Source organism: Cygnus olor, chromosome Z (assembly GCF_009769625.2).
Source record: "Cygnus olor isolate bCygOlo1 chromosome Z, bCygOlo1.pri.v2, whole genome shotgun sequence".
NCBI classification, from domain to species: domain Eukaryota; kingdom Metazoa; phylum Chordata; class Aves; order Anseriformes; family Anatidae; genus Cygnus; species Cygnus olor.
The window spans coordinates 61,191,626-61,335,804 of NC_049198.1; the positions used below are offsets into that span (position 1 = coordinate 61,191,626).

Sequence of the window (144,179 nt, forward strand, 5' to 3'; positions counted from 1 at the left end):
GATTCTCTTTGGCATCCTTGATGAATATGAGCTAGTAATGGGGGAATGATCCTCAGAGCATTTTTTTTTTTTTTAGCATTTCTGTTGGAAAATGGCTGAAAAAATAGCACCACTGGTTCCAGGACACCACAGAAAACAATGGGCTCCAGAAGTATCCCTGAGCATCTCCTAACATTCAAGACCTCTTTATATAGAATTTCCTAATTCTAAAATTCTTTATTTAGAATTTCCATTCAGAGATCCTCTGTCCCAGAGGTTGTTCAGGATGCCAGTGCACCAGGGTTGTTTTTTTTTTTTTTTTTTTTTTTTTTTTTTTTTTTTTTCCACACATCTGTAGCTATTAATAGAGCCATAGCATGGTTTGGGTGGGAAAAGACATTCAAAACCACCCAGTTCCACCCCTGCTGCCATGAGCCAGGACACCTCCCACCAGACCAGGCTGCACAACGCTCCATCCACCCTGGTCTTGAACACCTCCAGGGATGGGGCATCCACAGCTTCTCTGGGCAGCCTGTGCCAGTGCTTCACCTCTCTCAGAGTGAAGGATTTCTTCCTCAAATATAATCTAAATCTACCCTCTTTCAGTTTAAAATCATTATCCCTTGTTCCGTCACTACGTGCCCTTGTAAAAAGTCTCATTATTCTCTCATTGAGCATACAAGACAAAAAATGTCAGCAGTCATCCCCTCATCCCCACTTAAAGATTTTGAAAGCACAGAGATTCCTTACATAATGCAGATATAGCTCAGACCTGTGTGTGATTTTTTGGCCTGTATCTATGCAGCTAGTGTCTTAAGGCTGGATAGGTCTTCTTAGACATCAAGAATGCAGTTCTGCAGTTTCAGGTAGATCCATAGAGAATGTGAGTAAGCCTGGAATGTAAGTAATGTCTCATCTGATCCACCTTCCCTTTCCACTAAAAAAAATGTAACTGTGTTATTTTTGCCTGAGGAACTAAGGATGTTTTTACATCCACACATTGTTTTTGTTACCATTTCAAGGCAAGATGACTGAGTCACAGAGAGAAGTACCGTGACCTTCCCAAGGTCACACAATAATTGTGACACAGCTGAGAAAAGAACATCCAATCCCCCATCCTCTGCACTAATGAGATCATTCTTCCCCTTTTGTATTTGCACTGTCGTCCTCTTCTGTCTCCCTCTCTTGGTCTCAACACCCCGTCCCCCTCCCCCTTCCCCCCCCCCCCTCTTTTTTTTTCCTCTACTGTCTCGATCTCTGCCTCCTCGTGCTTCTTTTCTGTCAGGTCCTTTCCTGCACAGCTAAGGGTAGGTAGGTCTCTTGGGGTTTCTCTCTTCCTGCCTCCAGTACAGCAAAGGAAACAACAGGAGAGCAATGAGGACTGCCAGAAAAGGCAGGGGCCATAGCTGCCTGCTCTCGTATACATATACACGCTCTCTTCACTTGTAGCTCCAGCAGCACATATACTTCATTTATTAATACGCCTCTCAGCCTGATTATCAAGATCTCAGGCACTCATCTGCTCCTAGAGCACTTATTTTCTCCTTCCACACCTCTGCAGTTTTTAAATCTAGCAGATAGCAACTCCCAGACACATTCTGATAACTTCTGTGGTGATTTTTCAGGGTCGTCCTCTTCAGGCTCTTTTCTCTCGAAACTGTAGCAGCATGTTTTCCTTCTTCCTCCCCTGAGGTTGGCATACCTAACCTCAGCTTCGAAAACTTTCACAGATTCATTCCTCACTCCACACACTCTGCCTCTTAGTCACCATTATCTTAATCCTAATATGTACTATCTGATCTTATCTCTGGCTGATTCCTTCTGCTCACCCAATGTCAGGCTCCTGCCTACTCTCCCTTCTTTCACATTGGACAACAAATTACTCTCACCACAGCTTCTGCTGCAGACTCCTTACGTCTGGCTGACTACTTCTCTGCAAATTCCATTTCAAGACTCATCTTCCCTCTCCCTGGCCTATGACTCCTAGCCTTCTCTCTAATAAAACAATCTAATCCTATTCCCTAAGCCTCTGTTTCATTTCCCCATGCTCATTTGTTCTCTCTGAAAATCTGAAGTATGGCACCCAGCCACTGGCCTTTTGTACATTTTTCTCCCTAGCACTACTATAATGTGGATGCTGCCTGACTAAAATACTGTACCTTCATCCATCATTTCTATTACAAATTATAATCGACTGTGAAACATTACGCTATTTTGTATGAAAGTAGCTGTAAAAAATACAGCATGCAATATAGCTAAGGCTATGACAAAACGCTGTAACAGATTTTAACATGTATTGCCTGTTTCCTATCACACGCAGGCTATTAAACAATAAATACGTCTTTAAATATTGTCTGAATGTTTACACAATGTACTACATAAATAAGTAAGCTGTTGTTTGAATTAGTTGTGGGGAAATTGAGTATACAGCAAGCTGAAGGCTACATTCATGTCCAGGTCAAAGGTTTGTAGTACAAATTCTACAGAAGAATTTCGCAGAACTGTTAAGTTAGGAAATGGGAGAGACTTACGAGGTCATTCAGTCCATTCCAATGCCAAAATACAATTATTCTTGATAGTATTTGTTTTTTAGTGCATTTTCCAGACCAATGTTAAAGTCCCATGCAATGGAACTTAAGAACTTCCCTCAGGATGCTATTTATTTCACCGATTAGCAAAACCCTTTGTCAGTTTTATTTTTCTTAACCTTCAACAGATGTATTTCTTATTTTTATCCCTCTTGTTCTTAGATAGTTTCTGTCCTGTGTACCAGTTTCTGTCCTGTGTACCCTTTAGACTGTGCCCCTATCACCCGAGTAAATATAAATATACACACAGACTCTTTCATAAATCATTCCCTACAATTGCCAGTTGCCAGGTCATTTTTGCTGCTCGTCTACAAACACCACAGTGGTACTTTGTGTTCATACATTACATATATTTATATGCCGAAGCATCAGAGATAGTGACCTTCAGATTAGATATCAAACTGAGAGTCGTTGTGAATATGCATATAAATGGAAAGGAGCCTACGGACTGCTCTAAAGAAGAAAACGTTGTTAGCCTTGCCTCTTTAAAAAAAAAAAAAAAAAAAAAAAAAGTAACATAAGTATCTGCCAAGTCTATAATGACTTGTCTGTACGCTTGTATCACCAGTTCCCACACTTCAGTTTATGGATCACTGGCAGGCTGCAAAGCTGTAATAAATTATCCACAACTAATCTGCAGCACCAGTGGTTTGTGCACACCGACTGCAGACCTGACCAGGAGACTGCGGGACAGGCTCTGACAAATTCGGGGGATACTCAGGAGTCGGTACCCCCAAATTTTTTTTGATCAACATGATAGCGTCCCATGCACCGCTTTTACATCTGCCGTGAGAAACCGTGTACGTGTACACAAAGGAAGTGTCGTCCACTGTTTGCCTAATTAACCCGGTAAATAAATCCTGGAGTGGAATAGATTTTTGTTCGTTTTGGTGCAAGGTGGAGGAGAAAGGGAAAAATTGCCTTAACCAGCGCGGACGTGCAGGGCTTGGTACCGAGCCTGCAGGCACCTAGGCATTAAAAAATAAATACATAAATAAATAAATAAAACCACGTGGCGTTGGCGAGTTTCCCACGAGTGAACAAAATCACGGCACCGCCCCGCGCCCCGCGCGCTCCCACGGCCGCCCTCCCCACCCCCGGGCCGCGCGCTCCGGCCGGAGCCGCACACGAGCTCGGAGGCCGCAGCCAATCAGAGGCCGGGAAAGCGATTTCTGCGGCGCTGATTGGCTGCCCGCCCCGCGGCCGGGGCGCCGGGCTGCTCGGGGAGAGGCGCGCCCCCGCGGCCCGGGGCAGCGCGTGCCCGCGGCCGGCGGCCGGCCGTGATTTATCCCGGCGGGGGGAAAAAGGAAGCCTTGGTGCACAACACACGGGGTTTTAGGGTTTTAGGCTGTCCGGGAGCGCACGATGAGGGCCTGGCACTGTAAATTGGTGCTCGCCGGTGTCATTTTTTGTCAGGGCGAGAGATGCGTGCGCCTGGTAGGATAAGGAGGGGGGGGCGGGTCCCTTAGCTGCATCAATTAAAAGCGGATTTCCTATTTTTAGACAAACACCGCTAATTTACTGGCCTTCTGTCTGTCTCGTAAAACGCGTGCCAGTACGGAGGCGCAATGTAGTTCGGCGAGCGGGCGAGGCCCCTCCGAAGCGGGGAGGTTTCCACCCCGACACCGCGGTGTGAATTTGGGCACCCGAGGGCAAAAAGGGGGCAAAAAAAAAAATAAAAATCCTGCTTGGGGCCGGTGCGGCACAGCCCTCCTCCGACCCATGCAGGGCTGCCAGGGCTTTTTACCCATCCTTGGGCGGTCGCAGGAGAGGCCGCTCCGCTGGCCGCTGCTCTGGGGAATTAAGGCGATGGTGTGAGGCCGATAAAGCAGAGGCATTCTTGCCATCTCGCCCGGCGACTGTTCCTTGGCTAGTTAACAGACCATCTATTCAGAAGCAATTTTCTTTGGGTCGAAATTATGTGCTGACCGTAGCAGATCGCTTCCCATAATACCCCTTCCCCCACCCGATGCTAAATACAAACTGTCTCCTACTCACTGTATAATAATGTGAAAATGACTGTAATTTCGCAGACGAGAAGCAGCCCAAAGTGAAACGTGTCTAAACAGAGGTCGATATTGAAAAATCAGGGCTATTACCTAAATCTGAAAAATACATATCGTAAAGAAACAGGAACAGCGATCTGCGACTAAGTAGGCTGAAAAAACCCCACCACACACCCGCGCAAAACCCACCCTGACACCCCGAGGTCTGGCCTTGCTGCCCTGACAGCGTGTCACCGATTTCCCCGGGGGACCCCTCCCTGTACCCCCCCTGCGCCCCCTCCTCCAGCCCCGAGCTCCGTGTGACACGGCCCCGTGTGAAACGCCGCCCCACCGCTCTCCCACGCCTTGCACGCCCAGGTGCAAGCGTGGCACGGCCCGGCACGGCCCTGCCCGCTGACCCTCCGCCGGCCGCCCCCCGGAGGATGCCAGGCTGCTCGGCTGCGAAGGGTTAAAGGCGATTTAACGCAGCGGCGTGGCACAATGGCTCGCCGGCTAAACAAAGGGGGGTGGCGAAGTGTGGGGGGGGCACTACTCCGGAGCGACACAAAGCCCGATAGGGAAGATTTGTGTTACTAATTCCTGTGAAAGGATGTTCACGTGGTAGTTATATGGTCGCTGGCGTTCACAGTTCAGTGCCTGCAGCAGTAAATCAGGGGGCTGGAAACAAAAGGGTTATTTTCTGCTCCCCCTCCTTCCGAAAAAAAAAAAAGGGGGGGGGGGTTGGGGGGAACCACCACCCGACCTGCCTAACTTAAGCCATGTTGCAGAAAGGAGCCGGGACCGCGGCCGGCCAGGCGATGGGCGCTGCGGATGGTGTGCAGGGTGGGCTGCGGTGGGCTGGGGGCTCTGCCCTGCCCTGCCCTGTCCCGCCCGGCCCAAGCCCCCAGCCCCAGCCCCCTCCTGCAGACACTGTTTGCTTTTCCCCTCCGCCAAGCACGGGAATAATCGCACATGTGTATTACCAGCCCCCTCTCGCCGGCCTCAAGCTGTTATAATCCCGAAAGAGGGGGCATTTAAAAATTATGAGCGAGATGCCTAAATTGCCTCTTTGAAACCGGCACAGGAAAAAAAAAAATCATTCACCACCGCTTCCAAAACTGCCCTGAAATTAAATTAAAGAAGCGAAATGAGGGAGCCTTCCTCCCAGCGTGTGAGTCTTGGCAGAGCTGTGATACACCTTGGGTTGTTTTTTCCCCTCCTCTCTTTCTCTCTTTTTTTTCTTATCTTTTCTTTTTTTTTTTCATTTTTTTTCTTCTTTTTTTTTTTTCTCTTTGTTTTTTTTTTTTCTGTTTTTAAGCCCAAAATGTCATACGGGATAATTGAAACGGGAAACGCGGCTTGCACCCGGCTGGCTGCAGCCGGAGGGCTGCAAGCCTTGGTGCCGCTCAAGGGGCATGCAGCCCGCTCGCTGCATCGCGTGCAACGTGTGCGCGCGTGTGCGTGTGCGTGTGCAAGGCGCCGTGTGCGCGCTCCCGCCTCGCACCCCCGCCGGCAGGCAGGAGGAGCGACGGCCAATCAGAGCGCGCGGTTCCACAAAAGCCGGACTCCGATTGGCCGCGGGCGCGGGGGCACCGCGAACAAAGAGAAGTCCCTCCAGGTACCCGGCCCGGGCTGCGCGCCCCCGCCCCGGCCCCCTGCGCGTGTAAATACGTGTGTGTGTACGCGAGTGTGTGGGGGGTGTGAGAACGGCTGTGTGCCTGCAGGGGGGTGGGTCCCTTCCCCTCCCCCCCCGCTTTTATTTTTTAATTTTGTTTCTAGAAAGAAAGGGAGGTTCATGGTATCTGGTGCTTCTCTTCTCCCAAACACAATAAATCTGTTGAAGACATTATTTTTTTTTTTCTTTCAAAAAAATAATAAAAAAGCGGCTGCAACAAAAACACTCAATGCAGTTAGGAGGAAAAGGTCAACTCGAGCCAATACAGACCGTAAGTACGGTTGCGTGATTGTTTGTAGCACTTGGAGGGGATTTTTTTTTATTATTATTAATTTCTTTTTCTGCGAGTTTTGGGAGTTGAAGGAAGTAGTGTTTTCAGGGGTTTGAGGAGAAATAAATCCCACGAGCAGAGTGGATGGAGATAGGAGGGCGAGAGCAGCGTGGCCACACCAATCACACTGGCGGTGCGCTCGGGGAGGGGGGATAGCGCCTGCCGGGGGTCCGGGCTGCCCGTGGGGGCCGGAACGGGACGGGATAGCACGGCACGGCACGGGAGGAGCCCGTTACCCACCGCCCGCAGCCGCTCCCCAGCGGCACGGCGAGGCGGCCGCCATCCGAGCCGCGAGGAGGCCGGTGAGGCGAGGAGCGGCCGTTAAGGCGCCTCGCCGCAGCACTCCCTCCCTGCCCTCCCTCCCTCCCTCACACGCCGGTGCCGGTGAGACGAGGCCGGGCACCGGGGCTGGGGGCCGCCCGGCGGCGTCAGCGGCTCCCCGCCCAGCCGCCGAGCGGCCGGGCCGAGCCCCGCGCCCCCCTCAGCGCTCGCCCTCCGCCGGCAGCCAATGGCGCCCGGCGGCGTCACGTGACGCGCGCACGGCCTGAGCCGTAACGGAACCGCCGCGCTGCGGGGGTTGGCGGTTGCTGGGCGCGAGCGCCCCTCCCCCTCCTCCTCCTCCCTCAGCACCCCCCCCCCCGCCGGCGGCAATTCATTACGGCTTTTAGCTTCCCATCGCCGGCTAATTAAAAATACTAAAGCTTAAAGCTCCGCGGCTGTCTGACTTGGGGGGGGGGAGGAGGAGGGGGGTGGTGGTGGTGGTGAGGGGATGGGGGGGGCAGGAAGGAGCCGGGCTGCGCGAGGCTGGCGGAGACAATGAGGGGGGAGCGGTCTGTCCTGAAGAAAAGGTCGTCTGCTTTATCTCCTCGGGCTCTAATTACCGAATTACTTACCGCGTGACTGATTAGCTCCCGTGTTGGGTGTTTTTTTTTTTTTGGTTGTTTAATATTACGATATTTCTCCTCGGCGGTGGTATGAAGCCGCCCCCCATCCCATCCCCCCCCCCCCCCCCCCCCCGTGAAGGCGCCCCCCCCAAGTGTTTTGATAACCGGTTTATCAGATCGGTGGTTAACCCCCCCCCTTCCCCTCCCCCCCCCCTTCCCTACCCCCCCCCCCCCCCCCCCTTTCTCCCCCTCAACTTACTTGAAGAAATCAGATCTGTCAGGACGGGCGAAAAAAAATGCCACTTCCCAACTAACAGGCGGAATCCAGCCCAGATTTTCAGTCCTTTCTTCTTCTTTTTTCCCTTCCTCCCTTTCACTAATTTATCCCGATGTTAGCACATTCTGTCTTGTAACACCCGGACGCCTGTAGGTTTGTTGCACGGGATCATTACTTACTGCTCAGGCTGGCTCCGAGCACGGGGCTGAAGACGGAGTGGGAAGTTGGGGATAACATTTTTATTTTATTTTTTTAAATTACTGTGATTATTATTACGATTCCGTGCTTTTACTCAGGAAAGCAAACAGGCAGAAAAAAAAAAAGAAAAACAAAACAAAAAAACCTGATGCTCCAGTTCTGAATGTGAAATATTACCTACCAGCTTGTAAAGTTGTGAGGAACAGCAGCATTTTTTTTTATTTTTTATTATTTTTCTAAGCGAGGAGGAAAAACCAAACAAACAAAAAAGGACTTCTGATCCGTGTGCCAAAGTAGGGGGAGATGTGTTACTGACCGATTTATACTGGCTGAGATGATACTTGCTTTCTACTTCTTGTTCACTTGCTCTTTAAGTAAAATGAGACACAGAGTTGTTGCTGAGACGAGTGGGAACAGCAGTTTGATTTGCTGGTTTAATTAAAAAATGATAAAGGATTAAAGGTAAGCATTATGCATATATATGTATAAATATTTCGACAGTCGACTGTAAAAGGGAGAGATCCCTTTAAAAATCGTTTTAACTAAGCTTTGTCAAACACACACTCATTTGCGGTCACTGAGGCCACCTTGGTGCAGATCACTTAAAGTGTATGTCTTAATCAGTTTCCTGTACAGTCAGTAATACTATATTTAACAGACATAACAATTGTGTGACCTAGGAGTGCATTAGAACTGTTTTTAGAACTGTTACCTTGAGCATATATTTTAAAGAAAGATCTTTTTATTTCCTTTTTGTTTTATTCTTACCTATGGAGTTTAATATTTTTCAGTAAACATTTGTGTTTATGGGTTGTCGGTTTTTAATAGAAAGCTGTATTGTGTCAAGGAGAATTAGGTTTCCCACTTCCCTCAACCCCCTCTCTCCCCTCACCCCTCCAGAAAAAAAGAGATTAAGTAGAAAAGGGGTAAAAGATAATATAGGAAAGTCACAGAACTTCAAGGGTCTGGTTTAAAGCCACGAAATCCATGGAATGCAGCGAGGAGTGAATCTGTGTCCTTCCTTTTCTCCCGTTCGTGCCTAGGTGGTGGTCCAAGGGGTTAGATTACAACATGTGTTCCAACAGCTAGGCACCATTTCTAAGACTGTATTTCCTGAGCTTTGTGGATTTAAATCATGCAGTTAATTTTTTTTAAGTTTCTATTTGTGGATATGTTTTTAAAGAGAGATTGTGGATGTTGAGATACAACTAGATTAAAGATGCTCACTGTAAAAGCATCACCGCTATTGCCTCTGGTTTAACAAAGTTAAGGGGGAAAATGTGGAAATAGTGAATGATTTTGCTCCCCCTACCTTGGCCCTTTTTATTAGTTGTGTTATATTCTGGTAAGACCCCGACAAGAAATGTCCGACTTTTCCCCTCCTCACAGGAAAAGGTGGACGTGGACTGCAGGTTATAAACCTAGACACACCTGGGGAAAGAAGACAAGAAGAATTAAAACTTAAAAAAGCCCAGCGGAGATAGACGAATGTCCCCACATCTCCAAAGGAAAGTTCATCGGATTTTTACTCTAGAGATCTCATCTTCAGGATGTCATTGAACACCTCCACTACAGGAAAAGGTGTGGATCCAAACACGGTTGACACTTATGACAGTGGCGATGATTGGGAAATCGGTGTTGGGAATTTAATAATCGATTTGGACGCCGATTTGGAGAAGGACAGACAGAAATTTGAGATGAATAATTCTACCAATACCACCAGCAGCAGCAACACCAGCTCCAAGGATTGCGGGGGTCTGGCTTCCAGTGGGGCTAATACTACCTCAGCCTTAGCTGATGGCCTAAAATTTGCTTCTGTTCAGCCCTCTGCTCCCCAGGGGAATTCCTCTCACAAAGAGACTAGCAAATCAAAAATGAAAAGGAGTAAAACTTCTAAGGATGCTAATAAATCTCTGCCTTCTGCTGCCTTGTATGGGATTCCTGAGATCAGCAGTGCTGGCAAGAGGCAGGAAGTCCAAGGGCGCCCTGGAGAGGCAACTGGCATGAATTCAGCACTGGGTCAAAGCGTGAGCAGTAACCCGAACGGCAATAATAACAACACCAGCAACACCACCACCACTATTGCCTCTTGTGGGAAAAACAAAGAGGAGAAACCAGGTAAAAACCAGGGCAGCAGAGGCTCCAAGCGGGATAAGGATGCGGGGAAGTCCAGGAAGGACAAGCAGCACGACCTGCAGCCGAGCCACCCCAATGGCCCCGGGGGTGGCAGCGGCCAGGCCCCCACAGGGCACCTCTATGGCTACGGGTCCAAGGGCGGTGGGAGCGGCAGCCCCTTCCACTGCACTGCTGCCACCGCTGTCGGGGAGGTGAGCAAAAGTGCCCCGGATTCAGGGTTAATGGGGAACTCTATTTTGGTAAAGAAGGAAGAGGAGGAGGAAGAGAGCCACAGGCGAATCAAGAAGTTGAAGACAGAAAAGGTAGGACAAAGCTCCTCTCCACCTCCTCTTCCGTGTCACCCCGTGTCTATGATAAACTTCCCACAGCTGTGTGTTTGGCTCCTGTCTCGTTACCTCTGCTCTGTGTCCGTAACATCCATCTGTTCTTCCTCTAAAAAAAGACACAAACCTCCTCCCCTGGGTGGGAGACACCACGTTTTGGGTGTGCTCCTTTCCCACACAATTTCCCCCACTGTTTCCAGACACAGAGAACGTTACCATCCTGCCCCTGCCTTCTGGTGACCTTTGCCCAGGAGGAAAAGCCCCGAGATGACCCCGGGTGAGCTGTCCCCGGTGTCAGCCGAGAGCAGCAGTGCTGGTACTGGTGGGATGGCACATGGGACGGCAGGCTGGAGGTGCCCCCATTTGCCTCAGGGGGTGCACAGCTCCAGCTCCTCCAGCAGCAGCTCGGGCACGTGCTAACTGTCCTGCCATGAGGCCACAGGGACCCCACACCCTAGTCCCACTCTCAAGAGCCAAGGCTGGGAAAAGGGAGGCAGCCACAAGGCCCCTGGGCTCTGCTGTGTCCCTCTGTGGGGACGAGGGATGCTTGTTGCACAGGGGGGCTCCTGCAGTGGGGCAGCAGCCCCCAGGCGCTGGTGCAGAGAGGAATGATCCAGCAGGCAGGCGGTGCCCCTGGTCTTGCTGGAAGGCGGAGGCTGGCAGGAGGGGAGGCACCTCGTCCCGACACACGTACGTGTGCCAAAGGGCTCTCGGAGCAGAGAGGAGCTCACTGGTCTGAGCCCTGCTGGCGCTTGGACGTGCACTGCTTGTGTGCTGAGTGGTGGAAATGTGTGAAAGGCACCAAGCGGGGGTGTGCGCTTTTGTTCCTTTATGTTAATGCAGCCAAGGATGCTTTCTGTACGAATAAATGCCCACCGTTGTGCTCAGAGGGAAGGGTGGAGGCAGAGCACGGCTTTTGTAACAGCTTGTTGGAGGAGGTTCTGGTGTCAGCGGGAGCTGCTCCGTCCCAGGGCAGACGGTGTTGTAGTGGGGTCTGGGGGGCTAGATCATGGGTCAGATGGACTCCACAGGTTGTCCAGCACGGATAACCTAACCTACCTATCAGCCTACCCCAAAAATGGAGCAAGTCGACGCCCCATGAGCGAGTAGCATCAGGGTGTTAGACTGAGACCTCATTGTCTGCTGCTGTGCTCCTAAATTATTTGCTCTTACTGTTTCCCTGGGCAAATGCTCAGTGATAGGAAAACTTTCGGGCTGGTGTTAATGGTATGGTCTGCAAGCATCTGGGAGGGCTGTAGGTCTCAGGGAAAAGTTATGGCTCTTTATGACCTGTTACCGGCTTTTTAGCGTTTCAGCGGTGTTGAAGGTTTTGTAATGTCAAAGTCGACTTTTGAGGATTAGATTTGGGTGTTTGTGACATGAGATATTGGTAGAAACTTGAAAATAATTTCAAGGGCTTGTATTCGAGGCAAGGAACAAATCAAATTTCATATTGTATGCATATTACTGCTTTTAAGATAGCATATCTACAGATGAATTTGAATGAACCTTGTGACCTTTTCTAAATGCAGATGAGAGAAAACCAGATTGATTCAATGCATATGTATATGCTTTGATTTATGGAAGTTCTGCTCACTGTGAGAAGGTGTCCTAAAATCTCATGCTCTCTTTATTAACTTAGTACAGTAGGCATTTACTTTTGTTGCCAATAGTCTTCAAATTGCAGTTCTCTAATCTGTTTTAACTATCTAGATAAATTGCCCTAATCCAGTCTTCACAATGGTTGTGGTTAAAGAGTCAGAGCCATTTGATTGGATTCAGTGGCTGCCTGGAATGTGGGAGGTACTGCCCTTTTGCAACCCCCTTAGCCTTTTAATCTTTCAGCCAAATGTTCATATTCAACAATTTTGTTTAGCTGGCAATCTGAACATTTCAGTATCTCAAAGGCTGCTGTCATGGCAACGGAGATTAGAGAGTGGTGTGGTTTCTCCAGTTTTTGTGTTCTTTTCAGTCTCAAGTCACACAGGAAATTGTATGAAGAACTCACATACATGTGAGTAATCGTATGTGCAATGTAAATGGAACGGCCTGTAAATTCAGAGCAAACACGTATGGGGTGCTTTAGAGCCGGTGGTACCCTTGGCGTTGTGGCTGCTGCTCCAATAGCAGTTGAGTTGGAGCGTGGATTTCTGCTAACAGCCACTGCTGTTGGCACACAGTGACTTTAATACAGGCTTCACACATTAGAGTCGTGCAGTGTTGGCCATTGTCTGGCACACTGGTGTGCTTGCTTGCTGTCTTAAATAACATCCCTTAGCATTTCTCTTCCTAGAGAATGTTCCCTACTAGACATACGACAATAATAAACCTCATTGCTGACAGTGGTGGTAGTGAAACTTCAGTGTTTTATGTTTGTTGTTTTGGCGTTTTTCCCAAATGGTTAATAATCATTAGGGCTTTTTTTCTTTTTTTTTTTTTTCTGTAAGGGTTTTAAATTTGTGTTCAGACTAGGATGGATGTGCTTTACTTGGATAAAGCACCTTGTGTCTGTAGACACATAATTTTCAAGCCTGCATGTTAAAATCAATTTCCAGTTATCTTAATGCAGTGAAAGACATGTCTCACGAACTTGGATGTGTCCTAATAGATAGAAATGAGTTAATGCCTGCTGAGTCAAAATCTAAAGGTTTTTTGTATCTGGTGTAGAATTGCATATGTTTACTATTTGTGAAAAGCTTGGAGCAGATTCCCTGGAGTTGTAGTCACTGTTTAGTTTTCACAGCATGCTTCAATGTCTATTTTTGGTCTATTTATTCTGTTTCCTTGCTGCAGAAAGTCATGTAAAACATGATAAATAGGATCTTATGAAGCCTAATTAAATCAATGACTGTGTTCTGCTGGCTCTTTTATGCAGAAACCGCAAGTATGTTGTAAAAGTCGCCACTCCCCTAATATGTGGATAAAGTCAAAGTATGCTGTAATTCTAAGATGTTTGAGCTATATTCATGCAGCCCATTTTGTGGTTAAGCCACCAGTGACATGTCTGAATAAGTAGCTTTGACAGGTAGGCTAACCACTCCTAAGATTTTTGGTGTTAAAACCTGTCTCCATTTTCCATTCCTTATCCATACCATACCATTTTTAGCACAGTTACTGTTTGTCAGCATGAACTCTTCATCTGTTTTAGCTATGTTTTTGTATTTTTAACAGCTGTTACATTGAAAAGAGTTCAGTTTATCAACAGAAAATTACTATCTGTGTGTTGCAGGAAGATTTGGGGATTCAAACACAATGTCACAATGTACTCTGAGATATGGGAAAATGGTAGTTGGCATATGAAAATCTGTGTGTTTAAAAGAAAATAATACAGAAGATCTGAAGCTGTAGTCAGGTGCAGTTTTTAAATGAATGTCAAGTGATATTCCAGGATTGGATTTTTCTGTTGTCTTAGCACGTTGCGTTGGATTAAGACTGCATTTCGCATCTGAACGTTGTCGTCAGCAAATTAACGTGTTGGCTGGTATTGTTCATTTTATCTTCGCTTCTCGTAGCAGGATTGCGGGTGATCTATACTTTGTCAGGAAATTTGTGTGCATTTTACCCACTGATGTAAATCATTTAAGTACATGCTTTGTTTAATGGTGTTATGGCGATATGCTTTTCATGTACTTTCCTCGCTGGCCTTGGGTGTAGTTTATTCACTGTGAAATAAAAGGGCAAGCAGGTCACCCGCTGTAATTAAAGAACAAAGTCTATTGTTGTTTGACAGCAAACTGTTTTGAAAGCTACATAAGGGATTTAGCTGTTAAAAAGTGATAACTATGGGTGCCTAACAATAAGCATGGCTCAGGGTTCTCAAAGTCCTGTAGGGCAGCCTCGCAGCGTGGCGGTGCTTTCTGAGCTGGGTGAAGAGGTGCTGCCCTTTGGCCAAGGGAGGCGGTGGGCGTGAAGCCACTGACCCTGACGTGGCCGCGCGAGCAGACCTGCTGCAGCACCCCTCCACGGAGCCTCTGGGGCACGGCGTGGGACTGCTGGGAAAAGGCTGTGCTTTCGGCACCAGTAATTTTACAATTTTAATAACTTCATAAATACCCAGTAAAAAGGAAGGGATTGATTGTCCAGATGTCATGAGGTTAACCATGTTCTCCATGTTAAAGGGCTTTGCTGCAAGACTGTTTTAATTATAGCTATATAAAGACTTGTTTTTCCAAAGTAGCATTTTATAGTCCAATAAATGAAATGTATGTTAAAAGTGCTAAGCAAAATCTCCCGTAACCACAGAGGTGTTCAATAACCAGATTCAAGGAACATGGAAAGTACCATCTGTTCCTAGTTTTCAGCATAAAACCAGGAATAGAATAGTTGAGATTTGCCCATATTTTTGAGACTCTCTCCTTTTTTATTATTATTATCATTATTTTAAAAAGTTCACCTGGCACTTTATAGAAGCTTTCTGAAATGCAATAATACAGGAGAGACTGCGAAAACACATGTTCGTACATATAGTTAACCGGTTCCACTTTCATTTAAAGAGATTTCCAGAAGCTCAGTCATTGAAGAATTTATAATAGTGAATCACCTCCTGCAGGCAAACACAATAAGGGTCAGTCCTTCAAAGATCTTACTATTTAGCTAGAACCTGAATTATTCTGTCAGTTTTTCCCCAAGAGGTAAAAGGAAGGAGGAAAAAAAATAAAAAGAAGACTCTCCAAAGATAACTTTAGCAAGCTCTTATCAGTCACCTAATCACATATGATAAAACCACTGACGAAATTTTTCCATGCAGAGACTTGGGAGAGTTGTTCTAGGATCGCTGATAGCGGGAAAATTACTCTTTTAAAGATAACTTGAGTTCTGACCTGTTTGGCAGTGAGATTCCTGGCTGCAGCCTGCGAGCCCTGGATAAAACACCATCCGGCCTTTGTTGGAGGCCTTTGACTGAAGTCATTAGACTGGTGTTGTGCCGCCCTGAGATAAATGGCATTATCTGTGCGTGGCCTGACAGGAAGCAGACAAGTTAATGGCAGGCTGCAGGGCGGATCCGCGCGGTCCGGGCTGAAGGGTGAAGCCCAGACCCCAGGCTGCAGCCACGTTCCTGCTCCTCTGCTGAGGGCCTTGACTGTTGGAAAACTGTTTTGACAATGGCAATGTAAATTGGAAATCAGGAATGTGTGGGTTTCCTTGCACGCTAAAACTGTTGTGGTTTGTGCGTAAGAAATGAGTGATGCGGTTTTGAGGAGGTGCCATCTCCATATTCCCTAGCGCTGGTGTTTACAGGAGAGCCTGGGCTGCCTTCTGCTAATCGAACACATCCTGAAGGCAGTGTCCCCCTCAGTTTGCTCTACCATCCCTGCGATCTGCATTTGTACTGCTAGGCTAAACACTGTTATGTCAGTGGCGGCAGGACTCGTCCTGTGGTTGCTTTGTAAAACAGGTGTATTAATAAAAGGGGGAAAAAAAAAACAAGAACAGTCCACAACAGTGTAAATTATGTTTCCTTAGGGAGAAAGTGTTGAGAATAGGCAGCAGTGTGGAACAAAATGGAACCCACCGCAAACTGAACACTTGTCACGCTCGGGTCCACTTCAGTTTCTTCCTTGTGGCCTTTAGTGAAGATGCTCAGAAAATCCATCATCCTGTTCTGCACCTGCACGCCTGGTGGTTGCCTGGCCCCAGTGCCCTGCCTGGACTTTCCAGATTTGCTGTAGTCTCCATGATGAGTCCCTAGATCACAGGACACTTGAGTGTGTCCTGAGGGATGACTTGGTCAGCTCCACAGGGTGTTTGGAGATGTTGTTCCAGCTGAGAGCCAGACCACATGCTATGTGGTTAAAGCCCAGGGGGCAGGTAGGAGGGAGAGTGGGTGAGCTGAGACACCCTTGAAATGATGCCAGCTGTGACACCACTATTGAGTGCACCGCACAGCTGCATACTGGCACCCTTTCCTCCCTTCGGAGCCAGGAGGATCCCACATGTCCAGAAACCACACGTGGGATTAAAGGTCATCAGGCAGGGTCCGTGAAACGGTAGGTCAGAAGACCTTCCTGATCAGAGGACGGAAGGAAATGGAATGGGAGACGTAGACCAAGTAGGCCTTGAATAGTTGCCTTCAGAGTGCCCAGTGTGACTCGACAGACTGTGCTGCTGTTGACCCAGCTGCCCATAGCCTTGACTGCAAGAGTCTTTGAAGTGCTCCTTTTATTTATGCGATGTGGGTCTGCCAGCCTGGGGCAGTGTTACCAGTGCACGTGGTATCTGAGCACGTTTTACAAGTGTTGTCAGGAAGGCAGACTCAGAAACACTAACATTTCTGCTATTAGAAATACCACCTTCACTGCTGTTTCTGGTAAAGACATAAGAGTTAGGTATTTGAGGTTTTCATCACCCACTCTTAGAAACAGGTTGTGTCTCTTCCAGGGATACTTGAGCAGCTTGGCGTGTACTTGCTGGATGTTCAGTGTTCCTCAGTTGTAGCACTCAAGTTTTGCATTGCCAGTTGGCTACGTATTCCAGGTTTGTTCCATGGTATACAGGTGAGATTGCCGAGTATAACTACATTTTAGTCTGCCTTGCTCTGAGCTAATGTACTTAGTACAGCTGATCCAACAGATAGGTTATTCTTTACTTAAGAGGGTTGACACTATGCTGGCTTTACCTTGTACTTACGTAATGTTGCAGTGTATGCTACAATGTGTTACTGCATTTCCTGGAAGGACAGAGAGCTTATCTGACTTCTTGATTGTGCTTTATTGCTTATAATAAATACATCCTCTCATGGGTCCTCAGATGGTGGTCACAGCTGTGGGTGCATTGACTTCTGTTGAAGGGCTGGCCATAGTTCTGCTAAAAGCTTGTGTTTGTTTTGCTATATTTTCATACTGAGGAGTTATTTTTATTTGTTAACAATAATCACAGGAAATACATTGATCTTCTAAAAACTCTGGTCTATATACAACATTCCCTGTTGGGTGAAAGATAGCAAAATGGTTGTCTGTGAAAATTTCTGATTATAATGTAAATACAAAATGTAAATATCTTTTTAAAATTCATAAAAGCTTGTTTATATATATATATTTTTTCTTCAATTTGGCAAACTTTTCTTTTTCCCTTTTCACATCAGAATGTTTCTGCCCCAGCTCTTCTGTGGTGCAGTGTTTAACCAAAGTGAATAATAATGCAAGCTATCATTTTTTAATTTGCTTAAAAATATGTTTGAAATAAGATAATTTGAATAAAGATAATAACCGGTTTTCATAGAAGGACTTCTGGGGTTTTCTTAATATGAGATTTTAAATCACAAGATTTTTTTTGATTATGTTCATTAATTATACCCACAGTTCATTGCAGGCTATGAGTAGCCATTTGGGCAAATGCAAAGATCAGACTGTGATCTTGGGTTGTGCCGTAGCCAGGGTTTCAGCAAGCACTCTCTGTTGCATTTTGTCTTAATTTAGGCTAAATGGTCTTGGCAATTGGAACAAAGTCTTTACATTTGAATGAAAGGTTGTAAAACTATTCAGAGTGACTTGGCTGACAAGCACGTTCTTTGTAATTTTTGTTTTCCTTTTTTTTTTTTTTTTTTTTTTTGGAAAAAGATAAAAGAAGATTCAGGCGGGTAGGAATACATGGTTGCTTCTTATGGCTCTGTGTACATGTGCATGTATACATACACACTCTGTGTTTATAAACAGGACTATTTGATCAAAAGATGTAAGGGAGTGAGTAGGGTAAGTTGCATGCAATGAAAGAGGTTTGGGGATTGTACATGTATTTAGATTTTCGACCTGAAGGGTAGCTATGGTGTTTGATCACAACACTACCAGTAAATGAGTTGTATTTTATGGAGAGAAGTGTATTATCTCTGCTTTTCTAGTAGGCAAGCAAACGCTGCTAAATCTCACCTTCTCTAACATCTACCTGTAATTTCCACTGAGGCTATTCAGAAAAAGCCATTGGAAATTTAAATTTGAAATCCCCCCCACCCCCCCACCCCCATTTTTTTTTAGTAAATTTTAATGTAAAGAAGGGCAATGTTGAATTGAGTCCTTTATGATAAACCTTCCTCAACCATTATGACTCAATATGGTCTTTAGAAATAGTAAGCACTTAAAATTGGTTCACTTATCTTCTCCCATTTTCCTCTCCCAGTTTTTGATTCGTCTTAGACTAAATCTTATTCCCGGGCACAAACCCAGCTTGGCTGAGGTGATTCAGTCTCCTGGGAATCTACACTGTCAAATAATAACACAAGAAAAATGTGCCCATGGGGATATTTGAAGCATATGCCAATAGTGGTGTGCAAACGCAATTTTTTGCAGTCAAAAGAGCAAACTAAAAATCTATTGATTGTGGTTACTTGGTGTTTTCGGAACACTGGTATTCTAGTTATTGAATTGTCTTGTCATGTTAACCAGCAAGCAGATGGCATTATGCCAAAAAAGTATACTTTTACTTAAAGGAACTTTAGAGGTTTTGATGTGTTTTCTTTTCCTCTTATTTCCCTGATGGCTTCTTTTTATTGAAGAGTAACATGAGGAGACCTGGTAGCAATTTCATTGCTTTCCCATAACAGTTTGAAATAATAGCTTGGTCTTTGGTTGCCAGTCAAGTTTCTACCAGTCAGCTTGATTCTGTTTTTTATCATGTGGCAGTGGAATATGAAAAAGTATATTTGTAGTTTGCTCTCAGAAACTGGCTCCTTTTTTTTTTTTCTCTCATGCTTCAATTAGCAGCAGAGGAGTAAGCTCCAATTGGTCACACTTACGTAAACTCCTAGAATTCACTTTCTATTATTCTGATAAAAGACAGCAGTCAAGTTTAGGCTGAATTTCCTAGGAAATTGAGGTGCATCTGGCCTCTGATGCACAAGGCGCTTTGATTTTGCACACACTTAATTTCTTGCATTAGCCGTTGAGTTAATTCAGGGGCTCTGTTAAGTCCATTCCTCACTTCTAAATTCACACTACTCAAATGCCACCTTCATTGGTGAATTTCAGTGATACTGCATTGAGCTATGGTAGAAGTGTATCTCTGTGTGCCCATAGGTCTACATTACACAAGCACAGATTTTACAGTTTTCACTGCTTCCCTCAACCATTGAGAAGAGTTAAATGCAATTTGTAATCTCAGTTCTCATAGTGCACAGGGCCAGACCAAATTATTTTTGGATTTCCTGTCACCTCCTTGGCTGATTCCTGCAGATGGCTCATGTTAAAAGCAACAATAATGTTTGAATTGGAAGAGTTTGGTCTTTGGGTTTTCATTCTTCATGGAGAACTGTTTATTTGTGTGTGGTTCGCCACACTACATGGATAGGACTATCAAATCTGTGCTTTATTATAGGCTTAAAGCAGTGGGTAATGGCAGTAGTTGCATGTTCCAGGGCTTCGTGTTCTTGCCAATTCCTTCTTTTTGAAGGAGGAGAATGGAACTAGATTTGTATCTCTGCAACAAAAGGTAATAGTTAGAAGCAAATAAAATTAGAAATGGACCTCAATGCAACTCTGTTTTGCTGCTAGAAATTTTAAATCTGATTTAGTAAATGTCCAGGGACTTGTTTAGTTAGCGCGCACTGAAGATACAGATCTAACACTCCAGAGGCGTGCTGGCTCTACTGAACATACTTGACGTAGAGTTTTACCAGTTGTTTTTTGCCCTGGGTTTAATGTTAGGCAGGGTATGTTGAATTGCACTGGAGTTCAGGAATTTGAAGGAAAAAAATTGTTGTAATTTGAGAACAGTGAAGATTGTTGTTGGCACTCCCTGCCTTCCTATAAAGCTAAACTCATCTGACACTCTTCAACCACTAGTAAGGTGTAGTCTCGGGTAATACGCTTAGTGTTGCTAGTTGCCTTTTAAGGATAGGGTTACATACATTTATGCATGTATGTATATAAACAAATACATACATATGTGTGTGTATGTACATCTGTGTATGTATATAGGGTGTATACATGCACACACACATATAAAGAAATGCTACTGTTTTACAAATACAGCAGCTGAGTTTTTGCTAATAGTCTTTATTTACATTTCATGTCCAGATCCTTTAACAATCTTTCCTGTGATTCTGCACTAGGTGCCAAACACTGATGGAGAAAGCTAGCAGCTGTTTCCATTACAGCATTGGTACATTTTTCTCTATGCTTTATTTTCATTTTTATATTCCCCTCCAACCTTTTGTAATCACTCCTTAAAAAAGAATTTTCCCTTTGCCTCTGATGTATCTGTTTGCAGGCTTCTGTGTTATTCTTAGCTTTAAAAATATCAAACCTGCTTGATTTTTTTTCTGCTACATGCTTAATGCTTTGACTCTTGCTCAATTCAAATAAGTAGTTCATTACTTTATGTCTGAGTAAGTCCTGCCTGAGATGAGTCCAGGTTACAGAACAAGGCCTAGTATGACCAATTTGATTATTCCTGTAGCAACTTGAGTCTCAGTATGATTTGTATTTTTTTCCATGCCACCTGGATAGTATTTTTCTTATTCTTACTCTTTCCTTCACCATCTCTCTGAAAATAATAGTTTCATGGCTGTATGCTGTTACTGCTGAGATATGACTGAGAACTGCATACCGTACAGTGAGGCACATTCATTTTCATCTAGTACCCGTTTATTGCCTTGAGCACTGTAAATCTGTCAGCTCTTCACGATGCTTTCACCTCTTTCTTCATTTGCTCCAGCTTCTAGTTTGACAATGTTCCCCTGAGGCAGAATTCTAATCTGCTTCCAATTAGTTGCAAAATGTGACTCAAATTTCCACATTATGGCTGCTGTTTTACTTGCACGCACACATCTAGAAACAAATTAATGCTCTTGAATATTTATTTTTGAGCCTTCAGATTTATGCTGGGAGGAAGAGTTGCCAACTATTTTCAAAGCACTTCCAAGATTTACCTTTTTCCTCAAACTGTAATATTTACTGTAGACTTAAAATGCCTCTTACTGCTTTATGTTTACAAAACCTTTTCAGCTGACTGGTAATTACAGAAGATGCATCACATATGGATAAATTCTAAAAATGAACAATACTTGTAATTAAGGTTAAATTTGTGATTACTATGCCAAAGCAGGATACAAAGCACTTTTTTTTTTCCCCAGGGCTAACACAGCAATTTTTTTTTAACCTTTACTGTAGTTTTTGAGAATGAGCGTACTTAGTTGCCACCTGTCTGCAAGTCACTTACTATCCCTGACTCTAGAAGTCATCATTTGGTTGAAAGGGTGGGAGGGGAGAGACAGAGATTCATTTGGTCTTTAGTGAGTTTTTGTAGATAGAGCTAATTTAAAATCTGTTTGCATGCATCCCCCTATAGGTGTCTGTACTTGTGTATACGTGTATCTACATGAGTACATGGGTGTATCTTTAAAAGATTTGATATAAATGCAGTTTTGGGATTCTCAGTTAACATTTGTATTCCTATGAGTAATTTCATTAGGGATACAGCCTTTACAGTTCACTGGGGAAAAAGTGAATTTTTGGATGGAAAGTCCAGAGATCTAGATTAATACACTGCAGAAAGGACTGGAATCTAAACCCTGCTTGCAGGCTGAACTTTTGTTTGGGCAAAACCAGCATCGAAGCCTCCGTGACATTTCTGCTTGATTGCCCTTCTGCCTCAGTGCCTTATGTCTGTAGTTGCCTATATGGAGAAACACAGTATATTTAATTCAAATGTACCAGTAGCTAAATTTATAGGTGCAAATCTTCAGTAGAGTTTAGCACTCTGCAGCTTGGCAGATTGATGTCAGCAGCCGTAATAGACTTTAAATAGGCTTGCGGAATTTCATTGGGAGTATATTGCTGAAGTTGATATTGCTAAGTACCTGTCATTTCTAAATGAGATTTGCACCTGTAAATTTAGCTGTTCATTTGCAGTAATTCACTTACTTATAGACAGATTTTTTTGAAATGTTTCACTGTCTTTACCATCCCGCATTGAGTCAGTAGCGTGCTAGCCCCATGCTATATATGTGAATATCGGAGTGGAGGTGAACACGCACATGCATCGTGTTTGGGTTCACAGTTCCTGAGAAAGTATTTTCCATCAGGAACAAAAATGTAAAAACAGAGATAGAGGAAAATGACCTTGATGTTACCCTGATTTTTCTTGGGTCAAAAATGACTCTTAACTGCATAGATGAGAAACCTAGAATGCTATTTATTTCTCTAAAGATTTCGCTTCCTCTTGTAGACTCTTGTGATTCACAACATCATTTTATGAGGAAACAGTATTTGCAAACATGGTGAAATGCTGCAGCAGCGTGACCTTTTTTTTCTCATGCAACATTGAACTCTGTGAGGGCCAGCTTTGAAGTCAAGGTGAATTGCAGTTCGGCTGTCGAGTTCGGCTGATTATCGGCTGTCGAGAAAAAAAGTGCACAGATAATTGAAGCCAAAGTGGAATGTATGTATTTGCAGCTTACAGGAACAGGCTTAAAGATATCCACGGTGCTTAACCAGGGCAGCACATAAAAAAACAGACCCTCATGCCCAAAGGTATGTACACATACACATGCACGCACACAACCCCACATTATTAATTTTTCAGGCAAAAGCCACAGTGCTCGTGAGAAGCATTAAATGCTTTTGTTGATAGCTTATAGTTTTATAAACTCTAAATGAGCTTATTGCCTTTTAACCAGCACTAAATAATAGAAGAACCTATGAGCCTCCACATTGGACAGCAGCCAAACAGCTAAAGAAAGAAAAAAAAAAGGAAATGAATGGTTTAATTGTAGAGCAAATCATTTGTTTACAGATTAAGACCTATTTGGTAGCCAAATCCTATGGACAAGGAGGTGAAAGAATGAGGCACTAAGGTACAGGAAATGAGCTTTACATTTTGTGAATAAGTCCTGCTATTTTTACCTCCTCCTAAAACAGAGGAGGCAAGGAAAAATGAATTGTTAAACAGCAGAGGCTGCTGAGCACAGCGCACATATTTAGTAGGAACAAAAGGGTGGGAGAAGGGAGTGTTGGTGCGCTTTACACTCTGACAAGCAACCTGACAGCTGTAGCTGCTTCCAGCTAAGGGGCACCCGCTGGTGGCAAGAAGACCTGCCCTGTTTTGTTTTCTGTCTGAACGGGGGACGGTTGGAATGCCCCTGTTAATCGTAATTCATTTGTTTCAAGCCCTCTCCCCGACAACATTCTTAATTTCTATTTTTTTTTTCTTTATGAGAGTTTTTTTTTTTAATGGGCCTTTGTTTCATTGTTTCAGTATTGTAATTAATTAGCAGACAGTTCAAAAGGCTCAAAAGTGCTAGTGCTTCCTGATTTATTGTTGTACAACATTTTTTCAAAAGACCTACTAGCTGCTTGTCTGTAAATTTGAAGATACCATTTTCATGAGTCATTGGTTTAAAGGTCAAAGGCAGGAAAGTCTTATAGCACAAGTGGAGTGACCTCTACAGTTAAAGGTTGTTTAAGCTTTTTTGTTTGAATCTCCTTTTCTCAGTAATTTGCATCCTTTCAACACTTCCACCTTTCAAACTGAATTTTCTGTGACTTCTTTACTGTAATTTCCTCACTATCACCAACATGGCAATTAATTTGGGAAGCCTAAATGTGGACATTAGAAACCAAACCCTCATGTAAAAGAAAAGAGGGAATGGCCTCAAGTTGTGCCAAGGGAGATTCAGGTTGGAAATGAGGAGACATTTCTTCTCAGAAAGAGCAGTCAGGCATTAGAACAGGTTGCCCAGGGAGGTGGTGGAGTCACCGTCCCTGGGGGTGTTTAAGGAAAAGTTGGACGTGGTGCGTAGGGACGTGGTTTAGTGGGTGACGTTGGTGGTAGGGGGATGGTTGGACCAGATTATCTGGGAGGTCTTTTCCAATCTTAATGATTCTGTGATTTTGTTTATATACAAAACATCCCTGCCATCTGTAGCTTGGGAGGCAGAGCCTTTGGGGAAAGATTGTTTATGTGAAAATTGGCGTTGATTTGATCAGATTATGAACCTTCTGAAGAGTATGCTGAGCCTATGAAGATTTGGCTATACGCACTTGATTTTACATCCTCAGTAGCTGTAATAAGTTTGTGTGAGAGAATAATTGGGCAAGTTGTGTCTGGTTGTTTGAAGCCATTATAAAATACTCTTTTAGTTTGATTCCCTTTAAATTAGGATAAAGTAGGCATTGAGGTTTTTATCCCTTTGACTAGCAGGAAGCTCATGTAAAGAAAAATCAAAAAATACAGGCAAAAAAAGAAATTGTCAGTTATTCATATATGAAATCCAGTAAGGGAATAGGAAAGCTTTCAGTGTGTATTATGCTGTGTAATTGTAAGAGGACAGAAAAATGTTAAATGACCTTTAGGTGTGGCCTTTTAAGTGCTTAGCACTGCAATGTGTTTTCTTTTTGTATCTCTTGACTGAAACTTCTGACACTATATGGAGTATTACTCCTTCTGCTTGTATATAAGCAAAAATAAGCAGCAGTGCCAGGAGCTTGGGCTATTAAAAATGTTCCTGACAAACTGTAGTGTACCGCATAGTAACCCTAGGAACAGTATTCTTCTCTATTTTTTTATTTATTTATTTCTATTAGCTTCTGCTGTATTTCCTTACCCAGAGAATGAGAGAGACTACATGGTAACATGCATGCAGCTGTATTTCCAAGTAACAGTCCATTTCACTAATTGCATTTAGAGGTGGAATCTGCTTGCCTGGGAACGAGTGGCAACATTAGCACTAACATCTCTGCAAGGAGGATACTACCTGGAAAGTTAGATAGGAATTCTGCCTGTTAAAAGCAGTTTTAATTGTATGTGTATTCTTAGCATGTTGATGTCCCTTCCTTTTGTCCATTAGCAATGAAATGGCTATTTCCCTTGGAACAGTAAACCACCCTCTATTATCTGATGCCTATTTGGTAAATTGAGCACTAACATCATATGTTACATGATTGAAAGCAGTGTTCTGAGTGACCCTTAAAGAACTCTGTTCTGGTATTGTGATTTCACACTGTAATGTTCACACTGGAATTTTCACAGCACAACTGGCACAGCCACAGAAACAGACTGTAAGAGGAAGTTTGTTTCCTCTGGAGGCATAGTCTCAGCATGGTAATATTTTTTGCATCTAATTACAAGTGTATAATTTTATTGTTGTTGCTGCCTCTAACAGATGCATGGGTGGTCTTCATACTTCACAGTGAAAATGATAGCACTGAAATAATGGGTGAAGTTCCATAAATTCTCAAGACAAAATTAGTCCTTTTTTGTGGCTGTATGAGGCTTAACTATCAGGAGACAAATTCACCCCAGGCCAATTCTTACTTTTTTGATCAATGTAGTGAAGTTAGGCTTACTGAGCTTTTCTGTCTCATTGGTAGAGTCAAAACAATAATTAAGCAATGTTGCCCTGAATGTGGGCCTTTGTAAATTCAAAAGGAAATTTGCCTTCTAAATCAGCAATTTAAGGCCAAGAAATTACTTAATCTCAGGATTTTGTAAGATTTCTTACAGGCTCGTTTTGATTTTTATACCAGCCAGAAGGCTGGTAAAATTGTTAGCAAAATGAAATTCTGGACATGATCTGAACTCATTGAGATAAAAAATAGGTATGGATAGTACATATGGTGGCATAAGAGCCCCTCTGCCTTGTAATTACATTTAACAACTTCAAGTGCTTCCAAGAAGAGTCAGGCAAATGTAGTACTACTTTCAGAATTGAATGGGGGATGAGAGGAGAAAAGCAGGTTGAATCACTTGAGGATCTTCCAGGAACCAAACCTTTGATAAGTTTAAATATATAGGTCACAATACCTTTTTCCTCTGTCCTGTTTGTCCTACATCTGTATGGCCCATAGGTGTTTTGAATCAGATCTTGCCTCTATGGTACAAAGAAGTCACTGTGCTTACTTGTGTGAATGGAGAGTAGCTCCATGGATGAGGACTATGGCACCTGTGTTGTTTCTTCTCATAGTTTAAGCATCTTCAGTGTTTTATTTTAGAGAAGGTCGTCTAATCTGGAAACGGAAAGTCAGTGTACTAGACTAATTTGTTTTAGTCGTTGCTAAATTTGTAAAGCATTCTCTGAGAAACCAGGCTATGAGCAGAGAGGAAATATTATTTTGAGATTGACTCTCCTTTTAAATTAAATCTTCATTTGAAAATAACCTCGTGGCTTGCTTGAGAGCTGAATTGCAGAATTCATTGTTTTTCAGTATAAGAGCAGAGCATCACTACAAGTCTTTTGAGTAGTGCTATGGTGTAAGTCAGGCTGCACTTAGAAGAGCCAGTACTTCCAAGATGAAATCCTATTACAGCCCTGTTGAGATTCTTTGATATCTTTATTGGTTTGCCACTGTGGAAGTGGGCTATGGTAAATCTTGTTTTCTTGATTTAAGGACAGGAAAGGTCATGTTTCTGCTGAGTTCTCTTGCAAAAGATTTTGCACAGCTCTCTTACAAAAGAGTGTCTACAAATTTGTCATGGCTGTATGTAGCCTTTGCATCTGGATGTACAGTGAGGCTGTATCTGTGAAGTGGGTGTGAGTGGAGCAGTGCCAGGACAAAACTGGCAGCTGGCTGCCAGAGCATGCCTCAGCCTGCGAGCACCAGTGGAACAGTTCTGTTAGGTTCCTGAAAACTGCACGGGAGCTGTGGTCCCACGTGTGCTTCCCACTGCATCTTCCCAGGGTGCTGCCAGTACCCGTCACTGATGAGTACCTTCTCACATTTCCTCCTGCTTTTGCAGTTTGGGCTGTTCCCTAGCTTGCTTCTGTCAAAAACAAACAAAAAGTCCAAGTGATCCAAATGGCATGTCTATTTGAACCAAGCGTCCAGATTGGTTGGGATAAAAGGTGGCTGCATGTGTGGTTGTGTGGGCAGTTTGGAGAAGAAGGCAGTGATTTCCAGAGGAGGTGAGGTGGGGCTGGTGATAAGGAGCTGCGTTTGATGCCTTAGTTTCAGTCTAGTTCAGTTGCAGGTGTGTGACTGCAGCATATTTGGGCATTTAGACTGACGTTTTCAATCTCCTGGTTAACCAGAGGAATTTATTCAACAACAGCAAATATCAAGAGACATGAGCATTTAGAGTCTTTCTTCTAGATGGTCACCACTACTTCATGTGTAATTCTCTCCCCTTATTTCCACCAGATCAGTGATTATTCTTACCGTTACTTGCATTTGTATGATGCTAATTCTGTGCAGTGTAATCTTTCACTGAAGTGCCTTTTTCACTATTTTTCCCCATCTAGTGCCATATTCAGTGTTACCAGAAGAGGTAGAATATAGGCAGAAAATTTTCTCCAAGAATCTCCTGTTCATTTGACAGATTATATATGTAGCCAAATCTTTTGTTCCCTGCTGTAGACTGACAGTTTTGCCTCTCGTTTCTGTGGATTTATCAACCAGTTACTGAGGAGAGGAAAATATTTCCAAATTGATAGGAAAATGTGTTGTGAAACCGCAAAAATGTAGCAAAGTCTCCAGGGTAGGCCATGTATCTGGAACAACTCTTTCAGGGTTTTCATTTTATTGGGGGAACTAAGTAGATTTCATTAGTGACAGTACCTTTGGAAACCTGAGTGTGAAATCCTTGTATCTTTTATTGCCTTGTCCTCCAAGTGTCCATACAGACCCCCTCATTATCAGTATTTGGAGGTTCTCAACTGCCTGTCTGGTGGCCAGGCACTCCAGAGTCTCCAGGAGGAATATCACAGAGTAAGGAGGAGGGAGGCTAGGGGTGTAGTGGTAGGAGCTGGAATGGAGTCTCTTCATGCAAGTGAGTTGCACCCAGGTAAAGAATATTCACACCTCTGTTCTTCCAGGGAAGCCGTTTTTTAGGGGGAGGATGTTAAGCCATGTCTCTAGGGATTTTTCTTGCCTCTGTTTCCACACTTGTCACCAGGCTTTAGAAAACTCATTTTCCAGTTTAGAGATTGTTTTGGAGCTGGCACAAGACAGAAACAGCTTTGTTTTTATGGCACTCTTGAGTGCAGAACACTTCTATGGGAATATATTTATTGGCCTGTTGATTGCCCTGTGTGCCAGGTGTAATAGTTACGGTAACCCGTACTAATAGGTGACCAAATGATTCTTTGTGCAGGTGATTTAATTTGATTGATTCTGTGCTTATGTGACAAATCTGTGCTGTTGAGGCAGCCAGCTGGTGGTGTGATTGTGAAAATGGGGTGCTGCTCTCCTAGTCTTAATTTAATGCACGTTAGCTAGGTTTCTGTGAGCTATCCCATGACAAGGAAATAAAAAAAAACACCTTTTTGGAAGGGAAGAAGAAGCAAGAGAATGTAGGTCATCAGTAAGGGAGTAGTCTCTTTCTTGAGTGCCTGTGTTGTCAACATGAGGTTAGAGGAACTCATGAATTTTGGCTTTCTTGTCCTTCTCTTCATACCTGTGATATGATACTGTGAGTAAGGTGTGTGACACGAAACTGTAGGTTCTTAGTAACCAGTATATATTGATGAACGTTTAATGTGAACTTGTTCCCCTTGGGTACTCTGACAGTGCAGAGAAGCATGTGGCCGTAACAAATTACCAAAGGGTTAGTCTTTATTCAGTATGCCAGAATTTTCATACAGATGCTTGTGCTTGTCGTAACTTGGATTTCAAGTTACTTTCATCTCAGCAAGGGAAGCATAAAAAGCACAAGAAGTGTATTTTGGCAGTCACCTCCATTAGTACAGGGGGCTGAAAGCAAACCACCATGTTTCCTGGTTAATTGTTGTTAACCTCTGGTGGAGCTCCTGACAGTTTGAACTGGCACCAGCCCCGGGTTCTCAGTGCTGGAACTTCCTATCCCGAATCTGTACATAAAGATATCTTGGGAGTTTCCATGATGACGGCACATGCTGTTTTCAGGGTAGCGCAGGGATAGCTTGAATGACCTGGCCTGAGAAGTGTGCCTTAGGTAGTTCTAGAAAGAGACAAAGATAATGTATGAGGCAAGCTAGTACAGTAGCCAAAAGAACATCAAGACTGGTTTGCTTTTTGTCTGTCCTAATTAAAGACCTAAAGAGATGTGTTACTAAGCCACAACTATGTACTGGGCAGAGACCTGAGTGTTGTTGCTTCCAGGTAACCTGAGCTTGGAGAAGTGTGCATAACTGGAGAAAACGCTTTGCTCTGAAGGGCGTGGCTGTAAATCTCATGCAGTTAGAAAGTGAAGGCTATCTTTGGCATGCCCACAAAGTCTACGACTAATTTAGGGGATATTAATGTTGCCTTTGATTATCAAATCAAAGTTCAGTAAAACGGTGTTTGTTCCCAAGATGTTAACTTTCTGAAAAGTCACTGTATATCAGTTAATTAGCGATGTTTATAGGATCGACATGTTGTTAAATAAACAAATTAGACATTAATTAAAATATAAGTATTATAGTCTTAAAATATACAGTTATCTGACCTTTTTAAAGATGTGGCTTATGTACTACTCTGTGCCACTGCTATAATTAATTAGAATGAAATCTAATAATGAGAATGTTTACTCTCTAATGAAGCTAAATGTGGAGATCTCTTTCCTGTTTGTCGCTGCTGTTACAATGAGCGGTGTATTAAAATCCTCAGTCATCGCGGTTAAATAAACTTGTTACTGACTGGAGTTTTGCTCTGCAGATTAGGAGTTCTTTGCTGCCCATATTGCTCTTTAAAGCACAAGGATAGCCTAAAATGGCTCCAGATCATGATGTATGGCTGCTCTTGTGAAACTACAGCTGCGAATCTAAGAGAGGATGTAACCATGCAGAATCGCTCTTTTAGATGGTCATTAGCGCTGCATAAGTACAAGCCTCTTTTTCAGATAGCATTTATTCTTCACGGTTCTTCTACTAGTATTTGATGGCAATGTCATTTGCCAAGCATTGAATAACAATGAATGTTTTATTGAAGTACAGTATTCTGAACCAGTGCTTTTTAAGCTGTTTAAGTGCTTAATTTTCATTTGACTGCTCCTTTTCATGCAAATGTGAGTGTAGCAGAAAAAGCCAATACATTCTCCTCTGTTGTGCTGTTGTGATGTGCTGGACTAAGCTGAAGGCGTGTGTGTAGGAGAAGGAAGCACAGCTTAATTTGTCGTATTTATCCACTGGCATCCTGCTCGATCTCTAGTCTTCATTCTTCGTTTTACTTAGAACGAATGGGTGCAAAGAAAAAAAAAAACTTTCTGTGTGATACTAAGGAAAAAGCAAGCCAAGAAACAGTCTCTTCCTTGCCCCCAAACAGATGGAAGACCAAATTACAGATTCCTTTTATGGCAATGAAAAGAGGAATTAAGTCTAAATAGTTCAATGCTTGGTTCTTTCATTCTTCTTCCAAGGATCTCAAAGCAAAGTAGTCATTAGGAGTTCATTTCTGAAAGGCAGTTTTTTATGTGGTTAACACCTACAGCTATGGTAAGATTTTTCGACAGTCTAGCACCTACTTTTGCTATTATAAGAGAATCTGAGGGGAAGCCATGCACCCAGTGTGCTTTGTTCTTTTGAACATCTGGCCCGTTGTTTTGATTCGTGAGCTATTCTGAAAATCTGCCATCAGTTCTGTGTTTTAAGTTCTAATTAAATATAGTATGCAGGCTGGCGATAAGCTTCATAATAGCAATGCTGTCGCCATTTTATAGACAGTGAAATTGAGATGGAAAGATTATGGAGTTACTGGACATTACCGATATATTTCCATACTGAATAGCTCCATCAGAAGAGGCTTTTAGAGCCCAAATTCACATCCAAATAAGTACATCTTTTATTTCAGCCTTTCAGGGTTTTAGAACCACAAAGGAAATTGACTGCACTATGGCATGGAACTTAGTCACACTATGCCATAAGCACGGACAGCATCCATTCCTACATTATCACCAGACTCTTTAACATGATTTGGGTGGGTGAATTAATATCATTTATTTTGGGACAGATGCTATATCCGTTTTGCAGGCAGTAACAAATACTGTGCAGACTTTAAGTGTTGTTACACTGATTTCAATAGAATGCTCGGTGATTCTCTTCTAATTTTAAACAGTAATGAAAGCAAGTAATCAGTCTTAAGTAAATACTCAAACTAATCCAGATTATGGTAGTTTAAATACTTTTTCCTTTGCCGTGTGAGAGTGAAGAATTTTCTATTTTATGTATATTGAGATTGAAGATGTTTGTGTTTATCTGAAGTTTTTCACCCTTTTTTTTTTTTTAATGGAAAAGTTAGCATTCAGTGTAAGCATGTATCTGAAATTTTGTGCTTGTATTCAAAGATCCACCGACTCTATCTCTACCTCAGATGACTTCTTACACATTTTCCAAGGTAATTTTTGGTGTTCATTTTTCTCATTTCTCTGTCCTCACACACAAGTATGTCTTTGGGTATCTTGCAGTCTTTTTTTTTTCTGCTTGACCATTAGTCATATTGGTACTCTGGTGATAAAGGAAACTTTCTTCTCAATGCATTTTTAACAGTACAGTATCAGGACCTGTCACATAAATATTTTGTTGACATCAAAGAGACTATGTAAAAACCTACAATTTTGCAGAAACAGATTGAATTGTATTTCACCCATTTCAAACACAAAAAGGAAAGATGACTACATTGTTTCTAGTGTCTGTAAGGAGTCTGAAGTGCTACAAGCCAGGTAGTTTCATTTTTAATGTGTATCACTGTAAGGTAATTAAGTGTTGATAGCGTTTTCTACATTTTCAGGCTGGGTAGCTCCTTCAAAATTGAAAAGTAAGTATGTTGTCATTTTTGGTATCTGAAAGTAGTGTTCGGAACTACTTTGAGAGTAGGCTTTGAACTAAAATACCATATTACACATTGAGAACTGTTGTCAACCAGTGCGCTTTTTGTTTTATTGTTGTACAGTATTTTCTTTAACTCATTTAAGAGTTGGTGCAATAAGAGGGAAAGTAAAAGTAGCAGAGGTGTAATAAACGCTGGTTTAATTTTTATAGCACAGTACATTATAGAACTATAAAACTGTGTGATTATCTAAGTCATTAACACTGTCTTAAATCAAATAAGTGTTTAGAGCCTGACACAGTGCTGAAAACCAGTGTATCAGCAACTTTCTAAAAGTGAATTTGAACAGAAGCCAGTGTTGCTTGGAAGAAAGATTCTGCCATTATGCATCATCAGGAGCTCAGTATTAGGGATATCATCCAACTATTATCTTCTCAAGCATTCCCTGTTTTACAGCGCTCCTATCTATATCGTTTTCACACTTCCTTGAACTGTAGAATGTAAAACCCGCAGAGCATTTGTGCAGGATCACCACCAAAAAAGGGTTACTTGATTTAAGTTATGCCATGCACTTGGTTTATGAAAGTTTTTGTTGTCACTAGCTGTTGCATCCTGAATTTGTTGATAGCATGTTAGGAGGCATAGCAGGAGCAAATCTAAAAGTCATTAGTCAATTAAACTCTTTCTATTTTTGTTAGGACCTAGCTGATCCAGGCACCATATTATTTGTTTGTGCTCTTAAACCGTTTTTTTTCAATAATGATTTAAGAGATCCTTAATTGCCTGATTTGAGACATTTGGGGTGTCCAAGACTTTTGTACACAGACTGCTCGTCACTCTCTGTAAATGATGTCTTTTAAGTTGAAAAGTTAGAAAATCTTGATGATTCTTTGAACTCAGTCTAAAAATAAATAAAGTCTCTCTCTCTGTAATTTGCTAGATGCTGGAAGGCTACTCCTGTCAAACCTTACATATGCCACTTGGCACACCAAGTTCCACATTTGGCATTAGTCTGCATTAGTTCATTCAAAATTGAAAACAATGTGAGAGAACGCTTGGAAGATAAATTTCCTGTCTTGGCCAGCTGAACAAGAACATGGCCTCTTAATAAAGCTAACATATTTTCATTAAAAAAAAAAAAAAGTATTTGATCGGCTGCACCATTGTTGAATCACTTTCCTATTTTATGATACTCTTATGGAGGTTAGCAATTGGTTTAGATGACATCTCCCCAATAAATGTTTTCCCAGGTAAGCTTTTAAGCAGCTAATGCAAAATCACAAAATCATCTCAAAATCGGCAGTGCTCATAAAATAATAGAGATGAAGCACAAGAGAATACACTGAAATTAAAGATTTAGGTTTTTTGAAGGTGGCCTCTCGCAGCATGGAGTCCCTGTTAGACATGAAAAAGACATACATCATTTTTGGACATGTATCAGTGGACATGTTCCCCAACTGTGTCTAGGGTAACATACAAAGTATTTCTAAAATTCTGTCAGCTGTTAGTCTGTGAGTGGTAGATTTTTGAGGACCTGGTGCTGTACAGCAGGCTGTGCTTTCAGGCACAGCTTTCACTAGGGGAAGAAGAAAGCACAAGCCCAAGTCAGCGAAGGCCTGTGACGCATAATATGGAGTTGTCAGGCATCGGGGTGCACCTGAGATGCGACAGGTCTCTGTGGGCAGCTGCCACCTCCATGCCTGTGCCAGCAGAAGGTTGTGAGGGTCGTCTGTGCCCTTCAGTGCATGTGTGAGGCCTGGAGGGGGTCTCACCTGTGGAAACTGATCTCAAACTGAGCTGTCGCGTCCTGCTTTCCCCTGGGCCTGGCGTGTCAGGATGAGTCCCACCAAAACCAAGAGACAAATCATGGAGCTTTTTGTCAGGATCTGAGCCGTGCACCTGCTCAGCTGTGGGAACACAAGAGCTGATGGAAGACGGCAGCCTCAGTTAAAACTGCTACGGCAGGTGTCCCTGCAGCAGTGACGGCCGTGGAGGCTACCACCAGTGTGGTTATCCACCCAAACAGGGTCCACCCAAACAAGGTCCCTGTGCTCCTGCTGCTCTGCAGTACGAATCCACTGCTCAGGAAGGCTGCTGCCTGTGTGCCATCCTCTGCCAGGATGGGCAGCAGGCTTGGTGAAAGCGGCTGACGGGGACAAGTGTCTGGAAGAACAGAGCAAAGTGCAACTGTTCAGAGTGACTGTTGGTCAGCGTGTGTGCTGGGGGTGTAATTTTTGCGTTACAGGCTCCAAGCAGCAGATCCAGCCTAGGAGGTTCCTGCCTCTTACCTGCCCTTTAGTTAATTGCTGGCAGTACCTGAGCTAGAGCATGGTAAGGTAGCTCTGGAAAGGCCCCGCAAACCGAATTCCCTCCTTCACAGTGTACCCTAAAATACAGCATTGGTGGAATTGATCAGAGAGGCATGCTGTTAGACAACTCTTTGCATGTTTAGACCCCTGGGTCAGGTCCAGACAGGGATAACTGATGACAGGATAGTGAGTGAACCGAGCTCAAAGACTAACCAGTTCATTTTACAGCATTTCAAGTGCCAGTGGTAGGCTGGTTTAGGTCCATCACGATAGCCATGTTTGCATTTTTACAGAGATGTAATAGCTTTTGTCTTCCTATATTCTCATGTTGTTTCTCTTCATTTGCATGGAAGAAAAATAAACCTCTTGTCAGCCACGCTGCATACAAGTCAGAAAGAAAGGCACGTTTGTGGGACCTTTTCCCACACCTTTGAAGACTGAAGTGAACCTGATTTGGTAGTATTTCTGCTTTAGCTTTTGTAAGTCATTAGTGAGACAGAGTAAATGGATGCCTGGAAGGCTGGCTAATTTGTTTATAATAGTAAATGGCTATGGCTTTGAGAGAAAAGCCATCAAACACTTCTGTTCTTGGATGTTCATTTCCAAGTATCTGAATAATGATTGAGGTTGTATAATTGATACATTCAGGAAAGGAATGCATAGAAGTTGTCGCCTTTATCCACAAATAGGGCTTTTGCAGCCTTTTACAACTTCCCATATGTTAATGAAAAACATTTTCTGAAAAATTGGCAGCTTTGCGCTTTGTAGCTGATGCCAGCTTTTTTCATGGACCAGTTCAAGGCAGAGCAAAGGGAAAAATGCCTTGTTTTAGTGCGTGAATTACTCTGACAAGCTTTCACATTGCCCCCCCTCTTATTAATATTCTTTTTGATGTGAGCTTGTAAAATAGAGGATTGGCTGTTAATCTCTGGGATCTCAAGGGCTTTTGGCAGTGGCCCATAATTGATGTGTTCACATGGCTGTTGTCTGACTACTGATGATTAGACAGCAGTGTTATCTCCTAGCTAAATCTGTGTTGCTTATAAATCACACTTGATAAACTGCAGTTTCATTTCTTCAAAGGATCTGTACATGTCTATATAGTTTGATAGAACTGCCAGAGGCATTTCATGATTTCATGACAGCTTAGATTAGTTTTATTCTTTATTTCAGTTGAGCAAAATATTTGAGTTTCTATCATGTGCACAGAAATGTTTCTTTTTGTTATAAATTCATCATGCTGTGAACAGAGTAAAAAGCACGTGTACAATTCAGGCAGAGCAGAGAATAGAAGGTGCGAGTGACTGTAGAATACCACACATAAAATGTGGAATATTTGAGCTAATGCTTTCCTTTGCTTTATTTGAACAGAAGGGAAGCTTCATTTGCAGCAGTTGTTGATCACTGCTGGACTGTAAAATAGTCTATGAGACAGCGTGTGAAAGGTGAAATTAAAGGTTAGACTGATGTACTGAAGCACAAGGTGTTTCAGTAACGGTATCTGGAATTTGTGGAGTGAAACCATGTCCTTTCCATGGCTCTGTTCTTCCTCAGCAAGACAGGAATGATAAGCCTTTACTGAAAGTCTGCAAACATAAACTTTTGTCTGTGCTGGGTGCTTAGAGAACATGCTAATGAGGATCCCTGGGTACTAAGGTAAAATCAGTAGGAAAAAAAATGTCTTCGAGGTAGGGACATGGGAAGAGGCATCTCAAGGTTGCCTGCTGCTAAGCCACAGGAAGAGCAAGCTTCACCTGTCTGTTCCAGGGCGTGTAACCAGATGATTTGGTGCCTATAGTGTAGATAGTTTCATGAAAGAGAATTAAAAGAACACTAAAGCTGGGTTTTTCCTCTCTGCCAAGACTGAATTGTCTCAAAACTGAGGCAAGTGGGTAAGTAAATTTACAGAAGTCTTCAGTGTTGACTCCAGATCTTATATTTGTCTTCATATTGCAAATTTAATCCTTTAGTTTCATTAAGGATTATTGGACACTTTGTGTCAGTGCCATATTCAGTGTACAAAGAGGAAAAAAAAATGCATTCTGAATGAAATAAGTATTAGCAGTTTCCTCCTCACAAGGATTATTTCCTCTTAAAAATCTTCACATAAAAAATTATTTGAAATGCTGATTACCCCTGTAGCTGGTAAAACAAACACTACAATCCAAATTCTGCCATTAGTTTTGCTTCAGTGAAACTACTCTGGATTTACACCAGAGTTAAGATATACACCAGTTGAAAGGAAAAAAAAAAAAAAAAAGAATTTTATAATAAGTTGACTTTCCCTAAGAGATTGTAAATATTCTGAATTGGGAGAGCTGGAGAGTTGGTTGGTTTTTTTTGTTGTTGTTTTGTTTTAATTTTTATTTTTTACTTTGAGAGTAAAACTTTTTTATTATTATTAACTATAATTCTCTAACAGCAGGTAGTTGTAGGAATAGCTAAATAATAATGATTCAGCTTCCTTTTCAGTAGAATTACCAGGCTGAAAATGGAAGCTGAAAGGTCATTTTAAACTTGTTTTCTTCAGTGAGCTGCTGAAAAATCATAAATGCATCTGTCCCTTTCTTAAAGGTAGTAATAATGACTTGTTCTTTAAATAGATCTGGGGCATGGTATCAGGTGCTTTGTAGTGTTTATAGCTAATACCATGAAATGTTGTATGAGACAGAGAGCGGAACTAACCAAGGCAGGATCCTACATTCTATGCAAAAGCCCAAGTGAGAGACGTAAGGCAATATTATAGGAAGATTCACCTGTCTCATCTAAGGGCTATCTAAATTAGAATTTTTGGGGTCAGTAGACATGGATAAATAGAGGTCCATGAAGTGAAATGATTAATATTCAGAACATGCTAAAAATATCATCTGTAAGAATCTAGTTAGACAAATAAAAAGTTTTTGTATACATAGACCATCAGGGAAGTTCAGTTCTTTGTCTGAGGATTATAGAGGTGAATTAATGAACCGAGGAATCAACAGCCTGAATCACCATGTACAGACTTAAAACTCACAAAGTAGAGTAGTCAAGAAATGGGTAGAAGGAAACAAAAATCTAATGCTGGCATATCGATGTGCAAGAAGTCAATGAAGCGCGAAGAAGCCTGACTAAAGGTACTCTTGCTCTCCTCAGAGTCTTGCTTTAGTCCGGATTTTGCAATGCAGATTCCTGGAAACAAAAATCGCAGAACTAGATTGATTCTTTATATCCCTACTGGAATGGCTGCAAAGGCAGATCTTCCACCAGAGCTGCAGTGACACTGACTAACTGAAACCATCTTTTGTTAGTTTTGTTAACTGCTGCTGCAGGGTTGTAGGGTTGTGGTAAGATTTGCTTGTAGAGGGAGTGAAAACTTGAAAAGAAATGCAACAGTTCAATGCATTTCTGTAAGGAAATACCTTATGTTTTTCAGAGTTGAGTCAAGCAAACACTTGTAGAGAAGAAGCAGTGATTGTCATTTTGTTTAGACGAAAACCATCATTGTCATAGTTTACCTCTTCCAAAAGGTCACAGAACTAGAAAAAGGTATACCTAATCCCTTACTAGGAAATACTGGTGCCTCGATTTTTACCGTATTTGGTCACATGACACTGTCTGGTACTGGAGATCATCTTGTGCACGCTCTCTGTAAATCCAAACAGTTCACAGAAATGTCTTTCTTGACGAGTGGAACAGTGTGTGTCTCTGCAGACAGCATAAGGGATCTTGAGAGAGGTTCAGTGCTGTTCATTCTCTGTTAAGGCTTAGCAAAACAGCTATGTGGTGACTGAAGACTGGAAGTGCAGACAGAGCTGCTGAGTAGGAGAAACCAACTTTCAATGGAGAAGGCTGCTCTAGAGACCTATGGGCAAAGTTATCTCAATAAATATGGTTTTCTTGGGCTGAAAGAGGAGAAATATCTTCACTAGAAAATTGCAGGTGGTGATCTGGGCATCCTCCCAGGCCTCTGCCAAACTTTGAATTGACATACAGTTTTTCACAGATGCAGCCCTTGGCAGAAGGATATCACTGGCAACTGTCAAATGCTCATCTTTCCCACAGTAAAACGGGTGAATGTCACCGGGAAATCCCAAGCATCTGAGCTAGAACAGGAGATACAAGAGAGGACAAGGTGGTTTCCGTGCCTGGTGTTCAGCACCATTGTCTCTGCATTAAACCCTACTGAAAGCTTTCAGTTCTCATCATGCTCTTCATTGTATGTTAGTGCTGTCCTAAAAAATATCACCTGTATAGTATTGGTGGAACAGCCAAAGATACAGTCCTATCCTGAGTGAGAAGGTCTGGAGGTCTGCATGCACAAAGAGTACATAACTATCAAAAGGTACTGTCTTTGCAGGACTGTGTTTGCTCGTTTAGCAGTTAATTGAGTGGCATAGAAAAAACTTGAATACAAGCAGTATTTTTTTCCCATTACAGAAAATAGCATAAGAGTTTTGAGTGGATTTTTTTTGCTTCATATTCAGAATACAGAAGTTATTCCAGATGTGAGTAATGTGCTAATGTACGGGGAAAAAAGGGCCATTTTCCCTTACAGTGTCTTTTCACTTGCTTTTTTTTTTTCTTTCTTCTTTTTTTTTTTGCTTCCCCAGCTTTCAGTTGAGTTAAATGGAGAAGTTTACTTTAGGTACAGGAAATACTTAGAGTCTCCATGTAGATGCTACTTGTGTTACTCAGTTCAACACAATTACATCTTGGATTTCTTGTCAATATACTACAATATTGGGAAAGCACATTTTATGGATTATTCTTGAATTGAGAATTTAAGTCTAAAATTTGGATGCAATTTAGGCAGTCTGAATCTCCTTCATTCTTCCTTAATATTCAAGCTCCTGTGATTCTCAAATAAGTTGACCAAATTAACTAATTTCCTTACTACCTCTGACTGTCCTGTATGTTGAATGTAGGGCTTGTAACAGATCTCTGCATCTGCGTCTTATGTTTCTTTCCTATATTCTAAACATGTCTTTAACAGCACTGACCTTTTTTCCCCAATAATTTGATGTAGAAAACTTGTTTTCCTAAAATGCCTGTATTAGTCAGTAAATATGTGTTTTAATAAATACATCTTTGTTATTAACCAGTATTTCAGAGGTATAATTACTTCTGAGAACAATTTAGTGCTATTTAAAAAAAAAAAAAACAACAAACATCAGTTCTGTTAAGTACAGAGTCAAAATTCTTCTGCATGGCTTGTTGAGTGAGTTTGAATGAAAGAAATACTGAATTGAGATCAGTATTGATATTTTTCAGATAAAACCAATATTCTTTATGGAGGTCATTTTTGTTACAGGGTAACAAATATGCCTAAGATAACAGAGTAGAATATGAAGGACTAGCTTTGTTTTAGATGTAAGTTCTTGTGGGGCAAGGGTTGTATGAGATGTCAAGAAGGGCAGACACACTCCAGAGCACACTAACATTTTGTCCATGTCAGATTCTCTCACATTTGTTTTCTTTCAAAGTAGTTTTCATTGATTTCGTTAGAATTACTTCTGATTTATGATGTTGTGAATGAGATTAGAATGAGGTCTTCTAGGGTCGTGGTTGCTTTAGAGCATTAAGGTAGGGCAGGCATACTTTATATAAAAACAAGGTAATCTCTCCTATACCATGAAATCTAGGAAAAACAATTTGGAGAGAAGCAAGACTTTCATATAGGCATGATTTCCTGTATTTCCTGCTTTTCATTTCGGACACATTAAGTAATAATAACTCTAAAGATCTTGTCAGTGTCAGTTTCAAGGTTGGAGGTTTCTCATTTCTTTCAATCTTACATTGGTGTCTTTTTTAAGGAATGATTTAGTTTTGCAAAGAGTCAGGCTTTGTTTTTTAGGTATACCCCAAATTAGGTCTGGAATAGGTTCTTGCATTGTTTCTGCTGCTGCAGATATTCCCACTCGGCAATGCCTGTAGTAAATGTTACTCAATTTAGAAGGCAATAATTTCTTGCAAGGGGTTATCCTGAGCCTTAAAGCTGCTTCTTAAACCTGGACTTTTCTCCAGTCTGTATATTGGTAGATGGAGTGAATGGCTTTTGGCATGTACATTTCAGAGTCATATGGTAACACTGCAGTGGTGTATAACCCTGTTTGGTCTTATGCTGGTAGACTCTATCTTCATGAAAATTTATCTTCAAAGATGTATCCTCATTAATGAGGCGAAACTACACATACTTTCATGGCTATAGATGTGATTGCACACTTCAGTGATTCACATCACATGGCCTGGCTGTGTGGCAGCTATTTTCTTGTTTGCATTTTCTGACTATGACAGAAACATTTCACACTTTAGACAGATGCCCTCTGAAAGTTTTCAAAGTTGAAACGAATGAAATAAATCATAGAATGGCCTGGGTTGGAAAGGACCTTAAAGATCATCTAGTTTCAACCCCCCTGGTCCTGGCAGGGTTGCTAACCACTAGAGCAGGCTGCCCAAAGCTGCATCCAGCCTGGCCGTGAACGCCTCCAGGGATGGGGCATAGATATGAATAGATACAGAATACATTCATGTGGTAGTATGATCAAATGTTATCTGCTTAAATCTCTGTAAAAAGGGAGTTTACTTTGAGTAATACTGTGAATTTGCTTCTGGTCAGATAAATAAATGGCATGGCGCATATGACCATAGATGTTCCTGAGATTTTGCTGCTCTTTGATTCATGTGGGTTTCCCATGGGAGTACATGAGAGAGTCTGTCCCAGAAGAACTTGACATTCTTCCACCCCTGAAGGAATCAGAGTATGATATGGCTGATTACAATAGTAGGATGCTGAGCACTTGCCCATCTAAGAAGTCCCCTCAAATCTGTGCGCTGCCTTCTCTGCGCTCGGCATTGCCCATAGGTCAGCAGGAAATTGTCTGCAAAGAACTCAAATATCCATTTGCAAACATGATTTTAGAAACTTACACTGCATTGGAAAGATGAGTTTTGATGATTAAAACTTAATTACAGCATCTAAAGTGCCTCCGTTAAGTGAAGGAAAACCCTGTTTATTAGAAGGTCTGCATATTAGAAAGTAGCTAGAGTGGCATTTCCTCTCTTATCCAGACCCTTTTCCACATACAGGCTAATGTCATGCTGCCACCAAAATATTTTTTGTCATGTTCAGATAGAGGAGCACTCCATGGAGCACTGACTACAGTGCTTGGCAGGCATTCTTCATTTTCTGTGAGCTTTCTGCTACCGAGAGCCATAGCTCTCCGATACAATCAAACACTTGGCAGTGGAAAGCTGCCATGAATAACACTCCAGCTTTGTAACCTTTGTTACTAATCAGCTCTCAAAAGCTCTTGGAATTAGGTGAATGAAGAAAATATTGCTTGAATATTTCAGTCTTTTCTGGAGCCCTTTGATTATGTGTATAAAGAGAGCATCTATGTAAATAACTCTCCTCAGATTTAGCTTTTCATTCTCATATTGGATTGTGTGATAAACAGAAAGGCTACTGCTCAGTACGCACCAACACCTGGGAATAATCATGCAGAAATAACAATGAGAAACTGCAGAGCGTCTATTCTTGACATTAACTTTCCTCAGTTTGACAGTCTGCCACCACCAGATGTTAGTCTTATGTGCCTGTTTTCCACTGGAGATGGCAGCCTTCCTGCCTCCCTCTTTGCCTCTAATAGCTCACATCAGTGCCCTTTGGAGGATTCAAGACAACAACCGTGTCACCACAGCTATCACTGAGAGCCTCCACTCCGCTCTGCTGGCATTACGGTTATCAAACAGGATGGGGTCGTTTTAAAACACGGAAAACTGAAGCAATATTTACGCTCTGTGTATTTTGTGGTATGAGTAAGGTCATCATACTCGTTGAAGCTCTCACGACCCTCAGGGAGAGTTAATGTCCACTGAGTTCTCAGCCAGAGGCTCAGTGCTCGGATGTAGCACAGCAGCAGCCCCTTTCTCTGCAGAAGCCACTCTTTGGCCTTGTCCCATAGGAGTCATTTTCGTGGAAAACATGGACATCTATTAGCAGCTCTAAATAAGCCAGAGCCAAGTACAAATATTTGTAACGAAGTTTGTAGGCTACGCTCTCAGATCCGTGCTTTCTTTTTAGCTGCTTTTTACCAATTACAAGACTTGGAAAATGGAAGACACATCTGCCTGTTTAGTCTGCATTCATTTAAAACATTTGCTAGTTTAATTTGATAATAGCAAATTTTCTTTTTTTTTTTTCCTCTGTCCTTGTGATGAGCGTGTTTTATGGAAGAATGATGTTGCATGCGGACTAGGAGATTTTGCACAGCATTACAAAACACCACGTAAACCATCAAGCAGGCCATTACTGCTAGACATTGCACGAGAGAACTGTTGCTCCTGGGGGCCATTTAGTACTTGATTTGCATGTGTGCACTCATGTCTGTGTTGCAAGGGATATGTGTTTGTGCTTAGACTTTGCAAGCACCATGGCGTAAAGAGTGAAGATACTGCTGCACCACTGCATTGCTTTGTGCCACAGTAACTGTTTGTGCTTGGTAGTGTTTTGTTGGTATTAGTAGGCTTTTACACCTAATGGATACTTTTAGTATTCATGTTGTGCTTTGATTTTTTTTTCCCCTTTGCTTTGTTCTATCTCTAACCTGAAAATTATTCCTAAATACAAAGGCCTATATGAAGTCCTATTACAGTCTTAAATTAGCAGAGCTCCTCCTCCCCTACCTCCTCTCCAGTGAAGAAAAGTTATAAGGGAAGAATGTGATTATAGGTCTCTCCTGTCTTCTCCCTGGTTCTAGTATAATCGAGATCACAGTCCAGGCTCATCATACAAAGATCATACTAAATGCTTTTGTTTAATATTTAGCTCACTCAGGACCTGCATGCACAATTACAAGTTGGCTCTCTGTTTTTATGAATAATGCTTAAAGCAAAAGAATTAATTGTTACAAAGGCCATTTACCTTTATCATTTTAGATTTCCATTTCATTTTCTCATTATCAAAAGTGTCCATGAGATGAGTGATCTGATATGTGATCCAAAATATATGTGATAGAAGGGTAATACTCTTTAGTACTTTCTTCTTGTTGCCTCCCGTTTGCTAATTGGGCTTTAAGACAATGCAGAATTAACTTTGATCTATGTTAAGATATATTTAAATGAGACCTAGATGACGATGTGAAGTGAGTCATCTTCTCTTTCCTGTTAAGCCTTCTTACAGGGGTCCAAAATTAAAAACAACCTAGACTCAAAGACATTTAATCATCAATTTGAAAGTAGCTAGAAAGCTATCTTTCTGAATTGTTGGACTGAAGAAGGATTTTGGGGTGTGGTGTCTATGGTCCAGTGGGCCAAATACACATGAATTTTAGGAGTTATATTTAATTGTTTTAGCTAGTTTAGTGGGTACAATCCTCATTTATCTTTTCAGTTTCAAAAGATCTTGTGACCATAGTAAAATACTAAGAACACTCAGGCCAGATCCTTGTACAGAAAATATACTACTGGGTATATTGAAAGTCATACAGCAAAGATAACTTCTGAAGTCCATATAGACGCATTGACTGTATATGAGTTTTCTGTGCACAGGCTGATTGTCTGGCAAATTGTATTCTTCCATGTATGCGTTTTGGAAGCCCTTAGATATTACGTGGTTTTGATAGATTTCTGTAAAAGTCCTCATCTGTTATTTCAAGTGGAAAGACGTAAATGTTATCTGTAAGCTGTTAGGTGGGTGATCCTAATGCATTTTAAGTGACTGGAAGACAAGAAATTATATTTGATGGCATTTGGGTATTAGAATTGTTCCAAGTACTAATTTCTAGATGATGCAGATGAAAAAAATGTCATTTGTGTGTCTTTGTTCTGTCTTTATAAATGTTTTTCTTTAAATAGAAAATGAAGTTGCCAGTTTGCAAAATTAATTTCCATCCACAAATCAGTCTCTGTCAGCACCGAGAAAAAAGTGTCCTCAATCCTTTTTTCTTAAAAACAAAACAAAACCCAAAAATGTTTATTTTATACTAGCTGTCTGTGACAACAGGGAATAGTCTTGTAGAAACGTAGCAATTTGCCTTGTTTAGCACGATAGATATTTTTGTACATAATTTTTCATGTGCAGGATTTGGGCTGATGTTGACAAAATTAAATTCATAAAACTGAAATTACCAATGGTACTCCAAATCCCTGCATATGCAAATGCAGTCCAAGCAAACTGGATTTTCTTTTGTTTGTTTTTAGCTTTTTTTTTTTTTTTTTTTAAATCTCACAGCATCGTTATAGTAAGTTTGTCTGTTGTTTTCAGGTTGATCCCCTGTTTACAGTGCCTGCACCTCCACCTCCGATTTCCAGCAGTATCACACCTCAGATTCTGCCTTCCTACTTTTCCCCATCTTCATCCAATATTGCAGCACCAGTCGAGCAGCTTTTGGTACGGACTCGTTCAGTGGGTGTAAATACTTGCGAGATTGGAGTTGTAACAGAACCCGAATGCCTTGGACCCTGTGAGCCTGGGACCAGCGTGAACTTGGAAGGAATTGTGTGGCATGAAACCGAAGAAGGTAAATTGTTTTTTCCATTAGGCTTGTCTGTTAGATACATTAACAAGGAGGAGATTCTGCCTGGGTACTGTGCAGGGGCTTGCTTGTCTATTGGGATATCATAATGTACAGTGGCAGACACAGCTGCTAGCTAAGCTAGTGGGTTTTTCTTTTAAAAACAAACGACAGGTTTTTATTTTTTAAGCAGTCATCTTTTTCCAAATGACCTGCCATGTAACCCCAATAAACAATAGAATTGTTTTGTATTTCTGTATTGAGAAATGCATATGAATAAAAATCTAACAGAATAGCATAAATATGCTGTTTAAATGCAAATCATGAGGAGAGTGAATATGAGAGGAGTGGATATGTGAATGTTTCAGAGGAAAACTTAGAAAGCTGAGTATTTTGGATATCAGATACTACGATCAAAAATTCTGCCATTATATAATAACGGACGCCCCAGAGACCCTTCAGAAATTCTGTTTGATACTGTGATAATCATTTGCATTTTGGTTGTTTGAAACGTGGTTTAAGAGGAAAACATCCTTGTTCTAAGAGAGATGTTCCATCTGGTGAAGAAGTGCTATCTAAGCCAGACTGATTTCTTTAATACCCTTTGAAGGCATTTGGCCAAGTAGGAGTGCTGGAGAGCTTCGGGGAATTCTGAATGTTGATTGGCTATGATTTAGAACAAAGTAGAAAGAGGATTATGCTGCGATATGCAGATTTTTCCATTTCGGTTTTCAGAAGCTCATTATTATTCTCTTGTTAATACTAAAAATACTGCATGTATCCCCTAAACTACTGCGGTTTTTGTTTTGACAGTACTGGATTTCTCCAGTTATAGCTGCGTGAGAGTCTCCCTTTGATTACTCTTACATTTGTTTTGAGGATCGTTTAATTGTTAGTGGTCTACCACCGTCAACAGTGAGAACAAGATTATTTACTAAAGGATGTAATGAAAGAATATAGCGGTGCATTGCTTCGTGATAAATCCTGACATCCTGCAGACATACGTTTAATGGCATTTGGTCCTTTGCAGTGATACATAAGACCTCACCAAAGTGTTCTGCACTGTCCTGTGAAAAATCAATAGAGTCAGATTTACTCGCTTGTATATGCTTTCATCCATCCATCTTTCTCTCTATATGTCTACAGCAGATTCATAAGGTAGATTGATCCTCTTAGATTGTTTTTAAAGCACAATATAAATTCTGTTTTAAAATATCCCTGCAGAGATGACTGCCCATAGCAACTCTAGTTTTCCTTGACTGGCCTGTATTAACCGGAGCTGGAATGTGTGGGCGTTAACTGTGGTGACATTAAAGAGCAGTAGCTGTTAATAGTGTTATTCTTGCTGAATAAACTAAACTTCTGACCCCCACTGAATTTAAGAAGCCTGTCTTGTTAAAGGTTTGGCACCAGAAATGAAGTTTTTTAAAAAAAAAGTGTGTTCTGGTCACGATGACATTCCATTTACCAGTTTCTCAGCACTCCACTGGTTTAAAAGCTCTTGTTATTTAATAGAAATTAACTCCCTTAACCTTTTCCCGGTTTGTCTAAAACAATTTTCTGAAACAACTCAGAGTTCAATGACGGCATGTTTAAGTGTAATGGTTTTGAATGTGCCTGTTTTCACAGCTTTAAAAATACTGTTTGGCAAGTCTACATCTATGAGTGAGTACAGTGATACATGCAGTGGGATTTTAAATGCTCTAGAACTGTAGCTAGAGTGTAGATTTAGCGACTGAAGATAATTGATAGGATTTTGTGTTGTACAGCTTGTACTATGGTCTTGTATTGTTTCAGACTCTGCTTAACTGAAGAAAATATCATAACTTGTATTCTGTTTTTCCTCCAAACCAGTGTTCACAATCAAGACTCTATTATGAAAAATGAGTTCTTGATCGGTTTTGCATTTTAATTGGGTTTTGACATTTGGGGCACACATATATGTATATATTTAGCTGTTTTCAAATTTTCTGACACATTCATGAAAGCAACTATGTAGCAGCTTGCATAAAGCCATTTCTGCCAAATTTTAGAAAACAGGGTGCAGATGGATCTTCTATTTGCCTTTAACAGAAGGATAATTATCAGATACTCGTTTTCTCCAGTTACGATTCTGACTTTCATTAGGCCAGAACACGACCTTATCTAAAGTTGGTGTAGATCCAGAATACTCTAACCAAAATCATTGTAGCTGGTGAGATACAAAACCATCTTGTTGTTCATAATGTCCAATTGAAATATGAATTTCTTTTGTGATACCCGTATGTTTTTTCATATTTACTCTCTTCACTGGTTTCCAAAGCCTAATAAAAACATTCATGCAGACTGACATCTATTTAGCTGTCTATAAATCAAATGGCTGTTTTAGGGAAAAAAAATATACCACTACCACCAACAACAAGAAGCTAAGGTATGAAAATTTCTGACCTTGGCTTGTGTTTTGAGATATTTGAATTGTTTTGTATCTGATTTAGCCACTCTGTAAGATGAGTCGTAAGCTGATTAGAATAGGCTTGTAGGATGTCTGCATAACCGCTATTGCATATGGGAACTGTGAACCAAATGTGCTGCTGAGCAGACATTGTATGCTGCAGCAGCTAGCATTCGGAATGCAAACACAGAAAGGATGTGGTGAACAGTTACTTAAAAAAAAAAAAAAAAAAAGTGAGTGAGTACAGGAAGGTGAAATCCAATGGTTTATATAGAACTCTTTGTTAATTCCGCCACATGCTTTCTAGAGGAAAAGATATTTTCTCAAGAATGCATGTTTTGAAGGTTTTCAGTATCTGAAGTAACCAGTTTTCTTTTAGGAACGTTGAAGTTCTGTTGCATTGTTTCTTCAGGGTCACAAGAAGGATGATGTTTGGTTTTATTACTTGTGTTTTTAAGAAAATTGCTCCAAAGGGGGGAAAAGAAGCACCCTTGGATTTCAGACAAAATCATGGCTGATCAAAGAGAGTGTTGTTACTAGAGCTCTTTTCATTTACTCCATGATAACCTATTCAGTTGATTTAATCGGCAGATATAATAAATCAGACTTTTTCCCAGAGTGTTTCAGTCTTAAGATGTGTATAGGTGAAGCTGGCATGTGAATTCTGTCACATTTTATTACAAGGCTTTGTAATTAACCACAGCTGTGGTGTTACTAATATAATTTCCTGAGAATGCCATTATCATGTGAGCATTTCTCAGTTGCATTATTCAGTTGTGTAGTGTTTAATTTCGATATATGTATCCTGCATGCATTTTCTTCAGTGTAACATCCTTGTTTAAATGACTTGAAAATGTATCTGAAGTGGTGTAAATGGTTGAAGAAGAAATTGTATGGAAGGAACTAGTTGAGGTTATCGTATAAGAGTGGAATGAGAAATGGTTATGGGCAAATCAACCTGAAAGTTTGCAGCTGATGTGGACATTTGATACCAGGAGCTACCATCCAGTAGCAGTAAAAATCCATCATAACAAGCAGCTTGGTAGTGTTACTGGGGTGTATTTTGTTGTTTGGTTGTTTCTGGGAAGCAACTGCTAAATGTCTGTATTTCCATACTGAGAAATAAGGTTTATCTAGAATCAGGTACTTGCTAAATGGTGTAATTATCTGCTGGGAAAACAGTTTTGAAGAGAGCAATTGTTTCTTACTGCCTGGAGGAAATAAAAATGACCCAGAAAAAAAGGAAACCACCAACCAACTTTCTAAATCGCTTAGAGCTCGCTTTTCTGTTTTCTCACACGCAGTTGCCCTGGGTCATGTCCTGTTTTTGGTTCAGCATCTACTAATAGAGTTAGCCTTTAGATGTGAGAAGCACTAGTTCTGATGATGTCTTGTTTGCTTGAAAACTGTGTAGGAGACAGCCATCCGTCACCTTGCTGCCTTTGTGTGCAGAACAAGCTGTCAACACGCAGCGCTCAAGTTCTCGCATTGCTGCATCGACATTCTTCCTCTTGTGCAGCTTGGGTAAAACTTGCTGTTGTTCTTCAGTAATAAATAATGGAATAATGTGTTGGATTTTTTAAAGTGTTCGCTTGTTGATTTTATAATTCAAGACTAGTTGGCGGGTGTCAGAAACAGGAGTCTGAAGTTTGCTGTAATTTAATTATATTGGATCTCAGAAATGTGATGGCATCACCTCTACGGTGTTCCAGATCTATGCTAGCATCAGTTCTGACACTATTTTACAGAAATTTCAAGGAGAAAGGAGAATACTTAGGTAACCCAGAGACATGCTGATACTTGTGGGTGGTTTTCTCAGCCATGTTTGCATCTAGGATGCATAGGTGTCGTTTTGAAAACATACCTGTTGCACAGAACTAAGGTTAATTCCTCCTTGCCGTACTAGGTGGTGTTGGTTTGCAAAATGCTGTTTTGAAAGAACACAGTCTGTTTTAAATGTCTTTGGTTATGTATGTGTTCATACATGTGTGTATAAGTAAGGGTGTGTATGTGAGTATAGAAATAGCATTAGAAGAATGAAAAGTAGTCAGGCTGCCTCTGATTCCCCTTAGCAATATTTTGTGGTTTAACAACCACATCTTCCTACTTTCACATATGCAAAGGCATGATGAAACAATGAAACCTGTAATGTCGAAAGCACTGTCAAATATATAAGTAAACAGATGCAGAAATTAGATTTTTTTCTAATCTGTTTTATCAAAGAACCTTACGAGAATACATAAAAATCCAGATAAATGTGGTTAATCAAGACTGTTGTCTTGAGCTCAGGCAAGGATTATAGAGCGAGGTAATGTCATTTATTAAACCATGCAACACAGTTGGAAAAAACGGATAAGCTTTCAAGCTGGGTGCATTTGTATTCTGCCCTTTATGTGTAATGTTGAGCATTAACTTGCTGAATACAGGAAGTAGCAGCTTGGTATTCTTAACCACCATGTTCAGTACAGAACTGAAAGACAGTGGGTATTTTTATGGGAGAGAAGCACAAAGATGTTCTCTGTTCAAACATCATGCTTGGTTTTGTCCGTGTTAGGGAGAAGCAGCTCATGGAGGAGATAGGTGTTCCCTTCATGTAGCTAGCCAAAAAAGCTAAACCCAGCTTTTTTCTGCTGTTAGGAGAGCCATCAGCTGACATGTATGAGTGCCAGCCAGTATCATCAAAATATATGTGACCACAAAAAGCCTGCACAGGTGTTTATATTTAGAGATGTTACGTTTTACTGTTCCTCTTTCTCTTGTCTGTGAGATCCAGAGCCAGTAAATGAATGGACTTAACAAAGCCTGAAATATATAATTGTTTGTAGAGCTCTGCTGCCCCACTGGATTAGGTAAGGTACATGGAGTCTGACGCTTGGCGTGCATCACATAGAAACTCATAGCACACGAGAAATGCAAAGACAGTGTTGTGTTTTATGGAAACTGTACCTATGTTGCAAGAGACATCTGGGAGGTCATGTTTTGTGTCCTAGAGACAACGGAGGCTGTCTGAGAAAAGTTTTTTAAGAGTTTAATTTTACAGGACTTGGACTGTGAGAGGGATTTAGGAGTAGGTGTGCTGAGGCTTGTTGGGTCTATGGGACCTTCTTGATCATAGAATCATAGAATATCCCGAGTTGGAAGGGACCCATAAGGATCATCAAGTCCAACTCTTGGCACCGCACAGGTCTGCCCAAAGTTTAGACCATGTGACTAAGTGCACAGTCCAATCACTTCTTAAATTCAGACAGGGTTGGTGCAGTGACTATGTCCCTGGGGAGCCTGTTCCAGTGTGCGACCACCCTCTCGGTGAAGAACCTCTTCCTGATGTCCAGCCTAAACTTCCCGCGCCTCAACTTAACACCATTCCCGTGGGTCCTATCACTGGTGTTTACAATGAATAGGTCACCTGCCTCTCCACTCCCCTTCGCAGGGAAGTTGTAGACCGAGATGAGGTCCCTCCTCAGCCTCCTCTTCTCCAGGCTGAACAGGCCCGGTGACCTCAGCCGCTCCTCATATGTCTTCCCCTCTAGGCCCTTCACCATCTTCGTCGCCCTCCTCTGGACACTCCAACAGTTTAATGTCCTTTTTGTACTGTGGTGCCCAGAACTGCACACAGTACTGGAGGTGAGGCTGCACCAGCGCAGAGTAGAGCGGCACAATCGCTTCCCTCGACTGACGAGCAATGCCATGCTTGATGCATCCCAGGATACGGTTGGCCCTCCTGGCTGCCAGGGCACACTGCTGGCTCACATTCAACTTGCTGTCAACCACAACCCCCAGGTCGCTCCCTGCGGGGCTGCTCCCCAGTGACTCATTGCCCAGTCTGTACGTATAGCCAGGGTTGCCCTGTCCCAGGTGCAGGACCCGGCACTTGCCTTTGTTAAACTTCATGTGGTTGGTTGATCACCTCACCATTGTGCCTGTCCTTACAGTGTAAGTGCTTGTTAATGGATGTGAATCCTGATGTTGTTATGTAACTGGCTTCTGCAGTGTTTCTCGTGTGTTTGTCTGCAGCACGTAGTGCAGGCCTCTTTGGGAGGCAAGGAGTGCTCGGACTAAGCCAGTATAGCATTAGTTGCATTTTGACATACTTTATTCTTGTGGCATGTCTGTAGCAAAAATGCTTATGCTGAGACAACCAAAAAGGGAACTCTCTGGCTGAACAAACTGTTACGTGCACCCTTCAGTTTCCCAATTAGTCTGCTACTTCTCCTCTGTTTGATAGTGTTTTCAACGTAAATAATTGAAGCGAATAATAATTTTAGAGGCAAACCCCTGTGTTACCCACAGAAGCTACTTAAAGTGTTTTTAAGCCGTTGGGACCAGCTCTTATGAGCCAGGTGTACACAGCTGAGTTGATGTGACTTTAATGAGTTGCCATGAATCAGCCAGCCTACGATAACCAAACCTTTGTGGGCTCTTAGTTCACAGCAAACAGTAGATAAATGGTGTCAGTATAAACCTTCTCAGTGAAGGAGAGATGCAAAATAGATTATGAATGTTCCCTGCTGGCAGAGCTATAGGTCAGAAGGAGATATTTTGACCTCAAGTTTAATTCTGATTCTTTTACAGAACACTCCTTTTTTCAGAAATGCTCAACTACTTGTTCATTTGAACAGTAATTTAAGTTTAAGGCTATTTGTTTAGGTAATAGAATGCATCACATGTTAGTGAATTTCTGTAATAGAAAAAAAAGAGAAAAAGATGAGATGAAAACAGAACCACTATGAATTTCCAGCTTTCTTAACACAGTGGAGAAATTCAGCTAGTTCATTGCCCCTTCCATTCCTTCCTTACACCATTGCTTCAGATCAGCAAACATGTAAATAGGCTGTTACGTTAAATGTTAAATTTGGTTTCTAAATGTCAGCTTTCCTCCTTGAACATACGCACACTGCAGGCTCTAAGTAGTGCTAGTCCTACAGCATTGTTTACAGACACTGTGCATCTCTAAGGCTCGGGGGGTGCGTAATTTGTTTACTGCCCAGTGCTCGTCTTGTTGCTCTGCGCTTAGGGATAGAGATGTGATGCTAAGCAGAGCACAGCCGTAGTTCAGTTGCAGTAACTGACCGAGAGTATCCTAAGTGTCTTATTTATCCGGGTTAGTAACAGCCAGTTTGTCTGCAGCGAGCTGGTAAATGCCACATTTTACACTTCAGTGAGGTTGGGTGCAACCATCTTGGTATAACCCCAGGCAGAGGATGAAAAAAAACACAAAACCATCCAAATTCCAGACAATGCTTACATAAAAAGCTGTGTCTTGGCAGACTGCTACAGAGGAAGACTCCCTGCTCTGCTTGTACATACATAGAAAACTATCCCTTTTACAAACAAGCATATGGGGGCAGGGAGGGTGCATAGAAAAAGGAAGGAGGATAATTGAGGTTGGAAACATTTGCTTGGGGCTATTTGAATGTGAAACTGAGCCTGCTCAAGCAGTGAGGTTATGAAGACTGAAGGAGTTGCTTTAAGAAAAGCAAGAGTTTTGAGCATTTACTGCTCAAAAGCAAAATCTCAATAGCAGCAGATTGCTTAGAAATGAGACCATTCCAGTACAAAATACTTGCAACATGTGGTGTTTGGATTTCTGGATAGCAGGGGGGAGAGATTGACTGCTAATGAAGAAAGTGTGTATGCGTGCAAGTGTTTTCTTACTGAATAAATATCACTGGAGTGAGGAATACAAGCATGACTGAAATGATATCTTTAACTGGTGTGGCTCAGGGATTAAACCACTTATTTAAAGATGTTCTCACAGTCACTCAAATTTTGTACATAGTTTAACTAGTTCGGACAAGCTGTGGTCTTCTAGTTTTGCTACGCTCCTATGTATTGCTTATGCTGTAGAGGGTGGTGAATGAGAATTCTCTCTGTTACAGGACTATGTTTTCACTAACTCAGATAAATACCAGTTTAATAAAAGAATTAAATCTTTAATAAAAGATTTAAGATATATCTTAAAATACGTATATAAACTGTGTAGCAGAAAGATGCTTTTGGCATTGAGATTAGCTTGCATGCACAAGACCAGTGTGTAGCCTAACATGCAGTTTTTCATTTTTTAGAATCAGTGGAAATGTACATTTTGTCACCCCGAGTGTATATTCATAATTCTTTCCAATTGTTATGGTGTGGTAATAACTAGCTCTAGTCTGGAATTTTTGGTGACAATCCAAAAAATGGAACAAAAACCTCATTTTAAGAATTTTGAACAGTGAAGAGGTCTTTGGCCTGCGTGGTTACTAAAAGATTACAGTTTGTTTTTATTCTGAGACAGGTAGAGAGGAAAGGTAGAGGTTGAGTGTGAAGACAAAGAGTAGAATATCGAAAAAAAGCTCAAGGGAAACAGCTTTCTTGATTTAGACTAAAAAACTAGCTCTAGATTTATTAAAGCTAGTGTTGCAATGGAAATCACAATTGAGATTCATCAATTTTATATCCCCAACTCTGTGAGATTTAAGGGAATAAATAGCACCTGGGAAAAAAAAAAAAAAGGTCATAGAACTAGTTACACCCTGAATTTACTACCCCGGCTAAGGATTCAATTGTTAAAAAATAAATTAATTAAAGAGGTATTTAAGAAAAGCCTTCTTTTTTCCCTACATTTTTTTGACAGATGTCAATTGTTAAGCTTCCTTGGGAAATTTCCTAGGGCTTTGCTTTATGTGGTATTTTAGTATACTTAAGTGATTTTGTTTTGTCTGAGGTTTTTTGTTTGTTTGTTTCTGTATAGTCATAACACCTAGAACAGCCTATTGGCTTTTTTTCCAGTGACTTAGCCAGTGGTATAGAGGTCTCCAAAAAATGGAGCTGAAGTTAATTGTAGGTAGATGTCAGCTCTTAACACTGAGGACGAGTGTTGTGGGGAAGCAGTTCCAGATCAATCTTCAGTTACTCTAGAGATGTTTTTTTTTTTTTTTTTTTTGCCCCTACTCACTTTAAAACTTCTGCATTTAAGTAGGTTGAAACAAGTAATTATGTTCTACTGCCTGTTTACTTTCCCCTACAGTGACTGAACCTATACTTCTTAACCTTGTATTCACACAGAGTTGGCTTTTGTGGATCTTTTAAAGCCTGAGGCTGTGTGACAACCCGCCCCCCCCCCCGCCCCCCCGGAGTTAGGAGATTTTAGAAGTAGAAAGAACAGTCTCAGGTTTCACTAAGGGAGCAGTTTTCCTTAGGGAAGAGATTAGCTGATGTCAATTTGTAGAGGAGTCAGTAACACATTTTGCTCTAATGTGTGTTACCGATTTTAAAAAAGGTTCACTTTTTAGGTTATTCACTACAATTTTATTAAAGTTCTGAAAAGTGTTTCTGTAGGTTTTGTCATTAATGAAAAAGTTTTGCAAGAAATTAATTTTTGCTTCTTCAGAAATTTTGTTCAAGCCACTCTTGGTGGCTATGAAACCAGTACAAGTTTGTCTGCCTCCAAACCAGTTTCATCAAAAGAACCTCCAGCTATCAGTTAATTTCATTCAGTTGGAGATTAAGAAGCATCACTGGTTATAAACTTGAGCAATTAAAAAAAAAAAAAAAGAGAAAGGTGGACAAATCATCCAAGGTTGGAACTGTTCCCAGCTAGGGACCTGTGTTAGCCATAGTAAAACCTGAAGGTCAATCAGTGGAAGCTACTGTTTGTTACTTAATTAAAAAAAAAAATTATTTTTATATGAATTCTTTAATAGGGAAACAATATTTCGTTCATGGTTCACATGGATTTGAAAAGTCTTTCATTTTTCCTTTAGTGTGTGAAGGAAAGAAAAAGTCTTTTTGTTAGTCTTATAAAAATTAAGAATTCAGTATTTATAAGCACATCAGATCTCTTAATTGGCTATATAGTTTAGTTCTTTGACAGTAGCCACTCTCTGAATTTTCTCAACACAGCCAATTTTTTGCACACCCCAGCTAAGCCCAATTTCCTCCAGAGTGGAGTGTTGCTTACAATGGGAGGGAAAGGCCTTGGTTTTTGAAACATAATGGCATATTTTGTTTCTAATTAAACTGGCTAGTCAGCCTGTTTTGGCAACAGCTTTAGTCCAGAAAATGTTCAAACATAATTTTAGTGACAAGGGAAAAGAAGGCAGCAAAGTTGTGCTCACAAATGCTGGTACAAGGCAGAGACATCTCCCCAGTGCTTCCAACTTGGGCTGATCCAGCGTGTGCCTGAGGCACCCATTTAACAACACACATTTTCTTCCAGCATAGTTCTTTTGCAAACTTCCCATAACAAACCTTCATGGGTTGCTTGAAAGTAGTCTCCTAGACTTTGTCTGTGTGTGTCAAAAGTTGTTCAGATCCGTTTCTTTGAGTTTTCCCTTCTCCAGAACATGAAGTTTTGGAGGCCTCAACCTCCATGTTATTGTAAGGTACAGCTTCGTGCTGACCAGAGACGCTGTAGAAGTTCAGATTTACCAAGTGGTGGTGCGTTTTTATGAAACAGGAACTGTAAGACTAAGTCAATTTCTTTGCTTTTATCTTGATTCTGTCCAATCAAGTTACTTACAAAATGAGTAAAAATATAGAGGGAGAGGGACTCCTCAGGGGTTTTGCTTCAAGACTGTAGGTGGTGACCAGGTTACAAATGGTTCTGTTGGTCTAGACAAGGAATTGAGAGGAAATAACTTAGAGAAAATGTTTTTGTATCCCCAAAGAGTTGTCTTCAAGGGGCACAGTTAGTAATACTGTTGTGAAAACCAACCTCCATTTGGACAGACAGCTTGATGCAGGCAAAGCTGCTAATTTGCTTTCAGCTTCAAGGAGATTTAGAGTCTTTGCATCGCTAACAGTAGCACACAATGTAATTGTTATCCTTCTGCTTAATCTTCAGTCTAGCTGCATTGGCTTGTTGTAGCTAGGAAGGGCTGGAATGTTTACTGAATTAGCTGAACCAGACAGCTTCTCTTGAAAGTTGCTCCGGGACTCCTCTGACTTTTTTGTATGTTACAAGAACACTCACTGTTCTTTTTGTGATTACATCTAGTCACAGAAACCCCACATAGAAAGGAAAATAAATTGGTGGGTATGAAAAGTAGGTGACAGAATTAATGTTCCTATACTGGCAACGTTACTCAGTTATTAGGGGCTGTCTGTAAATAACAGCTTTGCTTTCATCTATTTTCTGCCTCTTTCTTCCACAGAAGCAATTTTGTAACCCTACAATTTTTAAATACTTTAAAAAACCTAACTGTATACCAGGAGATTTGTTTGCATTCCTATTATTCATTTTGGCAATGTTTGTGGACAGCAGCTGCTTACACTTTTCGAATTTGTGCCATTAACATACCACTGGTGTAAACCTAGCTTGATTCACCAAAAACACAATCTTCAGAAAAGGGATATAGCGTATCATTGTGCAATTAAATTATTTAGTCAGCCTGGTGGTTAAGCTTGGGTCAGCTTTGAAGGGTAGATTTCATTGCTGGGATACATTCTTGGCTATGAATGAATGCATGAATAATCTTTCTTTGAACCTTAAGATGCACAATAGACACAATAACTCTTGAGTTGAACTTTACAAGCAGAGCAGGCTGATTTATGGGCAGCTGTTGAAAGTGTTCCTAGTCAAATTATTTTTTAATCTGTGAAGTAGAAACCTGTAGTATATTAATTACTGTAAACCATTGCAATGGTAGACATAGAAAAGCTATGCAAGTCTATGGGCTTTTAATTTATAGATTAAAAGAAAAAATAATAATTTTGACAGGGTACACTGCAATAAACTGAGAATTACTTGTCATGGCTACAGCAGACAAATAGCTGAAGGTATTATCAGCCTCAGTTGCTCAGCCTGTTGATCTGTGTAGGTTACCTCCCATTTAGGAGAAGCAACATCAGGGATTGCGTATGCTTCCCAGTGCCAGCAAGTTCACAAACCTGCATAAGCCAGTGCCAGTTTCATTTTACTTTAATAATGTGATTGGAAGTGACCAAGGATCTGGCATGCATTTGTTTCTACCCTTCCTGCTCCAAGGGCTGTAGCCTCAAGCAAAGGGTTGGGGCAGATATGCAAGAGCAGGTGACGTCTCCCACTACATCGAGACTTGGCTGAGCTCATCTGCTGGAGGGCTCAGTCTGCTGCAGGGATCAAGAGAGGTCTTTTTGTTATCAGCGATGACAGCTTGCTGCAGCACCTTTTCCATGGTTGGGGAGCGAATTTATTTCTGAGCTGTTTTGTCTACATCGCGCTGTGCTAGGGCATTTATTGACCATTGTAAGGCATTCTGCATTACTGAAGTTGCATCATGGAATTTTTTTTTTAAGGAGTTCTCAGAATTAGTTGCAGAAGGAGCAATTTGATTTTATTCTCTGATAGTTAACAGACCAAGCAGATGGGAGAGCAGACCTGGAGTAGTTTCTCTGGCTAGCTGCCATGATTCTGTGAATTTTGATTTGTGTGGATATGTAACAGTTTTATTTTTTCCCTTTTTGGAAATGTATGCCCGTAAGTCTTTGGGAAATTAATCGTTGGTTTCCTGTGAAATGTGCACTTGTAAAACAAATGTTATAGCAATGTGCTGTGCAGACCCTGTGTTGTGTCAATTAGGAAGTGTGACATCAGCAAACTCCATAGGCTGTCAAAGGCTAAAGCACTTTTTAAAGCATCATTCCTTCCGAGCTCTCCAGAGCAAGCATTAAAAAATGACAGAAATTTGAACTGCAGTTCAATACAATTTTGTTTGACTCTGCCACTCAAAAGGAACAGCATTCGTCGTTCTGCCCAAATGAGATTTTTAATGCCATTTGACCTTACACTATTTTGAATTTGAAATTAACAAGGCATTCAAATTTGCAAAATATGTATTAACAGCAAAGTGTGATTTGATGAATATTTGGAAATTTGAAATTTATCATTCCATAAGGAGAAAGATGTAAAATACAACCTGCATTTCACTCTTGGCCTGTCTTCCTTTCACTTTTTGCTACTCCCTGTTCCCTCACACTAGAATGACCTGGAAGAAAAGTTACTTAAGCATTTAATAACCATGATATTGATGATGATATTGCCACTAATTACATGCCAAGACAGCTACATTTAACAGTGAAAAATGTTAGGGATTTAAGTACATGAATGACAGACTGGGTCAGAGTCCCTTTTTTTTTTTTCACTTTTTCCCTGGAAATTTAAAGAACTCAGATTCAAACTGTTCAGCATTTGAAACTTGGAGATCAAAAGCCCTTTTCTTCAAAGAGTTTCATGTTGTTATTTAAATGGTAATTGGCTCTATCCTCAGTTTGACTGTGAGCAGTTTAACTTTACTGGGTTTGGGATTTTCAGTTCCAGTCTTCTAATGGAGGAGGTGATTTGGGGGATGACAAAGTTTAATTGCAAATTTGGAAGCCAGTTAGTAGTGGCACGAGTTGGTAACTTTTGGGAAGACACATGCTATGGGAGCAACGCATGTTCCATAATGAATCATTTTGCTGCTGTAACAATCATTGTCTTCTTTACTGGGGACTTTTAAATCTGGAGTAGTTCTTCATTGACAGGTGAATGTTTCTGAATAGTGTGGACTGTGGAGGCATAAACTAGGGGATTTGTTATGTTATTTGCCTGAACACTTTCATTTCAATACTGTACTCTCTGGAGAGAAAATCTTGACCACAAAACTGATATCCAGGGAGACAGTTCTTGCAGAGCAGTAATCTTCAGTGAATACTTTCATCTGTAATCTTCAATGCTTTCTGGTATAGAAAGTGTTATGGCCCTGTGGTGGTTTTAGAAGACAGAGCCAGCATTTTGCTTTAATTCCCATTCACTCTGTGCTGAATTGGACTTTGATTCCTCTCTCTGGTAAGGTCCATTACCTTTAGCTGTCTGTGCGATGAAGAAACATGAAAGCTGCTGTCCTTGTTATCCAGGAAAGGCTCAGATATTTTCACCACTGAGTGTATTGCTATATCACTATCATTGAAGTAAGCAAACTGATCCTGAAGAGCTCTGAAGAGCAAGTTAAGACATGATTTTATTTCCTGTGTTTGGTGACTTGGTTCTCATTCTACTGAAAAACAAAAGAAAGAAAACAAAATACCCTCAGATATAATACCGCTGAAATGGCTAAGCAGTGTTCAGGATTAAAAGGTCTTCGTGCTAAACGTTAAACAAGAAGCTGCGGGCCTGGGTGAGAGAAACAAACAGGAATGTCACTATGTTCAAAATCCAACAATTCAGTTTGTGTAAGGGAAGGAGGCATCTGAGCAATCTCCAGAGTGACCTCCCGATTGGTGATACAGCATCAACAACTGCACCAAGAACCTCTGTGTTTCCTGATATTGTTAGAGGTAGCTTCCTATTTACATGTTCATCTTCCACCAGTTTCAGACCACCCAACATCACACCTAACCTGCAGCCTTTATTCCCTGCAGTCTCTCCCCTCCCCATCCCAAATGTATGGAGCATGTGTATTCATGTTTTTGCTTTCTGCTCACGGAGGTATCCAGCTGGGAAAATATAGTGTGTACAATACTCTCTGCCTTCAACTGACATTTCTCATAAATTGCAACAGAAACACTGCTATCAGCAGCTTAATAGCAGGTAGAATACAGCTCTACATATCAAGTCTCAGCAGGATACAGAAACTATGGTTACCAAATTTCCAAAGAGAAAGGGTTGGGAGGGAAAGTTTTTATATAAGAATAACTTGGGGGGTGGGGGGTGGGGAAACATTTAAAATAGACTCATTGAAAGCTGCCTTTTTGAAAAAAGGGCTTAAAAGGGCTGACTCAGTGGCTTCAGCATTCACTTTTTGCTGAATTGTTATTTTAGAAGACCTCACAAGAGGTTTCTGTTCTAAGCAGTGCAAAAGAAAAGAAGAAGAAAAAAAAAGGCTGTGCAATAGTTTTTCTTCTTTGGTCTTTTTAAAAAAAAAAAACAACCTCCCCTCTAAACCCATTCCTTGAAAAACTTTTTCAAAAATATGCGTTAACTAATTGTTGCTGTAGTATAAGGTATTTACAACAGAAAGTTCAGGCCAGCTACAGTGTGTTTTTGTTAGAAATACAGGTTTGGTGGAAATAGATTAGTTAATAGTGTTATATTCCTAACCACAGGATTTAATTAGTTTCCATTTTGCCCCTAACTCTGTTTATACTCAAATATTGTCCAAATAAGTCAAAAGACATTTTAGGTTGGAAAATACATCATAATGGTGAAATATTCAATGTGAAAATAAATTAATTCAGGGTTTTGTTTTGTTTGTTTGCTATTTTTTTGTTGTTTTGATTGGAGGTTGAGGGAAGGGGAATATTGAGACAGCTGAGATCTGAGATAGGTGGTGTATCACAGGTTGCTCTGTTCTTTGTGATCATGGCAGAAAGGACAGGAAATACTGACCTTAAATTGTGGCAAGAGATACTCAAGTCAGACATTAGAGAAGCATTTCTAACAGGAGGGATAATGAGGCTTTGGAATAGTTTGTCTGGTGGCTTGTGAAACCTGCTGTTAGAGGAAAAAAAACTGCGAAAACATTTCTCAGGAGAGAGGCTGATACTGGTCAAGAACCAACTAGGTGGGCGAACTGGACTTCTTGAGATCCCCTCAGCTCTATAGTTCTGTATTTCTTAGAGCAAGATAGTTTATAGTTGTTTTGGTTGTTTTTTTTTTTTTTATTTGTCACACAGGAATTTTCTAGGAAATTAGGACATGGAGTGTCACCTTTATTTTTTAAAATTAGTTGAACAGCATTTAGTGAAATATTTAAAAATGTCAGTAAAAAGGAAATTAAGCTGCCTAAACCAGGGCTATATATAAATTATAGCAGTCAGTTATTAATCAAGGGCTCATGAGGACTAAATATGGAACAGAGAACAACTCTCCTTTGGACAGCCTAGTAATGAAGAGACCAACTGTTGAATCTATACAGCCAAAGGGGAAAAAAAAAAAAAGAGACTGTGGAGGTGTTCTTGACTGGAATGTTACCTCTGTGCCTGGCTTAAAATTACATTCTTCATACCAATATGAAGCTTGTAAATATCTCATAATTTCAAAGGACACTTCTCCAGTAACCTTTGTTTTGCTGTAACAATCTTTTAGAGCTGTCTAATGAAGAATGAGGGAAAGAAGTGTTAGAGACATAATACAGCTTATTGAGATCCAAGAGTACCATTGATTCTGAGTGAGGTGCATAAATAACACTAATCTTCCTTCTGTGAGGGCAGCTGTTGGTTTCAGTTTGGAGAGTAATAAAGATATACTGCTCATCTCCTTCAGTTTTTCAAACTGTTTTCAGTAGAATATTTTTCCAGCACTAAATATGTGTTAGCATTGTGTTATTTGTTTCTTTTGAGGGTTATTGGTTGTATGTTGAATTTTAGTTGGAGAGGAGAAAAAAATATCTTTAAGGTCTCAAAGATATGGCCGGGTATATTTTATTTATGGTGTCTGTATTAGAGTTGGCAGCCAGCCATAAAAAGACAGACTTTCACTCGTAGTCTTCCTACTCTTCTCATTCATTCCATTATTTCCTGTCACCTATCAGGACAGTATTTAGGATTCCCTGTTTTTGTGGTGTTTTCCCCATGAATGACTTTATAAGCCAGAGAAAGAGACTTCATAGCGAGCTTTAACAAACAACACTCCCTTCTGTTCATCATTCATTTGGGGTCTTTCTAAAGGCCTCCCTTTCACTGTCTTTAAGATTAGAAGACACAGCCATGGGAATTGTCCATTTAAGTGGATGTGTTTATGGCCTAACCTGTAGACAAACCTGGAAACAAGCTTCCTTTTCTGTACTTTAGAAAACCTGAAGAGGCTGTGAAGTCACTAGTCTTTCTTTCATGCGTCTTTCTGACTTTCTGAGATACCTGCCTTTTTTATATCAGTGTATAAAGTACTGATGAAGGATAAGGTGTTTTTTTTTTTTTTTTTTTTAATCCCCTGAGGTTTTATGAAGTTTAAGGTTCTCCTGAGTTTCTCCATTGGTTGAGAAGTTTCGTTTCAGAGTAACAGAAACTTACCAAAAGGAACAGTCAGTCAGTGTATTATTGTTTGAGGAAAAACAGATTGCTTCAAGATTTGATTCTGATATGCCTTCAGGACCTGTCCTGGTTTCAGTTAGGACAGAGTTAATTTTCCTCCTAGTAGCTGGCAGGGTGCTATGTTTTGGATTAGAATGAGAAGAGCGCTGATAACATGCTGATGTTTTAGTTGTTGTAGAGCAGTGCTTACACCAAGCCAAGGACTTTTCAGCCTCTCTCTGTCCTGCTAGCGAGCAGGCTAGGGATGCAGCAGGAGCTGGGAGGGGACAGACCCAGGACAGCTGACCCAAACTGGCCAAAGGGGTATTCCGTACCATCTGACGTCATGCTGAACAATATATAGGGGTGGCTAGCCGGGGTGGAGGGGGGGGGCCGGCTGCTCGGGGATAGGCTGGGCATCGGTCAACGGGTGGTGAGCAATTGCATTGTGCATCACTTATTTCGTACACATTATTACTATTAATACTATTATTATTATTATTGTTGTTGTTATTCTTTTCCCTGTCTTAATAAACTGTCTTTATCTCAACTCACAGACTTCACTTTCCCGTTTCTCTCCCCCATCCCGGAGAGGGAGGGGGGAGGGTGAGCGAACGGCTGTGTGGTGTTTGACTGCCAGCCGGGCTAAACCACAACAAGGACCCTATCAGAATAATAATAATAATAAAAAGTCTGTATTAATAGTCTTTATAAACTCTTTGGTAAATTTCGCAGTAAATTTCGATGGACCAAAATCAGATTTTTGTGTTCTCAGAAATATTTCTCTGTCACTAAGTAGTTTTATGAAGAGGGGGAAAGACATTTTCAGAGGAAAGAAGCATAAATTAAAATGAATTTGCAAAACTGAAGGGAAGTTAGAATGGGGCTGCTTTGCAACAGAGAATCTTTGCTCAAGAGGTTTTTTCATGGTATCCCTTTCCTTCAGTTTTCAAAATCTTATCACCCTTCTCACAAATGAAAGGATAAAGGCAGCAGTTTTCTACCAGCCTACCAATCCTGTTAGCTGGGAAGAGACCACAAAAAGCTGAGGTTGTGGGTTTCCTTGGCAGCAGTTCTTCTGTGTCCTCAAGCCTTTTTCCCTTGAAGTCTGATTCAGTTCGCCAAGCAGCCTTACATCTGCCTGTCCCCAAGGGATTTCCTACAAAATGAGGCTGTTTCTGACTATGTATATAGTGCATCGGCCTCTGCAAAGAAAATGAGGATGCCTCCTAAAAAAGATGCAAACTGTATCTGGACTGTCTGTTATATGGTGAAGGGAAAAAGGCATTTTGCAAATCCTCTACAGATGTTTTCCATGGACATTCATTAAAGATCTAGTTACACTTCTGATTGAGTAGTTTGGTACATATTTTAGGTGGTTTTGGGTCTTTGGTGAGAAGAATATATCATTTCCTGGTACTAAATCTGCAGTCCTCTCTCTCCGCTGTTGATCTTTGTTTCAAAAGCAAGTTGTCCCTCTCCTGTGGCTTTTTCATAGGTCATTTTAACATTTCTTTTTCAAAATTACTTTTGGAGAGGCTCTTCAGCCAGAACAGGAAAAATCTTCCAGGAGAAAACAACTGCTCAGTAATGGGCAAAAGTCTTACTTTTGTTAAGTTCCCCAAAAGAGGCAGAAGTATCTCGGTGTTCTTGTGTGCCCTCAGCAGTTACCGTAAATGCATGGTTTTACCTTAATCTGTAGTTGTCTTTTCTGTCTCTGTCAGAAGAGTGACCATGAGGAGGAAAACTAGCCTTCGCAATCCATGTAGCTGTCTGACTGAGGTATGCAAAGGATCATTGTTAGGACCTCTGAACACAGCGAACCTGTGAGGAAATGGTGCCACAGCCTCGGCTGCCTTCAGGGTGAGGAGAGGGGCTTCTGCTGAACCAATGCGAAAGGCAGCCAACTGTCATTCCTTTCACACCCTCCCAAAGCGTTACAAACTTCTTGTTGTGACATCTGTTGTTAGTGCATTTGGTTGTCTGCAGTTCAGAGAGGTGGCCCATTACTGGGAATGGTGGGTGGAGGTATATGGAGGGCTGACCTTCTTCCTGGTGGCACTCTGTCAGTGCTGTTGTCTTCTGTTCCTGGTTCTGCGTGATTCCACTCCGTCCTTCCCTCTAAGTTCCCTTAATCTCTTTGTGAACATTACACAGAAAGTACTGAAGGAAGGGGGAAGACAGCATTGGTTTTGCCGATTTCTTTGTGGCTTCAGATGGTCATCTTCAGTGTGGAGGACCAAGAGTAAGGGAGAAGTCCTTTCATACAGTTGTCTCCCACCCCAGTGAGGCCCACAATCTCCAGTGGTTTAATCTCACCACAAAAAAATGCATTGGCTAATGGAACTGCGTTCACATGTTGGGACCGAGAGAGCTAGATTACGTTTGTGTTTGGTACATGGTGCTGCTGTCTGACAAAAGGAGAGGTCCACCTGAGGTATGTAGATTTATCCATGTAGTGTAGTGATAGCATCATTTCACTTGCTTCCTTCCTGACAGAAGCCATTAACTTTGGTGGATTAGCTGCTGTCTGAGCAGAAGTTATTCTGACAAAGATGATTGTGTAAAGAGTGAGCTGTAGTTTTGTATTAGGAGAGAGGTCAGGAAATTAATGGATCAGAGGATTTGAAGAGAGAGAACAAAATATTCCCAGAAGCCTTGCTTTTGTGGCCTGTCAAAAGCGGCTTTCTTCCTGTGGTCAGAGAGAAGACAAATGACAATAAAACATGTAGTGAAGAGTTGTACTTAATCTGACTAAATATTATACATAAAATCTTTATTGGACTTTTTTGTTCCTGCTCTTACAGGCACATATTTTCAGACAGTACAATTTTCCCCCCCTTTTGATCTTATTCAGGGGTTGCAGGACAAATTAGCTGACGTTTTCAGTATCATAAATGGGATTAAGGGTTGTACTAGTTCGTTCTGGTGATGTTTACCTAGTTCACACATGCCATTTCTTTTTGTGTCGGTCAGACTGTATAACTAAGCACAATTCACAATATAGTGGCAATCAAGTTCACAAATATTGTCATCACAAAGATGGGAAACTAAAATGTTCAGTGCCAAATTCTAGAAAGAAATTGAGGTGAGGACTGGAAAGTAGAATTGTACTCCAGGGTCTCTTGATCACTGTAAGGTGCCCTTTCCAGTGTGAGCCTGTGAAACAGAGTGAAGATTCTGAGAGAAGGGAAGAATTCTCCTCATTAATTCATGTGACAAGGAAGTGAAACAAGCCACACAGCTTGTACAACAAAGTTTTTATTGCTTCATAAATTTTATTGAGATAGAAATTAACCAGTTTCCTCTGTGTTTCAAAGAGAGTCAATTTGTGTTTATTGACACAGGGGAAGCTCATCTGTGTTCAAGAATAGATCTGTTTTCTGTTAGGAAAGGCTGCACTTAAGAGAGATTTTTCGTACTATAATATATTAACATGACATACTATGCTCAAGAATCTGTGGTTTGTGATTTCTTAATTTAACAACAACAGTTTTCTACCTGATCGGTTTTGTGATAAGTGTTGAAGTATCAAAAAAGAGGTACAAAATTTTAAGAAAGCCACTGTGAAACGCAGCAGACATGCCAAAGGCCAAGGAATCTTTTTATTCATTTCCAAAAACTTTTCAGCACTGCATCCACATTAGTGCTGCTGCCATGTTTACTGAAGCATTTAAACACTGTTTTCCTCCTCATTTAAGGAGGAACATTAGCATGGGTGTGCTATGTAGTGGCAAACATATTCAAGAATTTCTTTCATTTAAGCTGTATTATTGAGTAAGAGTTTTACACTGGGTTAAAACATATGGAACATATACAGCTTTATTTGGGTGCTTCGGTATAGACAGGTCCTTATTTGAAATGAAAGCTTAGTGAGCTGTGAACATCTGAAAAATGAAAATGTCTAAGCAGAGCCCTGAAACATCATCTGTTTTTTTCTCTATTTTTACAATAATGGTTGTACAAGATGGAATTTGCATCTCTGAGCAATAAGTTAAATACCCCCAAATCTCCTTGAAATCAGTTTCTGTTGATCACGCATGCAGATTGAAAACCATGGCTTTTACCCTGCGAATAAAATTTACGTTCCCTGGAAGGCAAAGAAGGCTGTCATTTCATGCTTCCTAACCTTCATTGTCTATTTCCCTTCAGTACACACAAGCCCAGCACGCCTGCGCACACAAATGCACATTCTAGAGGAACAGCTTTCTGCTCTGTCAATTTTGTTTTATAAAAGCCCTGTTTTCTTTATTGCCTTTATCTATTACATCTGTAAAATTTATTTAAGCAATGACAAATTTCTCTTTTGGGCCTGGAGTCTAAAAGAATAACTACTGTCAGGCTATTGGTAAGAGATTTGTTGGATATGACTGTTCATTAAATTGCAAGGAGCTGTGGGTGAGGCTAACTGTCTGAAGCTGCTGTGAGTAGGTGGGTTATGGGCTGTACTTAGTGAATATACATCATCAGAGAGACAAATGTGCTTCAGCAGCCTCTTGTTTTGTTCAACTAAAATGGGTGTTGATTTTGGAAAGCTCAGCGAAATCACTGTCATTTTTCTAAATCAGATATCATTCATCCTACAGAGCATCCATGAAAAACATCATTTAGATTAAATATAGCAGCATTACTTCTCAGCTTTGTAAGTTGACAAGAATAGCATTACATTTATTTCCATTAAAAAAAAAAAATAAATCAGGAGCTGAATGCAGTGCCTGTGAGTGATATCTAATTGACAGCACTGTAAACACGAATCCTTTTTTTTTAACCTACACTGCAAGTGCAGTTCTGGGTGCTACAGCACTTACCTTTTAACACTTCTTTGCTAGTTTTTTCTCAGCCACATCTTATTTCCCTGTAGGGACAAGAAATGTGATGTTGCATGCATTGTTACTATTTTTAAGAAAGGAAATAGGAGAATTTTCATACAGGTAAAAACTTGAGTTACTAATACTGTGACTGATCCACAGTAGTTATATAAATAAATTGAAAGGCTGGCTGTATTTTATTTTTTATTATGCTACTCCAGCACTACTCGTGCTTCTTTGTGCTTCTCTTACTGCTCTATTTATTCAGGTATCCACCTAGATAACTGTGAAACTTAATCTTCACCAGAATCTGAAAATGCACTATTTGATGGACTACAAATTACGAGTTCTTCTTATTCTTCAGCGTGTAAATATGCTTTCAGCTGAAATCCAGGGAGGGAGGGGAATCCTTCATTTGAAACAAGCCTTTAGTCTGCACTTGATCTCCTCTGGTTTTGTATGAAAAGCCGTGCTGGACTGAATGACAGCTGAAAGAGCAAGCTGCTGTATCAGGGGATTTAGCAGAAGGAAGCTGCTGTTCTTTCAAACTGAATATCGTACCAGTTCCCATCCAATTGTGAAGTCAGTGCATGAACAAATACGGGGATGAACCAGTTTAATTGGAAGTGCCCCTCACTATCTTAATAGTGATATTCTGGTTCAAGAAAGTAACTAAATATTTACATACATCTATCAAATGCTGTTCTGTAATTTAAAATGAGATTAGCCTTTCCAAAGGCTGGATTTTTTTTTTTAATGGCAGAATCATCTAAAGCTACAGCTAAGTTCAAAAGAAGAAACAGTCTCTTCCTTCTGCTTATTCAGTATCCAGGGAAATTGAATTCTGGAGTCACTGCATTTGGCTGCTGGTAGTTGATCAAGAGCTCCACTCCTATCAAAACAAGTCCTTTGGAAGCTGTTTTATCCTCCCTTTCCTTTTCTTCTTTCCAGTTTTAACTCTGATAAAGAGGAAAAAAAGGCATGGAACTCTGCCAGCTATAAAATCCGGTCATGTTAAGCAATGTTGAAATACTTAGACAAAAAAAAGGGGGTTTCTGAACATGTGATGACAGACACAGACACACAGACACAGATTTCTAGGTTGGAAGAGACCTCAAGATCATCGAGTCCAACCTCCGACCTAACACTAAGTACTCCACTAAACCATATCGCTAAGCTCTACATCTAAACGTCTTTTAAAGACCTCCAGGGATGGTGACTCCACCACCTCCCTGGGCAGCCCGTTCCAATGCTTAATAACCCTTTCGGTAAAGAAGTACTTCCTAACATCCAACCTAAAACTCCCCTGTCGCAACTTTCGCCCATTCCCCCTCGTCCTGTCACCAGGCACGTGGGAGAACAGACCAACCCCCACCTCTCTACAGCCTCCTTTAAGGTAACTGTAGAGAGCGATAAGGTCGCCCCTGAGCCTCCTCTTCTCCAGGCTGAACAAGCCCAGCTCCCTCAGCCGCTCCTCGTAAGACTTGTTCTCCAGACCCCTCACCAGCTTGGTCGCCCTTCTCTGGACTCGCTCGAGCACGTCCATGTCCTTCCTGTAGCGAGGGGCCCAAAACTGAACACAGTACTCAAGGTGCGGCCTCACCAGAACCAAGTACAGGGGCACAATCACTTCCCTAGACCTGCTGGCCACACTGCTTCTTATACAGGCCAGGATGCTGTTGGCCTTCTTGGCTACCTGAGCACACTGCTGGCTCATATTCAGCCGACTATCAACCAATACTCCCAGGTCCTTCTCGGCCAGGCAGCTTTCCAGCCACTCATCTCCCAGCCTGTAGCACTGCTTGGGGTTGTTACGCCCCAGGTGCAGGACCCAGCACTCGGCCTTGTTGAACTTCATACAGTTGACCTCAGCCCATCGGTCCAGCCTATCCAGATCCTCCTGCAGAGCCTTCCTGCCCTCGAGCAGATCGACACACGCACTTAGCTTGGTGTCATCTGCAAACTTACTGAGGGTGCGCTGGACGCCCTCATCCAGATCATCGATAAAGATATTAAAGAGGACCGGCCCCAGTACCGAGCCCTGGGGGACACCACTTGTGACCAGCCTCCAAACAGATTTGACTCCATTCACCACAACTCTCTGGGCCCAGCTATCCAGCCAGTTTCTAACCCAGCGAAGCGTACGCCAGTCCAAGCCACGAGCAGCCAGTTTCTTGAGGAGAATGTTGTGCGGAACGGTGTCAAAAGCCTTACTGAGGTCAAGGTAAACCACATCCACAGCCTTTCCCTCATCCACCAAGCGCGTCACTTTGTCATAGAAGGAGATCAGGTTCGTCAAGCAGGACCTGCCTTTCATAAACCCATGCTGACTGGGCCTGATCGCCTGCTTGCCCTGCAAGTGCCGCGTGATGACCCTCAAGATAATCTGCTCCATGAGCTTTCCTGGCACTGAGGTCAAACTGACAGGCCTGTAGTTCCCCGGGTCTGCCCTCCGGCCCTTCTTATAGATGGGCGTCACATTGGCTAGCCGCCAGTCAACTGGGACCTCACCCGATAGCCAGGACTGCCGATAAATGATGGAAAGCGGCTCGGCCAGCTCCTCTGCCAGTTCTTTCAGTACCCTCGGGTGCATCCCATCCGGCCCCATCGACTTGCGCGCATCCAAGCTCCGTAGCAGGTCGCCAACCATTTCCTCATGAATAGCGAAGGCCACATCCTGCTCCCCATCCCCTTCCACCAGCTCAGGGCACTGGGTATCCAGAGAATAACCGGTATTGCCGCTAAAGACTGAGGCAAAGGCGGCATTAAGCACCTCAGCCTTTTCCTCATCCTTAGTAACTAGGTTTCCCCTCGCATCCAGTAAAGGATGGAGATTCTCCTTAGTCCTCCGTTTCGCGTTGATATATTTGTAAAAGGATTTTTTGTTGTCTTTGACGGCAGTAGCCAGGTTGAGCTCCAGATGAGCTTTGGCCTTTCTAATTTTCTCCCTGCACAGCCTCGCTACATCCTTGTAGTCCTCCTCAGTGGCCCGCCCTTTTTTCCAAAGATTATAAACCCTCTTTTTTCTGCTAAGCACAAGCCGCAACTCTCTGTTGAGCCAGGCCGGTCTTCTTCCACGCCGGCTCGTCTTTGGGCACGTGGGGACGGACCGCTCCTGTGCCGTTAAGATTTCCTTCCTGAGGAGCGCCCAGCCTTCCTGGACTCCTCTGCCCTTCAGAACCGCCTCCCAAGGGACTCGGCCAACCAGCGTCCTGAGCAGCTCAAAGTCAGCCCTCCGGAAGTCCAATACAGCAGTTTTACTGGTCCCCTTCCTGGCCTCGCCAAGAATAGAGAACTCTACCATTTCGTGGTCACTCTGCCCAAGACAGCTTCCGACCACCACATCTCCCACCAGTCCTTCTCTGTTTGTGAAGAGAAGGTCTAGCGGGGCACCACCCCTGGTAGGTTCACTGACCAGCTGCGTCAGGAAGCTATCTCCCACGCTTTCCAGAAACCTCCTAGACTGCTTTCTCTATGCCGTGCTGTGTTTCCAGGATATGTCCGGGAAGTTGAAGTCCCCCACGAGGACAAGCGCCGACGATTTGCAACTTCTGTCAGTTGCCTATAAAACTCCTCATCCGTCTCCTCATCCTGGTTCGGCGGTCTATAACAGACCCTGACCAGGATGCTAGCCTTGCCGGCCTTCTCGTGGATCCTAACCCACAGGGATTCAACCTTATCATTCCCAGCCTGGAGTTCCACAACATCAAAAGATTCTCTAATGTAGAGAGCCACGCCACCACCCCCTCTGTGCTGCCTGTCCCTCCTGAAGAGCCTATTGGCTCTTCAGGAGCAATGCCAGGCATTGCAGCACTCCAGTCGTGGGAGCGGTCCCACCACGTCTCCGTGATGGCAACCAAGTCACAGCCTGCCTGCTGCACGATGGCTTCCAGCTCCTCCTGTTTGTTACCCATGCTGCGTGCATTAGTGTAGATGCACTTCAGCTGGGCCATCGCCTTCTTCCCCAGCCTAGCCATTGTTTCCCCCAGCACAGCTCCAACAAGCCTTGTTTGAGCCCCGTCCCCCTTCTTACCTAGTTTAAAGCGCTCTCTATGAGCTCCGCCAGCTCCTGGGCTAGGATCCGTTTTCCCCTTGGAGATAGGGACCCGTCTGCGGCCATCAGGCCGGGTGCCGAGTAAAGCTCCCCATGGTGAAAAAAACCCAAATTTCTGTGCTGGCACCAGCCTCTGAGCCACCTATTAACCACCTGAGCTTTCCGTGTCCTCTCCGTGCCTCTCCCTTCCCCCGTAGGGATAGACGAAAACACCACCTGCACTCCTGCTCCCTCCACCAATCGTCCCAGCCCCCTATAGTCCTGTTTGATAGCCTTGAGGCTTCTCTTTTCAACATCATCACTGCCAGCCTGGACTATCAAACGCGGGTAATAGTCAGAGGGGCGAACCAGGTTTGGAAGCTTCCTGGTAACGTCTCTGACCCTGGCCCCAGGGAGGCAGCAGACTTCCCTATGCGTGGGGTCAGGCCGACAAATAGGGCCCTCCGTTCCCCTGAGGAGGGAGTCGCCCACAACAATCACCCTTCTTTCTTTCTTGGTGGAGGATGACGACACATTATGACAGTGTAAATGGCCTGTTGGTGGTAGTAAGATTTCTGCATGCAACTGAAGTGATACATAGTTATTTAAAAATAATTGTAACAATTAAGGGTGAATGTTTTCAAAGACAAGTCAGTATTGTTCTCTGTCATTGTTGCATTTAAATGATCTTTAGACCTCAAGAGAACGCTGGGGACACCAAGTCAGTTCTGAAATTGTTTTTCTGTTTTGAGCACAACATGATACTGATCTTGAAATGCTGTAGAATGGGTAAAGAAAAACATACCCGCTTGTCTGCAGTTAGCTTATCACGATTCCACGAGGGATATTTTTAATCAAATCCGTTTTGGTCACTGGTTTTCTAATACACTTGCAATGTTAGGGAACATACTGGCATTTGTATGACAGCTCTATGAGGCTGAAAGATTATAGTTCTTGTTGTGCATCTTAGGAGATCTTTTTTTACTGTGTAAAGATGATGAGACTATCTGCTTGAATGTTAGTTACACCTTTCTTTCATGCAAATCTGTGTCTAATTGCTGATGTACAGAATTGTGATGATGATTAGCAATTAGGAATGTGTAACTTTCAGGGAAAAGGCTTCTGGGCCATTGGTGCACAGCTCAGAGTCAATAAACTCTGGGCAGCTATCAATAGCCTTTCTTTCTCATTGAAGCCTTGGACTTGCCCTAACTTCATCAGGGCAGGGAAAAAAAGCATAATGTGAACAATAGGAGCTGTGGAGTTTGACTTGGGCCGAATGTGAGGAGGCTGTAAAAGCTGTCAGGGAGCTTGATGGATTGGCTCTCATGCTGCAGTCCTCAGTGCAAAGCAATAATGTCCCTGCCCCTTGTGAGGGGCTGGATGTGCCACCTGGGGTCACAGCTTATCAGCCTTGGGGGCCAGCATTTTTTCGGATGAGGCCAGAGTGCAGTCAATAATTCATGCAGAAATTTGTGTGTGGATTCTGGAGTAAAACAAGCTTTATCTTGATATTGTTTGTCTGACCAGGGAAGGAATTAAGTCATGTCTGACATTCCAACCTCTTTTTTTCTTTTAATGACATGGGAAAATAGTTTAATAATACTGAAATATGTGATTCTGTCATCACATTAGTTGTACTTGAATGAGGGAGGGCATGCCTGTGATGCTCATTTGAGGGATGTTTCATTGCCAAAAGAAATTTTAGCTGATTATATTAGGATTCCTAGAACTCTTAAGATTTTATTTACATTTTGTGGAACGTGGGCTTGTACTTAATGTCTGAATGGTTTTGTTTCTAAACCTAAGAAGGTCAAAGGTCGATCAGATCTAGTGCATGAAAAAAGCCAAGTGAGGCTGTAGTAGCAGGCGTAGTTCACAGCAGGTCAGGGAAAATCAGCCTGGCTCTTACCAGTAAGGGGAGAAACTGGGACATGCTGCATGAAGGACACTTGAAGAAAAATTGTCCATGGCAAAATGAGAGAAGCCTAGCAGAAAGTATACTGATCACTAGTGGGAAATCTGTTTGCTGGTAACTTCCCTTGGAATTGCTTCAGAACATGCTTCATGAACAGCTGGGAGAAGTCAACTGGTTAACTAGACATTTTACTAGTTTACCCACTTGGGAGGTAATTTAAAACAGGGAAAAGAAAATCATGGTGAACTGCTCTGCAGAACTGTGACATCTATTGAAGCTGGTCAGTTGATAAGTAGCTAACTTTTGTTCTGTCCCAGCGAAATGACTACTTCGCTTCAGTAGATGCTAACAAAAGCCCTTTTACGTTTCTTCTGCTCAAGGAGAACGCTATTAGTCATAGATCATTAGGCTTGTTTACCAAAAAGAACTGGTGTTTTACATGTATTACTGAAATACTTGTACATGTTCTGGTCTTCTTTTTCCCTAGTAAAATATAAGAAATTTATAGTAGGAAGCTTAGCACTGCCTGCTGTTTTTGAAGGGAATTAAAAAAAAAAAAAAAAAGGAGGGGAAAAAAAAAATGTAGTCTGTGGAAAAGAATTAGTAAAAATTGTAGCATGTAGCCACCTTCATTTTTGAGATCCTTTTTTAAGAGCTTGGCAATGCATAATATTTGTTTTGCAGTTTTGAAATCTAGAAGGTGGAGTTTTAGGCATTGTTTTTTTTTTTTTTTTTCGTCCACTAACTATAGGAACAACAGACCTTAAAATAATGTTACTCCAAACCGTAAAGTGAAGCAAATGTGTAAGAATTGTATATGAAGGAGGGCATAAGACTTCAAAAGTTTGTTTGTTTTATCTGCTTTTCCTACACAGAGGAAATGGTGGCCCTCACCATAACGTAGTTAAGTGATTCCTTTTAGGTGCACGGGTGGGAAGGAAGTAGAAGAGAGAGAATTCTTGTTTATATTTGCAGTATTCTAGTACATGCCCCATATTTTAATATACACTGATTTTAGCTGTATAAATTTTACTGTGAAATTTCACAGTAGGGTGTCACTATATTAAGGTCTTTATGAAATTTGCCTCCACAAAAATAAAACATGTCTCTGCAAACCCCAGAAACTGAACAAATGAAGAGGTACTTGTCTCCTGCTAGCTGCTGCAAGAAATCTTAAGGGAGTTCTGTGAAAGAAATCCCAAATGCTTTTTTTCTTCCCCTTTGTCTTGGGTGTGTCTGCCTCAGGTGTTTACTTACCCTTTTCCCTTACTTATCCTGAGGACAAATCTTCGTGCAGTAAGCAATGCTTAACGCAGGCACACATATACACGTGCATATGTGCGCAGGTCGAATGCAGGTCAGGAGATTTCAGTGTTTTCAGCCAGCAGTTTAAAATTGCTATTTTAAATTCCAGTGAGTGGAATAATAGAGAAGTTATCGTGTCTAGTAACTGCAGTTGGCCTTTGTAAAGAATGGCTTGTTAGGAGGCTTTATGATTTACTGAGGCCACAGCTGGCTGCCAGCAGAGCTACAGGAATGTGTTCTCTTGGGCCTGGTAGCTGGAGATGAAAAGGATCCAAAGCTGGCACAAAAGCAAATAAATGCTTTGACTTTAAATAAAGCGTCATAATTTATAAGAGGCTCTGCTTCTCAATCCCAATGAGGTATATGGATCAGCAGTAGCTCTTTGAGGTTGAGCAGAATTGTCTGCCTGGCTCTACTGCAATTCTGGTATCTGCAGCCTACAGATTTGGAAGCATTTTCATGGTTTGGGCTTGGAATTGTTTCTTTATCCATGCTGTTTCTTTCCCACAAACTCTCTCTCTTCCCTTTCCCATTCCTTAATGTTTCATTAGCTGCTCTACTGTTTGATAAATAGTTGTACCACTGTTTGCACCTGGCAGGTCTTTATCGTGATGTACAGCACTGGAGGACTAATCACCAGAGACACTTGGCGCTTTATAGGTGCCTTTTGTCATCTGTAATTTGTTTGGCTTTTACTCGCCAAGTGAATTGTTCCTGCAGAAGCAGAGTTCAGAGCTGGGACACAAACTTCTATTGAGATGTCCTAGTACTCCTGTTAGAAGAAAAAAAAAAAAAAAAGTGTAAGCTCTTTAAGGCTTCCTTTGTGTGTGTTGAGATAGATGCACACACATGCATTGATGCATGCACACATAAATATATACCAGCTTCCCTATTTCTGCAGCTGCTTCTCAACAGTCTGTCTGCTGATGAAAACAGTATTTCTGTGGTCTGGAGTCAGAGATGTGAAGAATAGGAAGGGGGCAGATAATTATTAAAGGAACTCCTGAACGTTTGTCAGGGTGAGAAGAAATGTTTTTCCCTTTTTGGTCTTACTTCTCATATTTAAACAATAACGATTTGCCCTACACTCCAGTCTTGTTTTGCTTTGCTATTTACTTGCTTTAAGGGTGAAAGAGTTTGGGAGAGAAATAACTAGCTGAAGAGATCCTGTAATTAATATAAACTGCAGGAAGCAAGTGTGACAGATGAGTTGAAAAGCCCTGTGTTCTGTTGCTTATCTCAGGTGACGTATGGTCCTAGCATTACAAGCACAGGCAGTGGATTTCATGTGTTTTTTTCCTTCTTTCGTTCTATGAGAAGGCAGGAGAATGTCTGTGTGTTCCACAGTGCCGCAACGTAGGAGCTGAAATAACAGTCCTTGAGAAGGGAGCGAGAAATTCACAGGATTACAGAATAGCATTTCTTTCTTCTAAAGTTGTGTATATGACATCTTTTAGTGTCAGGGTATGTGAATCACAGTTATGATTACTGAAGTAAAAGAGAAAAAGAATCTGCTAGAAACAAAATACTTTATTTCTGAAACAGATTTGGTTTTCCTCAGAACACACATGTTAAAGGATTTTCAACTTAGATTTTTAGTATCAGCTGAAATAGAGTAAGACTGCAGTTTTATTCTCAAGCTTCACTGGAACAGTGAGGTGGTTCAGTTACGTTGGCCAAAGAAAAGGTAAAGTTTGTATAAAAACAAATCCTTAGTTGTACTCTGGAGGTCAGAAACCTATGGTTAGTTTATAATAACATTAATTGCACTTTTTCCTGTAAACACATATGCGATCTGACATTCAAGAGGTGTAACAGCAATTTATCCACAAGTTTTTCTAGTCCTGCCAAAATCTAATCACTTTCATATAAATTTGACAGAAGAAAATTATGTTGGTTTCTGTGGCTTCATAGTTTTCAAAGTCACCACTCTAAGTAGCTTGTATTTTAGTAGAACTATTCAGTTGTGGATAAACCTACAAGCCATTCAAGACCCAATCTGACATACTTTCTGTGAGGGTATTACACAGTTTTCATTGTGTCTTCTGTTGCTCTTTTAATGAGTATAAAATTTAGCCTTATATTTGATTAGGACCATTTGGTTTTCTTTCAGCTGTCCATTTGTATTTAGGTATTGCTTGTTGGCTATTTGTTAAGCAGGATGTCCTTAGAAGAAACATACACTGAAAAAAACGGAGTGCCATAATTATTGTTATTACTGATAATGAATATTATTGATTAGATGTTGCCAGTCTTAGAGAGCCAACCTATCTTTAGCATTTTGGTCATTGCTTTGTCCGGAGGCGTTACCATTTCAGGTCACCCCTAGCAAGAAGTCTTCTAATGTGCTATTTTCTTTTATCATAAAGCTGGAAAAGAATAACGTTACTAGGCAGGCACTAAAAAGGAAAGAAAGCAGAGCTTCTTGTAGCTGACCAGTCAACTGAATATTGACCAACTGTCTTCATGAGAAAGAAATTGATGGCAGTGAATAAGCTAGAGTCTAGTTTTCCAAGAAGCAAAATGATTTTCCCAAATCAATACAGCTCATCAGACTTCAGAACAAAGGCTGCAGGGGATGTGACAGTGATGGAAGTGGCTGTGTGTTCTTCTGCGTATTAAGCACATGGGCTTGCGAGGGAACAGGCCTTAGTCAGTTATTTCAATGCTTATTCTTCTGTACGCTCTGAGATAAACCTTCTTACTAATAACATTTTATTAGGTGGCATGCAAAGGTTGTCTCCTCGCTGGCCTGACTCTATGGCTTCAAGAGGTACTCACTCTGTAATTGATGCTTATTTTCGGAATACAAATGACAGACCTGCAAGTCCAGGGAATATATGTTTTGCCTGTATCTCATTAAAGGTATAACACAGTTCTTTAAGCTAAGGTGGTGGTTGCAACTTTAAATACATTGTGCTGATGACTTCGTACTTAAGAGGGAAGAAAAGGGCATGCCGTTGGATAAAGTATGTGTCAAATTTAGGTTGACATTACTCAGAACTTACTGGAAGTCGCATGGATGTGAGCAGAGTTCGTTATGCTGTTGAAGAGGCTGCTGTAATTTATGTGGCCAGAGTAACACCAGCCTGCTTTAGCCACCAGCAGGGCAACATGATCTAAAATAGCAGTTTTTAGCCTTTTAGCCCTTTTAACCTTTAAGCTTACTATGCTTTCGTAAAGTACTAAATTAACACCACAGCTAAGTGTCTCAGAGGTTTATGACTGCACCAACAGTAATTCATTATGCATCTTTTCCTTAATGCTATCCAATCTTCTCATCTTCATTGCTATACAGTATTTGTTCAGATAAAGTCCAATGTCCAGGATGACTAATTGCAGATCTGTGCTCCAGATGGTTTGTTTACAGGATGTGGTTAAAGTGACTTTTCAAACATCCAGCCCACCAGTACAGCACTTAAAAAAAAAAAAAAAAAAAAAAGTCTTGCATTTCCAGGCCACCTGGCAGTCATTACGTTCTCAGACTTGCTGATGTTGATGCCTGTTACATGTGCACCTGCTGTAGATGCAGTTAAGTTCTTGTGCCATGCTAGACAGTGTGATTAAAGTAGTAAATAAATTGTATGTCTACAGGATCAGTATTCAACATAGAAGACTTGACTTTATACATAGAATGTTTACTGTTAATTTTATATTACTTTCTTGATGGAAGCAATCAGGAAAATATAAGCCATTTACATTGCAAGTCTAATATAAACATTGTTCTGTGTTTTTCATGCCTGAATGAATTGCAGGTGTATATGTGGATCTGGAATTTATGACGGTGTGGTGGATATTGTGAGGCAAATGAGCTATGCTGCTCTTACTAAACAAATAGTAATAAAAAAGCTTGAGATAATCCTAAGGTTATAGATTTTCATCCGTCTGTTTTTTGCACTTGAAATACTTCAGTTGGTGTTAGAACAGTGATGTCAAACAGCTATTTGTGGGATTAAAAAATTTTGTTGTGCCAGATGCAGAATAGAATGTGTTTAATCCTTGGTGGTAGTGTGCTCACTGTTGATGGATATATATTGTGGTTTGGCTACCCCATGCATGTCTGTATTATTTGTACTCATTAAAGCTGGGACAAAAGTCAAATGGAATTTGGCTTACAAACAAATTTATGGATTCACTGATAATAAAGATAGGAGGAACTGATTTTGTTATAATGTTATGTCAAATAATGGTGTAATGCCTTCTCAATATTGAGAGTTTCATCTCAACCTTGAAGACATGGTATACAACAAGAATATTGCTGCAAGAGTGTCATACTAAACTTTAAAAAAGTAATCTTATGATGACTACAAAACACCATGTACTTTGGCAGGTCTCCCTTTGCCATCAGCAAAAGTCGTCTAAAATAAATAGTACAGTAAAGGCAGTAGGCAGAACCGTTAACCGAATGGGAATTTAGGACAAGTCTTCATTCAGGTTTAAACAGTAGTTCAGTAGTTTTTGGTAACTGAAAAAAAAAATAATAAAAAAAAATATTCCTAGTTTTGGAAGATCTTCTGGATAATCTTCAGTAAATTAGTTACAGAAGTGTTCAGAAAAGACCTTGTGCAGATTTCACCAGAATTGAGAAGATAGTTTTGGGTCAGATTCTCTACGAAGAATAGAGGGAACAGCTCCTTTTAAAAAAAAAAAAAAAAAGAAGGCATACCCATTCACCCTTTCAGATAACTGATCTTTGAGTTGTCTAGGAAAATAATCAGCTTGAACTAAAACAGAATTTTTTAGTGGTTGCTGTGATCTGAACACAAAAGCAGCCTATGCTGTAAAAGTTAAGTCAGGCTTTCCAGTCTGATTAATTAATGTCTACTTACATTGGACTTTGAACGTGTTTGTTTTCTAAAGCCAGTATTTTCAAAAATTGTGCCCTGCGTTTAAGATATTAACAGGATAATTTGATTCCTAGCCATATAATCTCATTTTCAGAACTTTGAATGCAAAGCATAAAAATCCTTGGTTTATGTTTATTGCAGAAAATGAAGTTACAAAACCTTTTTTCTTTAGGTGAAAGAACATCTACTAGAGTGTATCTTAGGAGATTTGGGTAGATCCTTACAAGCTTAGCACGGCTGCTAGAGGTGCCATATCAAGGTAGTTAACATGCACACTATCCTGGCTTGGTGCTAAATATCTCCTGTAATAATTATTTTTCTATATTAAAATAGCGCATCTGCATTTGTTAGATTAAATGTAAAAGAATATGGCTATTTTTTTAAACAGCAAAAAAATATTGGTTTCTTTGTTTCCAAATTGTTATGACATAATTAATAGTAAATAGCCAATGACATTTTAGTGCTGCTTTTTGGTGTTTGGTCATTGAAAAGAAGGAAAGGTAGGGAAAGGAAAGATGTATCACATTCAAAGAATGCTTCAAAAGTGCTTCTTCCTTTCTGAAAGTAATTTTATTACAAATCACTTTCGTGACATGTGACCGTTCATTCCATAATAAAGTCCGAGTAGAAATTGTCACATATTTATGTAAAATTGTTTTGTGGTCCTCTAGGCATGTGTTAGTTTTTGCCAGCTAGCATTGGCTTACTTTTTGCCAGGAGTCTAGCTACCTGAGTTATGATTATGAATGTGATGAGTGAAGAAAAAAGCTCATAAAGATACATCCAACATGAAAAAAAAGTACCAAAATACATAAAGCCTTTTTATTCCTAACAGGCTACTGAGATTCCCCTTGATTTTAAGGGAGGGACATCCATTGACAGTGTGGGCACTAGGTAACATTCTGTGTGACTGTCACCTTACATTAAGGGTTGTGTATGATCCTATGTTGGCTAATAATGGATTTTGGCAGAAAAGGTACTGACTGGTAGGGGAATTGAATTGTAAAGCTTCTAAGTAACATGACCCCATTTCCCTATATTAGATTGCATTTGGCAATCCCTGAGCATTATCAATCAACCAGTTACTGTGCCTACTCCTTGATGATAAAAGAGTAGCATTGGTAGTAACTTTTGAAATTTTGAAAAGATTATTTCTTATTCTTGGCTACTTTAATTTAACACATTTCACACTGAGGACTGTGGAGAATACAGCTAATTTCAGGAATACTGCAAATGAATAGTTGAGTAGTTTGTGCATGGAATAATAAATGAATTAAATCAAGAAATTTACACTCCCATTTTGGGTAAGTTTCTCTCTATTAAATCCAAATCTTTTTAATTGTGCTCTGGTAATTGTTAAAACTGAGTTGATGACATTACTTGGTAGAAGAAACATTTGTATATTATGTACATATATTCACAATTGTTTGATTCTACCTCACAAAAACTGGACTAGACATTTTGACCAGGTTTCCTAAATTAGAGTCTTAGCCCCGATACCCTTAGATAACACTGCATTACAAACATCTGATTTCTTCTTCCATTCTTCAGTAGTGCTTATTTTAAGTAGTTAAAGCCTTTGGGGCTTTTTTTTTTTTTTTTTTCTCAAGTGAAAATACGTTGCTGTATTCAGATAGTATGAAACCTGTGGGATTTTCAGACTGCCCTCACATTTTCAGTCTTCTTCAGACAATGCTAAGGAAATGAATGTTAAAAGATTGTTGCAGACTAATGTACAGTGTAATGTACTGGGGAGTTTCTCACTACAGGGACTTCTTATGACTTGGTGCAGCCCCAGAGAGGTTTGATCCTGCATGTGATACACTGCTTACCTCATGAGATAGAGCAGTACATGCAGAGCTCACACGTGGTCAGATAAGAGAATGGCCAGTGTGTCTATGAATTCCTGCTCTGTATGCTCAGATGCATTATTTGGAGGTGAACAAAAGACTGCTGTGGTACAATTTGTCTACTGCCTCTGAGACCTGGAAGGAAGTGCCAGCAGAGGCTCTTGTTTTGTGCTCAAGTTCTGTGCTAGGACAAGAATTTTGGATCAAAGAAACCTGTAACAGAACACCCTGACTGGTGCAGCAAGAATAATACTTTCTGTTTGATAATGCCTCTAGCATACAGAGTAGGCTACTTACCTGCCTCATATCCGTTTTCATTTCCCAGTGCTTTAGTCTAATAAGCCTGCCAGTTGCATGTTGCCTTAGGGGTCAGTTCTACCTCCCACGTTACTTCTATTCTTTTGACCCATTTCTGTGATAATTTTAGAAGATTAAATAAGCTACTTTCACTGCCTGTTCTGTAGAATCTTACCTGTGGTTGAGTAATGTGCTGTTCATTAGGGAAAGGAAATGTATTCCTTACCATGGTTACTCTAACACAGTGTGGGGATCAATCTTCCCTCCTATTTACATACTGGGACCTTCACTAAGATTAACAAAATTAATGAGATGCTAAATGTAACTGACTGTAACTGACTGCTTATGCTTGCTTTGAAATATTGACTTTCTTACACTTGAAGGTCATTTGAATGTCTTCTAAGAATTACTGAGATGTTTATTGATTTGAGGGTTTTATTGTTACGCCTGCTCCACATCTTATTTTTTTGCCTTCTGTTCTAATAACAGGTAGCAGACCATGTGTTTTCTAATGGGTAACAGCTCTTTCATAAATTCATTTACAAATACAGCATACATACAGAGAGAGGCAAGAATTAAGATACTGAGGGAGGCAGAGACTTATTTAGGGGTATACCTTTATTTTGTTTAAAGTGCCCATTGCATTTTAACAACAGAAAGCAGGTGAGCTAGCTGCGGAAAAAGGAAAGTGTGCTGAGGGAGAGAGGCACGGTGGTGCTACCAGGTGGGGTGCTGCGGGTGCCCTTTTGGGAGCTGTGTTGCCCCTGGCAGGTGCTACATACACAGGCCTTCCCTCGTGGCATGCGCCCGGGTCTGCCAGCACAGCACCAGGCTGCAGAACGAGGCCAGGTCGCAGCGCTCCTCATCGGGACTGGGCACCGCTCGCGGCCTCCTTACCAGAGTGGTTCCTAATTGTGCAGAATTAGGGATCACACCAGTAAGACCAAGCAGGCAGGCAGGCTCAGGCCGCCTGGCACAGAGCCATTGTTATATCCTCTATGGAAAAGCTAGAGCCAGAATAAGGGCAGCGCAAAGGGAAAACGAGTGACGAGGCTGCAAGTCAGCCTTGGTGCCTCTTATGGGTCGGAAAGGCTGCACTGTGCCACTCGGCTGGGTAGAATAGTGCCTGCAGCTCCACTTCAGTGTTACCTTCTGATGAGAAGAGATAGCTGTTACCTGATGCTTGTCGGTGGTGGTGGCCAGTGGAGTAAGGCGGTCGTTATATCGGCTGCTCCGTACACAGGGCCATAAATTATCTGTGCGAACAAGTGTCTGAGGGGAGCCTGAAAACGTTTAAATGACATCCCCTTCCACCAAAATTCAAAGTCAGTTTTAGGTGGGCAGGTGTATTTGCATTTAAAAGAAGGCATAAGTGGCGAAGCAATTAAATGACAGTATATTTTTTAAAAGGAGTCTTTCTACATATCTGTATTGTGATTCCTCTTAGCTGTACTGCATGATTGAGATTTCATGTCTAGTCCCACGCTTTGCACAGAGGAGAGGCAAGACAAATAATAAACATCTCTGTCTGATGAACAAAACTTATAATGCATCTGTGTGTGTGTTTGTGTGTTTGGATATATGCAATTTCAAATAAATAGAAGCATCATTATCATATTGTTCAAAGCAAAGCAGATTCTTCTCAGTCGCCTACTGATTTAAACACTAACTTGTGCTCAGTTTATGCTGGCTGGCTGCCAAATGAAAGCAATTATGTGCAATAATAGCAAAATTAAGAGGTGAGTGTTGGCATTTTACAACAGGACATGGCAAAAACCATTTCCTTCTGTCGGCTGTATCTTGATTGAACACACTGATAGGTGCACATACACACACACACATGTATGCACACACATTTACACACACATTCTTGTTCTTTTTCGTTTGCTCTCTTTCCTGTGGTTTTAACTTGAGGTCACTGAAACCAGAAAAGAGGAAGAGTATAGACCACAGCGTTTGAAAGCGAATGAGAATAAAGCTCTTGCTTTGTGGGAAAGAAAAAAAGTGGAAAAAAAAAAAAAAAAGAAAGGAAGAAAACAAAAAACCTCTCTCAGTTATTGTTCTGACTGTGATAATACTTTGTTTTTCTCCCACTGGCAGGTGTCCTGGTGGTAAACGTTACATGGAGGAACAAGACTTACGTGGGAACGCTGCTGGACTGCACAAAGCACGACTGGGCCCCTCCCAGGTAGGCAATCATTGAGTCTGTTTTTTCTCTGCTGTGTTTTCACCCTTGGTCTCTGCCCAGAGACTATATGGACATTAATAAAAAACAAATGGATATAATAGAAAACATACAGCCATGAAATGAGTAATTCTCTTTTCCACACTGAAAAGTGGGGACATGCGGGTGGGCATTTTTATTTCCTTTTGTTTTGTGTTTTTGAGTATGAGGGGAAATACATGGGATTCAGACACAGGGGGGATCAATTTAAAATACATTTCTGTAGATTTCAAAAAGCTTTCTTTTCAACTAATTAGTTGGTCTTGTTTTTACAATTTTTGTCTTTTTTTATCACATTCCCTCTGAGACTGTAACATTCTCATTTGAAAGGACATCCTTCCTTTAACGCAAATAAAGGTTTTGTTATGGGAAATGGTGTTGTTTTGGTATCTGTTCAGTTCACAGCTCCTGCTGATGACATCTGCTCTTGTTTATATATAGGTTCTGTGAATCTCCAACAAGTGACCTGGAAATGCGAGGAGGACGGGGCAGGGGGAAGAGGGCAAGGTCTGCTGCAGCTGCAGCTGTACCTGGAAATGATACGAGTTTTACCGAGTCTAGAGGACTTCAGAGTAAGAATCGAGGTGGTGCTAATGGGAAGGGAAGGAGGGGCAGCCTTAACTCAAGTGGGCGCAGGACACCCCCAAACTGCTCTGTGGATGAAGTCAAAGCCAGCCCCTCATCCACAAACAAGAGAAAAAGTAAGCCTCCAATGGAGCTAGACTTGAACTCCAGTTCGGAGGACAATAAGTGTGGAAAACGTGTTCGTACTAACTCTAGAAGCACTCCCACCACCCCACAGGGGAAACCAGAGACTACTTTTTTGGACCAAGGCTGCTCTTCTCCAGTGCTGATTGACTGTCCTCACCCCAACTGCAACAAAAAGTACAAGCACATTAATGGACTACGATACCACCAGGCTCATGCACATTTAGACCCAGAAAACAAACTGGAGTTTGAGCCTGACAGTGAAGACAAAATTTCAGACTGTGAAGAAGCTTTGAGTAATGTGGCACTTGAATGCAGTGAGCCAAGCACAAATTTGCCAGGCTTTGATCCGCCAAAAGCACCGACATCTCCTTCCTCTATCACTACCCCAGGGACCCCCAAAGGAAAAAGGGAACTGACCAGCAATGGCCCCAGTTCAGTTATCAGTTCCAAAACTGGCAAGAATTCTGGCAAAAAGAAGGGTCTGAACAGTGAATTGAACAGCCTTCCAGTAATTTCTAATATGGCAGCCGCACTGGATAATTGCTCTGTAGCAGATGGCAATTTGCAAACTGAAATGCCAAAACTGGAGGCTGAAGGGCTAATAGACAAGAAGAGTATGGGTGATAAAGGCAAGAAAGCTAATAATTGCAAAGTGGATAAAAACCTATCCAAACTGAAAACAGCCAGGCCCATTGCTCCAGCGCCAGCCCCGACTCCTCCCCAGTTAATAGCTATACCTACTACAGCCTTTACAACCAGCACTACAGGGACAATACCGGGACTGCCCTCTCTAACAACTACTGTTGTTCAGGCTACACCAAAGAGCCCTCCGCTAAAACCTATTCAACCAAAGCCCACAATTATGGGAGAGCCAAGCACTGTAAACCCAGCTCTCACATCACTCAAAGACAAAAAGAAAAAGGAGAAGCGAAAGCTAAAGGACAAAGAAAGCAAAGAGACTGGAAGCCCTAAGATGGATTCTAAGCTGGGAAAGCTAGAGGATTCAAAAGGGTCTGGGAAAGATTTATCTGGACATTTTTTAAAGGACCATCTCAACAAGAATGAAGTGTTAGCTAATGGACTTTCCGAGTCTCAAGAGAGCAGGATGGCGAGTATTAAGGCTGAAGCTGATAAGGTTTACACGTTCACAGACAATGCTCCCAGCCCTTCTATAGGGAGTGCCTCCAGGATGGAATGCAGCACTTTGGTGAATGGACAATCTTCGATGGCGCCACTGCATGTGTTGACACAAAATGGTGCAGATAGCGCTGCCGCTAAAACCAACAGCCCTGCTTACTCGGATATCTCTGATGCAGCTGATGATGGTGGCTCCGACAGCCGGTCAGAGGGCATGAGGTCAAAGGCCAGCTCTCCTTCGGATATTATTTCTAATAAGGACAGTGTTGTAAAAGGACATTCTTCAACCACAGCACAATCGGCTCAAGCGAAAGAGTCCCATTCTCCCTATTACCATGGCTACGATCCTTATTATTCTCCAAGTTACATGCACTCTGGACAGGTCAGCACCCCAGCAGCTGGGAACAGCAGCACCCCACAGGGACTGAAGATCAAAAAGGAGGCTGAGGAAGAGGCTGAAAAGAAAGAGAAGGCAGAACTGTCAGATGCCAAGAAAAGTGAAAGCAGTTCCTCTAATTTGCAGCCACAACATCAGTCAGTAATAACGCAAAGACACCCTGCACTTGCTCAGTCACTTTATTATGGACAGTATGCCTATGGGCTCTATATGGACCAAAAGTCCTTAATGGCCTCTAATCCTGCTTACAGACAGCAGTATGAAAAATACTATGAGGACCAGCGACTAGCAGAACAGAAAATGGCACAAACCGGGAGGGACTGTGAAAGGAAGAATGAACCCCCCTTGAAGGAAATTGGAAAGGATGATAACAAGCAGAAAAATATTCCATCTGCTACTATTTCAAAGGCCCCTTCAACTCCAGAGTCGAGCAAAAATAACACTAAAATAGGGTCTTCAGTCCCTAACAAAGCTGAGGAGACAAGCAAATCACAGATCCTTTCCAATCACCAGCAGCAGCTTCAGTCTGACAGTTTCAAAGCCAAACAAATGGAAAACCATCAGCTCATAAAGGAGGCTGTGGAGATGAAATCTGTTATGGACTCCATGAAGCAAACAGGAGTGGATCCAACCACGAGATTTAAACAGGTGAGATCACAGGAAATGGAACAAGAGTGTCTTGGTTTATCCTTAAATCATGTGAGATTTTGTATCTGATTCTGCTATGTTCTTCTACCTTTGCAGTCAAACAAGCTTTGCCATCCTTTTTGTCTTGCTGGTTAGTAATGTAGTCTGTGAATAGACCAATAGACATTTCAGTTGAGCTGTTTGAAAAGAAAAAAAATCTAGCAAGGTGATGACAGAACCCAGGCTTAAGACCTGAATAGACTATTTTAAATTACATGCATGAATAAAATAGAATTAGATTTCTCTTTTAGATGTAAATACTAAGCAATTTGCTTAGTTCAGAAATGAGAAATTTCAAGCAACATAAGCAGCTTTCATTGTGAGAGGACTTAAAGTAGATTTGAAACATGGTTTGAAGTGGGTTTTTTTTGTTAAATGACAGTTGGCATTTACAAAGATGGGTGAACTGGTTCTTTGAAGAGTTGGCTTGAAGCTCAGCTCTTTATCTTAACCCAAGGTGACCTTTTTGAAACAGTTAAGTTCCCCTTCTGTCCTCTACCAACCTCCAACCTCTACAGACCTACACAATGGATGAAATCATCTCTCCATTGAAGTCAGTGATAGTTTTGCCATTGACTTCAGTGGAACCAGAATTTCATCCAGTGGCTCATGCTGACCTTCCTAGATGTCGGATTTCCTTAATTCCAGGCAATGTTACTGCCTCTGTGCTCTGAACTGGAGCCTCAGTGCTTAATGCTTTCATGTTCTGGTGTGCGGTACATCCCAGACTTCACCCTAACAGTCTGCCTTTGAAGATGCAGTGGGGTCAGGTGAATGGGAGTTAGGAAGCTCTAAAGGAAGTGGGATGGTACAGGCCTGAGCAGGAGAAGATTTCTGCTGATTCAAATGATTTTTTGAACCAGACGGTCCAAGTGTCTAGTTCTTATGTTTCCGTTGCATGTGCCATGAGTGTGTATCTGTTGGAGATGGTATTTACAATTAGCTCTTGCATATCTTGCATTAAAAAAAAAAAACACACAACAAAGTCTTCCTGTTATTGTTCAATACTGATTTGATGTAGTCTGGTAAAGAACTCATCTATTTAATTCTGTAACATGTTTATGAACTGCTCTGTGTAATGTATTAAGCAAAAATGTATTTGTGATATCCTGTATGTGTTCCCTAAACCTTGTGATCTTGATCCTGTAAATACTTAACGTGCATAGTTTTACAAACTTAAAATAAGACTGTCAGATGAGGAAGTCTGCCTAAATGTCTGACTTCCACTGATTCGTGAATGTTTGTAGTGTCAGAGACAGCACAAGCGTCTTTCCAGCTAGATACATTTTTCAGGTTCATTGTTCCAGGTAATCTAAGAGCTCTGGCATATGATTAGGCAGCTTTAATTTTGTGGTTCACAGATATTTTTTGCTCTCTAGTGGGAAAATATCTCTGTGGGCTTTAATTAAAATGTTTTATGAACAGTGTGGTCTCAGAACTTCGATACAATGCATATGTATTTCATGATTAAACTAGTTAAAGGCTTGAAGAAGGATAGAAGATGAAGCAATTGAATTAAATTTTTATAATAGCCTTTTGCTCTTTCATGGGAATGTTGGTTTGACTTTGAGCTCACGGCACTCTGTAGCAAGCAAACCTCTCCTCTATGTAATACAGTTATGTTATTAAAACAGCTATTAAAAGTACATTAACTGAAATATGGGAATATCAATAATAATTTTATTTCAGTATATAAGTTCGGAAAAAAAATATGTTTTCTCCTCCATATTAGGATCCAGATTCACGAACATGGCATCATTATGTCTATCAGCCCAAATACCTTGATCAGCAAAAATCAGAAGAACTTGATCGTGAGAAAAAGTTAAAAGAAGACAGCCCTAGAAAAACACCTAACAAGGAAAGTTCCCTGCCTAACCTTCCTGTCTCGTTAGCAAGCATTAAAGAGGAGCCTAAAGAGGTCAAGCGTTCTGATTCTCAATCAGTGGATGAGAGCAAGATAAAAAACGATGATCGAAAGACTCCTGTAAATTGGAAGGACTCTCGGGGTGCTAGAGTAGCAGTTTCCTCACCAATGAGTCAGCATCAGTCATATATCCAGTACTTGCATGCTTATCCTTATCCACAGATGTACGATCCCAACCATCCAGCCTATCGTGCAGTCTCTCCTGTCCTAATGCACAGCTATCCTGGTATGTATTCTGAAATTTGCCTTGTACACTAGTTAAGATTTACACTCTCAAAGTGCAGTAAAGCTTGCATTTTACTATTTCTATTAGTAGCTTGAGTAAATTAGAAGCTTTGTGGGTGACATTTGTATTGCTTCTGCTTCCACTAGGTAAAGTTCTGTAGATGAAACTGATTTAATACAAGATGTTCCTTTTATGAACTGTCACCATTTCCAGCCAGAGTTTCCCCAACCCTTGACAGTCTGCTATTGCTGTTAGGCTGACAGATAGTTTATTGCCTATAAAAATATTCTAAGCACTTACTGTCAGAACCATTATAGTTACTATTCCTTTCACTTAAAGAGGACCCATAAATGTCTGAAATGGCTATCAGCTCAACCCTCTTTATAGCCTCCATTCATCAGTGTAAAGTAGGTTAAAAAAAAAAAAAGAAAGATACCATTTGATAGTCACATGATTCATTTTTAATGTTACCCCCTGTCCTGGTATCCCCTCCTCCTACCTCAATATATCCAAAATATGAAAACAGTAACTTGATGTGGTATTTACTGTTTACCTGCAGGGGCCTATCTCTCTCCAGGATTTCATTACCCAGTTTACGGGAAGATGTCAGGGAGAGAAGAGGCGGAGAAAGTCAATACCAGCCCAAGCATCAACGCGAAATCAACCACTGAGTCCAAAGCACTGGATTTGCTCCAGCAGCATGCCAACCAGTATCGCAGCAAGTCCCCTGTTGTAAGGCTTCATCTGTTGTTACCAAGGAGCAGTACTTTTGGGGAGGGGTAAAGAACATAATTTTAAGAAGCACACAGTCGGACGTCAGGCTTTGAATGCATGATGCTTCTTTAGAGTATTGCTTAAAATAAAACCAATTTAAAGTCACAATGCTTCTGTGGCAAATTGGAAGTGACACATATAACAGGGTTCTGTGCTCAGGGTCTTTCTGGCTTAAATGAATGGACTTGTATAGAAACCAAGATTCAGAGGTACCTCCTGGTGCACACTTTATTGCAGTTAATAATTACAGTTAATAATTAATATTGCAGTTAATAATTATTTAATAATAATTATAATATTATAATGAAAAGCTGGGCTGTGGGATCTCATAATATCACCTTGCTGTATTTACCATGAAGCTGTATCTTCCAAATAGCTCATTACAAGCTCCCGTTTCTGAAGATTTCCATGTTAGCACAAACACTGCTATGTCACTTTCAGAGAAATTGGTGCTGGTTTTAACTGTGAGCAAGTCACTGACTGATTCTATTTTTGAAAGGGCTTTCTAGCTATTCAGGCAGGCTTGATCCCCTGAGTGCTTTAAAGAGGGCTGAGGATTCATTTACATCAGCTCTCAGCAGCTTAAATAGGTTGTTCAGGCACTGTCAAGTCAGCCAAGCATAAGGGTGCCCAAAACTAGAGGTCAGCATGGTGGAAGTCTTCATGCTGCAGTGTGTTGCTTCAAAATTTCTGCTCATGGAAAATCTTCCATTAGTCAGAGACACAAGCTTTAGATTAGAATCAAATGCAAATAATCTGTTATATAAACTTCTTCATCAGAAAAAAAAAAAGCTTCATCATTTGAATGTCATTGCCACATAATATTGGCGAGTGTGTTTTTGTTGAGATTTTCTCCTTTTTAAAGAAAAAGTTTTATACCAGTTTACTTTCACCTTTTATTGCCAGCCCGTGGAAAAATCAGCAGCTGAGCGTGAACGGGAAGCAGAAAGGGAAAGAGACCGTCATTCTCCTTTTAGCCAGCGACATCTCCATACACACCATCACACACATGTTGGAATGGGTTACCCACTTATACCTGGACAGTATGACCCATTTCAAGGTGAGCAGAAGGTTTCCAGTGATGGCATTAGCTCGCCATGTAAAGTTGTTACCTTGACATTGCAAGTCATACCTACATGAAGCATTTTGAATCCCCTTATTAAATCAGAAATGCTTTACCTTTAGGAAGAAGGTTTTGAAACTCACAGTGAGGACTAACAGCAAATAGATAACTTCATTCAGAAATACTGGGTTTTGTTAGCAAAGCTGGGTTTTAGAACATTATTGAAGATGTACCAGTTAGGCTGTCATTCACATGAATGTTTTGATACCTACTGCAAACTGACATTAACTGGCTGAAAGGCAGTGAAAAACAAACCAAACAACCTTTTTTTTTTTGTATAATTAGAGTTGCGTAAGCAATGGAAGAAATATAGCAAAGACAAAAGCGTTTTATAATGAACATATTTTATGTACAAGGCATTGGAGTCACAAGGGTTTGTGCTTGTTATAATTTGCGCGTCTAAAAGAGAACTCTTTGTATTTTGGCAAATGCAGTGCACAAAGTTGCAGTCAGGGAAAAGCAGCACAGTAAGACATGATTCATTCTCCCTAGGTTTTGTACCAGTCTTTGACTGTTTTTCACTAAGCCTGGATTCTAGCTAAATTAAAAGGAGGTTTCCTCCCATGCAGCAAAGTACGTGCTATCACAATTGCTGGCTAAAATGACATTAATTCATTATGTGCACTTGGTGCCTCAGCAGCTATTTTTCCTGTGTAAAAGTCTTGAAATTTCTCAGTTTGATTCAGTGATTCCGTATGCCTATGGGATGCATTATGCTTGTTCAGCGGGAAAACTGTAAAAATGATAAGTTATTATGAAAGTATTGTATTCTGAGCAGCTGGCATGTCGTTTCTGTAATTCACTGTGACTTTTGATTCTTGTTCCTGGTACCTATTACTTCTGCTGAGCTTCCTATTTAGGAATTCATACAAACCGTTTAGCAGCATGCAGTGCAGTACTTGGAAAGGAATACAATCAGTAGGAATGCTGTATTTTCTTGTAAAATATCTATCAAGGACAATTCGGTATAGTATAAGAAGGCATGTTGATCATACTGGTTAGATTTCCTTAATACTGTTGCCCAAAACATTTGCCATTTGTGTAGTGTTAACACACACACACACACACACACACACACACACACATTTTGAATGGTGTCTTTTTGTTTGTTTGCCTTGGAGATGCTTTCTACCATTTCTCACAAAAATGCATTAAATCCAGAAGTACATCAACATTCCTTCTTTCTTCTTCCCTCAGGATTGACCTCTGCTGCCCTTGTTGCCACTCAGCAGGTGGCTGCGCAGGCATCTGCAACTGGTATGTTTCCTGCACAAAGAAGGTAAATAGCCAGTAAATCTTAAGTTACTTTTTTTTTTAACATAGAGAGGAGAAAGCAAATAATAAATTTTACAACCTCTGATGGTCTAAAGTTCCTTGTGTGACATAGTTTTTAAGGAGGAGGAGGGACTTGGCTGGGACTTTGGGATAATCATAGTTTTATTCTGTTTAAGGTGACATTTTGTCATGCTGCGTCTTCTAATTTTAACATAGATCATGAACAGGGAGCAAGCAGTCTGCCTTCTGAGATTTTCCATAGACTATAAGTGTTGGTATTATTAAGATAAAGTAAGTGATTGTGAAATTATAAGTTGTTTTTTTGTTTGTTCGTTGTATCTTTTTTAAAGGGGTTTAAATTTAGTATTCAATCAGATCCATTGTAGTAGATCCAGGAAAACTTACGAGTTTATCTAATCTGCAAGTCTGCCTGGTTTGCTGATTTTATTTTCAGAGAGGTTTGCCTGGGAATCCATTAGAGGTTACATCACTTTAAAGTTACATACCAGTACTGTACTCTTGCCTCTCAGGTATTTACTAGGTTTTCAGTAGAAGTTACTCTCCAGCTGTTACCCTTATCCTTCAAGAGGAAAGAGACTCTTGTATATAATAATGATCCCATTTCAACTGAAAATCCCAAAGAACCCTTAACAGTAGGGTCTTTCTCATCACTGCCATGTTAAGTCTTGGAGTTTGACGTATTAGGTAGTGCTATAAAGTTCTGTGGTTATGGATGTCCTTCTGAAAGCTGACTCTGAAAACAAGTGGCCATGTAAGGCTCTCACCTGGAATTATTTGAATGAGAAGGGTTTCTACTTCTGAGGGAGTTGATGCATGCTAGGGTTTCAGAGCCCAGGAGATCGATCTCGGCACATGTTACTCACGAGTATGTTGTTTCTGGCAGGGGCGGGAAGAGGACGTGGCTTAGATGTCTTTCCTGCTTGGGTTTGAGAGCACTGTGCAGGTTTCATTTCACAGCGTTTGCCCGAGGTGCAGAAAACATTAGGAAAAGAGGACACCGCATACTAAAACATTCTTCTTTCTCTTTTCAGAGAATGATGAGTTTGGAGATGTACATTGTCATGTGACTGGATCACATGAGGAAGCGCTTTATTACAGACATCAGTTCCATGGTGTTAATTTGAAATGCCTTAATGGCAGGCAAAAACCAGTCATTTCATTTTTGTAAATTGCAGATTTTATCACAGAGTAACAAATGTTGCTGTAATTAGACTTCTGTTTTTATATATATATATATGCGTATATATATATACATATATATATAAAAATATATATATATTCTTTACTTTTTTTGTATCAATAACCAGGCTCTCACACAGGGTCTGCTGCTAAGTTGCAAACCACATAGTAAAAGGAGAAATGTATTTGTCATGTTTAGAAAGTGTTAACCACAAAAGGTTGTTTGTTTCTTTTCTCTTCTTTCTTATTTTCTTTTCTTTCATATTGTAAATAAATAATGTTATGTATCAGTGTGCCTGAACCTTGCGTACCCTTCTGATATTTCCCACAAGCTCTCAGAGAGGCTAACTGTGATGACACTTTGGTACAATGTAGATGTCTATTTGGTGGCTCCTATTAAGATGCATCAGTGTAAAATGTTACTGTATTCACTGTTTCATTGTAATTGTGTATTGTGAAAAATATACCTTTGGAAGGCATGGGGATCTTAGTACCACAAAAACTGTGTTGTACATAATGTAAAATTTTTAAATGGAAAATAATGAGCATCTGTGAATAATGAAATGTCTTTTTTGATAATCTTGAATGGCAGATAACCAATAGCCTGCATAACAGAAGACATCTGTGATTGTTCTATTACTTGAATAGTCCTGCAGTCTTTTTTTTAATGTTTACAATTATCCAGTTTTAGAAGAGAGACTTTAATGCCATTGCCTGGTTACTTGTTTTATGCTGTAATCTAGTTTATTTTATGTAAAATGTATATTGAATGCTTTCATTTTTATACCTGCCTTAAATAATTTGGCAATCAGAATAAAGAAAAAAAGTTGTTTTTGTACTTTCTTGGTGTCTATGGGCCACTTTGAAAGATGTGTCGTAGGTGTAGATAGCAGAGCCTGAAGCTGCTGCTCCACTGCTGGTCTGTGTCTCAGAAGTGCTCCCTGGGGCTCAGTTACCAGTGTGCCCCTGCAGAGATCCTCTGCCTGCCCTGCTGGGCCCGCAGTGCTGTCCTCTCCCAGGGGCTATGCGGGACCCGAGCCAGGTGATAGCACTGGACCTCTTTCTATTGACCCCAGTAGGCTTGGAAAAGGCCCATAGTAGCCTCGGGTGGTATTAGAGGTACTCCAAAAGGCATTAGAGATTTGCCTTTTTTAGCACAGCTCTGTGTACTATAAATTTCAGGTGATTTTTTTTTTTGGTTATGTCTGTATTGCACCCCCCCAAAATGAATAGATGCACAAAAACTGAGGACATATAGAGTAAAAGAAAAAGGCCATTGCTGTGCTTAACCATTGGTACTTGTATTACCACAAAATAAATATTTTTTTGTGGCTATACCACCTGGTTTGTTTAATTGCACTAAACACAGTACACAGTAATATGAAAACACTAATTATGACTTGAAAAAAGTCAGATTTACTGGTCAGGTTTTTGAGGCTTTAACTTCTATCCTTTCCTGCGTATCCCAGTTATATTAGTAGTCAAAACTGTTTTTTAAAGTTTTACTGTTTTGTTTTTTTTGGCAGGGTGAATTATTAGAAGTTAGAGCTTGTTTATGAAGTCGGTTCCATTTCTCCTGCCTTGTGAATACTTAATGCAGAAGGATGAATTAAAGATTCCCAGCAGACAAGCACACTTGGACTTTTTATATTACTATGATGAATCTGCCATTCATATTGGTATAATTGTTTTATTTTTATAGGCATAAAATAAGTTCCCATAGTGACTAGTAATAAGGTTTATTGATTTTTACTACACATTATTCATCTGTGGCTTACTCCTATCATCTTGTTCTGAACACGTTCAGAAGTTTCACAGTGGTGACATACTACAAATTAGCTTCATCAAAAATGGGAAGGAAGAGGTGTTTTTTTTTTTGTGGATGGGGATATTGTGAATGCAGAACTCCTGAAAAATAAGTGCCTTATTACTTCTATATTAAAAGCTTAGATGGTTTTTGTATTGAAATGTACCATTGATTTCTTTTCAGTCTAGACCATTAATGCTTCTGCAGCAAAACAGATCTTATAAATTCACACTATTGGTGATTTTGATTTAGTGTGGTTTAATATAGTGTTGTAAGTAACTGGAATGAATTACTCTGATTGATATGGGGTAAGCAGCAGTTAAAATTATAATTAATGTTATAACTTTATTATATCCTTGAAATTTGTAAGAGAGGCTAACAGGCATTGCCATTTATTTTCTTCCTCCACTTAAGGTTATTCTTTTCCTTCTATCTTCATAACTTTCCTTTTAATTTAGCACTTGCCATGCTGACCTCCTTAAAGGCTGTGCAGCTGGCTCAATAACTCCCCAAAGCCAAAAGATATCCATCTACGTGTCCAAGTTTGACATGTAGCTGCTGTAATCATTTCATCCTTGTGTATCCAAAGGATGAGCAAACTGAAGCAGCAGTATGAGGAGGACAATTTACAAACCTGGGAACTTAGGGCCACAGAAGCTGGTCACTGGAAGGGGGCAGCTGAAGCAGCATGGTACAGACGTATCTGTGCTGTTGTTTTCCACAGGCAGGGCTTGTGCTCCTTGTGACCTCCAGCTAACACCCTTACCACTCTGCTCTGCTAGCAGCTGCAGTCAGTGACCCTGTTCTATTTTTCATTCGGGTGTTCCAGCTGTCTCGTAGAGGTGAATGAGGGCTTTAGTATTACAGTGACTTCTGTGAGTTTCTAACCTGTCCATGGCATGCAGCTAGAGGAATGAAAGGTCTGTCAGTGGGAGCCCATCACATCAACCCAAAACCCCAGCCAGGGAGTTATTGCCTGTGGTGCTTGCACTGGGAAGAAAACAGATGTGAATGGAGAGGGCGTGGTTGGTTGGTTGGTTGGTTTGTTTGATTAACTTGCAGGTCTAGAGGCTCAAATAAGACAGGGGTCTAACTGACTGAGTTGGATGACTAGCAGGGCTAGACTGGAACTGTTGAAAGTGCGGCCCAGGAGAAACATTTTTCCAGTTTCATATTTTTAGATTCCCTGGTCATTTTAGTGAACACCTAAGAACTCATAGAGCTAATTCTGTGCCATCTCATCCCATCCCTTGCTTCTGAAGGGTGTGTTGGTTGGATGTAATCATTGGGTCATTAAGTCTCTGACAGTTGCTGGCAGTGCATGTGCTTTCAGAAGATGTAAGATGAGAGAGTCCATTAATGCATTCTAAAATACACCAGGTATCACTGATAGCACAAAAAACACCATAAACAACACTATGGTGCCCTTATGCAGCTCTCCACCCTGGCTGTTGTCAGGGAAGGAGTGGAAGAGTTGTGCAAGGAATCTAGTGCTTATTTCCTTCTGGCATCATGGTCTTGCCACTCTTATCACAACTGACAGATGTACCATCCTCATCATAAAAGAAAATCTCATTCTAATATTTGCTTTCCATACTCTCTCACTCCTCTTTCTCTCCACATCTTTCTCCATCTCTCCCCTTTAGCTTACTTGGCCACTTAATAAGCCCTCTAGCTTACTTCCATTTGATACCATCAAAACTTACTCATTCTATCTGTACAGCTAAAATCCTTCTGCATACATTTGTGATCTCAGCTCTTGATTAGTTCCCGATCTTTTCTTTTATCACGTTCCCTTCTTTGACCTGTGGTGTTTTTTTTTTCTTGTCTTATGCTGTGTTAATGTATCCTGTCTCTCTTCAGCATAAAGTGTTTGGGACACAGAACATGTCTCACTTGAAATTCCCACAGCGTAGGTCATATTTATAGTTCTTTCAGAGTAATAGCAATGGATGCTTCTAACATCACGTAGATGATAGTGCAAGATGTCATGAGTAGTTAGAGCAGACCATTACTAACAAGGAGCTTAAGATAACTGACAAAAGACTTCATGGTTTTGAAAGCTATGTTGAAACCATTACTGCCTCGAAAACTGGGAGTGATATCAAGCCTATACAGGAAGTCTAAAGCTGTACTTCCTTGAATCAGAGAGAACTGGAAGTATATAGTCATCACTTAATGAGCCAGCTTTGCTCTGCTTTAGAAAAAGAGATGTTTTCTTCATTTGTTTCAGTCTTAACTTTTACCTAGCTTTCTGTATTAAATACTCTACAGCATTACCATGAACTACAGTTTTCCTTAATGTAGGTTTTTAATTAGGCTATTGTCTAAGCTCAGATAGCCAGATAGTCTTTCTTTTTTTTTTTTTTTTTTGTGAGTAAGTCCTACTTGTTACTTTTACTTAGAAATATGTGATGGTTTCATTCAAGTGCACATTTGACTTTTGGTAGCAGAATAAGCTATCCACTTCAGTTTAATGTGGAAAAACCCTAGGTCTTGATTTGTACTGTTTTCATTATGCTCTTTATCCCTTTCTTTAGAGCATAAGCTTTAAAAGATACTCTCTTTTTTACAGAAAGTGGAAAACAAAAGAAGTCTAATAACTTGTAAGTGCGTTTCAGCTCATATTCAGGATGTCTTTACTTAGCCAGTGAACATTCTGCTTTACCAGAGAGCATGGAAAGTCCTTTCTGGCATATCCACTGTTTACTAGCTGAAGCAGTTTCATTTTGAGGAATGGGAAAGCTTTTCAAAGACACTATTTTTTCACTTTTTTAACCATTTCTGTAAGGAATTTTAATGCCTATAGAATACCATTTAAATCCTCACGGTGTCTGTTAGTAATTTTAAGCAGCACATGCTAAATAGCACTCTCAACCTCAGTAGTAACTCTGAAACTTCTTGTCTAGGCTGATAAATTAGCAAACTTAGGATTTTGCAAAGGTAATTATTACTTGCTGCCTGACAATATTTATCAAGTAGAAAACTTGTTATTCTCCACCATAATATAGAAAAATGCTCTGGGGACTTTGAAAGCATATGTTGTTATAGACAAATGAACTGCTATAAAACAAAGCCAGTACCTGTAGTAATGTTTCGGTAGCTTTGTAGTAGTTTTAGTAGCGTTGTGAAGTAATTTGGGGTGGTATAATGGTGTATGTTAGTTACATGATTTCTGTTGTTTGAGTTTGCTGATGGTAGAACAGTGCTTATTTATAGCTTTCAGCATAATACTTCAGGATTTCTTTATGAAGCTGAATGGTACAGCAGTGCCTGATGAAAAAAAAAAAAAAAAACTGAATCAGGAAGCAAAGGTTCTCTGAAAGCTCCTTTAAACCCTAAACACAAGAGACTAATTTTAAGGTATACATCTTGACAGGTAAACGGTTGCAGTTCCTGGCTGAGGAGGGTGTGATGAGACCAGGATGGCCCCAGGGGAACCCCTGCTGCTGGCCATACCCTGGCAGTGGTGAACAAGGACGTGTAGTTTCTGTTGGACTTGGTTTGGGGCTGTTTCTAATAGAAGGATATGCAGGAAATGTGCTTCAGTCAGACCCTCGTTAATATTTTCTTAATTAGTCAAAAGAAAGTTGAAAGAGGAATTTTGCGTGTGTGTTTCAAGTCAGACTCTTACAGAACAGTGTAAATGAGGTGGGATAAAAAGCCCCAGAGTTTTCTGATTGAAGAACTTCTTACGTAGTTAGGCTGCCATGAAAAAAATGTTCCTCTTTTTCTTTGCATTTTTTCCTATTTTCTTGGTTGTATAAACTTGAGTCCACAAGACACTAGAAAAAACTTGAGGGGAGAGGGGAAAGGTAGCTTCCTTGTCAGAACCAGTTTCTCCTTGATAAGTCTCTATTCAGTGCTGCTGGTTGCTTCAAAAACCTGACTACTTTCTTCCTTTGGGTCTCTTGTGTTCCCCAGGAGATAGTGGGAAGAAGCAGATCAAGGGCTAGATGGACTGCAGGAAGGGCTGACGGGTCTGCTATTCCATTGCTTATGCATGCCAGAGCAAGGCTTTTTTAATGGCCTTTTCTTCGCACCTTTCCCCACCTCCATCTCCACATCAGTTTAAGTGCTCACAGAGATGAGCCTGATCAAGCCACTGATTTTTAAGCAGAGCTCCATACAGAAAAGGTCATTGAAATGTCAATGATACAATATGTCTCCCCATGCCATGTTTTGAAACATAACAATTTAGTACCAGGCTTTGCCTCAAGCGTCTGCTGAGCCCTTTCATGATCATTCTGCTTTCAAATAATCTGGCTTCCTTTAATAGAGGATTTGCCAAATGCTCAGCCTCTGTAGCTGTCTTGTGATTTCATTGGATTCAGATGGCCAGTTTCCATTTTACATGCTGTGGTGGTTTAACACCAATGGACAGCTCAGTACCAACACACCACTCTCTCATTCCGCCTCCTCAGAAGGGGTGTTGGAGGAAATTTGATGGAAAAAGGTTCGTAGGTTGAGATAAGGACAGAAAGATCACTCCCAAGTTACCATCACGGGCAAAACAGACTCAGCATAAGGAAGATTAATGTCATCTACCACCAACTAATAACAGACTAATGCAAGGAGGACTAAAACTAAAAAAACCTTCCCATGATTCACCCTCTTCCACCTCCTCTCCCCAAGCAGTGCGGGAGAACAAGGAATGGGGGCTGCGGTCAGTCCCTGACGCTTTGTCTCCGCCGCTCCCTCATGGTCACTCTCTGCCCCTGCTCCATGTGGGGTCCCTCCCACGGGATGCCGTCCTTCCCGAACTGAGCCTGCGGGGGCTGCCCACAGGCAGCAGCTCTTCAAGAACTGCTCCCACATGGCTCCGTACCACGGGGTCCATCCATCCCCCAGGAGCAAACTGCTCCAGCATGGGTCCCCCACAGCTGGGCGGCAGCTCCCCCCAGACCCCCTTCTCCTGCGTGGGCTCCTCTCCACGGGCTGCAGCTCCGGCCCGGGGTCTGCTCTTGTGGGGGCTCTCCATGGGCCGCAGCCTCCTCCAGGCCACACCCACCTGCTCCAGCGAGGGCTCCTCCACGGGGGGCTGCAGCATGGAGATCTGCTCCATGTGGGACCCATGGGCTGCAGGGGGACAGCCTGCTCCACCAGGGGCCTCTCCACAGTATGCCGCAGGGGAACGGCTGCTCCCTGCCTCCAGCAGGATGTACCAAAATTCAGTATAGTTAAAGAAGAGCAGCGTGCATGTCAGTGTATGGGGCTGGTAGATCATTCAACATATGTACCTATATATACTATATATCTCTCTCTCTCAGGAGAGAATGACTAAAACTGGCCCTGATGTGGAGGCAGGACAGGATTGACATAAAAGTGACCCAACTGAAAACTGCTGAGTCTGCCCTAAAGACTCCCATGCTAAACTTTGTACTGGAACAGGGATTTGGATAGTCACAAGTCCAGCAGGGTCACCCAAGCAGCACAAGGAACAGTGAGTGGCATTGCACAAGTCACTGAGCAAGCACAGGTGAGCATCAAGCATGTAGAGAGCAAATGCTGATACCAGGGGCTGCAATGCCTCCTAGTAAAGCGTTGGCACTGGACAGACAGGTCTTGTTTATGTAGCTAATGTGGATCAAGGACCCTCAGAGCCAATCTGACTGTTGTGAAGTGCTCAGGCACCCACTGCAGGCTCGTATTTTGCTGGCTCTTGAGCTGCCATCTCAGTACACTTTGTTTTCTTCAGTGGTACAGGTCTGCAGCATCAAGAGACATGGTATTTGTTATCTCAGGAGTGGTGAGGGTTATTAAGTCCAAACAATGTACAGAAAATGAGACAAGATAAAGCATGAGGTAACCTCAGAGCTCAAGCTTGGCCATGACAACTTTGTCTGTAGAAGACACTACAACTGTCATGTTACAAACAGGCAACTCCCCTCTCTCAGAGTCCTGTTCTCTGTGTTTTCTTGTTAAGTAGATCCAATTCTTATATTTTAGGGGGACCCATGAAATGGCAGTGTTAGATTACTAGCCACCAGTACAAAGGACCTATATTTTTCCTCATTAATTGGCTGATACACGTTTGAAAATCCATCCAGAGTATTTTTCTCTGTAACAAGTATATTTCCATAATGAGACATGATAGTTTTGTTCTTACTAGATGCTTTTGTTTTGGCTGCTATATTTTTGGACAATTAGCACTTCAGCATGCAGCATTAAAAGAGGCCTCAGCTGAATCTTCAAAATTAGTATTAGATTTCATACTATTTGTCATAATATTTGACAAAGCCAGGCTCTTTTTAGTGGTGCCCAGTGGCAAGACAAGGGGCAATGAACAAAAACTGAAGCACAGGAGGAAACACTCCTTTGGTGTATGGGTGACTGAGTACAGGTTGCCTAAGGAGGCTGTGGATAGACCCCAGTTGGAGATACTCCAAAGCTGCTGGCTGTATTCCTGGGAAAGCAGCTCTAAGTGTCCCTGCCTGAGCCGGGGAGTTGGACCAGATGCCTCCAGAGGTCCCTGCCAACCTCAGCACTTCTTGTGATATTGTGATTAAGTGCCAAGTATTTTTAGTAATGTTTTGTTTTGTTTTGAGATCTTGTTCATGTGAAAAGGAGAAAAAAGTTTCAAGGTGTTCAACTTCCACAATTTTCCCCCTATTTCTTTAAAAAGACAAAATGCATTCACAGGCCATTCAGATTCTTGGCAGCATCTGGTACCAGACACAAAGGAAAAGAAATTTCAGACCAGGTCACTGGTTTCAAAGAGATATCTATCAATAATGCAGTTACCCCTCTAACTTGTACTAAAGCTTATTTGACTAGTGTATAATGATCAGTAGAATGAGAATTGAAAATCTCTGTATGTGACATCTGTAAAGCAAACACATGACGCTGGTTTCAGGAGAAGGTCTATCATGGCATTTATGGCAGTGAGGGACCTCTTCACCATACCCCTTTCACACACCCACACCCCTTTTTTAAACTATGTGTTTGCCACTGGCTCAGCTGTTGTATTTAGTCCCTAAGATAGCATCAAGGTCCAATGCTGTACTTGAATCAACAGCTGAATTACCCCTATCTTCTAACACCATCAAAAGTAAATTGCTAACTAATCACCAAGGAAAAGAGACTTGAAGGAGAATGAGTAGTTCTATGAGAATTGCAGCTAGTAAAGACAAGATTTCAATGGCTTTCTTGCCTGTTTGGACTCTCAGATGTTCAATAAGGTGTGAACTTCATATTTTTTTTTACTAATTGAGGCCACTAACAGGCTGCCTCTCCTTTGCCTGCTTGCCAGTACTTGTGAAGCTATAGGGTGTTTTTGGAGCATGCATCTGTAGCTTAACTACAACAGGCTTGATTGATGTGTGCAAGGGAAAGGTGTGACCACAGGAGCTGTAAATGAGAGTTGTGCGAGGCTCTCGTCTTTGTAGCCTGGTTGTGTGTCCTGAGCAACCAAAACCTAATCTTAAAGGTGGCATTGGGCTAGCCACATCTTCTCCCTTCACAATGCAGGGGTGTGTTCAGGGCCTCACTTGGGCCCTGTCTGTGAAACTGCACCGTGCTCTGCACCACAGGCAGAATGCAGGACATTTCCAGGGATCACAGCTGCTGTAAGGAGAAGTAGCTGGTTTACTGCTTGTTCCTTTTAAGGGTAAAGCCATGAATAACACGGGAAACTGAAATAAGTGTAGGTCATGGCTCTTGACTCCTAGATTCATCAGTAATCGCAAGAACGTATAATTCTGAATTAATCCATTGTAGAGTTATTTATATATTTAGCTGTAGGTTTTACATGTACCAATTACATACACACAAGCAACAGAGGAGTATGGATTAAGGAAAGCTGTGGCCACAGTCTTTTTTTAATGCTTTTGGGTGTTAACAAATAACAATGAATTTTTCTACTGTTTAATAACAAGCTAGTTAAGATTCAAAAAAAAAAAAAGTTATTTTTGAAAGTTCTGGGTAGTAACAACATAATGGTTTCATTATCTAAAGTTCAGTCGCAACAAGGACAAAAAATCTCTCTTGTGTGTGCTGAAGAGCTTTTCAGTTCTGAAAAAAAAAATCAATACCATATTCACACTAATGTTTGCTTGCATAAAATATTGACTATGGTCACACTGGCAGTTTTACATAAAGACTTAAAAGCAATCTTGATTGTCTGAAAGGTTCTAATTGTTTTTCCCCCTTCCTGAAAGAGTAATGAAAGGACAACTAAAAAGCAGAACTATATAGTTATTTTATAACTGGCACTAACAAATTTCACCAATTACATAGTCCATTCTGTAAGCAATGAATGTGTGGCTCCCAATTAATCTAGTGTACCTCCAGGCAAGGTCTAAATCAGCTGGATACAGCTATAGCAATTTGCACACAGCTAAAAGCAAATTGGAAAATAAGTGTTCCACGCTCCTGCCTATCTTTCCGAGCCAAATACACAATCAGTATTCTGGCAGCAGCACTCTGTCATGTTATTTGCAGCTATCAGTTTTAATTATAACAATTATTGATTAGTTGGGAAAGTGAATAATCTAATGTTCAAATGAGGTTGGCGCGGCTTCTGGGGATCTTTATTTCCTGTGCGTGTCCGTTTAGAGTTAGGAAGTATCAAGCAAAGATACCTGCAGCACACTGCTAAGCTTAGCTAACTGTAATTGAAGTCGCAGCAGTGATTTGTTGTTGTTGTTGTTGTTGTTGTTTACAACAAACATCCATTGTTAGGATTCACTGGTCTGCTGTGCAAAAAATGTTGATGTGAATTGAATTAGGGCACGAGAAGGGTCAGTTCAGGACTGTAGGCCAACAATTCCAGATGTGGGCATCTAAAATCAGGCACCTAATTTCTTTCTTAACCACCCAAATGAATGAGCTGTTTTGCACAGGAAGGGAGGATTCTCCTGTTGACCAATGACAGCAGCAATTTTGCTAACCTATTTACTTTTGGACACAAGCTGTTTCTTCTTGTAAAACAATGCTTCTCTTGGAAGAGAGAAGAAAGGAACTAATCCCACCCTCGCTGCACTGACAAGAGTTTTATGTGTTTTAGCTAAATAAATAGTGTGGGGAGGAGCACTGGACTGGAGCAGGGCTGCAGCCACAAAGGCTGAAAACAAACTTTCTAAATCCAAGTGTTTGGCGCAGGCTCATCCAGACAGCTAACCAAACGCCTGCATTGCTGAAGACACATGGTCTGCACCTGAAGCTGTATGCTGAGCAGTTGGCTGGGCAGGCAGGAGGAGGCTTTCTCCCACGCCTCCCTCTCCTCCGGAGCTGTAACCTGTAGCTCAGAGCTGCCGAGGGCAGGTGCGTTGGACTAGAAGACATCTCCAGTGGATCAGGAGCCAGAGAATGTGCTAACAGCAGCAGACATTGGAACAAATGAAACAAAGCAAAAAATAGCAAAGGCAGAAGAATGAATCGTGAATGTGCTGAGCATGGGAATGGCCAGGTCTGGTAACAAAACAGCTCCCTGAGAAAAGAGCACAGCAGAACCCTTGGATAAGCACGCATACACGTGTGTCTCCCAGTGACGTGGTCACCTTCAGCATGTACACACGTGGTGGGTTTTGTGTCTCCTGCTCTGTGTTTTGTCTTTCTGAGCTCTTTTGTTCTGTGTCAGGATTTAGTATTCCCACTGAAAGTATTTTACCCTGCCCTCCAAATATTCCAGCATGGTCTACTCAATCCTGTACAGACATGCTTAAAGACGGAGCTCTGACCCAGTCAATTTCCTTCTTCCTTTCTTTCTTTTTGGTTGTGTTGAGGACAAAAACCAAATGGATAGCAGCTTCCTGCTTAATACTATTTTCCACAATAGCACTGTTGTACTAGAGAACCATGAAAAGTTATGGATTGCAGTCCTTTAATCTGACATACAAAAGTGTGATTCATAGTTTGTTAGGCCATGAATTGAACATCTCACAGCTTCTCTATTATTTAAAATGTAGTATTAATATTAAAATTGCTCTGCCTGTCCATAACTTTGGGACAAGAAACGTTCCTCAAAGGACCCCACTCCATCTGCAATAAGTGCTTTTCACTTCAGATTAATACATTTTCATTTGCCCTGTCATCCCATGCAGGCAGAGTGGGCCTCAAGCCACATGGGGTCAAGTAGGAGTCCAATTAGGCAAAGCTATTTTTAAGTTCTGGAGGGCATGGGGTCAGCACACTGGAGAGATTTAAGCACCTAAAGATGTAGATAGGTAGATATATATTTCCACAAGTGCTATCACAGTGAAATCAAGGGGAGTTAGGCATCTGGCAACTATCTAGCAAAGCACATTTTGAGATTCCCTTGAAGAGCTTTCTAGGCACCTGAATGCTCTTGAAAATCCAGCTGCTTCCACAGCAGAAAGGTCCACACAACACAGTTGCCTCACTTTCCCTCTTCTGGCACCTCAGGTCTGCCAAGATGTAGCTCCAGGGCTAAGATGCAAAGCTCAGAGTTGCAGCAGCTTTCAGGCGCGTGCTGTGCAGGAGGACAGCCAGGAGGCCACCCTGGGACACGAAGGTGCTGGGGAGCCGGTCGGGAGGCAGAAGGACAACATCCCCAGGCACACGTCCACGCTGAGCAATGCTGGGTGGCCCTGCGGCCAGGGAACCTGCTTGCTCGGTGCTCTTTGCAGTACTCGGGGTGAAGGAAGGTCAAAGAGGAGGTCAAGGAACATGGGGCCAAACATCTGGCTAGCTTGGTCATCACTGGTGGCCACAAGCAAATGCCTGGGAAAGCACACGAAGAGGATACTCACCCATGCCAACACTCTCCTGCTTTCTGGCAGTTTTCATCCAGGGTATTTTCCGACCCTCTTGTGTTTTTTCTATGTAGTAATGTACAAACATTTTTCAACTGCTTGTTCACTCCCCTCTTGAATGCAATATAAACTTCTTGTGTTCACAGTGTCCCTTGCCATGGATTTTCCCATGTGTGCTGTCCATTGCATGAAGACCATCTGTGAGCTCTGACTGCAATGCCTGTTACCTTTATTTGATTGACCTGGATTCCTGTACTGGAAGTAACAAAACCAATTTCAGTTCTAATCATCTTCCTCCTATACCTCTTGTGATTTTATAGACTTTAATATATTCTCCCTTAAGTGATCTTTTTTTTCCCCTCACTGAAGATTTCCAGACTAATCTTTTTTTTTTCTTCATTTCTTTTCTTCTTTTTTTTTTTTTCCCTGCTATATGGAGACTATCAATCATTCTTGCCATCCTTCCCTGAACCTCTTTTTTTATTTCTAATGTAATTGTTAAGCTGTGGAGACACATATCCATCTTCATGTTGTGAGAACTCCCCTTTTATTCATACCTTTAGCTTCCTGGGTTTTAGCCAATTTTTTCCCTATGCGCACTTCTATGCTGGTGAGTTTCTTTCAAAGCCATCATGTGTCATAGTTTTGTCTGGGACAGAGTTAATTTTCTATGTAGAGGTTCACACAATGCTGTGTTTTGGAGTTGTGATGAAAACAGTGGTGACAGCACACGGATGTGTCATTTGTTGCAGAGCAGTGCTCACACAGAGCCAAGGACATTTCAGCTTCTGGTACTGCCCTGCCAGCAGGAGGCTGGGGGTGCACCAGGAGCTGGGAGGGGACACAGCCAGGACAGCTGGCCCAGGCTGGCCAAAAGGATGTCCCATACTGTGTGGTGTCATGGTCAGCAATATAATCTGGGGTAAAGAAGGAGGAAAGGGAGATGTTCGGAGTGATGGCGTTTGTCTGCCGGAGGAACCACTATGCATGCTGAGCCCTGCTTTCCTGGGAGTGGCTGAACACCTGCCTGCCAATGGGAAGCAGTGAATGAATTCCTCATTTTGCTTTTCTTGTGTGCACAGCTTTTGCTTTCCCAAGTGGGCTGTCTCTATCTCAACCCATGAGCTCTCTCAGTTTTACCTTCCTGATTCTCTCCCCCATCTACCTGGGGAGAGTGGGTGAGCAGCTGGGTGGTGCTGAGCTGCCTGCCAGGTTAAAATACAGCAGTCCTTTATGGAGCCCAACGTACATCATGAAGGGTTCGAGATGATGACAGATTTGATTGGAGTGTGGAGATATTATAGCTGTTTAGCTGCTAATTGGCTGGCTCCCGTGCTTGCCATGGGGCTTGCTTGCCTTACTTTATGTTAGAGTCCAGTGCTTGTTAGTGGCTGCTTCTGCTTCTGCCATTTGCTCTACTCCTTAGCATCTTGCTTTGTTGTGCCTGGCAACATTTTGTTATCAGCTGTGACCATTCTCTGGGGCTGTCAGATGGCCAGATCGTTGCTGCTGTTCTTGTTTTTGTTCTCATTGCTGCTGTACTAGACAGGCTGGAGCTCCAGACTAAACTCAAGTCAGAGGGACTGTGAGCTGTGGGTGAGTCCACATGAGAGCATGTACACCCCAAAGTGTCTGCGGCCATGGAGAAGTCCATGCTGTGTAGCAGGTACACCTTGCAGTGTCCATGGATAAGGACATGCCAGAACACCTTGAAGTGTCTGGCTGTGGATAAGACCATGACACAGCAGGTGTCTGAGGCCAGTGAAAAGGGCTGTGCCAGAGCATGGACACCTCAAAGTGACTGTGGCCCATTACTAACTCCACACCAGAGCAGGTAGACCCCAAGGCATTAGAAGCCATGGATAAGTCCACAACACAGTAGGTAGACTTCTGAAGGGACTGTGGCTCGTGAATGAGGCCATTCCAGAGCAGGTACACCTCTAAGGGACTGTGGCCAGTGGACAAGCCCAGGCTGGAGCAGGGGCAAGGGGATGAGTTCACTGCAATGCTAAACCCTATGGCCTGGTCCAAAAGGACAAGGGGTGGAGATTGTGATGGATATGCCTTCAAACTGTTGTAACCCTTGATCACAGGATTCCTATAGCAGGAAGCACTTGAATCAAGAGAGGATGAGCCTCACAAGAAGCAGTGCAAGTACAGCAGTGACCCGACCTGAGCTGGCTTTGGCGTCCAATAACTCCACACAACACACCGCCTCTCCTGTCCTGAGCGACCACCGTAACAGATAGAAGCTAAGTCATGGACTAAAAGAAATCAGTGGACTTTTTATGGACATTTTATGGACATTTCATATGGGTAGTCCATAGACTAAGAAAATTATATCTGTTTATTAATTGAAAGGTGGTGATTAATGAGTATGTATTGGAAAGTACGGGACCTGAGCATGACATAAATGGTATGGAACAAGGGGTGGATATTGTCATGGTTTTGGCTGGGATAGAGTTCATTTTCTTTGTAGAGGCTCACACAATGCTGTGTTTTGGATTTACGGTGAAAATAGTGGTGATAACACACCGATGTTTTTAGTCGTTGCAGAGCAGCACTTACACAGAGCCAAGCCAAGGACGTTTCAGTTTCTGGTGCTGCCCTGCCAGCGAGGAGGCTGGGGGTGCACCAGGAACTGGGAGGGGACACAGCCAGGACAGCTGGCACAGGCTCACCAAGGGGATATTCCATACCATATACCGTCATGCTCAGCAATAAAAGCTGGGGTAAAGAAGGAGGAAAGGGGAAACGTTCAGAATGACGGCATTTGTCTGCCCGAGGAACCATTACGCGTGCTGAGCCCTGCTTTCCTGGGAGTGGCTGAACGCCTGCCTGCTGATGGGAAGCAGTGAATGAATTCCTTGTTTTGCTTTTCTTGCGTGCGCGCCTTTTGCTTTACCTAGTAAACTGTCTTTATCTCAACCCCTGAGTTCTTGCGCTTTTACCTTTCTGATTCTTTCCCTCATTCTACTTGTGTAGAATGAGCTGCTGGGGTACTTAGCTGCCTGCTGAGTTTAACTACAGCATCATGAAAGACTCTGCCAAGAAGCTCTTGGAAAACCAACTAGACAATATTACTTGGGTGATCTGGTTGAATCATCCTTTACCATATGCCTGTTGATCCCCCAAAAGGCTCTTAAGAGGCTTGTAAGGCAGGACATCCCCTGACAGAAATTCCAAGTCTGGAAGTACCTTCTGTGTTTGCATACAGCAGGAAAAAGCAGTAAAGTTGCTAAGTGATGGGTATTTGGACATTTTAATCGAGCACTACGAAATGTCATGATTTTGTATAGACTCAGAATTGAGCAGATGAGCCATGATTGTCTTAGGACACTCTGGAGCCCAACGAAGGTCAGAAACAGGTACCCACAGCTGTATTTTATTAAACCCACCTCCTTGTTTTGCTCTTAGAATCACAGAACACCCAGCTTGATGCAGGGTTAGATGAGGTTGCTCAGGGCTGTGTCCAGTTGGGTTTTAAATATATTCAAGGGTGAAAATCCCACACCTCTCCAGGCTTCTCTTCCAGTGTCTCACCACCTTCATGGTGAAAATTGTTTTTATTTTACCTAGTTGAAGTTTCCCACGTTCCAGCTTGTGTTTGTTATTTCTTCTCACACTCCTGTCGAGCTTTGGGACTGGCTCCACTTTCCCTATATCCTCCCATTAAGTAGTTGTAGACAGCAGTCAGGTCTCCCTTCAGCCTTCTGTTCTGAAAGTTGAACTAAGCCAGTGCCTTTTAGTCAAAAAGAGGTTGTACATTGGTTTGACAGCAGCAGCAGCATTTTTCAAATCTTGTCCTTACAAATGAATATTTGGGGCCATTGTATTACAAATGAATACAAGGGCCAGGATACACGTGCTATTCACATGGAGTTGGAAGAAATTTTTAGCAAGTTTTTTTAATTAGGTTTCTCAAGAGCAGGTGATTAGATCTAAAGAATCAGCCAGTGTCTAACAATTCCTTAAGAACTGTTTGACTGATGTTGTATTTACAGCACACGCTGGGGTAGACAGTGTGTGTGCTAGGAAGTTCATTCCAAAAGAGTACTGGCCCCCAAGGGGACCGTTAAAAGTCAGCAGAAATTGAAGCAATTCAGCATTCATCAGCTTGGACTGAAGTGATTTCAGTACTATGATCCATCAGAGCGTACGATATGAGCTTTGCAAAGATCAGCTGGGGTTTTAACTGCTGGTTTGCATACCTGAGGTCTGACACCCTCCAAAGCCTGTGCATGGCTCTTGATGTCCCCATGGCTCTTGGCAGAAGGGACAGGGCTCCATAGCAGGAACACAGCCTTCCCTTGCAGAGAGCGCCTTTGGCGTGGTACTGAGTGGTTGTTCCTCTGTCTGATGGCACGTTAGGAACAACACCACGCAAATCTCCTCCACCATTTCGCTATTTCACAGCTACGAGTCTACCAGTGAGTGAAGCAGGAAGGTGAGCTGAGTCTTTTCAGTCTGCTGGTGATAACAGATTACTCTCTCAGTCACTCCAAACAGGATAATGAAGTACATTTCCCAAAGTTTGAGTATGGTATGGAGTAGATAAAGACAAATCAGCTATAATCAGCCTGGAGAATAGCAAAAATCTCTCCAGAACAGCTGCTTTCATAAAATTCCTGCTGTCTTGATAGGAAATACAATTGGCAGCTCACATGAGACTCTGACCACAGCAAATCTGACATTGACTGTCTGCTTAGATTATGATCCAAATCTAAAATCCAAAGTGTTCAGAGCCAAGAATTTGGGTCCAGGCTGTGCGTCCTCCCATCTACAGCCCTGGAATTTATTACAATTCTCCACCATTTCAAAAACATATGTTTAGCGAGTGTCTAATGAGAAGCACTATTGCAGACTGCAAACCAGGCTCTAGCTTCTCTTTCAGAGATACATAACAGCAGCCCAGGCTCCAGTGTTTAGTTCAGAGACTGCAGTCCACTCGAATGTATATTGGCCTCTGTTGCAGGAAATGTGGCTGACTCCTCATGTATGTGGCATATAGTTCAGTGGTCTTTACAGCTGTAGGTGCTAACATCCTGTTTCAGCTTGTTCACAAATTAATTCTAGCCATAACAGGAATTCTATAAGGCTCTTGTGCAGGCAAGCACGTAGAGCTAAATACCTGCAAATCTCCTTTAAAAATATATTAATATTAATTTTATGCATGAGTGAGGAAGAGATGGTACTGCCTAAAGGGACTGAATAGAATCTGATCCATTAAATATTTTCAGTGTTGAATATAGTATGTCCTCCAAACTGCATGTACTTCTGAATATGCCTTTGTTCACATATATTTCAGAGATAATAGTATAACTGTGGTATAATGCTTCATTCTGGCTTTCAGAGATAACAGGGCTAAAAATGCAAAACAATATCAAGCAAATCTGGACAGTGTGAAAATAAATAATAAAAAAAGAGCAGCTGAGGCTGTCCTTGACAACATTACTGCTAAAAGTGACCTACCCTGACTAATGCATCCATTTCATAAGGATTTAGAACTCTTATAGTGGTTTTGTAATATGATAAAGCGTCTCTAAAGATGTATTTTGAAAAAGAGGAGAAAATTGCAGCTGATGCAAAGTTTCCATGAATGAAGGCTCATTAAAAAAGCTTATGGTTAGAAGTAATTCCACAGCAAAGGACATATATTTGCCTTTCTGTTTCTCTAATTTTTAATGTGCGATATATTCTGTTTTTAAGTATACTTTTAAAATTTCATATGTATAGGTATATACACGTATATATATGTATGTATATATGCACGCATATATACATGTAAACTCGTTGGTCTTACACTTTCTTTTTTCCTACATCAGCCCCATTCCCCTCTCAGCGGTGAATTATACAGATTTATGTTCACATAAGTAATTAATAATTAACAACAATTAATAATTAATAATTAATCCAAATTCGCAGTCGTGTCAAGGGTATAGAGGTAATCTGGCCCAATGAATCAAGCAGAGAGTAAAAAACATGCCATTCCCAAAGAAATTAATGGACTTCGTTTTCGCTTAAAGCAGGGATGACTTTGGTACAATACCAAAGAATTTCACAAATTTGGACCGGTTCACTAACAAGAAATTTACACCACTCTCTACTTGCCTCTCAATTTGACCCTTTCACTTTAGCTTGAATTGATGATTGCTGTGGGAGCAGAGGAAACTAACTGGATGCACATCTTTGGAGTGAACATAACTCAGTGAGCAAACTGTAAAAGAATTTGAGGGCAAAGTCATCCAAGGATTAAAAAAAAGCCACTAAATAAACACCAGGAAAAAGAGTGTGTCTGTCTGATTTCACTGTCACTTGTCTGTGATGGCTGGCACTCTTAAACGCTAGAGCTGCACCCCGTTAAAATTTAATTTGCTCTCAGTGAGGAGAGGGCACACACAAACCTCATTTTAATAAACCCTTGAGAAGTGGCCTGCAATCAAACCCACTGCCTGTGGTTCCTCCTGATCCTGCTGGTTGCTGTGGGCTTCTCTGCAGACATCTCAGTGGGAAGACCAAGGTGGGCTCCGTGGATGCTGGACTGCTGGGAGAAGCCCTCTCACATCACGTTCGTTAGACCTGAGTCACAGCGCAGGCACCAGGAGCTCGGAAATGTTTCACAATGCGGCGCTGAACCCTGCTACATGGCTGACCTGCTTCAGCCAAAGGAAAGAAAGCCCGCATTAGCATGTGAGCAGAGGAAGTCAAAATGATCTCATTCATAGAGCCTTCTCCCATTTATGTAAGGGGCCCTGGCCCGCACAGAAGAGCATGTCTTTCTCTGGGCCACACAGGGCTGTCTGCCTAATTTTCCTCATTCTTAACCTTTGCTTCTCCATAGGACTGAAGTGCAAGACAAAGCCAGGACACTGCATTCTTCCTTTATATCTTAGCTACAATAGCAAGGAGGTGGCAGGGTTAAAAATGTTTGCACACCCATGCGATAGCTTGAATGCAGAAAGCTGTTCTGGGGTCCCTGTCTCTGGGCTGTACGGGCTGGTGGGCTGGAGAGCATGCATGCATGTAGCAGGCAGCCACAACCACACGGCCTCAAATGTAAGCCACCGAGTTTAAATTAATGATAAAAAATAGCTTCTAAATAATAAAAGTCCCCAAAGCAAAACTTTCATCTGATACTACTACTTGCCTTTGAATTAGTTCTTCTCTATAATGCCACATTAGCACAGCAGCACATTAATTATTGAACAATATTTAAATCATTCTGAAGTAAGCAATACATTCATTTAACATTTATTTTAGATGGGAAATATCTCCTGTAGGATGTTACGTTTTATACATTCATATATATAGATATAATTATAATTATATCTATATATATATATAACAAAATCATTTGTTTTTCACCCACTTTTCACAGTTGTGAATTTTTGTGAAGACAATGCTGCAGTTGAACCACACGGTTCAGAAGAAAAATATTTGTAATATTTTTAATCTAATAATTGATTCTTTTTTAAAGTTGTGCCTCTTAGCAAGTATTTCCTAGCAAGCTTTTTCTAGTGTTTTATTGCTGTATTGGTTGACAGATTAGTAAATTTCTTTTTAAAGGTGTCTACCTTGATTGAATTAATTATTCATGCTGCTAATAAACTAAATATTCATAAAACTATATTGATTGTGCCAACATGGCTCTTGAATCTGACTTACTGTTGAAGTGCTAAAATTCACCTTCTTCTGAAAAAGAATGCAGCCTTTCTGTGACTTTAAATGGTATCTGTACAGTGTAACAGTTTAAATTACTTTGTCTGAAAGTAAAGGCAGAGATATACGATGGTAGAAATATATTAGTGATAACTTTATTCCCTTACTATTGTATTATGCTGCAAAACCTATTTCTTCTGTTAGAAAATATTCAAAGTAGGTTTTAGTATTTTGTATGATCCCTTTTGTGTTGCCTTATAAGAAGTGCCTTCAGGTACATCTTCTATTGAGTTTATCAAACAAATATTCATTCTACCTTCTTTCTCTCAACAGAGAGATTTTAAGGTGCGAGTCAGAACATCCTGGCCACTCACAGCCTTACAGAGTGCTCTGTAAGTCAGAGTGCTCACTCACAGCCTGACATATACACAGGCAAAACCCACAAAGTATATGCCTATATTGTCCTTACAGGGCATGCTCGTGAAGGTATTGATATGACTACTCAGGGCCTCATCAGAGGATGCTCAGATAATGTATGCCTGTGTGGGTGGGCAGCACAGTGCTGGACACATACTGGGTCATGACAAAAAAGGGAGAGGTACCATTAGTGCTTGACCTGGCCTATGTACTGAAGACATTTTGCACAGCTTCTGGGTAGCTTCTTCTCTTTCCCCTCCAAAAGCTATACTGTATGCTCACCCTTCAGCTATACTACAGGATGCTCTAAGACCCAAATGAACCTCTTAAAGGGCTTTTTAGGGACTAAATGAGTCACAAGAGCATCTGCTTCTACAATGCCATTTTGTATGTCATCTCCTCAAGTGATATACACAAACTTTGGACGTACCCCATTTGTGTCCTTCCAATACATATGGTGTTAAACTGAAGATAACAGTTCTGGGAAATCACAGCCAGGTCAGAGCAAATACAGATCCAGGATGTTTCAAGCCTGAGAAAAGGATGTTGCAGTCCCTGAAAAAACTGTGGTACAGATCTCCTGGTGAGTTGCTTTCAAGCACCCGAAGGACACGAATGCAACTGGGAAAAGCCAACACATATTTACCGAGGGTTAAGTTTGAATATGACACCAAAGTAGTAGCAGCTTTTATGTACAGAGGGAGGAAGAGCCACTGTACAGAAAGACATTGACAGGTTGGATGGTTTGGTCATAAAGAATGGCACAAGGTTTAACAAAGTTAACTTTAAGTCCTGTACCTGGGACACAGTGATCTCAAGCAAAGGCATGGGCTGCAGTCTGACTGGGTAAAGGCACTGGTCACCACTGTGAGCATGAGCCAGCAGCATGCCCTAGCAGGAATGCAAGCCAGTCCTGGGCCACATCAGGCCAAATGCTATCCTAGCCTGGACACCAGCCTGAAATCTGGATGGTCAGTCACATACCATGTCTGACAGCCCTGGTGTTCTGGAGTCCTATTTCTTCATTCTCACATTTCTCCTTTGTAGATGCTCATTCCATTCATATGCCTCTGGAGTTTTTATTTCTATTCTCATTCTTGCTTACAGTCTGTTCTGTCTTTCTCTAAATTCCTCACTTCACACACTTTGCATCTAGTTTTATGAAAACCTCATCTTTTCACTGAGTGATATGGCCGTTTGCATTTCCCCGCATAATTTTCTGACATTTAAACCTTCAGGACAATATTCCATTCCCTTTGTGAGAAACTACCTTGCAACATCAGCCCTCACTAATATTTGGATTCTTCTTAGAACTATGCTCTTTTCCCCAAGCTATAAGTTCCTCCAGGTGATTAGTAATTGCAGAATGTGCAAGTGTTGATGGATTATGAACTTGCTTAGCTAACCACTTTGTAGGGCAAGATTAGCAGGAAAATATGGAAGGAAATCTGGATGTTGCGTCTCTAATTCATTAGCCTTCCATGGTTTTGTTAGTCTCCTTATCAGAACTGAGGAAAGACACCGCAATGTTGCATAAACATAAAAGCCCTCAGCAGAATTTCTAACACTAAGTGGAAGACAACTCACCCATGACGTGTTGCTTCAAAGGATGACCTCAACACAGTAGACATGAGAAATCTACTGTAGGTTTCCCAAAGCAGACCTCATAATTTTGAAGGATGCAATTTATTTTGCACAATGCTGAGATGATAGCATGTATAGAAGACTCAAAGACAGACATCTTTGCAAGCACAGAGAAGTACAGTGCAATTTTAGAAATGTTTAAAATCTGTCTTTAAATAAGTTCTGGATTCAAGGATTTTCTAAGGATGGTCACACTTCAGCAACAAAAAGAATTTCTATGTGGGTGCTGCTAAAATTCTTTGCAGAAGCTTTAAAATGTCTATTTTTTAATTGAGACTGCACTTGGTCCTTAAAGGGACCCCCTGTAGCAAACAAGTCTGGATTTCCCATGTGAGGGAAACTTACCTTGAGGCAGTCAGACCTAGGTCAAAGACCCGAACCAGGGCTTGCTGGTTTTTGTAGGTCCTTTTTCCAGTTAGATCAGAGGTCTTTTTTTCACTCCTGTCTCATGGGGATATGACTAGATTTTCTTTTCATTTCCAGTGTCCAAGTCTTTAAGACTTATTGCCTGCTAAGACTGTGATGAACAGCTTCTGGTTCTGTCCAGATCTGGACTACTTATGATTCTTAGCTACTAATTTTTTTCCTTAGTGTTTGTTTGGGTATTGGCATTATTTAGCAATGAGCAAGAATGTTAGCTATACCACTGAAGCATCTAAGGGTTATTATTTTGTTCAATCTGAAGTACTGATCTGAGCAGCACACTGCACCTTTTGGGTAGGAGAAACATTTTCCAGGTATGTGACTGGCTGTTTCCAGTGTCCATACACTATTGATGAAGCATTTTCTATACAGTACTGTGCAAGAAATCATGATGTTTTTGAGAATTTGTCTGCATCTCATTTTGTCAAAATACACTGTATTTCAGATTCACTGCACATGACACTTCTGGATTGTTTCATCTCATTTTGTGCTGTAAAACCAGTTGCCTAGTTCTTTTTATCCTGAATATAAGGGAGAAATGACATATTTTGTCAACAGTCTAAGATAATGGAAGTCAGTTGTCTTAGCCTTTCTCTCAGAGCTGGGTATGAGCCATCTGACTAGGATATTAAAAGTGGTGAGTAACCTAACAAGGGTGAACAGGTCTTACTTGAAGACAGATATCTTCTCCAGACCTATCTGACCTCTCTCCCTACTCCACTGAAGAACCATCCTTGGAAAACAGGAGAGTAACAAAGAAGAGGAAAGGAGTGCAGCTGCCTCAGTCATAAATTGAACCTGAAGAATAACTGAAGAGGGAAGAACTAACTCTGGCCAAGAGACATATGTAGGGTTCTTGTTTGTACATGGATCAGTGTGGTTTCTGTATTATTCAAGAATAAAGTATTTTAAAAATCCCTCCGCAGGTTTTTTTTTTTTTTTTTTTTTTTTTTTTAATATTTTCAACCAGAGTGCCACAGAAGAGGAGCTCTTGGAAGTCTGTACGAACTATATGGGAAACTTTGTGATGGGGGTCTGCTGCATGGACTTGGCTGAGACCCTTCTTCTGTTGAGGAAAAAGGAGTCTCCCAAACCAGAACCCACACCCAGAGTACACCCAGGTGACTCACAGGTGGAAAATTATCAGAATTATTTGTGTGGGAAATCACAAGATCCAAACCCTGTGCAGATTGATTTCCGAGCACGTGATATGACTCAGCTGTTGCTGTAGTGTAAATAAAACAAGAGGTGAAAAAGAAAGACAGGAGAGTAGTATTTCTGTCAGTAGAAATATTTCTTTTGCTGCAGGACAGGAAGAGAGGCTTCATAAGGAATGAGAGGTTAGAAGCACCGTATGTTGGAAATAGGATGTGGGGAAATCCTGTACTGAGAAAGAGTTAAAAGGAGAGATTCAATGGCAAGAAAAAGTAGACTTTGGGGATAAAGGATAAGGATGAACGTGATAGGGGACAGCAAGAAAGAGACAATAGAATGCAATGAAAAGAAACAGACAAAAGAACAGAAAAGAAGTGTAAGATCATAGTAAAAGGAGAGAGAAAGCGTGTGTGTGGGTCAGTAATGGGTGCTGGGCATAAAAGCAATGAAGAATGAATGTAAGAGAAATGCTCCTTTCAAAGAGAAAAAGGACAAGCAGTTACAGAAGGGCAAGAGAACAATGTGCAGAAAAATAAAAAAATCTAAGACAAATAATACAGAAGTGAATAGAATAAACCAGAACTAATAGAAAAGAACAGGGAGGGAAAAAGCCCGAAGAGAATAAAAAGATAAGCCAATATTAAAAAAAAAAAAAAAAAAGGGACTGATTTTAATTGGATTTATTTATGTATCTATATTTCCTGTGAAAGACATCTTATTTCTTCCTAGATTTTGGTATTAAAAGCAGTGACTAAATATAAATGATTATAGTTCAACATTTATCATATTTTATGATTATATTACTCATGGAAAACCTTTCACTAATGCTACATTAATATAATCTGAGTAGAAGAGAAAATCTGTAGGAAAGTGTACCCTATAGGAAAAGAAAAATGAACCCTCCCCTTCCCCCATTCTAATTATTCTGTCAGAGTAGAATTGAATTCAGCTGCTCCTTTAAACTGAAAGGCCAAAAAAAGAGCTCGTATCTTTTTAAGCTCCAGCATTTTCTTACAAGCCCACTGTTTACAGTCCATCTGAAATTTGAGGGTTGCATGCTCTATTCTTCTGCACAGAGCAAAATCAGCAGCTTACATTTAAGATGTTTTGTTTCTTTTTGCAGTCTCTTGCTAGTGTACTTAGCAGAGAATGATTAAAACCTGTGCTCTGTTAGAACTGTTGTAGTGTTTAAACAAGGAAGTCTGTGTTTGTTTAAGAGAATGGGGAAATGGTTATCTTGACAGATTAGACTGGAAAAACAGGACAGCCACAGTCGAGCACAGATGTCCAAATTTGCCACTTGGCTGGTTTTTTGAGGTCCTCTGAACAAAACTTGCTTGTGTGTTTGTGCCTTTGCTCTGTTTGACACCTGACTGAGGAATGTGATTAAGCACTGCTGCCAGGGATTACATGTCTCTCATGGGCAAGTGTTCACAAGGCTGAAGTTTCCTCATGTCTATCTAACTGTGTCATAGCTTGCTAAGGGAATACAAGAGAAACATCTCAAAATGTATTAGAGCACTTGCAAAAAGGCTGGTTCATAATACAAAGGCTGTTTTGGACAGAAAAACAGTGAAAGTTTTTTGTTTGTTTGTTTGTTTGTTTTGTTTTGTTTTGTTTTTTTAAGAGCTGAGATTTCTGGCGTCTCTGTTCAGTTAGTGACAGAACATGCAGAAGTGAGGAACATATAATTTGCCTGTGAAATACTTAAGCTATTTGCAAGACTCAATACAGCCCCCCAGGTGTAAAACATGTCTCAATGGAAAGAAATGTTACATCCTTAATCAGTGTGAGATGATCATTTCTAATGCATTTCAGATGCGTGCTTCACTTGATAAATCCATACAAATGTCTGCTCAAACACTTTATCAACCTCCATTAACATTATCACCTTGAATTAGTTGTCCTCACATTACATCCGTGACAGAAAAGGCACTTTTAAAGCCACTGCTATTTTCATTTGTCTAAAACCTATTTACCTGTAGACAAAGTTTTACTCTGTTAGATTAACCTTAATCCAAAAACCAATTGCAAGGATTCAAAGCACAAAGGCCATCAGCCTACAAGAAAAAAATCATGACACTATTCAGACTTGTAAGGGTCATGCTATCCCACTGCCATGTGTGAGAAATGCTTTGTTTAGTGTGCATGTTCTGTGTATTACATACATCTTGGATGTACACATAAATTTGGTGTACACTGTCAGGTACCAGGATTAGGTTAGAAATCTGGGCAGGATTCCAGAAAAACAGCAGTGCATGGTACCTGGTAATGGGGATGTATAAATATATTTATAGTGATTATCTTTCATTGCAGTCTTTAAAAGTATTCTGTGTAATTTCATCTATACACCTCTGTGTGATATTAAACTTGTTGATGGTGAAGACACAGTTAAAAGGAGAGGACATCTCTTGTTTTAGATAAATGGCTGAAATCTAGTAGGTCAACAGTTTGGATTCATATTACCACACTGGTGCCACAGAGGAATTTTATAAAGCACATATGGCAGAGAGATTACTGCAGTTCATGTGTCTTTGTTCAGGTTACCCTTGATTTAGAGTTCAGACTACTTTGGGACTCCAGTTTCCACACAGACAGAAGGACCCCATAAGCATTTTAGATTTATAAATTGTAGAATAGTTCTAGGACTTTGACAAGAGATTTTAATATGTAAGTAGATAAGAGTTTAACTTACATCAGTATATGGTGAGTGCCGCAATGCTTTTTGAAATAGTACTGAAGTTAAAGCCATGAACAGGCTCCACCTTGAAACATAAAGATTTTTTTAAACCTTTTTTTTTTTTTTTTTTTTTTTTTTTCCTGTGGAAAGCTGTTTATAGTGTCAGTCTGAAGCTAGAAAAAGCATGTAATGCTTAATGGGAAGGTCATGGACCTTATGGGATAAAGCATTCATGCCAGGAGATTTCTTTCTAATTGCTAGTAGGGTTTTATACGTTACTTTATCTTCAGCTGCTGATTTTTGTTTTATTCCCAAGCTTCAGCCTTGAAAGATATGTTTTTTTTCTAAGATTATATGTAAAACATGCTGTAAGAACAGAGTTGAGTAAACTGGTTATGGTTGAAATCATTGGCTTGAAACAGCTAACTGTCATAAGGTGCTAAAAAATCTTTGGGTTTTTAGAATGTGTGCAAGTGTTCAAAAGGTGATTCTTTGCCTAAGCAATAGGACCAGTTGGCTTTAATTTGTGTTTCACAGTGCAGAAATATATAATTTCACCAGGTTTGCAAAAGGGAGAAAGCACAGCTGAGCAAGTTTTGTCTTCAAATTCACAGAATAATACTACCACAGATCATAGAGTCATAGAATGATTCGGGTTGGAAGGGACATTAAAGTCCACGCAGTTCCAACCCCCCTGCCATGGGCAGGGACACCTTCCACTCAACCAGGTTGCCCAAAGCCCCATCCAACCTGGCCTTGAACACTTCCAGGAATGGGGCATCCACAGCTTCTCTGGGCAGCCTGTGCCAGTGCCTCACCACCCTCAGAGTAATGAAGTTCTTCCCAATATCTAATCTAAACCCAACCTCTTTTAGTTGAAAGCTATTCCTCCTTGTCCTATCACTCCACTCCCTGACAAAGAGTCCCTCCCCAGCTTTCCTGTAGGCCCCCTTTAGGTACTGGAAGGCCACTAGAAGGTCTCCCCAGAGCCTTCTCTTTTCCAGGATGAACAACCTCGATTCTTTCAGCCTGTCTTCAAAGCAGAAGTGTTCCATCCCTTTGCTCCCTCCTCTGGACTCATTCTAACATGTCCATGTTATTCTTGTGCTGGGGGCCCCAGAGCTGAATGCAGTACTCCAGGGGGGTCTCATGAGTGCAGAGTAGAGGGTGACTGGCGCCTCCCTCGCCCTCCTGGCCATGCTGCTTTTGATGCAGCCCAGGATTCATTGGCTTTATGGGCTGCAAGCAGACATTGCTGGCTCATGTTGAACTTCTCATCCACCAATAACCCCAGGTCATTCTCATCAGGGCTGCTCTCAGTCCATTCTCTGCCCAGCATGTATTTGTGCTTGGGATGGGCAATCCTGAGGTGCAGGACCTTGTACTTGGCCTTGTTGAACTTCATGAAGTTTGCACAGGCCCACCTCTCAAGCCTGCCCAGGTCCCTCTGAATGGCATTCCAGTGCATCAACCGCACAACACAGCTTGGTGTCATCTGCAAATATGCTGAGGGTGCACTCAATCCTACTGTCCATGTCCCTAACATAGATGTCAAACAGCGCTGGTCCCAGTACAGACCCCTGAGGGACAACACTCATCACTGGTCTCCACCTCGACAGCAAGTCATTGAACAGAGCTCTTTGAATGCAACCATCTAGCTAATTCCTTAGCAACTGAATGGTCCATCTATCAAATCCATGTCTCTCTATTTTAGAGAGAAGGATGTTGTGCTGGATATGGTCAAATACTTTGCACAAGTCCAGGTAGATGATGTCAGTTGCTCTTTTATGCAGCAATGCCATAAACCTGTTACAGAAGACCACCGGATTTGTCAGGCATGATCTGCCCTTAGTGTATCCATGTTGGCTGTCACCCATCACCTCCTTATTTTCCATGTACCTTAGCACAGTTTCCAGAAGGATCTGCTCCACGATCCTGCCTGGCACAGAGGTGATACTGACTGTATTGTAGTTCCTTAAGTTCACCTTTTTTCCTTTTTTAAATATTGGGCTTATGATTTCCCTCTTCCAATCAGTGGGAACATCACCAGACTGCCACGACCTCTCAAATATGATGGACAGTGGCTTAGTAACATTATTTTTCAGTTCCCTTGGGACACTCAGATGCATGTCATCAGGTCCCATGGACTTTTGTACATTCAGGCTCATTAAATGGTCTTGAACCTGATCTTCTCTTACAGTGTGTGATACCTCATAGTCCCAGTCCCTGCCTTTGGATTCTATGAATTGGGCTATGTGACTAGAGCACTTGCCAGTGAAGACTGAGACAATGAAAAAAAATGTGGAGTCCTTCAGCTTTCTCCAAGTCCTGGATAACCAGTTCTCCTGTTTCCTTCTGGAGAGGACTCACAATTTTCCTAGTCTTCCTTTTGTTACTGGCATACTTGTAGAAGCTGTTCTTGTTGTCCTTGATGTCCCTAAATTGTCAGATTCAATTCTATCTGGGCTTTAGTTTACCTAACTTGATCCTTGGCTGCTCAGACATTGTCTCCATATTCTTCCCACATCACCTGCCCTTGCTTCCACCTTCTGTACACTTCGTTTTTATGTTTGAGTTTGGCCAGGAGCTCCTTGTTCATCCGTGAAGGCCTCCTGGCATTTTTGCCTGACGTCCTCTTTACTGGGATGCATTACTCCAGAGCTTGCAGTAGGTGGTCCTTGACTATTAACCAGCTTTCCTAGGCCACTCTTCCCTCCAGAGCCTTATCCTACAGTACCCTACCAAGCAGAATTTTGAAGAGCCCAAAGGCAGCTCTACTGAAGACTGAGGCGGTGAGCTTGCTGTGCACCCTCCTTGCTGACTCTTGTATTCCACCATTTCATGGTCACTGCAGCCAAAACAGACATTGACCATCACATTCACAATCAGCACCTCCTTGGTGCTGCACAGAGGTGCAGCACCTCTCCTCATTGGCTCCTCTATCCATTGAGCAAAAAAGTTCACCAACACATACCAGGAATTTCTTAGATTGCTTATTCTCTGCTGTGTTGTCTTTCCAATAGATATGGGGATGGCCAAAAACTCCCATGATGACCAGGGCTTCTGAAAGGAAAGCTGCTTCTATCTGTCTTCAGAGGACCTCAACCGCTTGGATTTCCAGGTCAAGTGACCTGTAGCAGACCCCCACTATATGGTCACCTGTCACTGCTTCCCTGGTAATCCTAACCCAACAGCATTCTGACAGCTCCTCAAGTATTCTTCCTTAAGAGGGTGAAGGTGTGGAGGTGGCATACATATTCCAGGGCTTTGAGCAACCTGTTCCAGTCTGAGAAGCAGCGATGGCAGCCTTTGGTGCAGCCTTGGGCAAAAGGGCCTGGGCAGGGGGAGCACGTGCAGCTCATTGTGGGGTGGCTCCAGGTGGGGCTTGGCAGGAGCTGGGGCAGGGCAGACACAAGTGAGTGGGGCAGGATGGGATGTGCATCTTCACCCTGTTGGATGTGTGAGGCAGAAGAGGAGGAACAGCAGGAAGGGAAGCCCTGATGTCCTCCTCACTTGCCCAGTGCTCAAGCCCAAGGTGGGCTCTGGCATCCTGTCAGCAAGCGCTGGGGGAAGAGCTGGCATGCCCAGGACCCCGGAGTCCCAAGGCTCCATCCCAAACAAAGCTGGAGTTAGCCCAGGGTACCTGAAGGAGGTGGTCAGGAAAGGCACAGCAATGCACTGGGAGCCTTCAGCACTTCTCACAGCCCCAGCACACTCCTCGTGCCCACAGCCACAGGACAGTCGCTCTGTGGGACCCTCAGCACCCCACAGCCAGGCAGCAGGGACAGCAGCACTAGCAGGGGGCTGCCTTGGCTCAGGGTCTACAGCTGCCGCTCTCCGCAAAGCCAACAGTTGGCCAGCACGCTCACAGTCCTGCTCGAGCCTGCACGACTTGCGTGTGTGCCTGCACGAGCCCTGGACAAAGTGAGTGAGGACAGAGCCCCACCTGGAGCCGCTCCACCATGAGCCACACAGCAGATCCCCGCAGGAGCGCTACAACTCGTGCGGACGGCCCACCAGCCACGGCCCCTCAGCTCGGAGGAGAGGACCTGTGGGGCCCAACCCAGCATCCAGGGGCAGCGCAGCTGCGGGGTCTGCAAATTGCACCTCCAAGCAGGCTCGTGCACGCAGGGCTCCTCGGGGGCGTACCCCACGGCGTGCAGGGGGGCGCCTGGCCTGGCCTGTGGTTCCAGTCTTCTTCCACCTCAGAATGGAAACATCAGGAGCTGTGCACATTGAACTCTTCTACGTGCAATAAATGCCCTGATACTTTTCCGTTGTTCTGTTTTTTGTTTGTTTGTTTCAAAACCAAAGAGCTACCTCCTCTAAGGAAGACTTTCCAACTTTGTCTCCAGAGTGGAGGAAAGCCAGAGGGGAGCGTTTTGTGGTGCATACGATGATTGCATTTAACGCATATGCCAACACAGAAGGCATGTCCGTCGTCCTCTTCCAGTCTCCGACTTCCCAGCACGAGCCCGTGGCTGTCCAAGCCCTCTGGCCAGCATCCAGCCTGCAGGTCCTGAGGAACTGCATCTCGTGCAGCTGCCAGGAATGCAGGCCATGCTGACAGCCCCATCCCTGCTGTGCACCCCAGCCTGAGTGACCGACTACTTGAACAGGTTGCCTAGGGGTGGCAGCGTCTCCATCCTTGGAGAACTTCAGAATATCACCCTGACAGGGTCCTGGGCAACCTGCTCCAGGAGGCTCTCTTTGAGAAAGGGGCTGGACTACATGATCTCCAGAGGCCCCTTCCAAGCGCAGCCACTCTGTGACTGTAAGCCTGTGATCAGGTGACACTTTTGGACTCTGAAGGTGACTTAGGACTGGAACAGGTTGTCCAGGGAGGTGGTAGAGTCTCCATCCCTGGAGATATTCAAACACCATCAGGACATGGCCCTGGGCCGCCTGCTGGAGGGGAGCCTGCTGGAGTGTGGACATTTTCCAAGGTGACCTCCAGAGGTCCCTTCCACCCTCAGCCATTCTGTCCTCTCAAGGGGTTTCCCTCTGCCTTTCCCAGCACTGAGTCCTTCTTCCCTGATATCCGTCAGATGAGGGGAATTAGTGGATTGATATTTGACAATTGGGTTAATCATTCTTCTTTACTGATTTTATCCACTGTACTACTCTGTCTCTTAAACTGGACTAGATGATCTCATGTATATTTTCAGAACCTAAATGATTTTATATGATTTTATGACCATGTTTCTAGAAGTAGTCAGTGTCTGGATGTTTGAAAAAAAAAAAGAAATTGAAATAAAGTAAAATGTATTTTTATTTTCGATACTCTTTTTTTTTTTTTTTTTTTAGTTTTTATTATTGAACTGCATGTAAATGTCTCCTTGAAATACCAAACTGCTCTGTGAATGTGGCCTTGTTTCCTGTGAATTGAGAGACTACAGTCTTCAAGCAACAATCTTGGCCCATCCCTTTTGGCTTGCTCTAGCTCTGTCTTCCAAAGTTCTTAACCAAAAGAGGTACTTTTACCTTACTTCTAATTCAATACCTACTGGATAGTAAGGAAGCACATACTTCAGCTATGTACTAGTTACAAGATTAAAAAACAAAACAAAACAAAATAAAACAAATCAAAACAAATCAAAACAAAACAGATACATGTTGAACTCTTGTTTTTATTCAGTTGAGAGAGTTTGTTGGCTTGTTCTCCTCTGTGGGCATTAATTTATTCCTACAAATGATTTGTTGGGCTCTCCATGAGACCCTCTCCTCTGAGAAATTAGGTCAAAGTTAAAACATTATCAGGAAGACATTGATGGGATAGTGACTGCGTAAGACAGTACCTTTAGAAAACTAGGCAAAAAATAGTTGAAATGTGATCTAGCAGTTCACAGCAAATCCAGAATTCTCCAAAGCACAGAAAATACCATAAAAGCCAAAGTAGGCTCTGCAAACCCAGCAGAACAAAGGCATCTACCCATCTATAGGGCAGATGTATATTTGTAGGATCAGGCTGTCTACAACATCTCAGAATTGCACAGAACATTTATTCAGGAAGTCTTCATTCTTCAGTAAACTTCAGTTACCACAAAGCATTAAAATACATTAAAATACATTTCCCTCTGGGTGCTCTGAGCTAAGGTCATAATCAAGACTCTTTATAATTCTGAGAGGAAGACTGGGCAATAATGCATTCTTGGCACAACAGACACCTCTGTAAGCCAATTACATTTTCTCTCATAGAAGGTTTTTCCAAAACAGTGAATGAAAGTGGAAAAAAAAAAAAAAATCTGTTCCAGGTGCAAGATTTCTTTCTTTGACTTTGCTTTCATTGTCGTACCTACAAGCTGACCTCCCCACAAAAAGACAGTAGCAAACATACTGAAGCCAGGTCATCCAGGCCAGAAGCCTATCCTGACAAGACAGGTGCTTCTCACCTAGGCTAAAATGTAAGAGAAGTAACACTATGTATGTTTAATTGTGCTCTGTATGTCCTAATTTATAGTTATTCACAACTCATTGAAATGAGAAAAATTTAAGCACCATCTCTGGATTCCCTTCTTCACCTGGCTTCTTCAGGCATCTTTCTGATGGTACCCAAGAGAACACAAACTTACTCTTAGGAAGGTGGCACGGCTATGACAAGACCTAGAGTACAGGCAAATGTACTCTACTGTCTAAAATTTTCCAGTAAGAGGTTTCTGTTCTATGATTTTTTTATTTTATTTTATTTTTTTGCAAATGATGTTTCTGTGCTATGACTAATGCCTTCCTGTAAGGGGTTAATTTTAAAATATTTTTCCCTTTTTACCAGTTTGTAGTTTCCAGAACAGAAAAAAAAAAATCTACTGGTTGCAAAATAGGTTAGTGTTGATGGATTTCAGACAAGGTTTCTTTGCCACCTCTAATATATGAAGAATATCCAGTGTTTGACGACACTGGGAAATGTTTGGACTGATGTAGTGCCCCATGGATGTGCAAGGAGACAAATATACACACAAAACATTAGGTAACAGTTAAAAACTTCCATTTTGGAAGAATTTCTGAGTTTGAGATGGCTGTTTTCTCTGGCTGAACCTTCACATTTTGCCATCATTTCTGGAGTTTAATGTCGTTCTAGTAATGCTAAATAATCATAACAGAACAGGTAAAGTGCACTGAAAAACATTTGCAAAACGAGGTACTTAGGTAAGTAAAAATAAATTGCACAAGTAGTGGATAGGTATTGACTTTGTAGGGGTTTATTGCGGATCAAAGTGAAGAATGTCAACGACGTCATGCTATTGTGAAAGCAACAGCACACCATGCTGGGATATGAAATAGCAAATTCTGTAACACATGAAGTAATGATCCCACTCTACAGAGCAATGGGAAGAAGTCAGTGCCTTGCCCTGTCTTTTTTTTTGGACATTATGTTTCAAGATGTGGAATGAAAATGGTCAGAAATGAGGGATTTCAGTTTTGAGAAGAGTCTGATCAGAGCTGAAAGTCTTAAATAGAATAAAAATAAAAATGAAAAAGGAAAGTAATTTGTACTTCCTGGCTGTTATGGATAAGCTGAGAAGTGAAGGAGTGAGCAAGGGAGGTATATACATTGCCCATCAGAAAGGCAGGTGATTAAGGGTTATCACATGATGCCATACCAAAAGTCCTTTTAGCCCAGAATACTGGTCATCTAGACCATCACTGATTCTTGAGTGACCTAAGAGCTCAGACCTAAGCAGCAGTTAGGTCTGAGCAATGAAGGCTAACATTTCATGCTGAGTTCTGGCCAAAATCTGTCACGTACCTTTTTAACCTTTTATTTTTATTTTTTAATTATTGTTATTATTATTATTATATTTTTGTAATTAAAAAGGTTGTGTTGGGCTGCTCTTTACTTTTGCATTGATTAAGCATGGACTGTGGTTGCTTTAGTGAATTGTATGATGATGATAACTTGCCAATGGGAGGTGTATTCACGTGGCTGTTGTAGATGTACTTGCTTGTTTCACAGTATCCTTGTGTTAGGTCTGCAGGTTTCTGGAATTGCACGAGAGGGATAAGGCAGCTTTTCTTCTACTTTTTTCTGTATCTATTGGAAAGACATTTCTGTTTTTTCTAGTTATTTTTCAAACACTTTTTTTTTTTTTTTTTTACAATTATATGTGACAAAGATTTTCTCATGATGAGTTTTATGAGTTTTTGTTTGCAGCCCATAATCACAAGTTTTTGAGTTTTCAGCTCTTGCGAAGTTGGATGATCTCTTAGGAAAAATATTTTACTGTTGACTTGCCCAGTTAGTCAACAATACTGTCTTGTGGGACTAATTAATTAAGCCTTGCTAACTTTCTGTAGCGTTTACAACATGTTGATTTGCCATAGATACAAGCCTCTTGTCATCCAGACTCCAGACACAAACAACCTTCCACACAGCCAGGTCAGTTAGGAATATCTGGAATATCTGAGCTTTCTTTTCTTTTGTTTCTCTCTTTTTTTTTTTTTTTAATCTACTTTTAGTTTAAGAATGAATACAGGTTGCAGGGAAAGGATAAGGCTGTGAAAGAAATGTGCTAATTGTGCTGGGAAAATGTATGAATACAATCTGACTTGCTCAGAAGCTTTTGTAGTAACAATTGACCTTCCTTTAAGAGGTCACTGCTTGTATTTCCTTTAAGTTTTCTAGGTAAAATGAACATGGAATGCGTAGATTTACTCCCCAGAAAAAGTGGACAGCACCAGAAGCAGCCCCCTTGCTATATGGTATACTGTGAAATGAAACAGTGCTGAGGAACAGATCTGGGCACTAGGCTCAGCCACCCACACTGACAGTGCCAGGGCTGCCTCAGCCCAGATTTGTCTGTACCAGCTAGCAGTCTTGTGCTGGGCATTGCCTGTGACTGTGCAGAACCTGTGGGTTCAGGTTTGGCCAACTTGTCTTGAGCAGTAAGATAGTTTAAAGGAAAGGATGTGTGCCATTCTTTCTAGGCTGGTTTCATTGCCAGAGAATGTCCTTGGTCAGATTGAATTTACTGCCATGTCTTAGGCCACCTGTCCTGGACAGACAGGAAGGCATTAATGTTTATCTCTTGCAAAGAAGTTCCTACTTCAAGGCTGAGGTCAGTGCAAGGTCATGGCAAATAAATAGATAAATAAATAAATAAATAAAATATTGGCTTCTAACTGTTTATACAGTGACTAGCCTTCTGGTTTTTCAAGATCTAGCGGTTCCCAAAATTACCAGCACTTTTTCTGCTGAGAGCACAAAGACTCACCAGTGATTATTACAGAAAATAAATAAATAAATAAATAAATCAGAGTTCCTCATTCATTCCTCTTTTACAAAAGCCAGTTTTGTTGTATTTGACATGTTTGGATGGGGCTATAGACAAACGCTACTAACCCTACCTGATTTTATTTCTCAGTAACTACTACTATACCAAAATATAGAAACAATAATCTCAACCCAAGCCACAGTTTTACTGCCCAGACATCCCAATAAATTGTGAGCATGTTATAACTGGTGACCATTGTGAACTGCTCTGCCCTGGCAAAAATAGTTGTAAGCAATGTGCTGTTGGAAAAATGCCTTTTTTTTTTTTTTTTCCTTTTTAGACCATTCTTGGAAACATTGACATCTTGCAAAGAGAATAATGCATTCCCCTGGAGACCTGGGATTTAACCTTGAAAGAATCTAGCATGACTGAGCAGAAAGCTATCTCTATATCTGTGCATCTCTATAGGTAAATGGGGAGGAGAAGAGAAAAAACTTTCTGAAAATAAAATTTGACTTATTTCCCCACAAAAATGTCAATAGAGATATTCACATACTGACTCCAAGAAAGGTACAACATGCTTGCTGACAGTACATTTACCCAGAGATTTACTTTATGGCAACAAATATGCGATTTAATTTTTCAGTGAAGCTGTAAACTCAAAGTCAGCAAAACTCAAATGGACTTTCAGGGCAATATCAATCAATTATGCTTTGCATAGCGCTCCTGGACTGATAACAACAAATAAAATAAGGGCTATTTATTTTATTTAGCAGCCTTCCAAAAGAATGCGATAAAAACCCATAGAGTGTGATGGCCAGGGAACCCTCAGTTTCCCTGGGCTTCCCTACTCTTGTGATAGCTCTGGGTTTGCTCTTCCCTTGACTCTACCTCTAACAATAGCAGTGGACTGAAACTCCCACAAGGCTGCCAGCTTTCCACAGATATCTGCTCAGCTTTTGCTTGCTTTTTGCAAGCAATGCAGATTTTGGCTCTTTATATGTTAGGTAGTGCCTATAGCTTGAGCAGAACCCTGGCTTATGGATGCCAGTCTGCTGGGGAACTGCAGTGCAACGCACATGGTCCCGGAAATGCAGGTCCAGACCTGTTGGGACACGAGCTCAGAGCATCCTGGTGGCTCTGAGCCAGGGCATCTGCAGGGGTGGCTGTGGGGCTGACCATGGGGCTGGGGTGCTCGGGGTGATGGAAGGGTGGGAGAAGGCTGGCAGCCTATGGGACAGGTGCACAGGATCTGAATTCACAGGGACACCGTGGAGATGTGACAAAAGACTCCCTGAGTGTAAGGAGGGGTGGCTGGTGGCTCTGAAAAGAGGGGTGGAAGAGCTGTGAGAGCTGCACATGCATCCCACCCAGGAGGTTTCCACAGCTTATGGGTGGAAGTGTAAATCTTTCTGCTTGCTTCCAAATGTGCTCAAGTTGACCAGGCTCCAAAGCACAGCTCAAAAATCCATAGTATATGCTTGTGTCTGAGTGGGTAGCTCTAGCAAAAGAAGCAGGGAAAGACGGAAGGAGGTATCTGGTGAAAGACAGAAAGAGAAAACAAGGGACAGACACTGACTATAGCAAAACAGAAATATAGAAGGACTCTGGGAAAATAATAGGGAAATAAAAATTATCTCTACATAATTAATGCTCCATTAATTTTAAGTTCTTAAATAAATATGATTCACATTGCTCATGGCTGTTAGTGTTTTCCTTCACATTGTTTCAGGACACTGGCTGCTTCATATTCCAGTAAAGAAAACTTAAACCATATGAAAATGCTTAAATGACTGTACATTTTGGTATGTTATTGCCTTTTATTTTTTGATTGACGATGTGAGAATGCACACCTCATTGCAAAGTAATGCTTTTAACTTAAATCAAATAAATTCTATGTGAACATGTTTTATGCATTCATGCTTATAGTTTGAAAAAAAAGTATTCCTTAAAAACCAACACTGCCTTTTAACTATCCAGTGAACAAGTCACTGGAGATGTCTGCATGTCTCAGACAGTGAGCATTTACTTGTATTGTCTTGAAACTGTTACAAGTTTAGGGCTCACAGAGCTGCTGTAGTCTTAATGAAGCGGTTAATGATGTGTGAATTATAGATCCTGACAACCTCTTTAATAAAATCAACAGGACTGCATCCACAGTCTACCATAGCAGCTAAATAATGACAATACTGTCTGCTTAACATAACGCACTATCTTTAAGTAAAGTGCCATTCTTGCATTCTTGTGATGAAAAATTCTGGTCAACACAAAGAGGAATGTGAGCAATGAAGAACAACCTGATGTACATGACACTTCATTTCTTTCAGTTTGGGAAAGAAATGCACTAGCCACAGGGAATTTGCAAACACAGCACCATGTAAAGCAATGGGTTTTTCATTGCTGTAACAGCTTTCCTGCGAGATCCTTCATTGAAGTGAAGAGCAGCGGAAAGCGTAATGAACTTTAACAGTCAAAAGTTTACATTTTGTTTCGTTTTGCTTTTAAAGGCACGTGAACTTTGCCTTCCCAGCAGCTTTCAGTGAACAATTGTCTTCATAGCACAGCTATGTAATTAGAATGTGATAGTGCTGGACTGCACTTATAGGGAAATCAGTACTGTATATATGCATGTCAAGGGATATTTCCATACACCCAGCTGATCAGAATAGAATAATCGTTGTGAGAATGGAAGTCTTTGGTTGGTTGGGTTTTGCTTTGCTTTTGGTGATCAGTCTTATACCCAGCTAATGATTCAGTGAAAATTTTATACATGCCTTTTATACAAATACTACCTAAACAATCTTCTTAATTGTCTGATAGACTGAAATTAAACAGTAATGGGTGTGTAAAAATCTAAGGCTACTTTACTGCATGTGTGTGCTCCTGCTTCTATTTTTTTCCCCCAGTAGTTCAGAGAGCTGTTTTTTGCTCATGTATTTAACAGATACTCTAGCAAAGAAAAGAGACAAGAACCAAGCCATATTCACTAGCTTATGTAATCACTTCATTAGCTTTCATGGTTCAGGCAATATCAGAGTGACAAAATACTTAAAAGCTAGCAAATAGCTGGCATGTAAAAGAAAACACCATTAAGACTCAGCTACCAAAGAAGAAATTATCTAGCCTTTGTATGAACTTGTGAACATGATCAAGATACAATAAAACTGGCCTTCTGGCCTAAATTGGTCCACGTGAAATTTTCTTTAACAGTAAGGGGACTACGAGCTGTAAAGCCTGTTGCAATTATCATGTACAAATGAAGCAGAATGACTTGCTTAGGGAAGCACAGCCAAAACATTCAGTTAGTCCCCAGAAGCTGAGTCGTTTTTCCTGCATGACCGAAGCAGTGTTTGTACAAGAAACATTGGCTTAGTTCTCCTGAGCAAGAAGACTTGGATTTGCTCCCTGCATTTGCACCTCCCTACTCCTCTTTCCTTTCTGTCCTTTGGCTCCCACTACAATCCTCTGTAAACACACAGATGTTCACAGCTTTTCATGAAGGCACAGAAGTTTGCATCTCCTCTCCTAGTCTCCAGAATTTTGTGTCCCACGTTTCTTCCACTGATCCTTGTCCCACCCTTCTCAGTTAATACATCGCTTAGCCCAATTCCAAAGCATCATCACCTTTTCATCAATTTCACTCTGCTCAAACCCACGGGGAAAAACATAATTGTGCTTTCCTGTCTCTCACACCCCCTGTGAAATGGCAGTCCCCTACCCCACCAGCAGATCCATCTTTCCTCCCTCCTCCCTAGGCCATTTTGAGCAGATGTTGGAAGGAAGATGATTAAAGAAAGGCAGACCAGCTGGTAAGTCCATTAGTCTTCCAGCAGGTGTAGACTTTGGGGATGAGAGAAGGCCTTCCAGTCATTTCTCTCTTTCAAAGCACATCCTATTTTGAATGGAAGAATGTGGAGAGGGTGTACCTCTTGGTCAAAAACGCACATCCAGTGCTCTGGATAAAGTAGAGATATGCCTTGTTCACATATATTTGAAGTTAAATACACAGAAGGTTTATCTTCCTAGTAACAGCCCCCCACTATTTCTGCTACCACTGCAGTAAAGCAAAACAAAACAAACAAAACAAAAGAGATGACCCCAACAGCTTAGTAGTTAAAAACTCAGCCTATGAGCTGCTGTACTGTTTCTTTCACTTCTGTTAGCATCAGGGCAGCAAATCCTAGAAAAAGAGGAGCTGTAAAATTGCCATCTTGGGGAGTTAGTGGGCGTGTGCTGCTCAAAAGCGCGTGCAACAATGAGAGCTAAAGAAGAGTAAATCTCCTTCCCATATAACGAACCGTCCACTTCAGATGTCCTGAGCATTGCCATATGCTGCCAATATTCCCATTCAAGTCAGCCGGTTCCTCAGAGAATAAAGCACAGCAGACGCAGAGCAGCATGGGAAGGGCACGGTTCTTGAATCAATAGTCTCCAGCACAGGGAATCCACTAACAAACGTGAAAAACCTGAGTCTGTGAACAATACTGAAGCCAGATGTACTATTTTTTTTTTTTTTGTGAGAATGCAAAAAGTGGGGTTACCATGTTACTTATTTAAAATTTTGCATTTTACTTGCTTCAGATTAAGATAAATATCACAAGCAGTACTGGTTTTCTTTTATTTTAGACCACCTACCCACAAGAGAAAAAGAGATCCAATCATACAATGATCCTCTGCTTCATTACCACACAAAAGAGGTTTAGAAAAGCTTAGAATAAGCAATGGGATTTGTGAGCATGTTTCTGAGTCAAACCTTAGATATTTTTGAGGTTTGTTTACAATCCCTTGCCTTTTTCAGCAATCAGACATTAGAGGACCTTAGAGAAATATAGGTCATTAAATGATCCAGATCTAGCATATAATGGTTGCTATTGATATCAAGAAAACCTGTGCTTTCCATTAATCATATCACTAAGCAATATTATCTAACTAGGAATACACTGGCTTATCCTTATATTTTCAGGGTGATTTTTTCACCCTGCTCCTCTTCATTTCCTTTTGTTTCTCAGAAATGCACTCTCTCTTCAGTTACAGTATGTAAAGGAAAATCACTGCAGAAGTGTGTCTTTCGCTGAAAATTATATGAACTGCTTCAGAGCTGGCAGTGACACATATCTGATTACGAAGATGTCAATATTTTGTGATCACAACAGAAAGAGCTGAATGGTGGAAATCTGTAAACTGCAAATGCAACAGGCTCAATTTTATTTTATTTTATTTTATTTTATTTTATTTTATTTTATTTATTTTATTTTATTTTATTTATTTTATTTTATTTATTTTATTTTACTTTTGGTTCTTAGTGTTTTTCAGGGTTCTGGGGGAGCCAAGCAGGTTTCTTGCAGTTCAGGGACTTTTAAAGTGGCATCTTGGTGGACTGCACTGATGCTTTTGTTCAAGCCTCATCAAGGCTGGTGTTGTAGTGAGAGAAAACTGGCATGGCACCACCAAAATCAAGCAAAACTGATTTTTTGTATTGAGAAGCTTGTCCTCAATGCAGTCATTACTTTTACTCTGCATCTTGCAGAAGACAGTGGCATACTTTTTCACAGTCGATAACACAACTTTAGCCATGCTTTTGATGGTTCTTGTTTTCTAATTTGTGCAGTATTCTTTCTGCAAAACACTTGACAAGCTGTAGCCAGCTGCCCACAGCTGCTGTTATTTCAGAAGTCTGCAACGACCTGCAGTTACCCCAGAACTCCTCATTCGAATTTATTCTTCCTCACTGTCTTGTAGCGTTTCATCTAATTAATACAACAACTTTCATAATCACTACATTTCAGGAGAATGTTGCAGAGGAAAACATGCACCAGTGTACTGTACTCTAGGTGAGTAAAGAAAGAAAAAAGGAACCTGATAAGCAGTGCTCAATACCACTTGGAATAGAACCTGTGTTTGTATTACTGGATATCTGCACAAAGTGCACTGCAGTGGATTCAGATTAATATTTTATTGTTGTCTCTAGTCTACAGAAATTGTGACTTTGAGTTCAGACTAATCAATAAATCAAATACAACATCACAAGTGGTGAAGCGTTCCGTTGGAAATGAGCCTCATTTTTATTACTACCATGTCACTTAAAACAGAATTCTTTGTCTTTGGCTTCACGAGTAGGTATAAAAGCAATTCCATAGCCAACTGTCAGATAAAGCAAACTCAAATCATGTCCTATAATGACAAGGTCATGCACCACATAGAACCACTTTTAGGTTTGCTTTGAGTAAGCTCAGATGAAGAAAAGCTTGCATCAAAATACAAAAAAGATTCATTGAAGGGTTTGGATGAGTCATTCAGTCTCACCTGAGAATACATGTAGATAAAAAGAGCATAGCTTTGATAGAGGCGCTAGTGAATTGGTTATGTTTTCATAATGACTTCTTTACATTATTGAATACAATGGGAACTTTAAGGCCAACTGCAATAACAGTTTCTCATGAAAAATTAACAAAGAATTTATGGAAATGTAGCAAATGTCCCAAAGCAATTAGCTTAGATTTCTCTAGAGTCTGAGAAAAGCCTGGATAATTGCTGGCAAAAACTGCATAAAGTGGCTATTTTCATTATCACAGGACACAGAAAGTCCATTTTCATCACAATGGGACATAATGATGTTAAAGCTAACACAGAGATATGTTTAAAGAGGTTGAGACAGTTTATGGGATAGATTGATTTACGTGGCATTCAGATTCATATTAAAGATTGTTTTTAAAGGGATAAGGTAGGTTTTACCTGCTGTCTTCAAACCCGCCTGCAAGTTAAGAGAAAAAATAGATTGCAGTCTCGGGATGCTAATTGTACATTACCAGTAGGATGCACAGGAATGAATTTAATTTGTCGTGAATGGAGAAGAGTAAAATTGTAATACAAATTGTCACATGAATATGCATTTGAAAGTATCCATTATACATACGTTTATAAGAGCATTTACAATGCTAGTGCTGTGTAGCTTGGAAATGGAGCGGTTGTGATAGGCTACAGTCATGCGACAATCACCCTTAAAATTGTAAGAACGTTACAAAGAGCACCTGTAACACATGTTCAGCCTTATTTTCTGTTTTGTCCATGAGCACTGTTGATGCAGTTTATTTTATTTCACTGTTCTGCCTGTGACACGCTCTCGTCAATCTAATTACTCCTCACATGAACTGGAAAGTCATATTCTGGTTGAATGCCCATGCTTGAGTGATTTGTATTACATAACACAAGCAGCCTCTCATAATCACAGATGTCCTTCACAATGTCACACACTTCGATCTGCAGAGTATTTCCACCAAAGGCCCCAATAAACGGCTGTAGGTGAAAGTTTTCTATTACTGCACAGTATAATTTCTGCACTATTACAGTGGTCATTATGCAGGTAAAGCCAGCATTGGTCTCTTAGGGATTTTAACTACGCAGCCACACCTTATATGTTCTTACAGCTGAGTAGCACAAATGATGTTCAGTCTAGCTGTTAGGCTTGATTATAATCTTGGTCTTATCAGTTGAAATCAAAGCAACTTAGCCAATATTTTGCATCAGTGCAAGTCTCATATGGATGGGCTAGATATTTTTTTCCGCTAGTCTGTCAGCTTTCCTCTCTCTGAACACCAGTATATATTGGTGTAATTGTACAATTAATGTACCATAATTTGTGACCAATTTTCCCCCATGAATTTTCTGATAACTTTTGTTTCGTGTCTGAGCAGAAAGGATAAACAGATTCAGTGTTTTAATTAGCAAGAATTAAAATGTAGTAAATCAGAGCTTGTGGGTATCTGTTTATCACCTGCCCATGCACACACAGCTATATCTACGTATTCATACAATTTTAACAGTTTGTGCATTTTAACTGTCTTAAACGTACATAAGATTTCTTAGATTATCCTATTACATGTTTACATTAGTTGTTAAATTATTGGTAACAAGTAATACTAACATGCAATTTTAAAATATTTCAAAATATTGTGTTTTTTTTAATTTCACTTTCTCATTTAGTTTCTGTATTTCACAAAAAGAAAGGAAGAAAAAAAAAGAGAAAAGAGAAAAAATAGAAGAGGAGAGAAGAGAGAAGAGAGAAGAGAAGAGAAGAGAAGAGAAGAGAAGAGAAGAGAAGAGAAGAGAAGAGAAGAGAAGAGAAGAGAAGAGAAGAGAAGAGAAGAGAAGAGAAGAGAAGAAGAGAAAAAAGAAAAGAAAAGAAAAGAAAAGAAAAGAAAAGAAAAGAAAAGAGAAAAGAAAAGAAAAGAAAAGAAAAGAAAAGGAAAGAAAAGAAAAGAAAAGAAAAGAAAAGAAAAGAAAAGAAAAGAAAAGAAAAGAAAAGAAAAGAAAAGAAAAGAAAAGAAAAGAAAAGAAAAGAAAAGAAAAGAAAAGAAAAGAAAAGAAAAGAAAAGAAAAAAGAAAAGAAAAGAGAAAAGAAAGGAAAAGAAAGGAAAGGAAAAGAAAAGAAAAGAAAAGAAAAGAAAAGAAAAGAAAAGAAAAGAAAAGAAAAGAAAAGAAAAGAAAAGAAAAGAAAAGAAAAGAAAAGAAAAGAAAAGAAAAGAAAAGAAAAATGAAAGAAAAGAAAAGAAAAGAAAAGAAAAGAAAAGAAAAGAAAAGAAAAGAAAAGAAAAGAAAAGAAAAGAAAAGAAAAGAAAAGAAAAGAAAAGAAAAGAAAAAAGAAAAAGAAAAAAGAAAATGTGATTAAAGAGAAGCAGTCTACAAAATATTTCTACAAGCCTGTAGTGACCAGAAAACAATTTAATTCACTGAGGCAAAGGTTTCCGTGAAACTCTGCTGAATATGAAACACTGACATTAAATACCCTTGGATCTGAAACTTCTGGATGGTTTAGATACCAGTAGGTCAAATGAAGCTATTGCTCAAGGGCTAGTTTAAAACTACTTGTAACATGTTTTGATTTACAGATTATCAATTCAGCTGAGCAGCAGAAGAACATATTCAGGGAATCACATAAACAAATACATTCAGCTGTACTGTGGATTAACCTAAAGTGACACATTTATTTAAAAATCTGCCTACTACTTGTCCTCATTGATTAAATGCCCTTAAGAAAGTGAGTCTGATGAAATAGAAGCCATTAAGATTCAGCACACCTCCTCCACTCCTTTTGATGGTTGACACATTCCCTGGAGTGGAAGATTGGACAGCTGATAAGCTAACACTGAATTATAAGCACTTTGTGCAATGTCACCGGCAAATGAAAGATCTACTGTTTTGCTTGCAGAGCAACAGTGTGCCTTAAGAGCACAAAAATGTACATGGTGCAGAATTATTTCATCCTCTGTGTTGAGAATATAAATGCATACATATATATATAGAAAGAGAAATATATATAGATATAATATAATATGTGCATTTGTATGGCAGAGACCAGCTCATGGTGCAGCGCAGCTTGTTCTGAGGTGCAGTATCATTGATCAGGAAAATAGAAGTGTCTGTCTAGGACTGTTTTGGTGTTGTCAAAAAGCCAAACAAGCATGGTGTGACATCTCCATCGAGGGTACTATAGAAAGATATTTCTGAAACCGGGTCAGGGAAATTGGCATGGGAGAAGTCTCCTTAGCCCTAAGCTACGCTAGGTTCAAGAGATTGTCTGTGAGCTTTAGAAGGACCAGGTGAAAACAACTTTGAGTTTATTAAAAAAAAAAAAAAAAAAAAAAAAAAGTGGGTTTGTCTTTAGTCTGCATAACCCTCCTTGGCTTTGGGACCCCCTTTTTGCTGATTACAAAGCCACCAGCAAAGCGGTGATCTCCTGGTTATACAGAACAGTCAAGCACCAAACTAAAGTGACAATGCCACAACATCTTCAGCAGCAAAGCAGGCATGGCTGCTCTCCCCATTTTTCATTCTCTCATTTCAGCCCCAGCACAGAGACTGTGAGGCTGTGAGGTAGCCCTGGGCAGAGGAGCCAACCTTTCAGAGAAAACCTCTGCTTGGCCCCATCACCCAACATGAAACTACAGCCTTCAGGTCTTCCCAGAGCTGTGGTATGAACCCTGTCCTCCCTGATGCAAGGAAACACTTGGCTGATCACTAAGCAGTCTTAGCTTGTTTATTGCAGCATTAAGCATTGCTTGCATTTTTATTGCAGGTGGCTAACTATGAGTTTTAACACCCACTGTAAGCCTCTGAGTTGATACCATACTGGTTTGTCTTGTTGCCAGGTATTCAGTTTGATGTTGTATATTTCTGTGGTGCTGAGCTAGGTTTGATAGCTCAGGATCAACTATCAAATCCAGCCCCTCCATTCACCTGGGTTATTTTGGGCTCCAAATCAGTCACACTGTACTAAACCACACACATTATTTTTTGTCATGCTGCAGGACCTTCACAATTATTAAGATGCCACTGAACATTCACTTAAGAGACAAGCTCTACCCCTAAAAACATCAATCTAAATTGACAGGAAAGGGAAGGGCTAGGGGTGAAGGCATTTAGACAAATAGAGCAATTATGTCCCACATTATTGTTCATACCACAAGCTTGCTGGTGGGCTGCTACTGCTGTTTGGAAAAATGGTTTTCAACGAACAGGAGAATTAATGAAATGAGATTTTCTACAGGGCAGCATGCTTTACCCTGCAGAGCGCCATCCATCTCTCAATGCTGCCTCTCTCTGCTCCCCATGGCCACATTTCCAGGCAGGCACGGTCTGCCCTGGCTATGGCTGGGTACAGCCTGCCGGCCCCCTTGCAGGGGCACTGGGGATGTTGCTGTCCTCTCCACAGCTGCCAATTTTCACACATACTTTAGGAACTTTATTATCCTGGATTTCCAGTCTTCTTTTAAATTTGATTGAATTGGCAGAATTACAGCATTACTTTAAATGTCTTTTCCTCCTTATTGCTCCAACAGCATATTTCCTTCCTCAGATTCCCACCTGGCAATTTTACTTCTCAGAAAGACAGAAAGAAAAACTAAACATACCCCCTACAGCTACTCTGCACTAAATAGAGATATTTGTCGTAATTGATACCCAGGGCCTCAAATCATGACATTTTGTTGCAGATGGCAGGGAAGAATGGAATAGCTGTCAGATAAATAAAGAATGGATGAACACTGAAGTTCATGGAGGTGAGGAGCATTTCATATAGATGGACTGATAAAAAGCACAACTAAAAACACCATGTAAATTGAGTGGGTGGCCAGACATATACCACAGTGTGACTTTAACTGGAGCATCACCTTTGTGTTGGATGAGACAGGGAAAGTTGTTAGGGAAGCTCCTTACTTTCAACATCTGCATGTCTCCTACAAAGGCTCTGTACAATCAGGTAGTGAAGGAGGGACTCACTGCTCATGCATTGATGTTAGTGTCAGCTGAAACACCTTTGAGAGTACTAACTGATTTCCAGCTGCCACTTCAGAAAGGCACAAGCTTCCCAAGCTGTAGCATCATCTATTCCCAAAGCTGACAGATCACAAAGAAAGACAGGGGAATGACCATCCTTTAGTAGTACGAGGCACCTATGTGTGGGCAAGTGAACAGTCCTTAGATTTGTGAATTATTTCCTCTGCATGGGAGGAGAAAAAAGTGGGATTGGAATTGTTGGGTAACTGCTCAGCTCTGGGGTTTCACTTGTGAAACAACAGCACCTGGAATGCAGTGTCCTGTTTTGGTTCCCCAGGGCAAGAAAGATGTGGATGCACTGGTGCAAATCCAAGGGAGAGGTGCCAAGGCAGACGGGGCTGACATACGCGGTGTGCCAGGAGAGGTTAGAAGAACTGGGTCAAAACCTAATTGTACACAACCCTGAGCAACTTGATCTAACAGGAGGACCTCTGAGCCAGGAGGTGGGCCCATACAACATCCCCTGTTTGTTTTCCTCTCTGACAGTCTGTGAGTAATGACCCTCATGCATCGCACCTGCACTGGTGAGCCCAATCCTTTTCATGCAGGTCAGTAGACTAGACTAGACTCGACTAGACTAGAATAATTCTGTTGGAAGAAACCTAAAAAGGTCAGTGAGTCCAACTGTGACTACTTTGGAACTAACCAAAAGTTAAAACACATCACTAAGACCATTAACCAAATGTTTCTTAAACACGAAGTGGTATAAGACATCAACTACCTCTCTAAGAAGCCTGTGTATGACCACCATCACAGTAAATGAATTTTTCCAATGTCCAGTCTGAACCCCACCCTGGTGCAGCTTTGAGCCATTCCCACATGTCCTGTCACTAGACACCACAGAGAAAAGATGAGCACCTCCACTTCCCTTCCACAGGAAGCTGCAGAGAGCAATGAGGTCACCCTTCAGCCTCCTTTTCTCCAAGCTTGATAAAACAGGTGCCCTCAGCCTCTCCTCACAGGACATGCTTTCCAGACTTTTAGACAATATTGCTGCCCTTCTCTGGATGCTTCCAAGGAACTTAACATCCTTTCTATACTGTGGAGCCCCATGTACGTGCTCATCCCACAGGTGTAAAATTAGTCCACAAGGATACTGTGAAGAACAGTATCTAAATCTTATTAAAATCCAGAAAAACTACATCTAACAGCTTCCCTTGATCCACCTAGCAGATGACCTTATCGTAGAAAGAGATCAGGTTAGTGAGACAGGACCATGACCAGAAGCAGAGCAAAGTGCTTGTGCTGCTGAGCCCTTCCCATCATGGTTACTTGGCCTCTGGGCTCCCAGCACCAGCAGCCATGTGGCCTCTGCTGCTATGTTGGGCTACCCAGAGACTCCTAATATGTGGCGATTTAGCACACAGAGTCTGACTACCCAAAGAGGTGTCTTTTCCTTACATTTTGTCACCATAAGATCTTGTTGTGGTTTTACCTAGAGTTCAGCTCTGCACCACCCAGCTGCTCGCTCACTCTCCCAGGCGAGATGCAGGAGAGAATCAGAAAGGTAAAAGTGTGAGAACCCAAGGATTGGGATAAAGATAGCTCACTAGGTAAAGCAAAGGCTGCATGCACAAGTGAAGCAAAGCAAGGAATCCATTTGCTACTTCTCATTGGCAGGCAGGTGTTCAGCCACTCCCAGGAAAGCAGGGCTCAGCATGCATAGTGGTTCTTTGGGCAGACAAACGCCATCACTCTGAACACTTTCCTCCTTCTTTTCCCCAACTTTTATTGCTGAGCATGACACCACACAGTAGAGGACACCCCTTTGGTCAGCCTGGACTAGCAGTCCTGGCTGTGTCCCCTCCCAGCTCCTGGTGCACCTCCAAGCCTCCTCACTGGCAGGGCAGCACCAGATGCCAAAACATCCTTGGCTCTGTGTGAGCACTGCTCTGCAACAACTGAAACATCCATGTGTTATCAGCATTATTTTAATCAAAATTCCAAAACACAGCATCATACAGGCCTCTACAAAGAAAATTAAAACTCTGTTGCAGTCAAAACCATGACAGATCTTGGGTTTGGATATAATAGCAAAGAAAAGCTTTTAAGAAGCATCTCCCTATTTCCTTAACAGTTAAGTTGCTAACATTCATATAGAAGTTTTCTGTCACTTGGATTGTTTCCATTTTAACAGCTGTCATGTGAATAATTAAAATACCCTAGAATAATTTTAGTTCAGTTGCTGTTTTGAAAAGTCCAGGTTAACTCTGTCTAGATCTCCAGGATTCAGGTGTCTGAAAGGAACCAGGATATAATACAAACTTTACAATTATGTCTCTTCTGTTGAGGAGGCATAAAAAAAGCAGCAAATAGCAGACTGTGCTTCTTTGGCATGGTAAGCTTGTATAATGCACTTGACTGATTTTAGAAAACCAAAGCTACTAATGTACAGAAACAAAAGAATCCATTATCAAGCAATGACAAAATGTTACAGGTTCAAAAAAGAAACAAAAAACTCTTTTCTTATTGCTATGTAGATTGCTCAATTCATGATGTTGATCTAAACGGTCTTTTAGCACAATAAGTTTTCACTTGTTGAAGACCTTATAGATAATATCACAAAGGTAAAAAGTATCCAAATGTTATTTAGTTTCTTTCCTCCAGTTTCGTTATAGCCTTGGTATGTATTTTACATGTGCTGCTGAGAATGTGCTATTCCAAACAGAAAATAGGTATGTGCATGCAAATTATATATTTGTTATAGAAATACAATTAAAATATTCTTGTTTGCTCATTATTATAAATCAATACAGTATTTAATATTTATCAGTACTAATTTCTGTCAGATTTTTTAGCATTCAGAAAACACAATCATGCATTTTAATTTGTAACATCAATAATTGAATCCAGGGAAAAATTGCAATGAATATATACATACACACATACAGATATTTAACCAGTCTTATTGTTCCAGATGAAAGTCTTTTAAAAGAAAGAAAAACTCAAAAGAGAAAAAAAAAAAATTGGACTACTTGCTTTTGGACTTCTAGAGTAAAACAGAATCTTCCAGAATGTTTATTAAATGTTTGGAAAAATGCCCTAAATTCTTCATTAACAGAGGTATTTAATCTCATTGGTATACATTCCTCCCTACCTGTGTGAGCTGAGCCTTAGGAAAAAACATAGATGTTCAGTGGTTATTGTGAAATCAAAAGTGATTGTCCTACACATAACAAATTTATCACTTTGCATTACTTGACCCTTACTGATAATTTTAAACATTATAAGCTAATTCACCTGGAACCTTATCTATGAAAATATAGGATTGATTGATCTATATTTCATCCATTTGGCTTAAATGTCCTTGATTGCCTGGGAAAGCTGGATAAAAATTAAAAATCTTTCAAAATATGAAATAACTTCAATCTGTTCAATGCTTTCTATGCATCCAAGGATGTAGAGATTGTAAGTCTGTCTAGTCCCCAGCACACAGGCCTAAACAGGTCAATGCTTTTGCTCTCTAAATCTTCACTGTTATTTGTCACTGCTTGGGTTAATTTTTTTGTCAACTCATTTATTTCAGGGGTGTGTGTTCACAACAGACTGTGTAAAGTAGTCTTATTCCTAGTTCCATGTAATGCCAATTATTTGCAGTTTAGGCATAATAAATCATAAATGTAAGACCTGCATTGCGAGATTCCAAAATTAGTACAACCTCAAATTATTCAGATTATATCACACTACACGCAGCTGGGTGTATTGTGTTATTTATACTCATACATGAAAATTTATAAAGAGGCATTAGAAAAATCTGAGGAAAATCATAACCATTAAATAATTGTTGGCTGAATACAAAAGGATTTAAGGCATACCACTTGAGAAAAAAAAAAATGTTCTTTAGAAACTGAACATAACTTTCATAGATGATGTATTTATGAAAATTAAGAACATTTAAATGAATCAGATATTCAAAGTTACTTGCATGTATTTGACTGTACCAATACTATATACACGCAGATTTTTTTTTTAGCATAAATTCAAAGGCACATGTAGACCAAATGTTTGACCTGGCCTAAAACTGGAGAAGGTCATGTAACTTTACAGCTGAACTATGCATGTGTTTCAGGAAAGTATATATGGAAAGTGTTACAGGTATGTGTTACAGGAAGTGTGTGTGCTGTTATAGTCATGTAGCTCAGAAAACAGTGAATCAAAAGGGCTTTTATAGTCATGTAGCTCAGAAAACAGTGAA

The 144,179-nt window shown here is 41.2% G+C and overlaps 1 protein-coding gene across 3 annotated transcripts; it reads left to right on the plus strand.

The window, feature by feature from the left end:
* Positions 1–9,467: 9,467 nt before the first annotated feature.
* On the plus strand, positions 9,468–107,975 carry ZNF608 (zinc finger protein 608). Of its 3 annotated transcripts, none has more exons than XM_040541147.1 (9): positions 9,468–10,355; positions 44,576–44,831; positions 83,367–83,454; positions 83,932–86,383; positions 88,155–88,572; positions 89,132–89,304; positions 90,253–90,406; positions 91,667–91,748; positions 92,797–107,975. In XM_040541147.1, the coding sequence occupies exons 1-9, from the start codon at positions 9,468–9,470 to the stop codon at positions 92,801–92,803; spliced, it is 4,518 nt and encodes a 1,505-aa protein (XP_040397081.1). In that variant the 3' UTR covers positions 92,804–107,975. The 3 variants fall into 3 exon arrangements, with proteins under 3 accessions (XP_040397081.1, XP_040397082.1, XP_040397083.1); XM_040541149.1 differs by lacking the exon at positions 9,468–10,355 and adding an exon at positions 25,247–25,406; XM_040541148.1 differs by lacking the exon at positions 92,797–107,975 and having other exon boundaries at positions 91,667–91,752.
* Positions 107,976–144,179: the final 36,204 nt, after the last annotated feature.

Bases quoted from the DNA above. Each gene is read 5' to 3' on its own strand.
- ZNF608 (XM_040541147.1), top strand. From the start codon at position 9,468: ATGTCATTGAACACCTCCACTACAGGAAAAGGTGTGGATCCAAACACG. The intron at 44,832-83,366 runs GTAAATTGTTTT...TCCCACTGGCAG, and splicing joins GTGGCATGAAACCGAAGAAG to GTGTCCTGGTGGTAAACGTT. The intron at 89,305-90,252 runs GTAAGGCTTCAT...TTTTATTGCCAG, and splicing joins ATCGCAGCAAGTCCCCTGTT to CCCGTGGAAAAATCAGCAGC.